At 38.7% G+C, this 123,376-nt stretch overlaps 1 protein-coding gene across 1 annotated transcript; it reads left to right on the top strand.

Annotated features, from left to right (window-relative positions):
- Window positions 1-30,609: 30,609 nt before the first annotated feature.
- Window positions 30,610-98,328, top strand: LOC126428383 (DNA topoisomerase 2-binding protein 1-A-like). Its single transcript, XM_050090308.1, has 8 exons — window positions 30,610-30,749; window positions 30,830-31,025; window positions 32,793-32,855; window positions 43,196-43,330; window positions 55,778-55,819; window positions 55,918-56,133; window positions 65,797-66,029; window positions 98,002-98,328. The coding sequence occupies exons 1-8, from the start codon at window positions 30,610-30,612 to the stop codon at window positions 98,216-98,218; spliced, it is 1,242 nt and encodes a 413-aa protein (XP_049946265.1). The 3' UTR covers window positions 98,219-98,328.
- Window positions 98,329-123,376: the final 25,048 nt, after the last annotated feature.

Genomic DNA, 123,376 nt, shown 5'->3' with positions numbered 1-123,376 from the left:
TGCAGGTGAGCTAACCTGTGATTGAATAGGATAAGCCTGTGACAGGACTTGAGTTGGAAGTGCTGTGGAAGACTCAGGTGGAAGACTGGCCCAATCCACACACCCTGCTAGAACCATTGCACAGCTTTTTATATTGGTATGACCAACAACCAGCTGTTCACCAGGATGAATGTCCACTACCAAACTGTGGCCCAGAGCAAAGTAGACCACTCAGTGGCACAACATTCAGCTGATTATAACATGCATTATTTCAATGGCTGCTTCACTACCTGAGCCATCTGGATTCTCCCCTCCACTACCAGCTTTATGAACTGCACAGATGGGAGTTACCCTTACAACACATTCTCTGCTCCTGAAATTATGCCAGCATTGATCTACAATAACATACTGTCCCCACACTCTCCACCCAACAGTTCCCCTTCCTTCTGTCGTATCTCTTCCTCCCTATTCTTGTTTCCCACCCTCTTTGTGTGTTGCTTTCTGCCAACACACCTGTCCATCTTTTCCCGCTCCTCTCCTTTTTTGCGCTTTTGCTCCTTTTTTCCCCATCTCCCTGTCCCACAATCTACTGACACTGTGCCTTGTGGCAGTCTAGTCCCTGTACACTCCACCAGACAGCACTCCTCTCCTCCTCTCATACCCTGCTGTCCCTTCCCCTCATGTGCCCCATCCAGTTTCTTGATCCCATGCTTGTGTGTGTGTGTGTGTGTGTGTGTGTGTGTGTGTGTGTGTGAGAGAGAGAGAGAGAGAGAGAGAGAGAGAGAGAGAGAGAGAGAGAGTGAGGGTGTTTTTCCTTTACTGCAGAAGACTTTGGCTGAAAGTTATATGTAAGTGTCTTTTTGTTGTGCCTGTCTGCAACTCTGTGTGTTGCTTTTACAGTGAGTAGTAATCTTTTCCTTGTATTGTTATACATAAGCATGGATATGTTTATCTATAAGTGTGTATGTATGTACGTATATGTGTATTACAGAGGGACCATGCAGAGACTCCTCTGCATGGTCGGAATAGCAGTTGGGTTCTCTGATGCATCTTTGAAGTTAGTCAAACATTGTCAGAGTTCAATTATTTATTAATCATATTTACTGTCATCTTGTCCGACACCAGCCTTGTAGCCAATGCCTCATTCAGCTGCATGTTGGATTCCCACTGACAGCTACTGAGTCAGCTCCTTTTCTGCAGGCCTAGGCTTAGAATGAGTGACCTCACACTGCGGCGTCTTCCTAGTGCAGCTGTGGTCAAGCAAGAATGGTCTTATACTAGCTGCTGGAGTGTCCTCGATCCCACTGTTAATTCTGCATTGACCTTTAATGACAATCCATGATGTGGTGTTGGAAGTCATGTGGTTGGTCGATCTCCTTCCTACCAGCTGGGTAGGTTTCAGGACGTAGAGGGGCCTAGTGTCAAACAGGAATGTGGACCCCACGAGGCCCTGCTGCCGGTTTCCATGCTGAAGCTTAGTTCTGTCAGCACTCTGCGATGTGCTGTTGTTGGAAGACAGTCAACTTCTCCATCGCCAGTGGTAGGCAGCGAACAGTACAAAGTTTGTCAGTCCAAGACCGTCATCTCAGGTTCATCTTCGGCTGGTTCGTAGACTGTACTGGAGTAACTAGGACAGATTTGCTACAGTGTCATAATTGTGGAATCGAGTGCTATTATTGTGAATACCATCAATCCCAATGAGTACCTCCTTGAGAGCTGGAGAGCTCGAGTATTTAAAGGCACCTAATATGAGTCTATGATGTGATGCTCAGTTCGTAATGACCACGTGTGTCCTCCTTATTGTGCTATATTCACTTAACAGGTTCTTAACTGCTGTTTAGGTTCTCTGATACTGGTTCTTGTGAAATGCGTACAGTTTCTTTCAACATCTCTTACGAGGTAACACGTACATGTGTCACATTTCTGTTGATTTTCTGTCCCATGCTTTTTTATGCTGACTTCATCCTCTCTCTCTTGGCACAGTGTTATAAGGTGCTGAGGTCTGACCCACTTGCGACATACCACTTACCTCCTGCCTCTGACATGACCACACTTTGCTTGTAGTAAGGTGAACGAGTTTTAATCAAATTTTGTCATTTTTCAACCCCCTTACTATTCCCTGCCATAACAGTATGTACATACTTTTTGAAGAGTGCTGTAAATTTATTGTAGTAATTAATCTATGTTCAGAGAATGTCTAATGAATCTGTGATGACAGTACAATAAAACAGTACACAAGGATGAAGTGTGCTCTCTCAATGGTGATTAATTATTAAAATAAATTTACAGTTGTCATCATAAAAGTTACATAAATGAATGATAAGCTACAGAACTTGCTATTATCCCACAAATGCAGGTTGATGTGACCAAAAGAATAGACAAGCAGTGCGCATTTTTGCCATAAGGACATGACGGTAGTGTTGCTTTGTGTCCAGTTTTCATTTTTTCACAAGAACACAAGCATTTTGTTTGTATTGGACGAATTTTGTATGTTCTTCTTCTGGAGCCTGGACTGTAGCATCAGACTTTTTCCAGGCACTATAATTCTTCTTATGGAGTACATTTGCATTTGTATTCACTGCATCACTTAATTTTAGTTTTTCACTATCTACAGTCTCACAAAACACAGCTTTGATAGAGGTCACCTGATCCAAACAACCAGTCACTTCACTCTGTCGGTGCCACAGGGGGCATTCATAAATAATGCAACCCTTTTTTTCTGAAAGCAGGTTGATTTTATTCAGGATCCAATATATCATATTATTCCCCACTCTTTTGGCTACAAAACCCTATTTTTTAACAAAATCTCTGTCCAATGCAACAGTCTTACACCACCTAACTGGAAGGGCATGTACGCCTGCACAATATCACTCTACTGATAGATGCTGGACCTAGCACCTCCCCATTATCCACGTGCTTCCCACGGAGTGCATCCTCCTTTAGGCCACACAGATGGATGTCTGAAGGCACGAGATCCAGGCTATAGGATGGGTGATGAAGAACAGTCCAATGAAATTTTGTGAGCTCATCTTAGGTGAGCAGACTACTGTAAGGTCTTACTTCATCATAGAGAAGCAGAAATTTGTTTGCATTTTTGTGGTGACGAACATGCTGAAATCATTTCTTCAATTTCATGAGGGTAGCACAATACATTTGAAAGTTGATCATTGCACCTTGAAGGAGGACATCAAACACAGCTACCCCTTCAGAGTCCCAGAAGACCATCACCATGACTTTACCAGCTGAGGGTACAGCTTTAATCTTTTTCTTCAGAGGGGAGGTTGTGTGGCACAGCTCTGTGGATTGCTATTTCGTTTCTGGTTCAAAGTGATGAGCCCATGTTTCATCACCTGTGATGATGCTCAGCAAAAAATTGTCACAATTTGACTTGTAATACCCAAACAATACCACACAGATGGTCCTTCACTGTTCTTGATGGTCTTACGTTAGGTGTCAAGGAATCCAGATGGCCCCAACTCGTGGACAAGTCTCTCAGCACTACCAACAGAGGCATCTAGTTGAGCAGCGAGGTGTTTGATTTTTATCCTTCGATCATCTCAAATGAGAGTGTCTGGTCATTACAACATTGCAACAGTCACGGCTGTGTGCAGCTGGCCGGCATGTGGGTGATCGGATGAGTTCGCATGACCTTGTTGCAATGATGACAGACACCTCGCCCAATGGCTCACTGTGCTTTTATTCACTGTCAGATCTCTGTAGACATTCTGTAAGCACCTATGAATATCTGTGACACTCTGGTTCTCCATGAAAAGAAACTCACTGATGGCTCTCTGCTTGAAATACACCTCTATTATAGATGCCATTTTGAAGGCTACGTATAATGTCACCATGTATCAGAACTTTGTCAAAGTATAGGGGCTGAAGTGGGAATATTCCACTATGTTCCACAACAAATTATGCATTTTTCCAACTGAAATTGGTCCAAGAAAAAAATGTGTGTTGCATTACTTCTTGAACACCCCTTGTGCTTTACAACAGCATGATCATGCACACAACTTCCGTACTAAGTCATGGCTAGCCTAACTCCAGCTCACTTCAGTAAGAGAGAGCAAATTAATGGTGTGAAGCGACCACAGCACCACCACTCTCTGACTCATCATACTAGCAAAACTACAGCGGGAAGGAAGTAAGTCAGCCTAACACCGATGTAACATCAGCACCTTGATTTTTTGTGTATTGTCCCCCCTATATTAAACTCATATAGCTCCACTTCTGATCTCTAAGGGCCACACATGAAATCAGTTGTATTATACCACCAGTGTTGATCCATATGAATGGAAACACGCAGTCTGTGACCGAGACTGGAGTTCATCACCCAGTCGTAGAACACCTCAATGGGCATAATGTGCTTGAATTGTATGGCTTCTTTAGACCCTGTGCTATCTGTATTTAAAACAACCCTCCCCTGTGGGTGTGCATGTGCCTGTGGGTGTGCATACGAGTGTGTGGGCCTAAACGAGGACGTCATCCAGTGACTTGTTGGTTTTGTGTTCTATCAACAATTCTATATGTTGACTGCATGGCGAGTTGCCTTTACTTGTTCCATTATCTGTATTCCATCAAAGAAGTGTATCTTCAGTGAAAAGTGATAGGAGAAAAGACACTGTGTGGACTGAGGAGTTAAGCATTCATAGACGAAACTTCAATTTTGCTATACAATGACAGCTTTCATGACCGGATGTCTTAGCTGCTGGTGATTCTTCCACATTGTGTGGCAGTGTTCCTTGAAACTTTTCTGTTCCCAACATTTCATCCAGAACTGCACTAGACATCTTCATAGGTGCTCCTGTGTCTGTTGAGTCTGGCCGACTGACAGGTTGGATTTTGGAGAATGACATAAATACTGAGGAAAATGCACTTACTTGAAGTTTACATGTGCTAGGCAGAGAGAATCTCTGTCAGGGATAAAGGTTAAATATTGATTGTCATCTGCCCAAGAAAAACTCATCTATCAATTCTGTAGTGCTCATGTCCAAGTACCACTAAGCATCATGGCTTCTTCTTTTCTGTTTAAACAGTAACCAGTTTTATATTTTTCAACGGCTTCTTTATATAGTCGTGGGCAATAGGCTGTCATTTTACATAAAATTTTAATTTAGGAAAACTTCACTTTGTGGTTTCCTGTATGAAAGGCCTGCTCTGCTATGCCTGGATGCCGAATTAAAACATCTGAAGCAGGCTTTTGAGAAAAATGGATGTTTAGGAAAAGAAGCAAATACATGTTTCTATGACCAAATCACAGCAGGCCAAAGGACAATGATAAAATACGATGTAAAAACATGGTTTTTAAAAAACTTTATTAAAAAATTAACTGATCTATCACAAGGATCTAACAGAAACATAACAGCAGGTTGATTTTTAGACCAACAAAGAAAATTTGTCAAGCACTCCAATCTTTACAGGATAAATGCCTTCCACTCTCAGCATGTGGGATATATGAAATAATGTGTACATGTTGTAAGGTCTGCATTGGAATTACCAAGATAACTGTGAATATACAGCTGAAAAGACGTAAATGTCTTTGCCAAGTAGGGAACCGTAGCTGAACATGCTCTTCAGTCAGGAAATCATGAAGTGAAATTTTTTGAAACCAAAATTTAGCTACACCGGTGAACTACTATCCAATTCTATATAGAGAAGCTATGGAAATACATAAACATGGGTATCATTTTATAAGGAAAGAAGCAGCCATGAAATTTAGTGTTATATGCACAGTGGTTTTACAGAATCATTACATAAATTTTACTTAGTACAGACAACAATTGAAAGTTATGTTTAATCTCAGATGAGGATTATCTCTGCTGATCATGAGTAAATTTTGACCACTCTCCAACATCCAACCCGTCAGTCGGCCAGACTTATTTGAACCTGGACTACCTCTGAAGATATCCATTGGATGGATGAAACATTAGGAATGGAAAAGTTTCAGGGACCTTTGTCCTACAACCCAATTGATGCACCAACAGCTTGATTTTGGTTACCATAGCTTAACTGGTAAGCTTGTAATATTCACCCCCAATGTTTGTTTGTTTGTTTGTTTGTTTGTGTGTGTGTGTGTGTGTGTGTGTGTGTGTGTGTGTGTGTGTGTGTGTGAACTATTAAGGAATACAAAAATTTAAAAATTATATTAAACATTTCTGTTTCAGCCCCTCCAAAATATATGGAAATTGTCAATAAATTGACATTGGCAGATGCAAAGGAGGCTGGACCTTTTTTAGATGGGTGCAAGGTAAGTTTCAAAAAATCAAAATATTCCTGCACATTTCTTGTGAGAGACTTACTGTGGAAATGAACAGGAGTGTTTGTTTCGGCCAGTTAAGGAAAATCATTTACTAATTGAAGCTACTAAATTTTCAGTGTAACTATGTTCTTTTAGGAATTCAGACCTGTCACTTTCTGTTTCATGAATTGATTTATTTAAATTTGGTTGTTCTGTTTATGCCATTTTCATATAAAGTAACACATGGTGTAGCATCATTTTACTGTGGCAGCTATAAATGAGTCTTATTTTGCCTTTTTAAAAAATAATGAAAACCATTCACTGTACATGTGTTGATTCATGTGTAGGTGTATGTACAGGAGTTTATGATTTGTAGTATCTTAACGACATGTATAATTATGTGTGTGCATTGCTTCAAATTGTAATTTAGACATTTGCAGAATTAATCATGAGTAATTGTCAATATCTACATATATGAGGGAAGTAAATAATTATCTGCAAAGTGGTTATAAAATTTTATTGTAATCAAATAGGAAACCTACAAGAACATCATTTTTTGACATAGACTCCTTACGTTTCAATGCAGTTGGTCCATTATTGTACAAGCTTCCTAATGCCCTCATAAAAGAAGGTTCTTGGACGAGCTGCAAGCCAGGAATGCACCGCTTCTTTCACTGCTTCGTCTGAGGAAAATCAACATCCCCTTAATGCCTGTTTGAGTGGACCAAACAAGTAATAGTCAGAAGGGGTAAGAGCAGGACTGTATGGAGGATGACCCAGTACTTCAAATTTGAATTTCTGGAGTGTTTCAGCAGTGTGGGCAACAGTATGTGGACAGGCCTTGTTGTGCAACAACACACCGTCTTTTGACAGTATTTCTCGGTGTTTGCTTCGAATTGCAGGCTTTATCCTGGCAGTAAGCATCTCACAGTAATGTACGCTGTTTATTGTTAGCCCCTTTCCCCATAATGTTCCAGTACTGGACCTTGTGCTTCCCAAAAAACCGGAAGCATCAGTTTTCCTGCGGATGGTTGGGTCTTGAACTTTTTCATGCACAGTGAATTTGGATGTTTCAATTCCATACTCTGCCATTTACTCTCTGACTTGTAATGATGAATCCATGTTTCGTCGCCAGTAATGATCCTGTCCAAGAAATTATCGCTTTCGTTACCATAGCAATCCAAATGTTTTTGCAGATGTCCAAATGTGTTTGTTTACGCAACTGTGTGAGTTGTTTTGGGACCCATCTTGCACAAACTTTATGAAACCCAAGTCTGTTGTGGATGATTACGTAGGCAGAACTGTGACTAATTTGCAGACAGTGTGCCACTTCATCAATAGTTCTGTCTAAGACAATCATTTCATGTGAACTTTCAATGGTTTCTTCATTTGTGGTGGTAAACGGTTGTCCGGCACCTTCATCATGCGTAACACTTGTGCGACCATTTCGGGATTTTTCAATCCACTCGTAGACACTCCACTGTGAGAAAACATTGTTGCCATACTGTACTGAGAGTCTTTGATGAATTTCTGCCCCTGATACACCTTCTGACCACATAAAATGGATCACTGAATGTTGCTCTTCTTTGGTGCATGTAGACAGTGGAGCAACCATGATTAACAGCACATCAGTGATAATGAAACCAACCAAGCAGCTTGAAAAATGCAAAGATATAACAACAAACCCCCCCATGAACCATGGACCTTGCCGTTGGTGGGGAGGCTTGCGTGCCTCAGCGATACAGATAGCCATACCGTAGGTGCAACCACAACGGAGGGGTAGCTGTTGAGAGGCCAGACAAACATGTGGTTCCTGAAGAGGGGCAGCAGCCTTTTCAGTAGTTGCAAGGGCAACAGTCTGGATGATTGACTGATCTGGCCTTGTAACACTAACCAAAACGGCCTTGCTGTGCTGGTACTACGAACGGCTGAAAGCAAGAGGAAACTACAGCCGTAATTTTTCTCGAGGGCATGCAGCTTTACTGTATGGTTAAATGATGATGGCGTCCTCTTGGGTAAAATATTCCGGAGGTAAAATAGTCCCCCATTCGGATCTCCGGGCGGGGACTATGGTACTCAAGAGGATGTCATTATCAGGAGAAAGAAAACTGGCATTCTGCGGATTGGAGCGTGGAATGTCAGATCCCTTAATCGGGCAGATAGGTTAGAAAATTTAAAAATGGAAATGGATAGGTTGAAGTTAGATATAGTCGGAATTAGTGAAGTTCAGTGGCCGGAGGAACAAGACTTTTGGTAAGGTAAATACAGGGTTATAAATACAAAATCAAATAGGGGTAATGCAGGAGTAGGTTTAATAATGAATAGGAAAGTAGGGATGCGGATAAGCTACTACAAACAGCATAGTGAACGCATTATTGTGGCCAAGATAGACACGAAGCCCACGCCTACTGCAGTAGTACAAGTTCATATGCCAACTAGCTCTGCAGATGACGAAGAAATTGAAGAAATGTATGATGAAATAAAAGAAATTATTCAGATGGTGAAGGGAGATGAAAATTTAATAATCGTGGGTGACTGGAATTCGGCAGTAGGAAAAGGGAGAGAAGGAAACGTAGTAGGTGAATATGGATTGGTGGTAAGAAATGAAAGAGGAAGCCGCCTGGTAGAATTTTGCACAGAGCATAACTTAATCATAGCTAGCACTTGTTTCAAGAATCATGAAAGAAGGTCGTATACATGGAAGAAGCCTGGAGATACTGACAGGTTTCAGATAGATTATATAATGGTAAGACAGAGATATAGGAACCAGGTTCTAAATTGTAAGACATTTCCAGGGGCAGATGTGGATTCTGACCACAATCTATTGGTTATGACCTGTAGATTAAAATTGAAGAAACTGCAAAAAGGTGGGAATTTAAGGAGATGGGACCTGGATAAACTGACCAAATCAGAGGTTGTACAGAGTTTCAGGAAGAGCATAAGGGAACAATTGGCAGGAATGGGGGAAACAAATACAGTAGAAGAAGAATGGGTAGGTTTGAGGGATGAAGTAGTGAAGGCAGCAGAGGATCAAGTAGGTAAAAAGATGAGGGCTAGTAGAAATCCTTGCGTGACAGAAGAAATACTGAGTTTAATTGATGAAAGGAGAAAATATAAAAATGCAGTAAATGAAGCAGGCAAAAAGGAATACAAATGTCTCAAAAATGAGATCAACAGGAAGTGCAAAATGGCTAAGCAGGCATGGTTACAGGGCAAATGTAAGGATGTAGAGGCTTATCTCACTAGGGGTAAGATAGATACAGCCTACAGGAAAATTAAAGAGACCTTTGGAGAAAAGAGAACCACTTGTATGAATATCAAAAGCTCAGATGGAAACCCAGTTCTAAGCAAAGAAGGGAAAGCAGAAAGGTGGAAGGAGTATATAGAGGGTCTATACAAGGGCGATGTACTTGAGGACAATATTATTGAAATGGAAGAGGATGTAGATGAAGATGAAATGGGAGATATAATACTGCGTGAAGATTTTGACAGAGCACTGAAAGACCTGATTCGAAACAAGGCCCCGGGAGTAGACAACATTCCATTAGAACTATTGACATCCTTTGGGATAGGCAGTCCTGACGAAACTCTACCATCTGGTGAGCAAGATGTATGAAACAGGCAAAATACCCTCAGACTTCAAGAAGAATATAATAATTCCAATCCCAAAGAAAGCAGGTGTTGACAAATGTGAAAATTACCGAGCTATAAGTTTAATAAGTCATGACTGCAAAATACTAATGCGGATTCTTTACAGACGAATGGAAAAACAGGTAGAAGCCGACCTCGGGGAATATCAGTTTGGATTCCGTAGAAATGTTGGAACACGTGAGGCAATACTGACCCTACGACTTATCTTAGAAGATTAAGGAAAGGCAAACCTACATTTCTAGCATTTGAGACTTGGAGAAAGCTTTTGACAATGTTGACTGGAATACGCTCTTTCAAATTCTGAAGGTGGCAGGGGTAAAATACAGGGAGCGAAAGGCCATTTACAATTTGTACAGAAACCAGATGGCAGTTATAAGAGTCGAAGGACATGGAAGGGAAGCAGTGGTTGGGAAGGGAGTGAGACAGGGTTGTAGTCTCTCCCCGATGTTATTCAATCTGTATATTGAGCAAGCAGTGAAGGAAACAAAAGAAAAATTCAGAGTAGGTATTAAAATCCATGGAGAAGAAATAAAAACTTTGAGGTTCACCGATGACATTGTAATTCTGTCAGAGACAGCAAAGGACTTGGAGGAGCAGTTGAATGGAATGTATAGTGTCTTGAAAGGAGGGTATAAGATGAACATCAACAAAAGCAAAACGAGGATAATGGAATGTAGTTGAATTAAGTCGGGTGATGCTGAGGGAATTAGATTAGGAAATGAGACACTTAAAGTAGTAAAGGAGTTTTGCTATTTGGGGAGAAAAATAACTGGTGATGGTCGAAGTAGAGAGGATATCAAATGTAGACTGGCAATGGCAAGGACAGTGTTTCTGAAGAAGAGAAATTTGTTAACATCGGGTATAGATATAAGTGTCAGAAAGTCATTTCTGAAAGTATTTGTATGGAGTGTAGCCATGTATGGAAGTGAAACATGGACGATAAATAGTTTGGACAAGAAGAGATTAGAAGCTTTTGAAATGTGGTGCTACAGAAGAATGCTGAAGATTAGATGGGTAGATCACATAACTAATGAGGAAGTATTTAATAGGATTGGGTAGAAGAGAAGTTTGTGGCACAACTTGACCAGAAGAAGGGATCGGTTGGTAGGACATGTGTTGAGGCATCAAGGGATCACCAATTTAGTATTGGAGGGCAGTGTGGAGGGTAAAAATCGTAGAGGGAGACCAAGAGATGAATACACTATCTAGATTCAGAAGGATGTAGGTTGCAGTAGGTATTGGGAGATGAAGAAGCTTGCACAGAATAGAGTAGCTTGGAGAGCTGCATCAAACCAGTCTCAGGACTGAAGACCACAACACCAACAACAACAACAACATAACAACAAATAACCAAAGCATGCGTCATCAATGTAAAATGACAGTACAACCAAAATAAACAAAAATATAACTAATTTGCAGATAATAATTGACTTACACTCGTATTTCTACATCCACATGCCATCTCTAATCTCATCCTTCTGTCAACCGTATTTAAAACATGATTTTCTGTTTGTCAGGCAGGCTTTGGTGGCAAGCTTTATGCAGATGTACATGTGACAGAATAGAAAGATGGGGCAAATTAATGCACATGATTAAAAAGCAATATTTGAAATGAAATAAGTTATTTAGCTTATTTGCTTTCTGTTGTTTTCTTGGAGTTTCTGTAAATTAATTCAGATTCAAGGTATGTTCCAGCTTTGCTAGGTCAAATCCACATTTTTGGTTTTGGTTTTCCATGTATAAATCTTAGAAATAAAATATTGCAGAGCCTTATTGATTTTCTACAGTTATGTAATTTATTCTTTCCATAACAGTTTCCAAGACTGAGTAGTAAAGCACTTGAATACATTACAGATCAGAACAGACCAGAACAGTGTGAACATGCCATACCACGTTACAGAACACTGATGACTCGCGCCAAAAAGTTAGACTAAAATGACCAGTGATGCTTGACTCGTAATGCTAAGATATTTATCTTTATTATCAATCTTTACATTGAAAGCTAAAAATTGTGTCAATATTTTCTAAAATTTTTATTAAAGTTGCTTTTCAGATTGTAATCCAAAAACTGTCAAGATTATTGTTGTTGTTGTTATTATTATTATTATTATTATTATTATTATTATTGTTATCATCATCATCATCAATATCACTGATATAGTTTCAGAATTTTCCCTTCAAAATTCAAGCAAAATGTGTTTAACACAACTTTTAGTGGTTTGATTTTTATTTTGAAATAATTTCTTATTACAATTTTTTATATTTGTATATAGTAAAATAATAATATTCTACAATTTATTTTCACAGAACCAAGTGCCAAATTTTTATTATTTATGACATATGTCAGTGTATCTAGTAATACATTTATGAGAGTGTACCAGGAAGTGTAGTACATAGCATGTGTGAGCCACTGATCATTACCATTACACACAATATGGTATGTATTGGGGATTAGTTTTGGTCTGATGTTACTTTTCGCCTTTCCTGTCAGTTACAAATATTGCATGGGAAGAGAGATCGTTGCCAAGCCTCTCTAATTTTACCTCCATTGTCCTTTCACAAGATGTATGCTGGAGGAAACAGTACAGTGTATTTCAAAAAGAATATAGGTACTTTGCACACCCACATTTGTGAAATTGTAAGACGTAGAACTATGAAACTTGGGACACGTATTTACCAATCTCTCATGTTTAGATTACAGATGTTCAATAAATCCTCCACCAATGACACAAACAATATCACATTGAGAGTTGAATTCCTCCCGTACTGTGGTGAGATTGTCCATTGTCACTGATGTTATGGCAGTAAGGATCTGGTTCTTCAACTCTTCTAGGTTCTGTGTTAGTGTTGGTACACAAATTTCGTCCTTAATGAAACCCAACAGGAAGAAGTCACAAGGTGTTAAATCTGGTGACTGTGGAGGCCAGCTGAGAAGTGCTAAGTCTTCAGCTATTTGACAACCGATCCAACAGCTCGGTTGAGTTTCATTCAAGATATTTATACACTTGGTGACTCCAGTGAAGGGGTGCCCGTGTCTCGTTGAAAAATGAAGTTGTCCACATTCAGCATCAGAAACAATGAGTTTTATAACATAGCAAGATACTGATGACTGTTAACAGTGTTTCCAGCACAAAAAAAGGGCCATAATCACGAGTGGGGTATTGCAAAAAACATGTTGGGTGAATCCTGTTACATGTTCAGTGTGTGCATGTGGTTTCTGTATGCCCCAAATTCAAATGCTTTGTTTGTTTACTTTCCCACTAAGGTGAAAATTCACTTCATCACTAAATGCAATGCATTGTGTAAGTGTTTTCTTTGTCAATAGTGTTCTGGAGCTCTTCAGAAAATGTCACACTTTTGCATTTGTGGTCACGATGTAGAGCCAGTAACAACTGTAACTTTTACAGCTTCACACCCAACTGATGTCTCAAAATACACCAAATTGTTGTTGTAGGCATTTGTAACTTCTGACTCGCATGAAGAGTTGATTTTGTAGGATTATGTTGGAAAGTGGTTTGAATTCATGCAACATTTTCATCAGAAATATGAGGATGGCCAAGACTCTTTCCTTCGCATACATATCCTGTGTCTACAGACTGTCAATACTGTACTTGAAAGCTCCTTTCATTCAGAAGAGCAGTTGTATACCTCAACCTGTAATGTCTTTCCACTGTAATCACTGAATTACTGTTCACAAACTCGTGAGCACAAAGTGATTTCTGCTGCGGAGTAGCCATTTTGCAACATGTGACTGTAACCAAGCAAACAGAAGAGAACCAACACCTAGTGACAATGTTTATAAAAATAGACAGTGTATCTGTTCCTCGAATAACAGAGCCATGGCACAGTGATCAATAGTTTCTACAACATAATACTGTGTAACGCGTATATTCTTTTTTAAACACCCTGTATGTTGGTCGCTCTCTGAATTTTAACTGTAAGCCACACTGTGTTGCATAATATCTCTCTTGTAGCATGTGCCACTACTGCAATGTGCAAGTAGAAAGGCAGGTGCACGATGCCTTTTGCACAGAGGGAGAGCCAGAATATACTTTTTGGTATTGCAAGTGTGCTGTGTCTTCACTCATCGCCATGCTCTTGAGCCATTGTATAGTCTGGTAATTGGAAATACTGAGGTAGGTGCTACAATGTGCCACAGTTTCCACTTCTAATTCTCCCTAATTAAATTATATGCTCAGAAAACTATCACTGTCACCTCTCAACGTAAGACACACCACGTTTTCTTTATACCATCCATAATTAACACTGTAGTGGCTCAGTAGCTTCTCCGTGTCTAAACTAACATGAAAATGAATGCTAAATGTTCTAAGTGTACTCAGAAGTGCATGTTGCAATCAGACATGGCAGAATGATACCACTCATTGGTACACTACCTCTTGCCATTGCGTGTTACTCCACCATGTATCTTCCTGTGTGCGCATTACTATGGAGTTGGTTGAGCAACTCTGTGACACATTCATGCATATTCAATGAACTCACAAAGCAATACACTGCTCTTCTTTCAATCTGTTCTGTTTCTCCTATCATTCCATCATTGTACATCTACAGCCACGTCTTCATCTGCACCCACATGTACAAACACACATAGGAGGTCTGTTCAGAAAATTCCGAAACTTTGCCTGCTAAATTTTTCTGTGCTTTTACTTATTGTGCATGGCCTCCTTCAAAATATTCTCCTCCACTATTGATACACTGCTCCTAATGCCTTTTCCACTTCCAGAAGCAGTCTTGGTATGCCTCTTGCTGGATTGTGCGAAGTGCCATCTGCAGACTTTCTTTTATCTTGTCTGTCATTGCAATTCTTTGTCCTTTCAGTGGGATTTTCAACTTTGGCAGGGGCCAGGTCTGGAGAGTACAGAGGATGGGGCAGCACAGTGATTTCGTTTTTTTTGTGCAATAGTCACGCATCAACTGGGATGAATGTGCGGGTGGATTATCTTGATGCAAGAGCCATAAATTGTCTCTCCTCATTTCAGGCTGTTTCCTTCTCACCTTTTCTGACAGACATCACAACACGCCCCAATAGTACCATCAAGTAATAGTTTGTCCCTGTGGCATGAATTCATGAAGAACTAATCTGTCAAAGTCAAAGAAAATTAACAACATGGCTTTGACATTTGACCTGACCTTACAGGCTTTTTTTGGTTTTGGAGAACCTTTCCTGACCCATTAGTTTTGGATAACCTTTCCTGACCCATTATGAAGACCGAACCTTAGTCTCAACATCATAACCATAGCCTCACATCTCATCGCCAGTTATGATTCTCTATAGGAGCACCTCATTCTCATTTCTGCGATCCAAAAACTCTTCACAGATAGCAAGGCAAAGGTCTTTATAGTATTGACCCATGAACTGTGGAACAAACTTGGTCGCAACACAATGCATTCCAGGATACTGTGTCAGGATGTCATGACAAGATCCAGCCAAAACATTACATTCTTCTGTGATCTCCCAGTCAGTCAGTCAGTCTTCGATTGGCACACAGTTTCATTGATGTTTCTGACATGAGCATCTTCGGTAGGAGTCAAAGGGCATCCTGAATAAGGGTGATCTTTAACTTCTGTCCAGCCACTTTTAAACCATGTGAATGACTCATAATACTGAGTATGGCTTAAGCACTCATCACCATAGGCTTCCTGCATCATTTGGTATGTCTCTGAAAAGGTTTTTCTTGAGTTTCACGCAAAATGTAACTCAGACGCATTGTTGCTCTATCCCTGCCATCTCAAAATTTGCAGACTGTGCAACACAATGTTCTACTCAATACAGCAGTGAACAATAACTTACCGACATACAACAATGAAACTCCTGGTAGTTACACATTAAACACAGACATGTGCATGGATGCCAATCGCATTTCACTCCAACACGTCATTGACACAATGTTCCAAAATTTTTTGAACGGACCTCTTATGTACATACATACCAGTCAAAAGTTTTCAATGACGTACCACAACTATAGATTTGTGATTGAAACGGGGATTTTTTTTTTTAATATTCTATCATATCCCTGTTCTGATAATAAAAGAAGTATTAACATGTAAGGATTGACTGCTGCTTTTGTGTACTTGACTGGTTGTTCGCACAGACGGGCATTGATAATTATCCGCAAAAATACTGACATGAATTTACCTAAGATGGTTACATTCAGATAGGCCTTATTCCTTGAACTGTCTGTGAAGCAATCAGTTCGCATTAGTTTACAATACATCTACTTCTACATCTACATCACTACTCAGCAGTCCACTGTACAGTTCATGGTAGAGGGTACCCCATTCCACTACTAGTCATTCTCTTTCCTGTTCCACCTGCAAATAAAAAAGAGGGAAAAGTGACTGCCTATATGCTCCCATAAGAGCCCTAATTTCTCATATCTTAGGTTTGTGATCCTTATGCACAGTGTATGTTGGAGGTAGCATAACCATTTAGCAGTCAGCTTCAAATGTCAGTTTTCTCCACAGTGTTCCTCAAAAAGAGCGTCGCCTTTCTTCCAGGGACCCCATTTGAGTTCCTGAGGCATCTCCGTAACTCTTGCGTGTTTTTCAAACCTACCAGCCCGCATCTGAATTGCTTCAATGTCTTCTTGTAATCCTACTTGGTACAGATCCCAAACGCTCGAACGGTACTCTAGTAGTGTCCTACATGCAAGTCTCCTTTACAGATGAACCACTCTTTCCTAAAATTTTCCCAATAAACTGTAGTCGAACATTCGCTTTCCCTACCACAATCCTCGTTCCATTTCATATTGCTTCGAAACATTATACCCATCTGTTTAAATGACATGACTGTGTCAAGCAGGACGCTATTAATGCTGCATCCGAACATTATGGGTTTGTTTTTCATACTCACGTGAATTACCTTACATTTTTCTACATTTAGACCTAGCTGCTATTCATCACACCAACTAGAAATTTTGTGAAAGTCATCTTGTATCATCCTACAATCACTCAACTTCAGCACCTTTTTGTATATTGTGTGCATCTAGCAGTGTGTTTGTATACCTGATCCAGTGCATACCATATTACCTCCTATTGGGACAGAAGCAGGAGACTGTAATTGAAAAACATGCTGTAATTGTAGCTCAGTATCAGAAAGGCTATTCTAATAAAACAACAGGAACAAAATTGGCTTAGTCCCATCTGTAATGTTGTATATGTTGCAGTGGTTCTAGCAAACTGGTGCCAGTGCAAGTATTTCACAGTCTGGAAGACCCTGAATAACATCATACAGGGAAGATCACTTCATCAGAGGATTTGTACTGAAATTCAAGAGGAAGTAAATAATATGCAAGCAGCTCCAAGCTTTGTCTCAACAGTGCACTGCCCCGTTTGTGAATAAGGTTTAAAGAGTTGCATAGCAACCAAGAAACCTCTGTAACATAAACAAAATAAAGTGAAAAAATTGCAATTGACACAGAAACATAAAAACTGAAGTGTGTAGCAATGGTCCAAAGTGTTATTTACAGACAAATCTATGTTTGAAGTATTTAGAAACGATCGTCAAATGTTTGGCAACTTTATGGAGAACATATGAAGAGATAGTGTTTGATGCCAACAGAGAAGCACAGTGGAAGTTTGGTCATGGTGTGGGGATGTTTTGTGGGTGATAAAGTTCGTAAACTAGTGAGAATTAATGGAACATTAAAGAAGAAAGAATATCACAGGATACTGTTCAACACTGCAGTTACATCTGGTAGGAGGCTTATTGGTCATGGATTTGTTCTGCAGCAGGACAGTGATCTCAAACCTGAATATAAATTGTGCAGAGGACATGTCAGTAGAGAAAAGAAATGTGGGTAAATGAAGAATAATGGTTTGGCCAAGTTAGTCACCTGAATTAAAACCCTATTGAACTCTTATGGGATGAACTTGACAGGGATGTCAGAAAACTGAGATCATCAAATGTTGAAGATCAATGGCATAATTTACACATGTAAAAAAAAAAAAAAAAAAAAAAAAAAAACAGCAACTCCAAAATGTTACCTACAGAATGCCAAGAGTGTGTGTAGCTGCTCTGAGGTCAAATGGTGGACACTTTGAACAGGCTAAAATCTAAGCCATATTGTATTGTATTTAACCCTTAACATCCCTGGCGCAGTCTTACAGACTGTTGCTAACACATAGGCATGGGTAGGAGATTAACACGGTGTTACCTAGTTGTTCTGTCTCAAAGCTGATGTGGTTTCCTTTGTCAGTAGCCACTTGAGCATGATGTGGATTGGCACTGCTTCTTTCGTGCTAGCGGTCTGTGTCTGAGACTGTATGTGGGACTTAGTTTTACGGATTCAGGAGCCAGATCTTCAATCAGTTTTCATGTTACAGACCCTGATGGTGAGGATACTATTTTAAAGTGGTTTGAAGACAGTTTATGAAGTTATGCTCTATCAGATAGTGACAACAAAATTGAAAATGGACATAATTCAGAATCAGAACAGTGTGAAAGTGAAGATTAATTTGTTTTGCCATCTGTGAATTCCTTGAATGAAACAGGTGGTGAAGGTGATGAAGATAGAAGTGTAGAGACTGAATCTTTAGCTAAAGGTTCTGCTAGAAATGTATTTGGTCGAACAAATATCACTGGTTGCCAAAGGCTGCTCTCAAGCAATTTCATGTCCGGCAGCATAATGCCATTCATTTGCCAACAGTGCACCACCAATTCAAGTAGATCATAATCCAGATCCTCTTACTGTTAGGAATCTGTGTATGTCTGACGATGTTTGAATATCGTACTGAAATGAACTAATGTAAAAATAAATAAAGAAATGCCTGAGAATGATCCAGATCTTCAGTATGAAGCTGATTTATGTGAAATAAAAGCATTTTTCATTCAGCCATTTGCCATGTTTTGGGTGTAGTGGAACCAAGAGTAGAAATCATTGCAGACAGATTGGAAGAATGCAAAACATGCACCACCTGTGACCCAAGAAAGAAGAGGAAGACACCGTACGTTAGCCATTACTGCAAGAAGCCGATCTGCATTGAATACTTGACAAAAATTTGCAGTGAGTCTAAAGAAAACTTCCAAGAAGGGAACTAAAACCCTAAAAGCTACTAGTGTAATTTTTATTTTTTGAATGTTTTACGGGAGTTTACTATATTTTTACTATTACATGAATAACAAGCAATAAAAATACAGCAAAAAATGAAATTTAGATGTAGGGTGTTTGAGTTGTATTGCATTAGTGTTATCATGTAATGTTATGCTCATTTTGTGCAGTTTTCCATATAAATGCATCTTTTTCATAAAAATAAACTTTAAGATTTATTGAATGTATTTTTTGTGTGGTATTAATGTAACTTTTACATAAAAACTGAATTATTTCACTGAAATTACTGAATGTAATTTTTATGGCTGTTTAAATATAACAGTCTGTTAGAATGTACCTAGGACAGTGTGTGACAAAAAAATGAACTGGTAATCTAATGGTTAATGGGAGAGAGAGAAAAATACTTGTTTTCTTGACCTATATAGTTTGTATGGTGTGTTTATACATTGAAATAAAGTATGTAGTTTTTGGTTATGGGTGATCGAAAACTTTTGACGTGTAGTGACATACATACATACTCTGCAAGGTACTGTAAGGTGTATGACGAGGGGTAGTTTCTACCACTACTAGTCATCCCCCTTCCTGTCTCATTCCCAACTGGAGCAAAGAAAAAATGACTGTCTGTATGCCTCCATACCACCCCAAATTTCTCATTCCATTTCTTTGTGGTCCATATGTGAGACATGTGTAGGTGGCAGTAGTTTCATCCAGCAGTCTGTTGCAAATACCAGTTACCTAAACCTCCTCAAAAATGTTCCTAAAAAGAACATCATCTCCTTTACAAGGATTCCAATGGTTTCACAGATCATTTCCGTAATACTCACTTGTGAATTGAACACTTGGCAACAGATCTTAACAGCATGTCTGTGACTCTCAGACACTGAAGTAATACTCAAGAAAGGTCAGCACTAGTGTTTATTTGCAGTCTCCTTTACATATGAGCTACAGTTTCCAAGAATTTTCTCAGTAAGCTGAAGTTGACCATTCGCTTTCCCTGCAGCTGACATTATGTACTCATTCTATTTCATATCACTTTGCAGTCCTACACTTAGATATTTAGTAGGCATGATAGTGTCAAGCAGCATGCCACTAATGTTGTATTCGAACATTATGAGTTTGTTTTTCCTCTTCATCTCCATTAAATTAACATTTTTCCATATTTAGAGGAAGCAGCCATTCATCATGAAATAGAAATTGTGTCCAAGTCATCCTGTAGCCTACTACCGTCACTCAGCAACAACACCTTCCATATACTAGAGCATCATCTTTGTCATCAAACAGCCACAGATTCTGTCTCACCCTCTGCACCAGATCATTTATGTATATAGAGAACAAGAGCAATCCTACTGCGCTTCCCAGGGCACTCCTGGTGATACCTATGTCTCTGAGGAACACTCAGTGTCAAGGACAACGTCCTGGGTTGTATTATCTAATAAGTCTTTGAGATACTCACATATCTAAGAACCTATTCTGTGCACTTGGACCATCATTAACAGTCTGCAGTGGTGCACTGCGTGAAACACTTTCCAGAAGTCTAAGTATATCGAATCTGTCTGTTACCCTTCATCCGTGGTTCGCAGGATATTGTGCAGGAAAGAACAAGCTGAGTCTCATATGAATAGTGCTTTCTAAATCTGTGCTGATTTGTGGACAGAAGATTTTCTATCCCAAGTAAATTTATTACATTCAGACTTAGAATATGCTCAATAATTCTGCAGCAAACCAATGTTGAGGATATTTGTCTTTAATTTTGCAGGTCTGTTCTCTTACTCTTCTTGTGTGCAAGAGTCACCTGCATGTCTTCCAGTGGCCTAGGACTTCATGCTGGGTGATAGTGACAATAAATGCAATAAATGCCAAAGAATACTCTCTATACAACCAAATTTGGTTCTGTGTCCTCCATACAGGAGTCTGCGCAACAGTCAGATGATGGTGTGTTATGTTTCTCCCGTGTGAATAATTTTTTAGACACAGAATTTAAAACTTGAGCTTTCCTTTTGCTGTCTTCTATTGCCACACCAGACTATCAATACAAACCTTTGACTCACTTAATGATTTCATGTAGGAGCAGAATTTTCATGTGTTCTTGGTAATATCTTTCACTAATGGTGGTGGAAATTATTGTATGCTTCACACTACTATCTTTTCACAGAAACGCGAATTTCCATCAATTTTTGCTTGTTGTCAGTTCAGTCAGAATTCATCAGAGCGCAATAATGTTTATTTTCTCAGAATTTTCTAAATTTTGTCATTAATCCGTACTGGATCTTTTCCACACTCAATCCAGTTAGATACTTCTCCGGAACACAATTTACCCGGTCCAGTCACATTAATGTGATCACAGCTTATGTTCAGTATCAACATGCAGTGACCACTCACAGAGGAGATGGCAACACTAACAGTGGACGGCGAGATGTGGAAAATACCACAGTCATTGTTATAATGTGGAAACCGAGTGATTTATCTGATACTCAAATGGACATTATCATTACCTTTCTGGCCAAGGGCTGAAGCATTTCCAAAATGGCTAAGTTTGTAAACTGTTTGCACGCCGCCTTGGTTAAAGTATACCAGTGTGGCAAAATGGTGCTATCTAAAACTGGTGCTGAGGCAACTGCGATGTACCGTGGGTCATAGAGGACTGAGGTGATTGATGGTTGCAGAGATGTGTACAGGTGAACAGATATGCAACTGTTGAGCAACTGACTGCCCAGATGAACCAATGGGCTACCAACAGTGCCTCCTTAATGACAGTTCAGTGAACATTACTGCATGTAGACTTCCGCAGCAGATGACTGGTTCATGCATACAGTGTAATATTGCGCCCTGCCCGCAATGTAATAACATACTATTTTCCTTTCCTATCGAAATGTCAGAAGTTAAAGATATAATTTAACCTTTGTGCCAATTAACTGCGCTGCAAGTCAGCGAATATGTACACCCAGGATAATGAGAGCGACATAGTATTAGCATGTGTATTTTCTCCTATATAAGAATGCATGCTCGTCTTTTCTTTCTCTCTCTTTAGCCACACTCCTTTCTGACAGCATCTTACACTATCAGACTCCTATTTTCTTCCATTTTTGTTGAAATAGAATGAAATTGTATTCCTGTTAGGAATTTGTTTAATTGTGCCATTACTATCGCCAATTGGATTACTGATATGGCTTTACTATGAACACTTTTTTCTTTTGCTCCATAGCCGAGCTAAGGTTATTATAATTTCTATGTGTTTCACCGAAAGATGGCACAATTCTTTATCATGGCCAAAACTGTGAGATTAGAGCTCGAGATGTCAGACATCTGTATAAAAAACCTTACTTTGTGAAATAATAATTGTTTAATTTGGTATATCTGCTTTCATTCCATAGTAATGATCATCTATCCCCAATTTGTAAAATGTTACAGATTTTGCTTTACTACATTTTTTCTTACGTTGCCAATACAATACCCATGAAATTAAATTAAAACTGTTCTGAATTTTTTCGTGAGGCGAGGAGACAGCTAATTGCATCCCTGATATGTTGTTGTTGTTGTGGTCTTCAGTTCTGAGACAGGTTTGATGCAACTCTCCATGCTACTCTATCCTGTGCAAGCTTCTTCATCTCCCAGTACCTACTGCAACCTACATCCTTCTGAATCTGCTTAGTGTATTCATCTCTTGATCTCCCTCTACGATTTTTACCCCCCCATGCTGCCCTGCAGTACTAAATTGGTGATCCCTTGATGCCTCAGAACATGTCCTACCAACTGATCCCTTCTTCTAGTCAAGTTGTGCCACAAACTCCTCTTCTCCCCAATTCTGTTCAATACCTCCTCATTAGTTATGTGATCTACCCATCTAATCTTCAGCATTCTTCTGTAGCACCACATTTCGAAAGCTTCTATTCTCTTCTTGTCTAAACTATTTATCGTCCACGTTTCACTTCCATACATGGCTACACTCCACACAAATACTTTGAGAAACGACTTCCTGATACTTCAATCAATACTCGATGTTAACAAATTTCTCTTCTTCAGAAACGCTTTCCTTGCCATTGCCAGTCTACATTTTATATCCACCCTATTTCAACCATCATCACTTATTTTGCTCCCCAAATAGCAAAACTACTTTACTACTTTAAGTGATATCATAGGAAAGCAAATTAAATAAAATAGAAAGAAACATTCCACATGGGAAAAATATATTAAAAACAAAGATTCCATGACTTACCAAACGGGAAAGTGCTGGTAGATAGACACAATAAAAAAACACAAACACACACACAAAATTTCAAGCTTTCGCAACCAACAGTTGCTTCGTCAGGAAAGAGGGAAGGAGAGGGAAAGACGAAAGGATGTGGGTTTTAAGGGAGAGGATAAGGAGTCATTCCAATGCCGGGTGTGTAAAGACTTACCTTAGGGGGAAAAAGGGACAGGTAGACACTCGCGCACACACACACATATCCATCCGCACATATACAGACACAAGCAGGGCCTTTACATATGTCTGCTTGCGTCTGTATATGTGTGGATGGATATGAGTGTGTGTGCGAGTGTATACCTGTCACTTTTTCCCCCTAAGGTAAGTCTTTCCGCTCCCGGGATTGAAATGACTCCTTACCCTCTCCCTTAAAACCCACATCCTTTCGTCTTTCCCTCTCCTTCCCTCTTTCCTGATGAAGCAACCGTTGGTTGCGAAAGCTTGACATTTTGTGTGTGTGTGTTTGTGTTTTTTTATTGAAAGCAAATTAAACATTTTTCAGCACGCCAAGAGTCTAGCAACCTTCACTTCCAACAACAAAAAAGGGTAAAAAAGATTAAGAAAGTGATCTGTGTGTGTGTGAGTGAAATATTTAAATTCATTTTACTGTTCATTTACTACATTTCCTCTTAATTAATTAATTATTTATTTGATTATTATTTATTTTATTTTATTATTATTAAACCATGCTGACTATTGTACATCAGTGACAAAGGCTAGAATTCACACATGAGTACCGCAACTGTATGTCCAATGGGTGGTGTCAGGTGGCCTGTTCAGATGAATCACATTTCACACTCTATCATAGAAATGGCCACACAACTATCATTGGAAGGGTGGAGGCCGGAGAAGGGAGGGTTGTGGTCTGATTAATGTTTTTGTGGCATTTACTTTGTGATGTCATCATACTGGAAATCACAATGGATTAACACAAATGTGCACCTATCCTTGGGGCTATGTCCACCCTTAAATGCTGTTCCTTTTTTCTTCAGCATGATGGCACCTACCAGCAGGGCAGTGCAACGTGAGAGACAGCTCACAGTGTACATGCTTGGTTCAGTCAGCATCAGGATTTCACTGTACTCCCCTGGCCACCACACTCCCCATATTTAAAGCCAATCGAGAATCTGTGGGTCTATTTCGATTGGTCTGTTCATGCCGTGTATGTACTCAACAAATAAAGTTAGTGCAGCTATCCACGTCATGGATTTGGCATGGCTCCCTATCCTTGTTGGTACTTTCCAGAGCAGCATTGACTGTTCTTGCACATCTGTGCTACAAAAGGTGGTTATTCACACTTTTGATAGATGGTCACATTAATGTGACTGGACTGTGTACAGTCTGTTTGATCTTCCCCTTTAATACTCAACATCCGTGATATCAGAACTGATGATGTCTTTGTCTAATCAGGATGCTAACAACTGCTTTCTGATCTTTCCAGCATAAAAACTCTCCTAGCCTTCTTAATGGATTTATTGACTGTAGTAGCTATCAAGGTTATAGTATGATCACTAATCCCTGTCTCCACACTGAAATTACTGATGAGGTGAGACCTGTTTATAGCTATGAGGTTTAAGGTATTTCCTCATGTTTAGATTGTCAAATTAGTTGCTCAAGATAGTTTTCAGAGGATGTGTTCATAACTACTTCACAAGACTGTGTCACTGTACAACCTGCAGTATATCCATAGCCTTCCCATTCTATACTCGGTAGGTTAAAGTCCCTATGAAGTAATATTCCATGAACAAAGTACTTCTGCACTATTAAGTGTAGAATTCCTTTGAATGGTTGTTATAGTGGAATAGGATAGCTGGTAAAAACATCCAATGATTAACCTGAATTCACCTACACCAGTTATTAGCATCCTCGTATCTTCATAGAGTCACAGTGGTATTCCAGTATTGGTCAAATGAGAGTTTTTTCATCCAATTCCTTTGTAAATGGACTACACTTATTGGGGATTCTTTGAGTGTACTTGTCTGGCACCAGTCTTTCCTGCATTTAGCATTATGTGATCACTTCACTTTAAATTTCTCTGTATGCTTAATCCAAGGAATTTAAGATAATTTTAATGGAATACAGTGATTGTTTGGCACACATGTAATCAAACAATCAGTCTCTTCACCTGTTTTCTTATGCACAGTATGTCACATTTCTTAATGTTGACAGGCAAATGCTAATATCTGCACCAACTCTTGATCCTCAGCAGGTATTCCTCTGTTTATTACAACTTTCTAGCTTTTAAATTTCTTGATGTACCAGAGCTGCATCCACAACCAGCATTGTGGAACTTTTGTCATTCTCCACTAGTGCATCTACAGTCAAACCCCACTTTAACACTTTTCAAGGGACTTCAGAAAAAAATGCTGTAAAATGTGGGAAAATGTAAAATGTGGGAAATAACATCTTTAGCAGTAAAAGTTACAAATAGGACACCCCCTTTCATTTTTGCATTTTATTTATGATATATGTACATAACAGGCATCAAAAGACTTGTCAGGGATGTGTTTATTATATAATAAAGGTTTACTACCTAATAAAAACCACTGATGTAACTGGGACTGATAACTGTCTGGGAAGCAGTAACGTTTGACTCAGTTTCATACATCATAATCAATGTTTTTGTCACCCTGCAGCTGTCATTCATTATTTAAATAATGAAATACTGCACTAGTTAGTATTTTTGCATGCTTAGCTTGATGCATTTTGGGAATTTTTTCTTGTTTTCAAGTCAAATATGTACATAGGTATTTTGTGTGGTGTTTGAATATGTTTTATTCTGTATCTCTTGATCTGTAGTCATCTTTTTGAGGTTGTCAGGTACTGTGCCTCCTCAGTTACGTGGAAAACCACTCACATACAAACTATCATTCACATTTTTTGTTTGTGTAACATCACAAAAAATACATACGTAAATACTGCACTTGATAACGAGAATAATTTCTCAAAACATGTTTTGCTCAGCATTAAAACTAAGTAACTGGTGCTGTGTTTAAACTATAACTATAAACACTTGAGCAATGCAAAGTGAATGATAGTGTCAACTAGCGCTACAAGTGGCGAAATGCCTAAACACACTACATATGGTTCGATAAAGGTGTCGTGATGATGACAACAATCACAAAACTGCGCATGCGCAGTAGAGACATCTTAGAAATGATTGCGATTTGTCATGATATCTTCATTCGAGTGAACTTAGTTACTCCCATCAGCCATCACACTAAGTAGAGTTTGGCAGCGGCAGGAGATACAGCACGAATTGTACCAGCTTTTGCATGTTTACTGGTTCAAATGCGCTCAGTAGAGTGCACTGGTGTTAAGAAATTTAACCACATAACATTTGTAAACACTACTGGATGGCCAACATCTTGCCAGCATCATATTTTCTCCATGAACATTTTTTCATAATGCATAAATCACACGAAAATTATAAATATGATGATGCAAAATCAGGTGAAAATTAACATTGTGGACATAGGAAATTTGACGGGAACGATAAAAAATGTCGTAAACAGCAGAAAAATATTAATTCCAAGAATGTAGAAGTGGGGTTGTACTGTATATGAATCATGAGCAGTAATGCTACTTTGTTGAAGACGTCTGGTCCCCAGAAAGTTAACAGTAAGTGAGCATAAAGCACATCCCCCAACTGTACAGTGGATGTCAGCAGTGTGGAACTATAGCTTTGTGCATCTGTGTGACGCTCATTCTTGAAAACATGAGTGGTGTTTGTATTTTTACAATCAATTGGAATGCTTCACCTCCAGCAAGAGGAGCAAGTTCACTGGCATACTCTATACAGAATCCTATTGGTATCTCACAAAGCCAGTCAGCTTTCCTCTTTTGGATGATTTTAGTGTCCCTAAGTAACTTAGCTCAATATCTGTAATTTTGTAGCATAGTCTTCATATTAAAATGTTTTATTTGTTTGCCAAAATCATTTTGTTACTATTTTCAGCAAAATAAATTACCATCTCCAGATGTATGTTCTTATTGTGACAGAGTCATATTGTAACTCCAAGGAGTTGCCTGGAACAGTATCACAGTGCTGAGGTATCTCAACTAACTGCAGGTCCAGAGAGGTTAGTTGTGCTACCACAGGCAGTGATATTGTTATGGGCAACTCCATGAAGTTACGTCCCCACACAATTTATATTGCCGAAACCCCTAATCCAATAATACATTAACAAAATGATTTTGGTAAATAAATAAAAGGTTTTCATAAGAAGACTATAGTACAAATTTGTAGATTACCTCCTGCACCGACTGATCATGTCAGGTAATCACAAATCTGTAACTTTGGTTTTCATTTGATGTTTGAAAGACAGAACCATAGAAGCATGGCCTCGATGCAGTGGAATTTGTCTTATTAGTCACATAAATTCCTGTCAAAAAATAAAACAGTGCTCTCTGCCATTCAGTGGGCATTTATAGTTATGTATGATGCATTATTTAAGCTTTGTTCTTAATCCAGAACTTATTTGCAGTCTATAATTGTGATCTCAGGAGGACGATGGTTCAAACACATGCCCAGCCGTCCTGTTTTAGGTTTACCATAATTTCCCTAAATTGCTTCAGGCAAATGCTGCTGGATGGTTCTTTTGAAAGGGCATGCCCAACTTCCTTCCCCAACCTTCCCTAATCCGATGGACTGATGACCTGTCACACCAACCAATCAATCTGCTCGTTTTTCTTTAAGTTTAATATCCTGTAAAGAGCTAACTGTTGGAGTAAAAGTATATCATTAATACATTGGTAACAGGCACATGCATGCATGTGAGTTTGTTGAAACTGTAACAGTGACATGCTCACTCTCTTTTCCTCCTCTGTATTCTTGCTATTAAGAAACAATTTTTCTTTGTGTAGGTTTATCTGAGTGGATTTACTCCTGATGTCTGTGAAAATCTTAGCGGGATTCTAAATGCAGGTGGAGCAACAAGATTAAATGAACTTTCAGATTCAGTATCCCACATTGTTGTTGGTGACCATGTACCTGAAGATGTAAATTACCGCAAGAAGAGTGGAATCAGGCGAGTGAAAGTATTCCTTCGCTTTCCAAATACTTACTTCCTGAACTACATCACATGTTCTGACCTTAGATTTGCTGTAGATTAATATTATTTTATGAATCAGACCAGATAAATGTAATTATTTAATTAATTATTTTCGTAAGGCATCAGATCAAATCACATTAAGGGGAGGTTCTGGTACGAGGCATGAAAAATGGGTAATGTCTGGAAATGTTTAGAATTTTTGTCATACAGTGATTGTTTTTATTAAAATGGGAGTTTACCATGCTATTATACATGCATCTGTTTATGAAAACTCTTTTTTTTTCTTTTTTTTTTTAACCTTGTAACAAATTAAAAATGGTGGCTGCAGCCCTTGTTGAAGTAAGGGCTTCTTGATGTGCCCTAGTTTCCACGAAGCAATGTACAGACTCATGGCTATTTCTGAAATCCATAAAAATAGAAAATTCTAAAATTAGAATGAATCTAGAATGAGATTTTCACTCTGCAGCAGAGTGTGCGCTGATATGAAACTTCCTGGCAGATTAAAACTGTGTGCCTGACCAAGACTCGAACTCGGGACCTTTCCCTTTCGCGGGCAAGTGCTCTACCATCTGAGCTACCAAAGCACGGCTCACGCCCGGTCCTCACAGCTTTACTTCTGCCAGTATCTCACCTCCTACCTTCCAAAATTTACAGAAGCTCTCCTGTGAACCTTGCAGAACTAGCCCTCCTGAAAGAAAGGATACTGTGGAGACATGGCTTAGCCATAGCCTGGGGGATGTTTCCAGAAGTAAAGCTGTGAGGACTGGGCGTGAGTTGTGCTTTGGTAGCTCAGATGGTAGAGCACTTGCCCGCGAAAGGCAAAAGGCCCGAGTTCGAGTCTCTGTCAGGCACACAGTTTTAATCTGCCAGGAAGTTTCATATCAGTGCACACTCCACTGCAGAGTGAAAATCTCATTCTGGAATCATCCCCCAGGCTGTGGCTAAGCCATGTCTCCGCAGTATCCTTTCTTTCAGGAGTGCTAGTTCTGCAAGGTTCGCAGGAGAGCTTCTGTAAAGTTTGGAAGGTAGGAGACGAGATACTGGCAGAAGTAAAGCTGTGAGGACCGGGCGTGAGTTGTGCTTTGGTAGCGCAGATGGTAGAGCACTTGCCCATGAAAGGCAAAGGTCCCGAGTTCGAGTCTTGGTCGGGCACACAGCTTTAATCTGTCAGGAAGTTAGAATGAATCTGATGGCCATCATGATAGAGTTTTGAAAAATACCTTGAAAAAAAAAAGCATCTATTTGAAAACAATGTAAATTTCTTAGTATGTTCAAATGTTTAAAAATATTTAAAATTCAAGTCTCTTTTTTTTAAAAAAAAAAAAAAATCAAATGAATCGCTTACTCTGCCAAGGCTCTAGAGAACTTCATGCACTGAAAAAGGTTGTTTCAAGAAAAAACATGTTTAAAGTATGGAGTAACAAAACAAATTGTTTCAAAAAGTTTGGAGTAGCAAAAATGTTGTTTCAAAACAGCTAATCTGTGATCCTAGGACCATAGAGGCATTGTTGCTCTTCCTCAGAAATGTTCTGGGTCTGGGACCATAGAGGCCATTTTTGCTCTTCCTCAGAAATGTTCCGGGTTTGTATGTGGTTCTGTAGTTTTTCAAACCAACCACTTTTAACAATCTGAGACATTCCTTGCTTCACAACAGCCATGCTTTTCCAGTCAGGAAAACTCTGCATTTTTTTTTTTTTTCATCATCCCTGTGACAATTCCTGACATCTTCATGATCTTTGGAATAGATGAATAACCTTCACTGCATATACCAGCAGTTGTTTAAAGAATTTTTGCCCCACAATGATGGTGTTTCAAAGCCAGTTTGCAAATGCACACATGGGAGCTCTCATTGTCATTATGTGTACTGGCCCCATCTTTTAAGCAAATCTTCTTTGGACAGAAATTCATATACTGGTTGAATCTTTTCTTGAACCAATTCACTGAGTGCCTACAGCTGCCTATATTTTGGTCAGTGAATGGTCCCATTCAACATGCTGTAACTTCTAAAATACTTTCACAAACAAAAAGTCTATTTGTAGGCATAATCTATATACTTCATGAGTGCAAATTATGTAAAAAATTCACTTTTTCATTGATATAGGTCAGGAACTTCCTTTAATGAACATAAACTTGTTAGGATGAAATGGGAATGAACCCTCAGTATTTGTTGAAACTTGAAACGTTCTCTGATGTGCACCATTCTGCTTCTTTCTTTTCTATCTGTATTTTCTCAGAAACAATTACTTGGTTAGAATAACTGCATACCAAATTCTTTCTTCAAGGCAGAGACACTGAGTGATAACTTTCATTCCATTCTGCTCCATTATGTTTCATACAGTGAAAGTCTCACACATGCATATTGCTTATTTTGATATGCATTGCCAGTCAAGACTCCCAGAAGATAAAGTGCGAAAATTTTATGTTCCACACCCACATAATTTTCAAGAAACTTGTAGGACTTGCAATGTAGTCAATTCCCAATATGTGTGTATATGGGGGAGGAGGGGGAGGAAGTAGGTGAAATAGCATTTTGTACATATGTGGATCACATCCTCATGGGTTTGAGATAAATTTTTTTTTTATATACTGGCAGAATAGTCACTGGCTGTAGTCTTGCACTTCTCTATCTTTCTGATTTTATAATTTACATCTTCTTTCTAATTTTCAGGCCACATGTTGTAACTGTTGACTGGTTGCTTGAGAGCATGAAGCAAAGGCATCCTGCACCTGAATCACATTTCTTGGTATTTGTGAAGCCTACTGAACTACCATTACGATTGAGCAGAAAGGTATGGTGGTGACACCTCGAATTCTTTTCAGTATGTGCCAGTACTTCTCAATTGTAATAATTTTGTCTCATTTTTATTCTGTTTTTCTCCTATAATGTGAAAGAATGACAAATAATGCAAGACAGACATAAATACTACTCTAATCCGTACTACTTTACAAAGATAAGTCATTGTTTTACATTATTACCAAAAAATGTAGATGAGTTGTTCACTAGTTTACTTCATATTTTTATATGATAGTCAGTAAACATTGGGTGGACATAGGCTACATATTTTTTTTTAAAAATGCATGGTATACAAATAGTTGTGAGCTCCATAACATGGAAAAATTCTTTACTGATTCGCTTCAAATTTTTACCCAATACTCTAACAAATGTTTGGACAGTCATAGGCTATATATTTTTAAAATATGTGTGTTATATGAACATATGTATAGTAACATATAAAGAGGAAACATTGTTAGCAAAAATCTCAAGAAGCACTTCACCAATTTACTTAAAATTTTTAGGCAATACTTGAATAAACATTCAGATCGATATAGGCTACATAGTTTCTTTATGTTCTTGACCAGTTTACTTCATATTTTTTACACTATTCTCTTACAAATAATTAAGACGGAGATCAGCTACATATTTTTTAATATTGGTATATGTAAATGTATATTAATATATAAAGAAGAAATGTTGTGAGCAAATGTCTGAAAAAGTTCTTCATTGGTATAATTCAAATTTTTACATGATCCTCTAATAAGCATTCAGAAAGGCATAGGCTACATAATTTTTTAATATTTATAGTACTTAGTTTTTTAACATTGTTCCCAAAAATCTCGAAAAGTTCATGACCAATTTATTTCAAATAATCTGGACCCAAAGAAAGTGGTATACCTTCCTAATGTCGTGCAGGGCGCCCGCAAACACGCATAAGTGCCACAACATGAAGTGACATGGACCCGACTAGTGTCTGAAGTACTGCTAGAGGGAACTGACACCATGAATCCTGCAGGGCTGTCTATAAAGTGTTGTGAGTCATGCTTGGATAGCTAAGTTGGTAGAGCAGTTGCCCTCAAAAGGCAAAAGTCCTGAGTTTGAGTCTCGGTCTAGCACACAGTTTTAATCTGCCAGGAAGTTTCATATCAACGCACACTTTGCTGTGGAGTGAAAGTCTCATTCTGGAAACATCCCCCAGGCTGTGGCAAAGCCATGTCTCCACAATATCCTTTCTTCCAGGCGTGCTAGTTCTGCAAGTTCCACAGAAGAGCTTCTGTGAAGTTTGGAAGGTAGGAGATGAGGTACTGGAAGAATTGAAGCTGTGAGGATGGGTCGTGAGTCGTTCTTGGGTAGCTGAGTTGGTAGAGCATTGCCCGCAAAAGGCAAAGGTTCGGAGTTTGAGTATTGGTCCAGCACACATTTTTAATCTGCCAGGAAGTTAAATATCAATGCACATTCCGGTGCAGAGTGAAAATCTCATTCTAGGTTAATATTATTATTATTTAGTAACTGCTCTAATTATACTCTTATTTTTATTATTGTTATTATTTTGGTAACTGCTGTAACTCAATTTTGATCAACTATAATCCATTGCTATATGTACCACACCAATTAATGTAGTGTAACTTGCGGAAACTTTTTTCTGCAAAACTGAGACAGATGCTCCATGGCAATTTAGATTTTCAGTTTATATATAGCATTTGCCTCTAGAAACAATAATAATGTGCAAAATTATGCCAGTTTTGCTCTAAAATTATACACTTTTTTTTTCTGTGTTTAGCCTTTGTCCAAGATTAAGGGCCAGTCGGGGGAAACATTTGGAGGAATAAACATTCCAAGAAAGGTAGGTGTAATGTTGCAAATTACTGTTATCTGATATGCTGTTTTGAAGTTTTCGCTTGACTGTTATTTTAGCTTAGTATGGTACCATATAAGAGATAACATGTATAAAGTTGCAAGTGATATGAATGCTCCACATAAAACATGTATCGGAACATACTTATTGATATTAACGAGGAAGGTCGCACTACTATCTAGGAGATTGGTTCAACTGATCATTAGGTTTAATTTTTCACAGATTCATTTTATCATGTTTCACAAATTCTAATAAGATTTTTCTGAGTATTCCACTGATTATTTACTTTTCCATCCCAGTCCACTAAGATAGTTCTCCATCTGTTATGATGTCAAATCGTATAACCACACAAGTGTTGTATGGAAGTAGTGGCACAAACGTACAAGAAGTTGTACACTGGTATTGAATTTTTGCCTTTGTTCAGAGGTAAAAAAATATCACACACTTGCAAGGGAGTGTGTGTGTGTGTGTGTGTGTGTGTGTGTGTGTGTGTGTGTGTGTGTGTGTGTGTGAGAGAGAGAGAGAGAGAGAGAGAGAGAGAGAGCATGTCAGGCAGCCATAAAGTTAAGTTGTTATTCAGGTTTTAACAGTTAATTTCATCTATATTTTGCAGATGCAGCAAATAAGTGTATCAGTGCATATTCCAGTTCATATCAATTTTCCGTTGTTATTGCTCATTAAATGTAAAAAGTTCATAAGAAGTAAAGTCATGCATCCAGGATTAAATTTTTGCAAGATAAATAGCATATTTGTTAGAATTTTAAATGAAATAAACATGTAAAGTGTCAGAGTTCATAGTGTTCAGCTACAGGAATTAACACAAGTTTGATTCCAGTTATTTTTATGTAAGGATAGTCATTGTTGGGAGCTGCAACTGGTAGGCTTAATTCATGTATGCATATCCATAGGCGGAGCCTGTACAAGTTAAGTTGACCCCTGTGCAAAATGCATTTCCTTTCTCAGCACTTGGTGAGTCCACCCCTCTGTTCCGAAGGCACAGTTGCTAGAGATCAGAAACAGAGCAAGTATGAGTCTAATGCGTCAGTTTGTATACTTCACAAAAACAAGGCACTGCTCTGACTTCAGTGTTAACAGGCTTCCTTTGTTGGTGCTGTAAGTATGATGAGTCTGAGAACTGTGGCACTGCAGTTGCTTCATATTTGTAGATTGTGTCAAACAAAAACGGGCATAGAACAATGTCACTGTTATATCCCTGTGACCAAAAAGCATGTTATTTCTGAATTCTTTTGTTCAAGAAAACTTGCAAGTTGTGTACCTTGGACTATCATTCATTTCTCTAAATTTTATGAAGACTGTTATAAATTTATTTAACAATTAGTCACCATTTAGAGAATCCATTTCATCCTCATGCCAAGTTTTCTGGCACTCTTGTTACTGACTCAGTAACACCTCAAAAGTGAGTGTTTGTCAATGTAATTGTTAGAGATTTTCAGAGCAGATATTAAAAATTTACAGCAGTCTCAGACACACTGAATATTATTCACTGCTAACCAGTCAGTCAGTATATTGGTATATAATAATCATCATGGTTGCTTACATCATTTAGGCTGGCAGGGTGGATATACTGTGACATTTCAACCTGCACCGGAGAATGCCTATTAATATATGAAGATGGTATCTGTCCTTTTGGACATGTCCGAAAGAACAGATACCATCTTCATATAGTCAAGACTAACTGGCCATTGACCTCCTTCTTCTGTGCTGGATGCACACGCATTGCCCGAACTCTTATGGGACTCGGTAAAATTGTCTGCCGCAAGTAATGAGTGTAATGGGCAGGGGCACTACGAATGTAGGGTGTGGACATTAAGTTGGGAATGTGGGTCTCATGGGGAGTGTGCAAGGGATAAATTCCTACAGTCACACTATCCTCTGTGCCCTCAGTGGCTCAGATGGATAGAGCATATGTAGGGTGTGGACATTAAGTTGGGAATGTGGGTCTCATGGGGAGCGTGCAAGGGATAAATCCCTACAGTCACACTATCCTCTGTGCCCTCGGTGGCTCAGATGGATAGAGCATCTGCCATGTAAGCAGGAGATCTCGGGCTTGAGTCCCGGTCAGGGCACACATTTTCAACTGTCCCCGTTGATGTATATCAATGCCTGTTGACAGCTTAGGGTCTTGATTTAATTATCATTTCAATGGCAATAAAGCTGAAACAATGATTTTGTTAAATAAATTAATAGTAATTTACAATCTAATTGCAAAAATTTCTTTCTAAAATGTTGCATATATAGCTGGAATACCCTGAGTCCACTGTCATACTTACTAACTCGTGTACTCTTTCTCCTTTCTGAGTGAGACAAGTCCAGATGTACTCAACAACAGATACAAGTGACAAGTGGGCAGCAGCAAAGACTCATGAGTAAAGCCTTCAAACATATGGAGATGGCGAGTTTAGAGATGATGTCATAGGACTCATTTTAAAGCGAGTACATGGAGCTCATTTCTGATCTCTAGAAGTCCCCTCAGTTTGTTGCCACATACGGAGCTGTGTGCTTCAGCTTAAATGAATGGAACACTTTATCCCCATCTCTGGTTCTCTGCAGGAATGGAGGCATGCACACACTTGTTGCACTGCAACCTTTCTCACACAGTTTCTGTTACTTGGTTGAAAAAAATCCTCTTATGCTTACAGCTCCCTTTCTTCAGCTTCATGATGAACTGTCTATAATTTCGTTAAGGGTCATAATTATTATGTTATTTTTACATTAAGTAAGATATTGCACTATATTTGAATAGTTTCCAATTAAAAATAAGGGTCGCTACAATATTGCATTTGGTGAATATTAACTTGTATAATGCTGTTTACTGAAATGTAGATAACATTTTTAATTTTTCTTTAAACTTGAGATGAGGTCTATATCTATTTTCAGTGTTGAGAAAATGGATTGTATGTGGTACACTCACTTCTGATCATGCACACAAACAATAGAGTGAAAGTGAAATATTCATAATGTCCCACATGTCTCATAAACGGATCAAGATATCGAAACAATTTTTTGGCAAATGATAGTATGCAAAGTGGAGAGTATTTCGCCATATAGTTAACATGCAAAACATTTTTATCTACTGCAATATATTTTTTCAGTGAAATAATATAATTACTATAAGGGTACTTGATTACTGTTGAAATGAGAATTAGTATGAATGTGTAATAACATATGTGAAGGAAACTCGTGTTTATTTTTATTCTGTGCATGAGCTTTTCACAAGCTGTTGATCTTACTTCTCCTCAATTGTTTGTTTTGTAATACACTATTTCAGGATTTTGTCACAGATGCAACTGCATTAGCAAGTTAGTGAGATGACATTTTGTAAACCTCGTTGTCCTTTTGGGAAAAAAAGCTACTTTTAGCTTGCCAACAAGAGAAAGAAAAGAGGCTTACAAGAGAGCCAAAAATAAATTGCATCTTCTATTGCAATTTAAACGTAATCCTGTAATCCATTGTATATTTAATAATAAATTGTATATTTAATTGTATATTTAATAATAAACAGACTTCAAGAAGAATATAATAATTCCAATCCCAAAGAAAGCAGGTGTTGACAGATGTGAAAATTACCAAACTATCAGTTTAATAAGTCACAGCTGCAAAATACCGTACTAACGCGAATTCTTTACAGACGAATGAAAAAACTGATAGAAGCCGACCTCGGGGATGATCAGTTTGGATTCCGTAGAAATGTTGGAACACGTGAGGCAATACTGACCCTATGACTTATCTTAGAAGAAAGATTAAGGAAAGGCAAACCTACATTTCTAGTATTTGTAGAGTTAAAGAAAGCTTTTGACAATGTTGATTGGAATACTCTCTTTCAAATTCTGCAGGTGGCAGGGGTAAAATACAGGGAGCAAAAGGATAGTTACAATTTGTACAGAAACTAGATGGCAGTTATAAGAGTTGAGGGGAATGAAAGGGAAGCAGTGGTTGGGAAGGGAATGAGACAGAGTTGTAGCCTATTCCCGATGTTATTCAATCTGTATATTGAGCAAGCAGTGAAGGAAACAAAAGAAAAGTTTGGAGTAGGTATTAAAATCCATGGAGAAGAAATAAAAACTTTGAGGTTCGCCGATGACATTGTAATTCTGTCAGAGACAGCAAAGGACTTGGAAGAGCAATTGAACGGAATGGACAGTGTCTTGAAAGGAGGGTATAAGATGAACATCAAAAAAAGCAAAACGAGGATAATGGAATGTAGTCGAATTAAGTCGGGTGATGCTGAGGGAATTAGATTAGGAAATGAGACACTTAAAGTAGTAAAGGAGTTTTGCTATTTGAGGAGCAAAATGACTGATGGTGATCGAAGTAGAGAGGATATAAAATGTAGACTGGCAATGGCAAGGAAAGCGTTTCTGAAGAAGAGAAATTTGTTAACATCGAGTATAGATTTAAATGTCAGGAAGTCGTTTCTGAAAGTATTTGTATGGAGAGTAGCCATATATGGAAGTGGAACATGGACGATAAATAGTTTGGAGAAGAAGAGAATAGAAGCTTTTGAAATGTGGTGCTACAGAAGAATGCTGAAGATTAGATTGGTAGATCACATAACTAATGAGGAAGTATTGAATAGGATTGGGGAGAAGAGAGGTTTGTGGCACAACTTGACTTGAAGAAGGGATCGGTGGTAGGACATGTTCTGAGGCATCAAGTGATCACCAATTTAGTATTGGAGGGCAGTGTGGAGGGTAAAAATCGTAGAGGGAGACCAAGAGATGAATACACTAAGCAGATTCAGAAGGATGTAGGTTGCAGTAGGTACTGGGAGATGAAGAAGCTTGCACAGGATAGAGTAGCATGGAGAGCTGCATCAAACCAGTCTCAGGACTGAAGACCACACCACCACCACCACCACCACCACCACCAACAACAACAACAACAACAACAACAACAACATGTCAAATTGTTGGTCATACTGCCATAACCTGTTAAAATGATAGTTTGCAGACTCTCTAGCTGTAGCTTATAAGTTTTGCAACTACAAAAATGCAACTGTAAGGGGCTACCAGCATGTAGAAATGCACATGTCTGTAATTAAGTATAAAAATAGGACCATGGGTGCTAAATGTGCATGATGCCACACATTAGTTAATAGTTTGGGCTTGCTGCATGGAGATTGTGGTTTCGTTAGGGTGACTGTAGTGCAACCTATAAATGGATTAGCAATGAGGGTGTCACATGGGTATGTAGGTTATTGGTTCCATACTCTGAAAATATTAAATTTTAAAGTATTCCGCACAGTTTCAACCACACAAATACTAATTAATTTTGGAACAAATGGGTTGTTCCAAACATGTGGAGTAGGAGAGGTGTTGAGATAGGAGATGTAAAGCACTATTTATAAAAAGACTGGTAATTTCAAATCATCATTACTGATTTATATTAGTCTCTTTGTCTTTTAGTTTAGATCTGTATTTATGGAAATTCTTGCAATAAAGCCAAATATCAAAAAATTTAAAGAACTTTACACTAGATTAAAACATTAACTTCAAAACTTTCAGAGCTTTCATCAACTTTAAAATTTGTTCACATAAATTTTAAGAAAACAAATATTCACACTTGTAAACAAATTGAATCACTTGAAAGGTAAGGAATGCAATGGGAAGTAGGCTAATCCTTCTTACAATACATGAACATCAAGTGCCTCATTTCCAAAAGAACTCTGTTTACATGGCAGATTAACTTTAGAGTGGGTGGTCAGCTGGTATCACTCATATATGCCACCTGTGTGGTTGTTAGTTCAGCTTTACACCAACAAAATTTCTGCACACAGTAACAATAGCTAGCAACACAACAACTGTTAAGCACTTGTAATAACCAAGCAACATCAGTTTTATATCTTGGGCCTTAATAACATCAGTTAGCTGATAGTTAGCTCATATAGTTAGCTGATTTAAAGACAAGGCCATTAAATTACACAAAAATATTTCTTAGCCAGAGAAGGAGCTAGAGAAGTTGATTGCCAAATCAACTGACAAATTTAAATATTAAAAACAAACACAGCAAGGAATTTAGTTTACCAAAAAAATTTCTAACTAGGAAAGAAGTTAGGCAAACTCAATCAGCAAATTTAAATATGAATAAACCACACTTCAGCTGCTTGGTATACTGCACTCTTTAAATTTTAGGAGCTATTAACATCATGTTACTTCATGGTCACTGGAACTAAATTATGTCTGGTAATGAGTAATGTGAACTTCACAGAGGTTTGCTTTAGTACAGATTTTTAGAGCAGGATAAATGCTTATCAAATGTAAACCTTTCACTGTAGCTTTCATCATTAGTGCTAGAATACCATTCTCATATACATTAGCCACACTACAAGACCCATCTAAGACACATCTAAAGCTGAGTATGTTGCACACAGTAGCACCAGTAACATTTTCCACTAGCTGTCTGTGGGAACTAAATAGCAACTGTTTTTCCAAAAGTGTAATCTACTCATACAACTGAACCAAGCTAACACACAGCATGACGACACATACTCCACTCAGCTTGGCTGGACCCATCCAGCACATTCAATCACCCATCCACACAGGACAGCACATACAGCGGCTCTGCATATGATTGGTTACACTATGTCATTATGTCTCCACCTCTATGCAGGGAAGCACTCACCCAGCAGTCTCTCTGTCTCTCTCTCTCTCTCTCTCTCTCTCTCTCTCACTCACTCACTCACTCACTCACTCATTCACTGTCTGCCCTAGTCTTCTTCCTCTGTCTGTATGTCTTCTCTCTAGTGCCACCATGTGCACCCTTTTAAAACTAGCTGGTCAGAGTTTCTCTAATATCCAAGCTGCACTTTAATGCAGGATATCGAACCCTGATCAAACCTGGAGCAAGGTTGAATGCACCATGGCTCAGTTATGTTTAAAATACAAGATCATAGAACGAGAGGTGAAGATTTGTGCAGTAGAACATTTGGGAGGAGCAAACGAAAGTGGGATGTGGGAAAAGGTGAAAGATAGGGGCAAAAAGGGAGCAGATTGGATATTTCTGTTACCTGTTGAAGGGGAAGGTCTTCATTCAGCTGTAGAAGAAAGTAGGGTGTTACCAGGCCATAGGTAAGAATGTAAGAGAGTGGTTGGAAAGTGGGTTGAATGGAATAAAAAGTCTTGTTGTTAGCTAACAGCTGGGAGAGGGTTGTAGGCCAACAGTTCCAGAAAAAAAACTGAGATCAGGTGAAGTAATGGCAAACATATAGGCACTGACTACAGATTTGAGAGAAGAGGATCAGTTACTGATAGGTAGCGGAGTAGGTGACAGCCTGGCCAAGAATAGATCATGTAGCATCAGCTATATCATAAAAAGAATAGATTGCTACTCACTGTCAAGATGACATGTTGTGTTGCAGACAGGCATGATAGAAAGGCTGTTACACATAAGCTTTCAGCCAAAGTCTTCTCCAGAAAATAAAAATGTAGACAGATTCATACAAGCAAGCACACCTCACACACACATGACCACTATCTCTGGCTGCTCTGGCCAGAATGCAACTGAAACACTTTGATTGGGAGCAGCGGTCTGGAGTGGGGAAGGAACAAGGGAGGAATAGAAGGGCACAGGTGGGCGGAAGAGGAATCTGCACTGTTTGGTGAAGCGTACGGGATAGGGTTGACAGGTGCAGCATCGGGACATTGTGGTGGGGGGGAGGACAGGGAGCAGAATAGGAGAGGGGCAGAGAAGGGGAAAAGACTGATGAGTGTGTCAGCAGAGACCAGCAGGCAGTGCGGGTGAGGGGAGGTGAATTGTGAGGAGGTGACAGGAGAGAGGGGGCAGAAACAGTTGGGTGGAGGGTGTGGGGACAGTAGGTTACAGTAAGTTGAGGCCAGGATGATTTCAAGAACAGAAAATGTGTTGTAACGATAACTCCCATCTGTGCAGTTCAGAGAAGCTGGTGATGGGGAAGATTCGGATGGCCCAGGTTGTGAGATAGCCATTGAGAGCAACCATGTTATGTAGAGGTGAAAGTTGTGCAACAGGTTGGTCCACTTTGCTCTTGGCCACATTTTGGCAGTGATTATTTATCCTCGTGGGCAGCTGCTTTGTACTCATACAAGTATAAACAGTTGGGCAGTGATTGCAGCAGAGCTGTTACATGATGTGGCTGCTTTCACTAGTGGCCTGGCCTTTGATGGGGTAGGGTGTGCCTGTGACATGGTGGAATAGAAAGTGCTGGGTGGGTGAATTGGCCAGGTCTTGCACCTGTGTCTTCCACAGGGATATGGTCCCTTTGGTGAGGGATTATGATTGGGAATGGCACAGGGATGGATTACAATGTTGGAGAGTTTAGGTAAGCAATGGAACACCACTTTCAGAGGTGTGGAAAGGATCTTCGATATGATGCCCCCATTTCAGGACAAAATGATAGGTAACTAAAGCCCCGATGAAGGATGTAGTTCAGTTGTTCAAGTCCAGGGTGGTGTTTGGTGATGATGGGGGCATTCCTTTGTAGCTGGTTCTTAGGAGTGGTGGGAGGATTGGAGGTATGTGGGAAAATGGCATGAGAGATCTGTTTGCAGACTAGGAGTGGATAGGGCCTGTCTGTGAAGGCCTTGGTCAGACCTTCAGCATATTGGACAAGGGAGTTCTTGTCACTGCAGATATGCCATCCCTGAGTAGCCAGGCTCTATGGGAAGGATTTTTTGGTGCAGAAGGCATGATAGCTTTTGAAATGCAGGTACTGTTGGTGGTTGGTGGGTTTAATGTGGACAGTGGTGTGGATGGAGCCATTACAGATGAGGTGGTCAACATCCAGGAAGATGGTATATAGGGTTGAGAAGGATCAAGTGAAGTGGATAAGAGAGGAAGTATCAGGAGTGACTGGGATAAGTTAGGTGCAAACACCTTACATGCTGCTGTGGGCTTATTTGACATTGTGCAGCATCACAATCAACTCCGGATGAACATGACCATTAGACAAATTAACTTCTTATGTACTGTGTGTGTCCAGTATTTTTATCATTTGTAGTTTCCTAGTTCTTATTAAATGCAGAATAAATTTCAGATGTATACCTTCTACTGATAATGATCACTTAGTTCCTCCTTTGCATGTGTAGATAGTATGCTACTGCACATCATTCTCTGCTTCACCCCAAGAGTCTTGCCAGATTACAAATCCAGACATCTGGATATCAATCCTTGATCAATTCTAAGATGTACAAGGGGCATTCAATAAGTAATGCAACACATTTTTTTCTGAAAGCTGTTGGTTTTATTCAGTATCCCAGTACACTACATTACTCCTCACTCTTTTGGCTATACCCTATTTTTCAACATAATCTCTGGTCAATGTGGCGGCCTTAAGCCACCTTACTGGGATATCTTGTATGCCTTTGTGGTATCACACTATTGGTCGATTTCAGAGGCAACATCTTTTGTCAGCCCTACCAACAGAGATGTCCAGCTGTGGAGCAACACGTTTGATAGTGATCTTTTGGTCACCTTGAATGAGATGTCTGCACATTCCAACATTGCAGGAGTCACAGCTGTGTGCAGCTGCTGGCCAGCAAGTGGGAGATCAGACAGGTTTGTGGGACCTTGTTGTGATAATGACAGATGCTTCGAGCATAAATGACTCAGCATGATTTTGTCCAGTGCCATGTCTCTGTAGACATGCTCCAAGCACCAATGAAGCACCTATGAATATCTGTGAAACTCAGTTATGTCTCTCTGCTTGGAACACACATCTTTAAAGATGCCATTTTGAAGGCTACGCATAGTGCCACCACCTATGTGAACTTAGTTAAAATATAGGGGCTGAATTGGGTTTGTTCCACAATTTCGCACAACAAATTCTGTATTAACTAATTGAAATTGGCCAAGAAAAAACGTATTGTATTGCTTACTGAATGACCCTTTTATTTATTTATTTTTCTTCAATGATTGGTAAATACTTAGCTGCATCAGGTTTTGAAGTTCATGCTAAATCCTAAGTTCCTTTAGAACTGGCTGGACAAGTGACCTCATGGGTCAGAGAAAAACAAGGGTGTATCACTTCCGATAGAACTGTGACTAGTAAATCACTGGAGTGTCAAAAAATCAGCCTTCAGTTTGAGGGAGGTTTCACTAGCATTCATCCCTTAATATCAGTATTATCCCAAGTGGAAGTTTAAGTAATAGTTTATTTAATAAATAATTGGCTATTGTAACATGCTCTCAGTAAAACTTTCAAAATATTGCATGACAAGTTAGTGACACTGTTGTTTAAAAAGTAGTATATATTAGTGTCCATGTATCGTATTATTCTCATTTACTGGATATGTAGACTCTTCAGATAACTGGAAGCTTTTGTTGTAAAATAGCGTAAGGCAGAAGAGTTGCAGCAAAAAGATGGTGATACCTTGGCTTCCCCACCTGCAGCAACGCGTGTTCGTATCTTCTCGCCTGTAGCTGGTACCTCAAGGGACAATGTGCAGCCTGAAAGTAGTTCACAGACTGTAAGTATTTCAAGTAAACTGAATGACTATTTGATAACATAGCATTATTAGCTACCTCAAGTAAAAAAATTGCTGTTTTGTGCTCTGTGAGAGAAACTGATGTTACAGTGTTTGTTTTGGCACACTAACATAAAATGTGTCATTAAACTAATGTAAAAGGTGTCATTAAACTATTTAAGTGGAAACAATGTGAATTCTGCATGTTTATTTACATATGTAAGGTGACTTTTCAGTACCCCTGTTTGTGCAAATGAGATCCTATATGTCAGACAAATTTGCTTCCAAATTCTATGTTCTAAAATTTTTCAAAGAAGAAAAATGGACTACCAATGTCATTTCTTCTTTATATTTGAGAGATTATCATCAAATGGGGTGAAGTTGACCTATTTTGGATTTTAAACTTGAATATTTCTGAAAGCAATAAAATTAATTTGTTATACACATTTAGTTCATTCACTACTGATTGGCAGTACCCCTAAAGTTTCTGCAATGTAGCAATGTGAAGTGTGTCAATTTATGTGTGAAGGAGACAAAGTACTGTCTACCACCACCAGATAGCATTGCTGCTTCTGATAGGTGGCACATTGCAACAGCATTTGTTCCAGCTTGCCATGACACTGGTAGACATCGATAACACAGCATGGAAGCAGACAAGCACAGGCAACAGTGGACAGTGTGGTTTCTCTGAATGGCTACTGCTACTGCTTCAGACATCCACAAGAGCCATATGCAGGGGAGCAGCATCAACTCACAGATTCGTGGTTTGTTGGGTACCAGAGTTCAGAGACAGCAGGGACTGTGCTGATATACACGGAGCCACTGGGCATCCAGCAGCTGCACGCAAACCAAACAATACCCATCATGTCAGTGACTTGATAATGGGGCACAGGCGAATCACGTTTGATGAACTTAAGAAGGTAATATCAAGGGCAACCCATCAATCTGTCATCCACGAAGGTTTGAAGATGAAGGAGGTGTGTGCACAATGGTTGCCCCCCTTCCCTCACCCTTGCGCCCAAACAGTACTGTGTGGAGATATGCCAAACCTGATGCGATTGTACAGCACACATCCAATACAATTCTTTGAGCATATGGTCACTATCATCAAACCACAGTTCTTTGATGAAACTCCAGAAAAGAAATGCCAGTTTATGGAGTGGAAGCGTACTGGCTGTCCTCGTATTGAGAGGTTACGACTGGGGCTGTTTGTGCAGAAACAAACTGTGACTGTGTTTTTGGATCAGGAAGGAATCCTGCTGGTAGGCTGTCTCCCTCCCAATATGACCCTCCAGCTCCATCGACACATTCAACAACCCTGTTACAGAAATGGGGCCATGGTGTTTTGCTCCAACATGACAATGCACAGCCACATGCCAGTCATCATACCATTGCTACCGTGTGTGAACTAGGGTTTACTGAGCTGCCACATTCTCCATATTCACCCGATCTGGCTCCTAGTGACAATGCGCTGTTCAATGCAATGAAAAAATTCATGTGCGGTAAGGAGTTTGCCACCAATGATGAACGGTATACCTTTGTCCATGTTTTGCTGTGCAAATACAAAAGCTACCACAACAATGGCAAAATTGCAATAACATTGATGATGAATACCTGTAATGTAATTTGTATTTGTTTGTTCAGAAAATGGTACATGTGCAAACGGAAAAATTATAGTGTCAGTAGTGTGTGTGTTGAACATTAGTAATAAAATGTTTGGTCTTTGTTACCTTTTGCTCTAACTAACAGACTGCAGGAGGGGGGGGGGGGGGGGGGGAAATCAGTCAACTTCATCCCATGTATTATGTGATAATTGTGGATGGTTTATGACTCTAGAGTAACTTTAATTGTTTTAAAATGTTATCAATAATAGAAAAATAAATTTGGCGTAGTAAGTAAATTTTAACACTAACTTCAGAGTAACATACATAGAAAGTTTAAGGACAAAAAATGTGATCACAAAATTTGCTTTATGGAATTCCGAAGAATCACACACAAAAAACATGTTCACTGTCCATTTAAGCCCTATATGTCACCTTCAAAAGTTTAAAACATCCCCATTTCCTACAACTATTGTGTTTGGCAAGTTTTTTACGACATGTGGAACCTTTTTTTAACTTTATGTCAACTTCATCCCCACAGTGAACTTCACCCCATTCAATGGTAAAATGTAGTAACAAATGTCCAAGTTACATTTCTTCATTGCACCCAATTTACTTTTGTTCGCACATGATTCTTTCACACTGAGAGCTCTTATGAGCTGAACTGTATGATGCAACAAACAGAACTGCACCCTGTGTGACAAGTTCATAAGTTAATATACAGACACTTGAAGCAATGACTTCCTCACTCCACCACTAGACTGTTACACACAGTTATTGTTGCATCCACTGTTCCACATTGTTACTGCATTCATTAGGTCCTTTTCTTGTAGCATTCATGGAAGTTTGTTCATAAAAACACCACTCCAGAAGAGTTCAACTTCACCCAAATTTTCTCAATTAATTAACTTCAGCCCAGTTCCACTAAGAATTTTGGAAATCTTAATGTGTCTGTAAACACATAATTAGAGTATTTTAACTTTTGTTATTGCTCTAGATGTTGTTGTGAAGGATCAATACTTGGCATACATAAGATCAAGACACAAGGTGTTCTATGTCAGCCACACAAATAAAAGTTTTAGTTCATTGAAAAAAGCTAAGGAAACCTGTCCTTCTGAAAATGATTAGGTATTCAGGTAGAGGTTGAGAATATTATACATTCAGCCATTTCCACAAATTATGAACTTTCAGACAGGAAACATAATAACTAAAATAAAAGAATTTTCGTGACCAATGTGTAGTTACTTAACTTAAAATGTTTTTTTAACTTTTCAGCCAACTTCATGCCAGTGATTAGCTTCACCACATTTGATGGTGTTTCAAATCATTTGAAAAATATAATTTGGACTGTATCATTAGCTGTAAACAACATTTATGTTTTGTATCTTAAGGTTTTGTGACAAGCTAAGCTGTGACTTCCTACACCTATGGCAGGGAGTTGAGAACTGTAGGGACTTCATAAATGAATCAGGGGTGCACTACACATCAGGGGCTGCTACCCAGATAGCTGATTTGTGGTGCAATGGCTAGCGATGCTGCCTCTGGATCACAGGATCCTGGATTCGATTCCCAGCTGGGTTGGGTATTTTCTCCACCTGGGACTGGGTGTTTGTGTTGTCCTCCTCCTCCTCATCATCATCATCATTTGTAGCAATGGCTAGACTGGACTGGGTAAAATTGGGACTTTGTACGGATGCTGATGACCGCGCAGTTGAGCCCCCCACAAACCAATCATCATCATCATCATCATCATCATCATCATCATCATCATCCAGATAGCTGACTGTGTGTGGGGCATCGATAAGGGTTTGGTACATTAGGCAACTGTCTGTCCAGGTCAGATAGCTATAGCTGTAAAAAAGCCCAGGAATATTAGTGTAAAGCTGATATTACAGGACACACCTGTTGTATACCAACGGGCCCCAGTGCCCCAAGCGTACAGGCCTGGAACTGCCAACTTTTTCATCAATTCTATTATGAAGTACACCTAACATGTAGGTCTGCACCAGCAACCCAAGAGTACATATTTGGAACTGCAGGCTTTTTACATCGGTTACTTCATTGAGTGTCAAATTTGATATTTTTGTAAAGCCATTATATTTACTTATATTGAAACTTCTGAGAGGTAAAGCTTGATATTTATTAAACAGCTGTAATCAAATTATGTTATGATTATACAGAATTATGGACTAAAGTGCTCAGTGACAATATTATGAAAAGGATAGTTTGCTACTAGAGGAAATGTCACACACAGGCACAGCAGAAAGATTGCTAAACATGTGAGCTTTGTGATGATCTCGTGTGTGTGTGTGTGTGTGTGTGTGTGTGTGTGTGTGTGTGTGTGTGTGTTCGTTTGTGAGTTGTGATTAACATGTGAACATTTGACTAAAAGGCCTTCATCTAAAATAGACAACACACACTTTCTCAGACCAGCCTCAGTGGACAGCCACAGTACTTGTGTGTGTGTGAATTGTGCTTGCGTGAATGCACGGTGTATTGTCTGTTTTAGAAGGAGGTCTTTTGCCAAAAGCTTGCATGTTTAGCAGTCTTTTTGTCATGCCTGTCTGCGACTCAATATGTCCTATTTATGGTGAGTAGCAATCTACCCATTCTATAATACTGTCATTATTCCATTGTGGATTTTCCATTGTTTGATTTTGGATTAAAATGTTGATTTTATGTCATCCTGACGCGTAGACGACTGCACACGAGACTGCTGAGCCTTTTTGGTTTGATCCTTACTACAATCACACATCCAATTAGTGTATTTCTCTCTTGTTTGAATTTAGGAAACCAAATGAAGAACACATTGGGCAACACTGTCTCTGATGGGCCACCTGAATTCGTACACGCAAAGCCCTGATTGGGTAACTTCTTCAAAACTTTCTTAACAATTATTTCACAGCACAGTCTACCCTTAAACACTTTTACAAGCTTTTCAGACTGTTTCTGAGCACCCTGTGTAATTCTTCTTAGATTGAGGTAGTTCATTAAAAGCAACACTAGTTTTGATTGATTAATCATAATAATATGCAAATAAAACCAAAGACACAACATAAATGGAGCATGTAAATAAACACTGGGTGCCAAAAATGTCATTTAGAGAAAATCAGCAAAATGTGTACAGCAGTTATACAAAACAGAAGAAAAGTTAGGGATCACAACACAAACACATAAACTATAAAGGTTTCATGTCATATATGTTTTCTGTGGTATGTCATTAGTTTTATGAACAAAATGACACAAAATTTGAAGAAAATGAAACATTATATATGCAGTGTCTTTAACATAAATAACAATACAAGTGTCGTCATACCCATTTTCACTCATTTCACAAGATTCTCCTAAAACCACTTATTCTCCTCTTTTACAAATGGAATCATTTTAGCTAAATCCTTTGTCTTTTCTTCTGACAGCCTAGTTTCATAGTGTAGTGTTTCCAGCTGCACCAGTTGTTGAATATCAGAATGCTTCATGTTCCTCTCCAAGATGTAATCTTCCTTGACCTCTTCAGTCACATTCAGAGTTGACCAAATTTACAGTACCCCTACCTGTTGAACAGTCAGTCTGATCCATATTTTATCAGCAGCTGATTTAATGTCACAAAAATCTCTTTCTTGTGGAATAGTACCTGTGAATGTTGTGAAATTCAGTGATGAGGCTAACTAAGTCTTTTGGAACTTAACAAACTCTTAGCCTCTTTAATTTCTCAAAATGACCAAAATCACAACTGCAAGACATAAAAGAGTGTTCTTTCACCAAAAACTTTTTTTCTATTTTCATAAAATAATGCTTTTCTATTAGGTAAGCAAATGATTCTATGCAAGTAGTTAATTATAACTTCATAATCAGAACAATATTTTTGTCAGTACAAAATTGATTTCAATAATAAATTAAATACATTGAAACACTTCAGCATTACTTACATTGATACCAAGCCTCATAACAAATGTTAAAATGACATTAAAGTCTGCCTGGCACTTGGGAGCCTCTAGAGCTGGAAGCAAAATATTGTCCTTTTGAGTATATGAGTATATTCCTTTCCTTTGCTGCCTACTTTCTTCCTTTCACTTTCAGTACTACCTTCACCTCTGTCCCTTCTTTTTCATGTAGTTTTCCTTTCCATTTTGCAATATTGTGTATTATTTACAGGTAATAAACATTTCTGTAATGCCGTATTGTTGCAAACAAACCTCAGAGTTACTTCAGTTGTCAGGTATTTGCACTGTGCACGCCAGGAGACTAACAGAGAGTTGGTGCATGACTAATTATTTGAACATTGTCGTTGGTCTTAGACACAAGTGTCATCTTTAGACAGCTGCAAACACTGTTTCCCGCTGTTCTGTTGCTTGTATCAGAGTACATGTTACTAGCCTAATGTGCTGTGCTTCGCCCGTGGAGACTGTGTGATCTGCAAAGATTTTTTTTTTTTTTCAATGTTGTTACACCCATTGTTCATGTGTAAATCTACATATTGGACAAACAGTATACCTAGTCTACATAAACTAAGCCTCAGATAGCTTCTACAGTTAAAAGTGCCAGTATTACACTCAGTACTGAATCCTGTCATCTCAGACAGATATTCTTATACATGGACATTGTATCTATTTGGTCGTTAGTAATGATTAGTTTGCATAGTAAACACAACAAAAACAATCTTATAGACAACATATATTAGGCATACTGAAAAAGTAATGTATTGGAGATCTTTCTTTCTTTCTTTTATTTTATTTTATTTATTTTTTGCTATGCAGTTCTGACAAAGCTAACTCATCATGGTGACTGTTAAATGGCTAATTAAGGCCATAAAAGCATGGCCTTTACAAAATGTACTTCTGACCGAAAAAATTCTTCTTTCATAATAAAATACATTTAAAAAGTCCTTCATCCCCTATCTCACACCCTTAGGGGCTGAATTTCCAAAAACTCTGTAACATATATTTTTCTATTTCTAACTAAGAAGTCAAATACCAGCTCACATAGCTGTAGTTTTAATAATGTGTTAGTCATTCTTTAATAATGATTTATTTTTGAAATAAACTTACACCTACTATTGCACCCTGTTTGGGGTTGAAGTTCCTAAAATGCTAAAACACATGTTTTTATTTCTGACCAAGAAATGAAATATCAATTTTTGTTGTTCTAACTTCATAATTGTCTTAATAGTGACATATTTTTTTTAAAAAACCTTCCATTTCTTATTTCACCCCCTTATGGATGGAATGTCGTAAAAGCCCTTCTTAAACAATGCCTACAGTATAACGGCAACAGTATCTTCAGATTTCAACTTTCTTTCCTTAGCAATTTGGGCTGGATGCTTGTGAGTCAGTCAGTCTGTCAGAACATTGCCTTTTATATATGTACTTAGATTGGTCTTAGTTTTTACAGTGGAATTGCAACAATAACTCATTATTTACTTACATGGCACAATTATTCATGAAATTCTAGTCTAGAGTGATAAATAACACTTTTGACAGCAGTAAATTTTAATGCAGTATTTAATCATTAAATAGTTAGCATGTGATGAGTGAGAGATAATGTGCAAGATGTTGTGCAAGTAGCTTCACCTTTCACTGCATCACAGAATAACTTCCAGCATGATAGTTTTGCTTGCTTAATTACAGTGCTGTATTTGGCAAAGGCCTCCTGACATTTTTCCCACGGTTTTTTTCGTTCTTGCTACTTTGAACAGTCTTCTTACATGCTTTTTTTTTTTGCAATACCACATTGTTGTTCCATCAAGATTCATTTCTATTTGCGCTCTTCATGGGGACTGGACAGTTTTCTAAGAATGAGGTGTCACTTTGTCTGCCATTTCCTCAAGATATTCTGGTGAAGTTATGTATTCAGATGAGTGTGTGTTTAAGGCTTTCTTATAAAAGTTCATCTGTTTTCATAGGAATCCTACAGGTCATGGTATTTTTAACAGCCTCAAACTTAATATACATGTGGTCAGATAAGGATGCTGCAACACCACATGCCACTGTTTAAGATAACTGCCCATTGGCAGGGATGGCAAAAGTTGTGTCAGTTAAGTCTTCCCTTCTTCTGTTCCTGAAGTTAGGTTCCCCAAACCTATTCAGTATCTCCAAATTGCTCTCGAGAAGATATTCGATTGTGTACTCACCCCCGCTGTTGGTGTCACTGCTTCCCCACACCAGGTAGTGTGTTGGCATCACAACCATCGAGCAACTGTTCATTCAGCTATGAGCAGCTGTCTCTCAGACTCCTGACTTTCCAGGAAAGGGGAGTACTGTCCTCACAAGGAAGGTAAGCCTTTGTGCTTCCTTCTTTACAGTTTTTTGTCCTGAGAGTCACTAAGTCTCTTTAGCAAAAGTCCACCATTGACATGAATTATTTTTCATTTTTGACTTAAATGCATGTTCTGGAGGTTTTTAGATATCAAGCATAAATCAATTTTCGCCCAGTTCTTCCAAGGCTGGATACACCTTTTTTATATAAATTGTGATACTGGATCAGGGCCTCATCCATCTCCTGTCTTTCCAGGAGAGGACTCAGGCTAGGTTTGATCATCAGGTACAACCTTGTGTGTGATTACCCTCGAATCCTCCGTCAAGATCTTACAGTTCTGTGCCCATACTTTCTTGAACAGGGTCTTTGGTGGAGCATCCTTAAGAAGTTTTGGTACTCAAATTGATATCTTTGTGATCTTGAGGAATTTAGCTGCTGTCTTGATCAGCTTTGTTGCTTCCTCATGCAGAAATACCTTTTCTGCCATCTCCTTAATCCATTCCACTGTTCCCATTCCATCACTGACGAAGATTAGAGCACATTTGTCCAGACAGACCCTCCTGAATTTGAGGCCTGGACTTGTGTCCCTCCCAATTTTCTCAGAGAGAACCATCTGAACTAGCTCCTCACACTGTGAGGTGATGCTGACCAGTGGTTACACCTGTTAGATAACCACCATCTTAAAATCTCAGACTTCAGTACTGTTTCCCTGCCTCTTTCCACAGCTTTTTCTGAGTTGTTATCTTGTTCATTTTGAAAGGCTTTGTGGGCTTGTCACTGATCAACAAATACATGACTCTCTCCTTTCAGATTGAAGCTGGTCTGAAACAGAAGTGCTTCTACTTCAGAGAGACAATTTTGGAAGGAGCTATTCAGTGGTTAACTTTGGTTTGAATGCATCAGAGTAGTGTTCTGGCACCTTGTAGGGATTTTTTTAAAAAATTGCTGGAACATGTTGCAGCTGAAGATTTAAAGTAGTGCACATGTGATAAATCACAATGTTACTACAATTGCGCACGTACATATGTATGTGTGTCTCTACAGTGTACCCAATACAAGTTGAACTTCATTCTGAGGTTGTGATTGGTGTTGACTGGCTTCTGTTTACAACTGTTTGCTACTTGTCACTGTCTGAGAGATGTACAGCATAGTGAAGATAAGCTGAGCTTCATTCTGAAGCTATGTTCAATACATATCACCTTCTGTTTACAACTGCCTGCAACCTCAGCAGTCTAGAAGCATGGCATTGTCTTGTGTTATGTGTACCAATGAGAAATAAATAATGCAAGGAGTGTTTCAACATGAATGTCTGAATAGTGGGCTTTCGTGAAATTGCGTTTTTTTCTATGTCATAATATATGATGTAGCTGCTGATTGACTGCATGTGTGATACATGCATGGCTAAAAGTTGGCAGTCTTCCAAGCTGACACCTAAACATTCATCCCCTCATGTTCTCCAAGAATTTTTCCTCTTTCCCTTCCCCACACCCTTGTTAGGATGTAGCTTGACACTCAACTTATGTTGGATTACCTATACAGTAGGGACAGACAGTAGCACCTGTTGTTTATGTTAAAACTCGTGGTTTCATTGTTCTGACTAAGACAAATTATGTTTAAAAACTTGAATGTCACAACAGTATTTTTCTAAAAAATGAAATGCAATTTCGATTTCAAAAGATTCTCAAACGTCATTGTTTAGTTGCCTTTCATTTCACAGTGGCAATTTTGCTGCGCATATCAGACATTTCTCTCTGTAAACTAGATACTGATTCTGAGGCCTTGGACACATTGCATTTATGGCTCACAGGAGCACTTTCTGCCAGACTTCAAAACTAAGGCTTTCTAATTTTTTTAGTTTCTATTCCGTTACCAACCAAACTAGTCGATTCTGTGTTATGATTGAATGATTCAATACTTACTTCTCCTGATAACCTTTTCTGTAATTTTGAAATGTGCCCTCCTTTCACTTTGATAGCTACTTATCACTGTCTTATTTACTAAGACTCACAAAAGGCAATTTCATTATCTCCTATGGTAGCCGAGTGAGTGGTATTCACAAAGAACAGTCCCAGCTTAGAAAATGGCATCAAAAACAGCCTGTGATAACAGTTTAAAAACTTTGTGCAGGCTGGTGATAAAGAGTCCATGCAGTATAGACTCATGTTGGAAGTAATTACAGCATTCACTTACTAAAAATTAGAACTTTAATTATTTACACTATTCTGAAGATACCATTTTTAATGGGCTTTCTGTCAAAGTTCAGTGCGAGATAAACCCCAGATTTTCAAATTCAAGTTAATAGGCTTGTTTTTGGCAGCCTCCTTTTATTCATTATTCAAAGTAAAAGACTCGTGTAACAGTTTGTGTGGATAAGAGGATATTTTTGTGTGTATACAGAACTTTCTCAATATGTTGTACATATTTACTCCAACAGTTCTCACGATCTGTGATCACAAATGAGTACTAAGTATACAAGAGTGTCTCTTCAGGTATCTGGACTTTTTTGTACTTTTTTTGGATTCTCATGCCATTCCTTCTACCAAGTACATATGCAGCTTTCTGTTGTTGCTCCTTTGTCACTTATCAGATATTGAACCTCTATCTGCAGTATAATGTGCTAATGTTCCACATTGGATAAATTAAATTGATCTTAATGATGTGTGATTATTCAGTGTCTGGTGGGTTAGCTGACGATTAATGTATCATAACATACAAGGAGCAACTTTTAAAAATGCATGATGTCCACTGGTGGACAAAATTGAGTTTGATATAAAATTGTGTATTTTATGTCCTGCTCCACACGTGCCTACAATCAGATATCGTCAAAACACATTTTAATATCGTCAAAAAGAGATGAAAACTAGTAGATGCAACAAATAGATTTTGTCCCCTAATATGAATGCATCAGACTGCATATAGCCCACCAGATTATTTTATTTGGTTTCATTAAGCTATGTTAGCTATAATGTAAGACTAGTGGACTAAAGTGAAAGCTTTTAACACACCAAAAATGACCAACTGCTATTCATTGTCAGCATTACAGAAGGCATATGTAAAAACTTTTTACTGTTAAGATGGAGTGTATAATAGTGTGTTGATGCATATTTTTCATTCATTTTTGCCTTTTTTGTAGTTAAAAGAGAAAAGAATTTTCAAAGGATGTCACTGATGTGGTTCTCCACATTGAGGACAATCATTTTTACCTGGTAACTGTGCTTTTGGTTGAGTAGAAGAGAAACACTGCAAAATTTCAGAAATATTGAACTCAGATATGTACCAGGAAATGTATGCAGAAGTGGGTGAAACAAGGATTTTGATGAAATGTTGGGAAATATTTGATTACAAGGAAGTGAGTAAAAATTTGAAATCTGTAAATGGGATCAGTGATGTGAAAACAGTTCATTTGAATAAATACATGGTAGGCAAAAGGGTAAATAAGGTGAAAATCAATACTCACCTCAACTACTTTTATGAGGCTCGTGCAAATTGCTTTTTGCTACTAGGCAATTGTGGATAGAGCTGCAGCAAAATAGCAGATAAATCCAAAATGTCATCTCTAAGCAGGATTAAACAAGAAAAGAAAGATGATGTAAAAAACTGCTATGCCTCAGAGTTGGGAAAAGTTGGAGAGCGAATGAAGTATTTAAGTTTTTCACCCATAACCTTGCATGTAACAAACTTATTGACCAAGATACTGTTTGGATTTTGTGGAAGAGGAGCCTGTTTTGGAGAAGTAATGTTAACACTGTCTTTGGAAATGAAGCACATTTATTTTTTGTTTCTGCTTGTGGTTTTTATGTGCATTTTTGAATATTAAGAATTGAATTTTCAAAACAGAAAATATAATTTACCAGTTTTATGTTATTGAAAACTAGACAAAATACAGTATGTTGAAATAGGTTACAGCTAAAGCCATATTGTCCAGTAGAACATAACAAACCACATTTAGTCCCTCACAGAAGTCCTTGTATATTGAAAGTAAAATAAAAAAATTGCCTTGTAATAAACATATTTTTATCAGTAGTCCTACCTGAGTATCTTGTGTAAAATTCAAAAAAATTAATAGAGTTCTTTAGCGGCATACATTTTTTTGCTTCTCCCGAAAATTTTATTTTTTGTGACATTATGCATTTTGAAAAGGTGCTCCTCATGTGTAATTTAACGATGACATACAATTTTCAATTGGAAAAAAATATGTTGAGGATAAATATCCTAACTTACCATTTTTCATGTTGAAGGCAACCAGCTCATCAATGTTGACAAATCTGGAGAGATACATTGGTCCATACCTTTTAGTATGCATCACTGCAATTAATTAAGAATTGTTTTTTGGCCATATAATGTCTGGATAGCTTTACCAAATGATGTATTAACTGCAGAATGTTGTGGTTTGCTTCATTTATCCAAGTTTATCTAGTTATTCACTGTAGGATATTTAAAGATACTGCTGCTCCAGAAATATCTAACATGGGCTATTATCCTTTAAGTGCTGAAACAATATGTTACATGTTATGTATGAAGCACTTTCTGAGTTGCTTATTAAGTACAGATAAATTCTCATTATTGTGAATGCAGTATGTTTTTTTTTACTTTACAGGGAGTGAAACAACCACCCAAAATACTGATATCATCCATGAAAGTAAGTAGCAGACTTATATATGTAAAGTGTGCTTTTAATTCTTCTCCAACACATGCAAGGGAACACAGCTGTGACCTATTGAATTAAATTTATTTCAGGACAAGCGTGCATATGTCAAAATGATCATGGACCTGGGTGGCATTGTGTCGTATAAATCTGTCTTTGATCCCACAACAACGCATCTCATTTGTTCCAGGCCAGGATGGTATAAAAAGACAGCATGTTGTAACCTATTGCTTTGTATTGCATCTGGGAAATGGATATTACACAAGAGCTTCATAGATGCAAGTTGCCGAGCAGGTACTTTTGTTGAGGTAAAAGAAACAGCATTTTCAGCCACTCGTTTGAAATAATAGTAGTTGGAAGAGAATTTATATTGATCCATTATTGTGTGTGTTCCTCGTAATCTGCTAATCAGCATGATTAAGTAAATATATCTAAAAACAAAGATGATGTAACTTACCAAATGAAATCGTTCACATGTTGATAGACACACAAACAAACGCAAACACACACACACAAATTTCCAGATTTTGCAACCAACGGTTGCTTCATCAGGAAAGAGGGAAGGAGAGGGAAAGATGAAAGGATGTGGGGTTCCCCCTAAGGTAAGTCCTTCCGCTCCCAGGATTGGAATGACTACTTACCCTCTCCCTTAAAACCTACATCCTTTCGTCTTTCCCTCTCCTTCCCTCTTTCCTGATGAAGCAACCGTTGGTTGCGAAAGCTGGAATTTTGTGTGTGTGTTTGTGTTTGTTTGTGTGTCTATCAACATGCCAACGCTTTCGTTTGGTAAGTTACATCATCTTTGTTTTTAGATATATTTTTCCCACGTGGAATGTTTCCCTCAATTATATTCATATGATTAAGTAAATAATAATACATGTGTTAGTTTATTTGTAGTGGATGTCTATGCAACAAATTTTTACTAGATATTGAGAATGAAAAGCAGCATTTTTTTTCTTAATTATTATTGTGAAGACCATTTAGATAACTGTCCATCAATAACATACTTAGAGCTTTGTGACTTTCCTGTCATGAAATCAGTGTGCTGTGTGAATGTAATTAGGTTGAATTTTTCAGGTAACTTTTTTAAGTTTGACTGGAATCAAGTACCTGAATTGTAAACTATGTTCAATAGGTTTAACACTGCTTTGAAAGACATTGTAAATACACACACACTTGGAGAATAGTCTCTGGCCACTACAGAGAATATCAGGGTACAAACTAGACTTTTACAAGAAAATAAATAAAAAAGACTGCTCATTGGGGAGAGTGAGATCCAGGCAATTATTTGACAATAAAGGTTTTGGCCTCCTAGACTTGCACCATTGGAATGAAAACTACAGCATTCCTCTAAGTACTACCAAAATAACTTACTCTTTAAGTGTGTACATAAAGGCTTTTTTTTCTCTCAGTCCAGGCAAGATGAACATTCCTCCAGAGTGTTGCAAAATGCTCATATTAAAGTACAAGAAATACTTCCGATAGGTGAAAATATTCAGATATTAGTGGACAACAGTAGATGCATTCATAGAAAAGTGCCCAAGTTGAAAACTTATAGAAATCACAAAGCTCTCTTTGTGAGTAATTGACAGTACTCAGATATTTGGTACAAACCACTAAAACAGTCTCCATGGGATAAGAGATGATGTTTAGGGTGTCCATAATTAAAGTTCATTTTTCAAAACTCTGTAGAGAGAGAACCACTGTTTAGAATGACATCAAATTTGAACAGCATGTTATTAATGCAAGCGAAAATGTCAAGGAACACAAAAAAGTTTTAGCAAAAATTTTGGCAATAGATGACACTGTAAGTGTCTTAACATAAATGAGGTTGGCTACAGATGACAAATGGATCACAATATGATGGCTAAGGTTTGAGTTGCATTTCTCCATCCATACTGTTCAATGTGCATGACTGCACAAGTTTGGTAGTCAACAGTTGTGGTATTGTTAGTTAGGTAAGTCCATCCACCATGGCAAGGTAATACCACATCGGATGGGAATATCGGTTTTTAATCCTCCTGGAGCAAAAACTGCAGAAAACTCAAAATGACATTGGTTTCTAATTGTCATGAGACTGGCACAAGACATGTTCAAGGAGGGAACCCAATTCTATATCAACACCTCTTCTGATTCTTTGGACACCCAGGATTTTAAATTTTAATTATGCTGTCTTCCATTTTGTGCCACTAGTTGAAATTGAGAAACAGCATGTTTCACAACAGATTGAATTGTCTCTGATGGGTCACATTCAGAGTGTGTTGTGCAATGCATGTCTTCAATTCAGCTACATTTGTGATTGGAGCACTGCACAAAACATCTTTCAGATAACCCTGCAGCCAGAAGTCACACACATTAAGATCAGGTTTTAACATTTTTTAAATGTTCGGATAATAAGTTGCCATCTCTTTATCTAAGAATAGATGATGAATGCAGCTAGCTGCTATCTCTGTGTAATGTCTTGTCTGTATAGACGTGTATCTGTTGCCTTTAAGATACCTTCACCTTCACACATAAATCTATACAGTAAAGTAAGGCCTCTTGGCTGATCTGTGATAAGACAGGCGAAAAATTAGACTAATGGAGGATTATTAGTATTATCTCTATTTTCATTCGCTCTCTCTCTCTCTTTCTCTCCGTACAGTTTTTAATATAATATTTCATTACGTGAAATCAGCCAAATAGGATCATTGGTGGAGTCCTTCGCCTTGGTAATCAGCAGCTGGCTTGCTGTAAGAGATCTTTACATTTATTATTACTGTTAAACACTGCAGTCAGTCGGGAGAATCAATCGTTTGGACAATTTGTTCCTTTTACGAAAGATTGCAAATTCCAGATGTGTACGAAGCCTTTTTGGATGATTTAACACAGACTCAGTGATTGCAGGCTCTCTTCGACACAGCTGAAACTTCCCCACTAATTACAGGGCCAACGTGATAATCAAATGATTCAGAAAAAACTCATTCGTTCATTCACTCCAGAACAAAAGAGTCACAAACCTTATTTATGGAGGAATTTGTGTATTAAATCCATCTCCATTACATATCCAGATCTCTGGTGATTCCACGCCTTAATTATTTCCTTTTACAGTTTCTTTCTCCTCAAACAAACCGCTAGCGGCACAAATGTTAATTGGCTCGCTTTAGTGAGAAGAAAAGCAGAATATGTATCTCTCAGAAACACGTCAATCCCTCAACAGGTACTCCCGAAGCTGTCCTAGTTACCACTCTAACAACCATGGAGAATGCATATATGCATCTCTGTTATTTCAAAGAATAAACGCACTAGAAAATACTTTGGCGTCGTCGAGCTGTCGCCGCATATGTTACGAGAAAATCAGATCGGATAACTTTTCCAAACTGAATGAATGTGTTTCCAGAATGAATGTGGATGGTTTGAATTGAATAAAAATGATTAATTGGTGCATGGTAGAGGGTATTTTCTGTGGGGACATTACAAGGTGATCTGGATGACGAGACTGTAGAGAAATGGTGGCTGATAATTCTAGTATTTCTGAAATACCTCTGCAGCAGCCACTTCACTGGCTGTGCAATGTGTGGAGCAGTGCCATCTTGCATAAAAAAAGATCCTACCCACTCATCCACACTGTTAAAGGGTTTGAATGACATTGGTGCACAAAAGGCATTCACAGCATTTACCACTGACTGTACAGGTAATAGGACCCACAGGACTCATCTCCTTGAAAAAATACAGCCCTATGATAAATGATGCCGTCAACCTGCACCGTACAGTCACCTTTGCAGAATGAAATGGTACTGGCTGATGTGTGTGTGTGTGGATTTTCCATTGCCCATATTCTGCAATTCTGCATAGAGACATGTCCTTGGAAATGGAAATGAGCTTTGTCTGTCCACAGAATGTTCCAATGCAATTCATTGTCCAATTCCATGCAAGCAAGACATTCCAGAGCGAATGTTTCTCTTGCTGGCAGGTCAGCAGGAAGCAACTCATGAACATGGGTGATTTTATGTGGATACCAGTGCATGGTGTTTCATAGGATTTTATGCACCACACAAGCATGTCCAATGTTCAGGCAATTCCCCATGAAGTGCATGTTTCCACACCACCACTTGACCTCCCCTGCAGTGCTGCGGCCACATCTTCGACAGACATCAGATTGACTGCTATCTGTCATCTGCCATGTTGCACTTCAAAAGAGTCTGTCTTTTCTAATATTGCAGCCATTTTCTCCAGAGCCTAGCAGACATCAGACAAATACTTACTTCTTTCTTCTCTCTCTCTCTCTCTCTCTCTCTCTCTCTCTCTCTCTCTCTCTGTTTCCACCTGAGTGTACAGAGCTTCTGGTGCACAGTCCTTATTCTTGTAAAAGATCTTTACCAGCAGTGTGGGATCTGTTATGGAGACAGTAATGTCAGGAGTCTCAGACACAAACTGGGGAAAAGCCATGTATCACGCGTCTGTTGGTGTGCAAATTCTGACACTTACAGTGCCATTAATTGGTCAAATTTTCATTTTTTTACCAATGACGTTTTCCCTGTGTCAATAGTACGCCATTAAATTTTGAAGTCATTCTGAGCAGTGGTTCTCTTTCTACAGTATTTTGAAACTGGAACTTTAATTATGGACACCCAGTATTTGTAACAGTAAACAAATATCTTAAATCAAGTGAGGCAGAAGTTGAGTCTATATGTTAAGCGATTTGAACATGAGTAGCTATCAGGTACAAATTAAAATTTGTAATTGTCATCCTGCATATTCTAACTTGCCTCTACAATATTCAGATTATTAATACTTTTCAAATTTTTGAAATTTTTTTACTTTGCTTATGTGTACATAAGAGATGTATATTAGAATGAATAAGTGCAGGTAGAAAAATAAAGTTAATGGTTTGTACTTAACTTTCAGTGCCAATTTACAGATATATAAATTATTGATTTCCTCGCCTTGTAGTAGTATGGTTTTCCTGTAACAGGAAGTCTGGTTTCAATTTTAAAATATGTACAATAAAATAATGTAGGTATTGCAGGCAAATTTGTTGTCACATCAATTTTTTATAAACATTAGAAATTACACTTCTTCCAATCGGCACAAATCATCATGTTTCAATGTATAGAAACTGACCAGTTCTTAGCAGGATACCATAACAACTTCACAATGCAGCATTTCATAGCAGAGTGACCTGCAATATGACAACTCACATTTCTATTGAAAGATGCTGCAGTTGCATATCAATTTTTTACATGCAGAGAAACTTACATATGATTAATTATTCATGTAGAAAAGTCTTTTGACTTATTTTTCAAAACAGTTATGGAAACATTAAACACAGTCATAATAATTTTAAATGTCAGTACCTTCAAATGCAATTATGATTTTGAAATATATAAAAAATATAAACAATACAGGAAAAGACAGATTAGTGCGTACTGTAAAGAAGACATGTTAAGTTGCACAATTAAAAGAGCACTTACATGAAGCTTTCGGCTACAGCATTCATCAGTAAAAGAGAGACATACATCATTCATACACACAAGCAAGCACACCTCATGCACCCCTGACTGCCAACTCCAATATCTCAGGCCAGAATCTTGGCTGGAGTAGGCAGTCATGGGTGCATGAGGTGTGCTTGCTTGTGTGTATGAATGATGTACGTCTCTCTTTTACTGATGAAGGCTATAGCCGAAAGCTTCATGTAAGCGTCTTTTAATTGTGCCTGTGTGCAAATTAGCATGTCTTCTTTACAATAAGCAGGAATCTGACTTTTCCTGCATTGTTGATATTTCTACTGGAGTTCCCACTGTTCGACCAGAAATATAAAAATGATTATGTTTTCTGATGCATTATAGGTTTTATGTTAAATTCATGTTTTCTGTTTATAAATATATAAGACAATTTTAGTTGTGTTGCCAAAATTACACTAAATGCAAAATTACAATTTGTATACTATTGGATCCCATTATCAATTAATCATTTGTAACATATTCTACAATATGTGACAAAATAAGCTGCACTGACCAGTTCTATTACAATACTTGTTCCAGAACTAACTGGGAAGTTCATAGAGAATCCAAATTCAATAGAATGTATGCTCTAAAAGATTTTTTTCTAATTTTCATCTTGTTTTCAATACGGTAATCTATTTGCATGTAACACATACATAAAAATTTCAGATTCTTATTTAGTCTTGAATTCACTTGAATTTATTGTTTAGAGTATCATCTTGGTTGTTCCCTTTACACTGATGTAATTAACTTTCATTAGGATTGTAGGGATGACTGCCTCCTACACTATCGAGGGAAGCTTGTGGTGGAGGGGAGGATCCAGTTATCCATACAACACATTCTCCACTCCCAAAAATTATCTCAACCTTAACCTACAATAACCCATTGTCCCCACACCCTCCACAGTTTCCACCTGCTCTATCCTATCACCACATCCCAGTTCATGGTCCCTCACCTCCATTGTTCAGCACTGTCTACACCTCATCCCCCAGTCTTTCCAGCTCTCTGTCTGCTCCTCTCCTTTTCTGCTCCTCCATACCCCCCCCCCCCCTCCTCATCCTCCCCCAACCACCACCACCACCACCACCACCACCACCACTCCTACCCCACAGTCCCAAGATACTGCATCCAGAAAAGAACTCCTTTGACGACTTCACTTTCAGTTTTCACATATAAAATTTGGAGGCATTACTTTTCAGCACACTCTTGTATCACAGAACTTTGATGAAATATAAACTCGATCAGACCCAGCAAAACAATAGCAGAACTTAACAAGCTAGCACTTACTTTTCTTAAAAATGAGATCATTTCTTTACCAACTGTAATTTTAACTAGCAACTAAGACTCTTAAAGAATAATAAATGTTACATAACACAAATACTATTGTGTGGAATGGAGCCACAGATAATTAATAAGACAACAGTGAAGAAGATTGAGACACCCGAAATGTGGCTGTATCAATGAGTGTTAAGACTTCCTGGACACAAAGAGTAACCAATGAATATATTCTAAGGCGAACTGATAAGGATAAGGAACTGAAGAACACACTCAAAACCAGAAAACTAGAGTATTTTGGCCAAATCAAAAGAGGAGAAACATACAATATTCTGAGTCATACTGGAAGGAATAATTGTAGAGAAAAGATCAATAGTAAGAATATAAACATTGTGGCTACAGAATCTGAGAGAGTGGTTTGGAGTGCTTAGATTCACTAAGTCAAAAACAAATACAGTTTCTCATTGCATTTGCTCTGGCCATGACAGGAACAGTGTGTGTATGATGTGCATTTTTTTTTTAATTTTCTTTTAATGCGTCAGGTTGGTTGTGAAATAAAAACCACAACTGAAACCCATTGAAGCTTTGCATAAATGTGTTATTATGCAGTGTGTCTAGTATACCCATCCATCACAGCATGTCGCACTTTTCACTTATGAGTGCTCATTGAACAATAAAGATATCTAGACAATAGTGTCTCCCATCAAGTGTAGAATGCTGGCTGAGGGGTTTTCGCCTGTTTTCATGCACCTCACTCAACATAAATTTCATGCTTTCTGTTCTTCATGACTATGCTCGGCCTTACACTGCAAGGGCAATGAAGACATTCCTGCAGCATTTCCAATGGAAAGTGTTGGATAACCCACCATACAGCCAAGACTTGGCTTCCTCTGAAATCACATGCGGTTGCCTTCTATGACAAGGGTATTGAAATTGTAAATCCCTCATAAAAATGGGCATGAGGAACATTGGCCTGTCAAACCATGATGAGAAGTAGAAATATATACTATCATCCAATGTTTCTGAAAACAAGGCTACTAGTTTCACTGCTTCCATAGCATCTTCTTCTAAGTTGCTATATAATTACAAAAAATGCTCAAAGCAATAAAGTATAAAATAAGTTCAGTAATACGAGGGTTATTCCAAAAGTAAGGTCCGGTTATAAAAAAAAAATCAAAACTAAAATGTTTTTTCAAAACAATTGTTTTATTTACATTCCTTACATCTTTATCTATTTTTCTACATAACTTCCATACTTATTTAAACATTTGTCACATCGTTCAACAAGCTTTTGAATGCCCATGTTATAGAAATCGGCCGCCTGTGACGATAACCAGTCCTTAACTGCTTCTTTCACTTCATCATCTGTGTCGAAGCGCTTGCCGCCGAGAAACTCCTTTAAGTAACGGAACAGGTGGAAATCACTTGGCGCCAGGTCCGGACTGTAAGGAGGATGGTCCATCTGTTCCCATCCAAATTTCTTGATCAGAGCTTGCGTTTCATTTGCAGTGTGGGGTCTGGCATTGTCATGCAACAACAAGATTCCAGACGACAAAAGACCACGTCGCTTATTCTGGATTGCACGTCGAAGTTTAGTCAGGGTAGCGCAGTAGGCGGCTTTATTAATCGTTGTTCCTCTCTCCATAAAGTCGACTAACAATACTCCACGTCTATCCCAGAACACAGTTGCCATAACCTTACGTGTAGAGATTGTCTGCTTTGCCTTGACCTTGACTGGCGATGACGTGTGACGCCATTGCATTGACTAACGTTTAGACTCTGGAGTGATGTGAGAAACCCATGTCTCATCCCCTGTGACAACATTGTCTAAAAGACTGTCACCTTCCTTATGATATCGCTCCAAAAAATCAAGAGCAAAAGCCATTCTTTTCATTCGTTGGGGCTCAGTAAGCAGCCTGGGAACCCAACGGGCACACAATTTGTGAAACTTCAAATGTTCAGACACAATTCTGTACAAAGTTGTTCTACTCACATTCGGAAAATGCATGTCTACGTCTGTAATAGTGAATCGGCGATCTTCACGAATTTTTTTGTCAACCGCATTGACCAAATCGTCTGAAATCACTGATGGTCGGCCACACCGTGGTTCATCGTGCACATTATCCCGTCCTTCATTAAAAGCTCGCACCCACTTGCGCACTTTACTGTCGCTCATTATGTTAGGACCGTACACTTCAGTAATCTGCCGATGGATTTCCGCCGCTGAATTGTTTCTTGCAGACAAAAACCGTATCACTGCCCTTACTTCACAATCGGCGGGCTGATCAATTGTCTTAAACATTGTAAAGTGACACTGTGAACTACACCCAGCAACAGTAACAAAGCGAATGGCGGCGTTTGACGCGCAAGGCTTGCCTGGAGTCGGCGCGCATGCGTGTTTTGTCATTGGCGCCAAATTTCAATAGTTACGGCGAATCGGACCTTACTTTTGGAATAACCCTCGTACAATAAAATTGGTATATCAAATAGAGACAAGTAAATAATCATGAACTAAAAAAAATGAACATTAGTAGCTCATAGTCACAAGGTATGAGTATATCAGGTCTATTAAGATGACTATGGAACACATGGTGTCATTAGTTGCTACACCCCACTACAATAACACCATTGTGTTTCACAGTTGCCTTAACAAACTGATGTACTTGCACATATGTCTATGAACTGCTGTTGTTCATATTATTTTTTGTTCATAATTATATACTTGTATCTATTTGATGTAACTTTTTTATACTTTACTGTGTTTAGTACTTTTTGTACCTATATAAGGACCTGAGGAAGAAACAACTGATGCACTGTAATTAGTAATCTGAATAACGTTTCCAAAAAAGGGCTGATGTTATATATTTATACAACGGGATATTGAAAAGTTGGCACCCAGACTATGGCATATGGCTAAAAAAAAAAGTCAGGGTGATGACTGTGATAAGAAGTAGGTGGAAGGTGTAGCTAAATGTTGCAAATAAAACATTTTTGATTTCCACTGCGGCTTCCATTTTACAATTGATTGTTGGCTGGATAAAAAATGGCCCTCATATTATCACTAGCAACAAAAAATTGTGTCAGTAAATTTATTTCAAGTGTAAAAGAAAAACAATTTTCACTTAAACTGTTGAAACATGTTGTAGTTTCTACAATGTTCGAATAATGTTACTGGAATGTCTGTTGATTAAAAACTATTTCACTGTTTTACAGGAAGAGGAATATGAGTTTGGAAACCCCAAAGCAGAAAAACTGTGGGGTAAACTGCAACCCAGAAGTATGCAAATGGCACTGGCAAAGGCAGGTTACAGGTGGCGACGTAAACTGTGTGGCGGTAACAGCGGGCCTTTCACCGGCATGAGGGCCATCGTATGCACGAAACAGAAGAAGGCGGTTCTTCTTGCCCAGGTTATCAAGGCAGGAGGTGGAGAGGTGCTGGACATCAGGCAAGTTCTTTGTTTCCACCTCTGATGTACGAATCTTCCAAAATGGTCATCTCGGGCTACACACTAGAGCACAGCATCTGCATGAGTAGCATTTGTCTACGTCAAGGCTGGACAATTGCAGCTTGGGAGCCACTTTGTTCAGGCGGAGGTTACCAGAGGGCCACACCATTTAAATGTTTGCATTCATTAGTTGCATTTCTATTTTAGAAAAGGTCAATTCTTCACTGAACACACTACATTCATCACTGATTTTAGGTTTTTTCGGAAGTTTGTGGTTTCAGTAAAGTTGGGCATTTATATATTTACTGTTGCACAGACAACATGGAAATAAACCAGATTAACTGGAAAAGTGCTGTGCATCATACTGTGCATGCACATCGTGTTGACACTCGGCTCGGTGGCTGATGGGGGCGAGCATAAATGGGAAATGTTTTTACCCTCAACCCCATCAGCCACTGCCCCGAGCGTAAACATGATTTGCACAAATAGTATCTACACTGCACATGTGTACTGATGTGGCTGTCCTAGTGAAGATCAGCCATGCATGGGAAGGAAATCTCAGTTCAAGGCAGATTTTTCTGACTCTCAGTGGGCCACACAAAAACCCTTAGTGGGCCACATGTGGCCCGTGGGCTGCTATTTGCCCACCCCTGATCTGTATCACACACTATGCATGTGCACACAGCTGGCAGTTCCCTGACTCGGTATCATGTGGCACTCACTCCCTGTGTGCTGGAGAACAGCCCATGCAGCTAGAGGAACATGGGTGCTACGAAGGGGAGGGGGAAGACAGAATAACATTGCTGTGGGTGGAGCTTGTGAAAAAAGTCAAATCATCATACAAACCGCTTATTTGGAAGTTTTAAGAAGATTGTGAAACAGTGTTCATCAAAAAAGATCCAATTTGTGCTACTCAGGAGACTGGTTCTTCTGCCATGACAATGCATCTGCACACAGCCATCTCTGTTAAGACAGTTTTCGGCTAAAAATGGCATGGTTCCACTGACCCATGCACCTTAGGCCTGGTTCCATGAGACTTTTTCTTATTTACATACATACAAAGGCATATGAAAGGGCACAGATTTGGTGGCATTGAATAAGCCAAGAAAAAATGAGAGAGGAGCTGTCAGCTATTTCTAGAGATGACTACAAAAAAATGTTTGGAGCACTAGATACACTGATGGGACAAATGTATTACTTGTAATGAAGAGTATTTTGAAGGAGATAAGTTTGTTTTGTAAACAGTAGTAAGAGATATAGCTTTTAAAAAACAGTCCCTTCCTTTTCTGTGTATACTCCCTCATATACACATTTGTCACAACGTAATGCCACTAGTGAACCTGACAAGCATTTGTGAATTCATTCGTAGGGTGTATATGACCTGGGACAACCAGGAGATCCAGGAAAAACCAGGCAATTTGTTCATCTGGGAGAAAATCGGGAAAAACCAGGGAATTTGTTAGAATTCCAGGAATTTTTCATTGTTTTAGTTTTCAGTTAAATTTTTGTAATTTTGACTGGTAAGAACCAATATTCTAACAAAGGACATTAATGCATCCTGCTACCACAGAATAATACTGCAGCAGTAAAACACAAACAAGAGAAAAAAAAACCATGAAACTGCACCATATACAACAACAAAACACAGTGCTCATATAAGTGTCTGCCAACAGCAAAATGTGTCAAAGGCTTTAGAAAGACTGTGCAGTGCTTCATAACAACAAATTGCCTCCGATGTCACAACTGTTTGCATTAGATTTGTTTTAGGAGTTATGAGCGGGCTCATGTGCATGCGCTATTGAGTCGTGTATTAGCAGTACCTTCCCCCATCCCCCACCCCACCCCCAGCCCCACTTCTGGCTACAGAAATGTGGTTGTTCGCTGTGTAAGCAGTTACAGCAAGCAGCTAGATGCAACCAGGAAAAATTTTACTGTTGCACCCAAGCTGCCAGATTCATGCATGTGTAGCAGGACTGGATTTAGGAGGGGAAGGGGGTAATCCAAGGTATTGGGCCCAGGTGACAATTTTTTTTTTGGGGGGGGGGGGGGCAGATTCATATTCTTAAGGGGAAGAGACCTTGTTTCACAAAGCACTTAGCATCCAGTGCACGTTGGTCAATCGATTACTCATATGGTTTTGAAACGCATCCCTGCTGGTTTTTGAACACATTCCAAGTTGATTTCTGAATAAATCATAAGTTGATTTTTGGATGCACGTATAGTGTAGTGATGTCTCTGTCAGGGGAGTCCTCGTCACATATATAAATAAACTTTCCTGCAGGCAAAAGGGGTGGGGCTATACGATCTAAGCGGAGTAAAGCTAAACGAGTGAATGCCAATCGCTGTATGATTATGTGGTTGATTGGGGTTGTGAATGATCAACATTGTTATAATTACTAGCAAAATCTATAGATTCAGACTACCAGAGTGGAAATAAACAACTAACAGGAATAACAAGTAAGAAAATTTACATATTATCTTCTCGGTGTATCCAAGAGAATGAAATTTTGACCGACAATTTTTGGCCAGATCGCTACACTAGTTGTACAGTTGTACAGTCTGTGGCCAGCAGCTTCTTAAGTTCTAGCATGGAAAATGCATTGTACGAACATGTAACAACACCTAACTGGAGAATAATCGCGAGGTAACTAAACCGGTGATTCTGGCAGGGTTTGTGAAGCTAACCGGTGAATAAGTTTTGACAATGGCAGGAATAGTTCCAGAATTAGTGATGACAGGATTGTTTGTTAGAATGACAAAGGAGAAGAAACTGGCACACCACAGAAATTATCGAAGAATATGGCAATTCCAAATTTACATACAAATTTCATACTACCACTTTTCAATGTCATGCTTGAGAAACTGGAGCGTATGAATGAAATGTGAAATGATTTCCTTACATAAAGCTTTTTGCTTGTAGTAGACCTAATAGGCACTTTATGTTGGTCTTCATGAATTATTTTCTGTCGTGTTGTAAAAATGACCATTTGTGCCAAAACAGTTTTCTTTATTTGGTGCGTGTTACAACTACTGCAATATTAGAAAGGCCTTTTTTTTTTTTTTTTTTTGTCTGACAAATATAGACATAACCAGATCGAGAAACCACACCAGTCTTGGGTACTATTTGTATTAATAGCTTTTGCAGTATTAGACAATGACGTTTTGGTTTTTCATGTAGCAAAACATTTGACGAACTGTAATGAGGTAATAGATTCGTTTGCAGAAAGGAAAGCACACCATGTAAAGCTGTAGCAAGATTAGAGAGAGAAAAATGCTAGGAGCTAAGGATTGAAGAAATGTGTACTGTCTTGTGTGTCTCTTGTCTTTAGTGGTTTTATGTATCCTATATATAATTTTATGTCACACAAAACAGCAAGTTATTAACTAATAGGCAATAAATAGTGCAAATTTTCTGAAGAGTTCTTGTTCTCCCAATTACAAATAATTCCATCTAGTATTGATTGCGAGGTTTTTTTAAGAGGGGGCAGGATGTCAAATCGGCCGACTGGGAGCAGGAGAGGCACCACAGGACATTTTAATTTCCACTGTCCTGAATATATTTTGACGGCATCCATTACAAAATATACAGATTTCAATTCCACAGAGCAAAATATAGTGATGTGCAATAGAAGAATGCTGTGTGAAGAGGTGTGGCACTGCACTTTAGCACACTTTAAGACCATATAACATGTGTTACATTTCCTCAAACACATATGTTTTATGTATTGGGCTCTTCAGAAAGATGTGTGCTACAAAATGAACATATTTTTGAAAATTCAATTTTTTAAAATTTTTGATGTCCTATCTCAAACGCTCGAGGGAGGGGGGTGGGGCCACTATCTAGTATTGCCCCATTCAGAAATATCATAGATCCGGGGCTGATGCACAGAGCTGTCTGAGTTAAAGTGGGGAGGTGTATAGTCACCATGTGACCCGTGTTTACATTTTGCTGTTTCCTCTTCGTTTACTGCTCTCACGTTAACCAAAAACAAAATGGATTTCTGTGGCTGGGAGCTATCAAGTGAATTAAAATTCATTCACATGATTACAGAAGGCTAAAATATGTTATTAGTTTCAGATTTTATTTTATTTCCACCTTTCTCATAGTCAAGCATTAAACACTTGCAGAACAATGAAGTTATTTTTGTTGGTTTGCTAAAGAAATGTGGATTTTATTAATCTTTTCCACTGAGGCTGTCAATCTATTTGAAATGGAGTGTTTAATTCCACACTATTGGCTAGTTTCAACTGCTTGCTGCATTTCAAGTGCATGTTTTCATCTTTAGCACATATGGCATCATACCACAATAAATAACCAAACGTGAGTTAGTACGGTGCTGGTACTCTAAGAAAATTTACATCCCGAAAACCACACTGAATATCTTAATATCAGGTTGAGGCCTTCTTCATTGGGAATCTGGACATATGAATGTGCACATTAAGTATACACTTTAAATGCGCATTTTTTTAGTATGGTTCATGAAATTCCAATGCTCTTGGAGTATCTTCTGATGTCTTTCTTATTTTATGACATAATGTAAGATCTTTTAATGTTTTACACATACGCACATATGGGCTTCCAGTGTTGTCACAGCTGCGCAAGTGTGGTGGCACCTGTTATCTGACGCTCTCTGCCAAATACTGAAATGAACCTATTTCTAACAGGTCACAGGAAAATATTGTGAATGGTGGTTTGAAAAGCGTTACTTTCTAAGTAAATTTACTTTTACACAAGTTGAACTATGTGTGAGAACGTACGATGAATTTCTTAACTTGCAGAGCATTTGACTCTCATTTAAAAATCAAGTCTTTGATGATGAGCCATTTAGAAGAATTTTGAGCCCAGAAGATCATACATTTATGTCGTTAATATGAGCAAATTGATGTAGTGCTACAGAAAGCCTTCTCTTCTCTGTGGTAGCTAATTTATTTGTGGAAAACTTCGAGGACAAGTCACTGGACTCGGCTAAAAATTTTACGGGCACATTTGTGTGATATATTATAAAGTGTAACACACACAAAAAAGATCAACATTATATGTGAAAGCTTAGCTTCTCTTGCAGATTATTAACCTAAAGATCAATATGTGAAAGCTTTGCTTTTCTTGTAGCAACACTATGTGTATTAATTTAAAACATTAACTTTTCCTGTTTGTGTGTTCGCGCTACTTGACAGTGATGTTGCTATTGGCTGACTACATCATGTGTCGTACAGTCTGAATATCCGCTGTCATCAGCTGGCGAGATCACGTGACATGAGCTGTGACTGGCTTACAAAAGTGCTTCGCTATCTCAATTTCAATGGTTCAGAAAGTAACATGCGGTGTTTGGTGGAATTTGAATTTACACTTTCGTAATACAAAAATATGCAGTGTACATGTTGCTGCACATCAAAGATCTTCTCAAAAGGAGTTTTCTTCCCTGAGTTTCATTTTCTAAAGTGCCGGGAAATTCTACGCCCGTGTATAAAAACATAGCCATTCAAAGGATTCACCCAGCAGAAAGTGTATTTTTAACCTGGAAATCTGGGACTTTTTTACCTTGTCTGCATATACACCCTCATTTAGGAATATAATTTTTCTTCAGCTGTCAGTTTTCCATATTCTATGAAGAACATGTAACTTTAAAATGAGAACAACCAGAGCCGAACTTTCGCATGTTGAATAAAGAGTCTTCTGCTCAGGCTGCTAAAGTCCTTTATTGAAAGGTTATGACCTGTTTTCTGTTCTTAAAATGCATCATCAGGCGATATTATCTTTTAAATTGTTATAGTATACAGGAGAAACAATTATAGCCAAGTCTCATGGTTCATCATCAAAATAAGTAACTCACTGTAAAGTGGTGGTCCAAGTTACAATGATTGGGCCTGAAAATGATGCTGTGTCACCTTCCTGAACAGCCTACAGATACGATAGCTTTTAGTGCCCAGTCATTTTAACTTGGATGTCCACTTTATTGTGTGTTATATATTTTTATTGCTTGACAATGAATGATGGGAGTTGGCTTCAATTATTTTTTTGTATACTACAATGATTTAAAAGATAATATACCACCTGTTGATGCTTTTTAAGAATGCAAAACTGGTTGTTACCTTCCAATGAAGGACTTTAATAGCCTGAGCATAAGACATTTCATTCAACATTTCTGCAGAGAAAGCATGTACTCTCTGTGTGAGACTCATCAAATGTACCACAATGACTGGGTTTGGTAACATATAGTGAAAATTACAGTGATAATTGAACACTGAGCATTATTGAAGGTCACTTTTTTGGCCATGGAACTGTGAATTTGTGTAAAAGAACACCTGATGAAATAATGCTTGCATTCATTTTGCTGCTGAAATCACATTGACATTGAGACATATTTTGGACAGAACAAATTAAAAGATTTATGTTGAGGTGTGTGAAAACAGATTATAATTGTGAACTTCATTTGTAATTTACAAAAAAGAACTTCAATCCAGCTACACTATAAGCTTACTTGGGTAAATTGAGGGGATGGACTAACAGGACTTTTACAGTTGATAATATTCACTGCAGTTAACAGAAAGACAAAGGATGCATAAGGTGTAGTGGTGAGCATAGATGGGCATTATTCAAATAAATTCCTATCTGGATAGTAGATCATTCAGGAATAAGTTATTTGTAATTTAAATAATTGTTGTTGTTGTGGTCTTCAGCCCTGAGACTGGTTTGATGCAGCTCTCCATGCTACTCTATCCTGTGCAAGCTTCTTCATCTCCCAGTACCTACTGCAACCTACATCCTTCTGAATCTGCTTAGTGTATTCATCTCTTGGTCTCCCTTTACGATTTTTATCCTCCACGCTGCCCTCCAATACCAAATTGGTGATCCATTGATGCCTCAGAATATGCCCTACCAACCTATCCCTTCTTCTAGTCAAGTTGTGCCACAAATTTCTCTTCTCTCCAATTCTATTCAGTACCTCCTCATTAGTTACATGATCTACCCATCTAATCTTCAGCATTCTTCTGTAGCACCACATTTCGAAAGCTTCTATTCTCTTCTTGTCCAAACTATTTATTGTCCATGTTTCACTGCCATACATGGCTACACTCCATACAAATACTTTCAGAAACGACTTCCTGACACTTAAATCTATACTCGATGTTAACAAATTTCTCTTCTTCAGAAACGCTTTCATTGCCATTGCCAGTCTACATTTTATATCCTCTCTATTTTGACCATCATCACTTATTTTGCTCCTCAAATAACAAAACTCCTTTACCACTTTAAGTGTCTCATTTCCTAATGTAATTCCATCAGCATCACCCGACTTAATTCGACTACATTTCATTATCCTCGTTTTGCTTTTGTTGATGTTCCATCTTATATCCTTCTTTCAAGACACTGTCCATTCCGTTCAACTGCTCTTCCAAGTCCTTTGCTGTCTCTGACGGAATTAAAAAGTCATCGGCGAACCTCAAAGTTTTTATTTCTTCTCCATGGATTTTAATACCTACTCTGAATTTTTCTTTTGTTTCCTTCACTGCTTGCTCAATATACAGATTGAATAACATCGGGGAGAGACTACAACCCTGTCTCACTCCCTTCCCAACCACTGCTTCCCTTCCATGTCCTTCGACTCTTATAACTGCCATCTGGTTTCTGCACAAATTGTAAATGGCCTTTCGCTCCCTGTATTTTACCCCTACCATCTTTAGAATTTGAAAGAGAGTATTCCATTCAACATTGTCAAAAGCTTTCTCTAAGTCTACAAATGCTAGAAATGTAGGTTTGCCTTTCCTTAATCTTTCTTCTAAGATAAGTCGTAGGGTCAGTATTGCCTCACGTGTTCCAACATTTCTACGGAATCGAAACTGATCTTCCCCGAGGTTGGCTTCTACCAGTTTTTCCATTTGTCTGTAAAGAATTCGCGTTACTATTTTGCAGCTGTGACTTATTAAACTGATAGTTCAGTAATTTTCACATCTGTCAACACCTGCTTTCTGTGGGATATTAATAACATGGAATGCCACAGTATTTTCTGTGTTTACTTCTTGTACTGAATTCTATGACTAGTTTTTGTTCTCTAGGCTCCATGCAGTTTTTTGTTTGATTAATAAGTTATTGATACAAGAGGCATTCAATAAGTGATGCAACACATTTTTTCTGATAGCATGTTTGTGTTATTCAATATTCCAATACACCTCATTAGTCCTCACTCTTTTGGCTACAAAAACTTAGTTTTCAACATAATCTCCATTCAGTGTCATGGTCTTGCACCATCTTACTGTATTCCTGCGTGGTGCCACTCTACTGGTCAACGTCGGAGCCAAAATTATGCAGCATCAACAACCTCCCCATCATCCACGTACTGCTTCCCACAGAGTGCTACATTGGGCCAAACAGATGGAAGTTAGAAGGTGTGAGATCCAGGCTGTGGGGTGGACCAGGAATAACAGTCCAATGAAATTTCATGAGCTCCTCTCACGTGCATAGAGTTGCATGAGGCCTTGCATTGTCATGGAGAAGGAGAAGTTCATTTGCATGTTTGTGGCAATTAGCACACTGAAGTCATTTCTCCAGTTTTCCAAGAGAAGCACAATACACTTCAGAATTGATCATTGCACCATGAGGGAGGACACCAAAAAGAATAATGCCTTCAGAGTCCCAGAAGATCATCGCCGTGACTTTACCGGTTGAGAGTGCAACTTTGAACTGCTTGTCAGAGGAGAGGTGCTATGGCACAACTCCACAGATTGCTGTTTTGTTTCCAGTTCAAAGTGATAACCCATGTTTCATCACCTGTGAGTATGTTTGACAAAAAATTGTCACAACTGGACTCATGACACACAAGCATTTCCATATAGATGGTCCTTCATTGCCCTTTAGGATCTATTAAGTGATGAGCCCAGTGGGCACACACCTTTGAGTGCCCCAACTGGTGGACAAGTGTGTCAGCATTACCAACACAGAGAACCAGTTGTGCAGTGAGGTGTTTCATTGTGATCTCTCGATCACCCTAAATGAGACTGTCCATACGTTCCAACATTGCAGGGTTACAGTTGCGTGTGGCCGGCCAGCAAGCAGGAGATTGGACAGTTATGCGCGATCTTGTTACGGTGATGACAGACACCTCGACCAATGACTCACTGTGCTTTTGCTCACTGCCAGGTCTTGGTAGACATTCTGCAAGTGCATGTGAATATCTGCAATTCCCTGGTTTTCGTGACAAAAGAAACTCTGTGACAGCTGTCTGCTTGGAACGCACTTGCATTACAACTGCCATATTGAAGGCTACGTATAACACCAACACCTACTGGAGCTTCATGAAACTGTAGGGGTTGAAGTGGGAATATGCCACAAAGTTCCACAACAGATTTTGGATTTTTTCATTTGACATTGACTGAGAAGAAAATATGTTGCATTTTTTATTGAACAGCCCCTGTAGATTGTACATAAAAGTGCCTTGGTGGCTCAGTGGGTTAATCCACATGTAGAGATGATGACAAAAAATAATGACGAAACAGATAAATAGAGTGACAAAAAAAAAAAAAAAAAAAAAAAAAAAAAAAAAAAAAAAAAAAAAAAAAAAAAAAAAAAAAAAAAAAATGTGGTTGATGTTCCAAACTACAAAGCTAAACGTTGTGTGTTTGGTCCCCATCAGTCTTACAATTGTTTATCACTTCTTTCATATCTAACAAAGAGGAAAATGATGAGTGGGACCATATTATGAGTAAATGCTGTACTAAAGGCTCCCTTTGGATGCTGTATGAGTCGATTAAGAAGTGGGAGAAGGTCAAGGGCACACCTTCATGGCTAGTAAGGCACAACAGTGTTCAAACCAAGCTTTGGGTTGAACACAGCTTTACTTGCCTTACAGCATTACAAATGTCACACAAATGCACTTTATCTGCAGACAGCCTTAGCAGTTACACTACTTACTGACTTGGTTCAGTTCAACTGACTCTGGAGTCCCTCATCTAACATGCAGAAGACTCTGCGAAGATGAAAATGTAGTCAAAAGAAATTCTTAAGTTGCAGCACTCTGGTGGTAAATGAAGCAATTCGCACATGCGCACACTGCAGATTCATAGCCTGTGTGCACCTGAATGCAGGCACATGAAATCTACGTGGTTGTGAACAAGGGCTCACTGGGCCTTACCAGCCATGTGGCGCCTGTATGAGGTCTGATCAAAAAATTTTGGAACATTCACAACTTCGTGCCACTCGTGTGTTGGAGTGAAATGCGGGTGGCATTCCTTCACACACCTGTGTGTAATGTGTAACTGCCGGAAATTTCATTGTTGTATGTGTGTTAGTTATTGTTCAGTGCTCTATTGCAAATTTTGAGATGGCAGAGTTAGAGGAGCAACACATCTTCATTAAATTTTGCGTGAAACTCGAGAAAACCTTTACAGAGACACACCAAATGATGCCTACAGTGATAAGTGTTTATGCCGTACTCATTAGGAATGATTCACGTGGTTTAAAAATGGCCAGATGGAAGTTAAAGATGACCCTCATTCAGGATGCCTTTCGACATCTACCAGTAACACTCATGTCAGGAACGCCAGTAAAACAGTGTGTGCAAATCAAAGACTGACTGGCCAAGAGACTGCAGAAAAATGTTACATTTCGGTTGGATCATGTCAAGAAATCCTGACACAGCATCTTGTAATGCATCCTCCTGCCACCAAGTTCATCCCGTGGCTCATGAGTCAAGACCAGAAAGACCTTCGCCTCGCAATCTGTGAAAAAAATGAGAATGAGATGTTCCTTAGGAGAATCATAATTGGTGATGAGACGTGGGTCTATTGTTATGATGTTGAGACCAAGGTTCATTCTTCACAATGGGTCAGGAAAGGTTCTCCAAGACCAAAAAAAGTGTGACAGGTCAGGTCATGTCAAAGCAATGCTGGTAGTTTTCTTTGACTTTGACGGATTAGTTCATTATGAATTCCTGCCACAGGCACAAACCGTTGATCGAGAAAATTTGAGAAGGAAACAGCCTGAAATGTTGCCAGACACTTCATGGCTCTTGGATCACGACAATTCACGTGCACATTCATCCCTCTTGGTGCAAGACTATTGCGCAAAAAACGAAATCACTTTGCTGTCTCATCCTCCGTACTCTCCATACACGCCCCTGTAGACTTTTTCTTATTTCCAAAGTTGAAAATGCTGTTTAAAGGACAAAGATTTGCAACAATAGACAAGATAAAAGAAAATTCACAGATGGCATTTTGCGCAGTCCAGCAAGAGGCATACCAAGACTGCTTCCGGAAATGGAAATGGCATTGGAAGTGGTATGTAAATTATGGAGGAGAGTATTTCAAAGGAGACAATGCATAATAAGTAATAGGGTAAGCATAGAAAAATTTTGTGGAGAAATTTCTGGAACGTTTTGAACAGACATTGTAGATGCACTCATGCGGCTGTCGTTAGCATTGATAATCTTCGGCAATTTTCACCAATGTTCACAAAGTGCATTTGCGCTCTCTGTCACATACCACTAGTGTGTGTAGGCCACTCGGATAGAAAACCTGCTTGCAGAGCTCTGCTGTACACCACTAAATTCAGGAATGCAGTATTGCAGTGCCTGTGTTGTTAAGAAGAACAGTGCAATGTTCTTTCAGATGGGCATGCATGTCGGAAGGAACAGGCACTGTGGTGATTACAGCCAATGTGATATAAATGAAATGTATTCATAGTTGCGAATACAAAGAACCATTGGCTGTACAAGGGAATGATGACAATGAAAATCTGTGCCAGACCGGGTCTTGCACCCAGATTTCTGGCTTTACACTTGCACATTATGTAATTCCCTTACAGCAGAATATTTTAATTGAAAGTCACTGCCTGGTATCAGCAGATAAATACATGCTTGCATGCTTGTCTGGAGGAACATTGCATACTGTTCTTCTGAACAACAAAGGCAGTGCAATATCATATTTATTTGCTGATACCAGCCAGAAAATTTCAATTAAGCATTCCCCTGCTTCCCTCCCACACGGGAATTACATAATGTGTGTAGGAGTGTAGGCTGTGACACAGAAACAACAAGATATGGAAGTTTGGGTGTGGCCTTGAGTTGTGCAGGGAAAGCCAAAGTGGTTAAGGCAACTGCTCATGTAAAGTGGGAAATCTGGGTTCAAATGCAAGTCTGGCACAAATTTTCATTGTCATCATTCCATTATACAGATGATGATCATCCATATTCGGAACTGCAAATACATTTCAAATATTAATTCAAGAAGGTCATAATAAAATTAATATTGTAACTGATCCTTTGTAACTGGATCAGGTGTTGTGCTTATAGAACTAACCCATCTGGCTTCAGTTAGTAAAACAGAAACAGAGAAATAGTTGTGCACTAGAGAGAAAGTAGAAGTTACAACAAAAATAAATTGTATCCCCAACATAATAGGAATACATATGAAGTCTACTCAAAAAATCCACAAAATTGTTCTGTGCTTACCTTTTACAAATTGTACATGGTCTCCTTTGAAATACTCTCTTACACAATTGATACTGTGCACCCAATGCTGTTTCCACTTTTGGAAGCAGTCTAGGTATGCCTCTTGCTGGAATGCATGAAGCGCCATCCACGAATTTTCTTTTGTCTCGTCTATCGTTGCAAATCTTTGTCCTTTCAATGGGGTTTTCAACTTTGGAAATAAAAAAAGTCTGCAGGGGGCAGGTCTGGAGAATACAGAGAATGAGGCAGCATAGTGATTTCACTTTTTGTGCAATGGTCATGCACCATCGAGGATGAAAGTGTGGGTGCATTATTGTTCTTGACATGAGCATCATCAGTAAACGTCAAAGGCTGTCATGAACAAGTATCATCTTTAACTTCCCTCCGGCTACTTTTAAACTATGTGAACCATTCATAACACCAAGTACACTCATCACTGTAGGCTTCCTTCATCATTTGGTGTACCTCTATAAAGGTTTTCTTGAGTTTCACTCAAAATTTAAAGCAGACATGTTGCTCCTCTAACTCTGCCATCTCGAAATTCACAACTTTGTGACACAATGTTGTACTCAACACAGCACTAAATAATAACTTAACAGACATACTACAATGAAACGTCTGGCACTTTCAACACAACATTGGCAAGAAATTATGAATATTCCAGAATTTCCTGAACAGACCTCTCATTTATCGCCGGTACCACAATACCAGGCATCGACTTTCAATTAAAACTCGCCCCCCCCCCCTCCCCCCCTACAGGAATTACATATGTGTGTATGAGTACAGGTATTGATGCAAGAATAACGACATATAGATGTTTGGCTCAGGCCATGAATCGTACATGGATAGCTAAAGTGGTTAAGGCGAATGCTTGCATAAAGTGGGAAATCTGCATTCGAGTCCTAGTCCAGCACAAACTCATTGTTGTCATTCTCTTATGCAGCGGATTGTTATTCATATTCACAACTGAAAATATTTTATCTATTAATTCAGGAAAGTCATAATAAAATTAATGTTGTAACTGGATCAAGTATTGTGCTCATAGAAATAACCTATCTGGCTTCGGTAAGTAACACAGAAACAGAGAAATAATTGTTCAGTAGAGAGAAAGTGGAAACTACAACAATAATAAATTGTAGTCCCAAGATAGCAGGAAGCACATATACGTGATAGCAGGCAAGAAATGAACAGTTTTATTTTCTTGTTGTTGGTCTCAACTTGTGGCATTTTCAGTGGGTGTTGCTCTCTAAATAATAAGAAATAAGTTGCACAGAATGTGGTTAGCAAATGATCCTCATGGTCAAATGGGCCCAAAATTTCCTGTAGGCAACCAAATTTGGTACACTATCTAGTGTTACTTGAACTATTATGTAACTCATGCTGCAAGTGATATGTAGGAAATGGCATACTGTTCCCAATGGAAAGCTATCACTCTGCTGAAAAATCTACAGTTTTGTCGAACAGTGGATGAAATATCTTCAAACCCTGCCCTTAATGTAAATAGACAAACTCCTGTTGTATTTGACCAAATTTGTAATAAGAATTCTTGTATGGCACATATGCAACACTTTTTCTTAATTTAGGTTATTTGTTTTCAATGCAGAACAGTAAGTAGATCATTTTGATGTAGCAGTTTATAAATTATTTACTGAACATGCAACATGTCTAACACACATTTACTGGAAAAAAAAATGTTATTCTGGATGCATTTTCTTTCACATTCTGATACAACTACTATTACCCAATACCAATCTCACCACTTTAAAATAAAGCTAAGAGTAAAAAGCGAAAATGTTTTCCTTCAAAAAATATCATGTTGTGAAGCTAGAACAGGGAGAAATAATATTTCATTTGGTTACTTGACACTAAGATTTCTAAGTGGGTTGCAAATGAACTTTTTGAATAGTTTTCACACATGAAATAACACTTTAAAAGGTTATCAGCTCTTAAAGAAAGGAAAATATGATGCCATCATTAGGATGAAACAAAGAAATTAGTTATGGATTAAATGTTTATTAAACTAAATAAAACATGGACCATTAGACTGCATTGTAATTGGGACTGCCAGAATTAATTACAGTGGTTAGTCCCATCATGGAGCTAGTACCAACAAATGTCCCTAGTTGTAGGACATTCAAAGCTCAAGCAGAGTCCAAGATTCTCCAGGTGTGGCTTGTATTGCTCTAGTGCACAGCACTATGTGCCGGTTCTGAAGCACATTTGACTGGCAACTGATCGTACACACTTAAGACGCAGAGTAAAGTAGACTGATCAGGCAGGAAGTTACAAAAGTAGATATTTAGAATTCATCAAAGAATAAGCAGATTTGTGATTAAATTAAGCAGAAGGTTAAGCATCTTGTTAAATGAAGATTATGTGGATGTAGACAAAAGGGGAATTTTTAACAAAGGTATTTATCCAACCAGCAAAAGACTTTGCAAGGACAATGGATTTTAAAAGACAAGAAAATCTCAGATCAAATCAGCAAGCTATTCAGGAGAATGCAGGAGTTTCAATCAGAGTATAGATCAGTTTAAATTAAAAAATGAAATGATTCTTGTGGGTATGGAACATGTCAGAAAGTATAATATAAAAAACATAAAACATTTGAATATAATACTAACTACCCTGTTCATTTGTCAGGAGATTGTCAAAGTAGGTGAATACATTACAGTAAACTGGTACTGCTATTATTTACAGAATTAATACTCTGTTATGCACTTTTAAAAAATTTATCATACACAATATACCTAATCTTGACTGTTATGATCATGTAAGAGGAACATGATAGAATATGCTGAATTAACAAAGCAGAAGCATATGATGGGCAGACATCATATTTCAACAGTTGAGATGGCAATAACTACACAGAGGTAATCCTCCCAAGCATATGAAAGGGTCTTTAAATGTTTGTATAGTTCAAGAGATGAACTGGAAACACAGAATGTTAATACTGTAATGAGAAATAAAAACTTTCTACAGGTAATGCCAAATTAGATGTATAAAGGCATTGTGTTATGGACAAAGAAGAGAACTGTGAAATGATAATGTTCCAATTGAAATGGATATAGCTAGAAGAAGAAGAATACAGAAGGGAACTTGAAAATTGATTATAGGTGTTTGTGAAACAAGAAAATTCTATAAAAGTCAAAGAATGCTTTAACTGCTTCACTTCTCTATAAAAAGGATAGACAAGACGAAAAATGTTACAGACATATCAGAGTTCTTTCAACAATATACACAACATTTACTAAAATTACCACCAACTGCATAGAAAAACAGATTTTAATCTAGTAAAGGAACAAACTGCTTTTAAAAGTGTGTATAGCACAGTGAATCAGTTGCAAGTTGTGAACAAACTTGTATAATGATGTTGTTCTTGTTTTGGTCTTCAGTCCTGAGACTGGTTTGATGCAGCTCTCCCTGCTACTCTATCCTGTGCAAGCTTCTTCATCTCCCAGTACCTACTGCAACCTACATCCTTCTGAATCTGCTTGGTGTATTCATCTCTTGGTCTCCCTCTACGATTTTTACCCTCCACGCTGCACTCCAATGCTAAATTGGTGATCATTTGATACCTCAGAACATGTCCTAGCAATCAATCCCTTCTTCTAGTCAAGTTGTGCCATAAACTCCTCTTCTCCCCAATACTATTCAATACCTCCTCATTAGTTATGTGATCTACCCATCTAATCTTCAGCATTCTTCTGTAACACCACATTTTGAAAGCTTCTATTCTCTTTCTGTCCAAACTATTTATCGTCCATGTTTCACTTCCATACATGGCTACACCCCATACAAATACTTTCAGAAATGACTTCCTGACACTTAAATCTATACTCGATGTTAACAAATTTCTCTTCTTCAGAAACGCCTTCCTTGCCATTGCCAGTCTACATTTTATATCCTCTCTACTTCGACCATCATCAGTTATTTTGCTCCCCAAATAGCAAAACTTCTTTACTACTTTAAATGTCTCATTTCCTAATCTAATACCCTCAGGATCTCCCGACTTAGTTCAAGTACATTCCATTATCCTCATTTTGCTTTTGTTGATGTTCATCGTATATGTTGCTTTCAAGACACTATCCATTCCGTTCAATTGCTCTTCCAAGTCCTTTGCTGTCTCTGACAGAATTACAGTGTCATCGGCGAACCTCAAGGTTTTTATTTCTTCTCCATGGATTTTAATACCTACTCCAAATTTTTCTTTTGTTTCCTTCACTGCTTGCTCAATATACAGATTGAATAACATCGAGGAGAGGCTACAACTCTGCCTTACTCCCTTCCCAACCACTGCTTCCCTTTCACGTCCCTCGACTGGTTTCTGTACAAATTGTAAATAGCCTTTCACTCCCTGTATTTTACCCCTGCCACCTTCAGAATCTGAAAGAGAGTATTCCAGTCAACATTGTCAAAAGCTCTCTCTAAGTCTACAAATGCTAGAAACGTAGGTTTGCCTTTCCTTAATCTAGCTTCCAAGATAAGTCGTAGGGCCAGTATTGCCTCACGTGCTCCAATATTTCTACAGAGTCCAAACTGATCTTCCCCGAGGGCGGCTTATACTAGTTTTTCCATTTGTCTGTAAAGAATTCGCGTTAGTATTTTGCAGCTGTGACTTATTAAACTGATAGTTCGGTAATTTTCACATCTGTCAACAGTTGTTTTCTTTGGGATTGGAATTATTATATTCTTCTTGAAGTCTGAGGGTATTTCGCCTGTTTCATACATCTTGCTCACCAGATGGTAGAGTTTTGTCAGGGCTGGCTTCCCCAAGGCTGTCAGTAGTTCTCTTTAATTTTCCTGTAGCCAGTATCTATCTTACCCCTAGTGAGATAAGCCTCTACATCCTTACATTTGTCCTCTAGCCATCCCTGCTTAGCCATTTTGCACTTCCTGTCGATCTCATTTTTGAGACGTTTGTATTCCTTTTTGCCTGCTTCACTTACTACAATTTTGTATTTTCTCCTTTCATCAGTCAAATTCAATATTTCTTCTGTTACCCAAGGATTTCTACTAGCCCTCGTCTTTTTACCTACTTGATCCTCTGCTGCCTTCACTATTTCGTTCCTCAAAGCTGCCCATTCTTCTTCTACTGTATTTCTTTCCCCCATTCCTGTCAATTGTTCCCTTATGCTGTCCCTGAAACTCTGTACAACCTCTGGTTTAGTCAGTTTATCCAGGTCCCATCTCCTTAAATTCCCTCATTTTTGCAGTTTCTTCAGGTTTAATCTACAGTTCATAACCAATAGATTGTGGTCAGAGTTCACGTCTGCCCCTGGAAATGTCTTACAATTTAAAACCTGGTTCCTAAATCTCTGTCTTACCATTATATAATCTATCTGAAAGATTTTAGTATCTCCAGGCTTCTTCCATGTATACAACCTTCTTTTATGATTCTTGAACCAAGTGTTAGCTATGATTAAGTTGTGCTCTGTGCAAAATTCTACGAGGCAGCTTCCTCTTTCATTTCTTACCCTCAATCCATATTCACCTACTACGTTTCCTTCTCTCCCTTTTCCTACTACTGAATTCCAGTCACCCATGACTATTAAATTTTCGTCTTCCTTCACTATCTGAATAATTTCTTTTATTTCATCATACATTTCTACAATTTCTTTGTCATCTGCAGAGCTAGTTGGCATATAAACTTGTACTACTGTAGTAGGCATGGGCTTCGTGTCTATCGTGGCCACAATAATGTGTTCACTATGCTGTTTGTTGTAGCTTACCTGCATTCCTATTTTTTTATTCATTATTAAACCTACTCCTGCATTACCCTTATTTGACTTTGTATTTATAACCCTGTATTCGTCTGACCAAAAGTCTTGTTCCTCCTGCCACCAAACTTCACTAATTCCCACTATATCTAAATTTAACCTATCCGTTTCCCTTTTTAAATTTTCTAATCTACCTGCCCAATTAAGCAATCTGACATTCCATGCCCCGATCCATAGAATGCCAGTTTTCTTTCTCCTGATAACAACGTCCTCTTGAGTAGTCCCCGCCCGGAGATCCGAATGGGGGACTATTTTACCTCCAGAATATTTTACCCAAGAGGACGCCATCATCATTAACCATACAGTAAAGCTGCATGTCCTCGGGAAAAATTACGGCTGTAGTTTCCCCTTGCTTTCAACCGTTCACAGTACCAGCACAGCAAGGCCGTTTTGGTTAGTGTTACAAGGCCAGGTCAGTCAATCATCCAGACTGTTGCCCCTGCAACTACTGAAAAGGCTGCTGCCCCTCTTCAGGAACCACATGTTTGTCTGGCCTCTCAACAGATACCTCTCCGTTGTGGTTGCACCTATGGTACGGCACGCAAGCCTCCCCACCAACGGCAAGATCCATGGTTCTTGGGGAGGGGGGGGTATAATGATGTAAAGCCCATGCTCCTAGATAATGATGTAATTAATATCAATTACCACTTTGTCTGGAAGTAAAAGATTCTGAAAAAGCTTTAGGGTCTGCTTCAGTGACATCCATACTAACAGCCTTTGAGAAACAGAGTACTGATTCAACATAGGTGAGTACACAGATTGCTGTATGCTTCATTATTACCACTTTGTTTAAACTCGATCAGTATAGTGAAAAATCTGGAATCGAAGGGGAAGTAGGGCAATGAGATTCTGTATCGGAAAAAATTTTCTCTGCTTCTTTAAAGGAAGTCTTCAATTTGTTGCACTGAGAAAATGAGGAAAGAATATGTGTGAGCAGAATGTAATTTTTTGTGGACTGATGACACGATACAGTTTGCCTGTTGTACAAATAAACTTGTTCAACAACCAATGGAATAACTTTATTCGAAAGTGGGCTTAAAAATCAGTTACAATAAGAATAAAAGAATGTATAACCAACATACCAAAAAAAGAACACAGTAACAATAAAATTACAGAAACAGTTCATGATTTCTTGTGTACAGAGTAGTTGAAGACATCTGAATGGATAGCAAAAGAAACAAGTGGAATTCACTTAGAGTGCTGTGGGTAAACATGTGTCTGTATACTACCATTTTTAGTTAGTCTGTGCAGTTTTAGATTTTGGCAGTGAGCTGTGAATTTTTAATGTGAAAGCCATTCAAAAACTGATGATTGTTAGCAAACAGTCTAAGAATATACAACTGCCACTTACATCCCTCTCCCATAGAGACCACAAAGACAAGATTTCATGAATTACTGCATGCACTGGACATTTTAGCTCTCATTCTTCCCTCACATGAATCAGACAGGAAGAAATCCAAAATTGTGGCACAGAAGTATATACCCTCTGCTGTGCCATTCACAGTGATTTGCAGAATAAGGAGGAAGATGTAGAAAGAAGACATGGTGAGATGTAGTTTGGGAGAAAAAAATAAGATGCACTATGAAGGAATTATCAAAATGAGATGAAAATTAGTAGATCTGATGTACATGTACAGACAAGCAAATGATTACAATTTCAGAAAAATTCAAGATTTATTCAAGAGAAAGAGCTTCACAAATTGAGTAAGTCAATGATGCATTGGTCTGCATCTGGCCCTTATGCAATCTGTTATTTGGATTGGCATTGATAGAGTTGTTGGATGTCCTCCTGAGGGACATCATGCCAAATTCTGTCCAGTTGGCATGTTAGAATGTCAAAATCTGGGGATGGTTGGAGGACCCTGCCCATAATACTCCAAATGTTCTCATTTGGGGAGATATGCAGTATTCCTTGATTTCCGAAAAGCAGTTGACTCAGTACCACACCTATGCTTATTGTCAATAGTATACTCATTTGGGATATTAAGTGAAATTTGTGACCGGATTGAGGTCTTTTCGGTAGGAAGTATGCAGCATGTTATTGTGGCTGGAGAGGCTTATCATCGGACGTAGAAGTAACGTCACATGTGCCCCAGGGAAATGTGTTGGGACCCTTGCTGTTCATGTTGTATATTAATGACCATGCAAACAATATTAATATTAACATCAGGCTTTTAGCAGATGATGCAGTTATCTATAATGAGATAGTATCCGATAGAAGCTGCATAAATATTCAGTCCTATCTTGATACAATTTCAAAGTGGTACAAAGATTGCTTTAAATGTTCAGAAACATAAAATTCTGCACTTCCCAAAGTGAAAAAAACATAGTACCCTATAACTATAATATCAGTGAGTTACTGTTGAAATCAGGCAACTCATACAAATTTCTGGGTGTAACACTCTGTAGGGATATGAAATGGAATAATCATGTAGGCTCAGTCATGGGTAAAGCAGGTGGTAGACTTCGGTTTATTGATGTAATACTGGGGAATTGCAATCAGCCTACAAAGGAGATTGTTTAAAAATCCCTTGTGTGATCAATTCTAGAATATTGCTGAATTATGTGGGACCCATACGAAGTAGCATTAACGGGTATATTGAACATATACAGAGATGGGAACCACAAATGGTCACAGATTTGCTTGATCGATGGGAGAGTCTCACAGACATACTGAAGGAAATGAATTCGAAGACTCTTGGTAAATTTTGTAAATTTGTAGTAAGATCTTATGGGACCAAACTGCTTAGGTAATCAGTCCCTAAGCTTACACACTACTTAATCTAACTTAAAGTAAATTATGCTATGGACAACACACACACCCATACTCAAGGGACGACTCGAACCTCCGATGGGGTAGCCGCGCAGACCATGACAAGACGCCATAGACCACGTGGCTACACCGTGCGGCAGAAGACTCTTGGAGATAGACGTAAACTATCTTGAGAAAGTCTATTAAGAAAGTTTTAAGAACTGGCTTTAAATGGTGACACTATAATACAATCCCCTACATATCACTCACGTAGGGATCTTGAGGATAAGATTAGATTAATTACTACATGCACAGAGACAGACAAACAATAATTCTTCTCACAATCCGTCCATGAATGGAACTGGAAGAAACCCTAATAAGTGATACAGCAGTACATACTCTGTGCCATGAACCTCACAGTGGTTTGCATAGTATAGATGTAGATGTAGATCCAGTGACCCTGCTGGTCAAGGTAGGGTTGGCAGGCATGAACAGAAGCAGTAGAAAGTTTCCGTGTTTGTGGTGGGTGTTACTTGCTCATTTGTAAACCCAGGATGGCAACAAAACAGGGGATAGAATATCATTGACATATTGCTGTGCTGTAAGGGTGCTACAGATGACAGCCAAGTTGGGATTGCTATGAAAAGAAATGGCACCCCAGACCATCACTACTGGTTCAGGTCATATCGGGTTGGTATCCCACTGCTGTCTGGGGCATCTCCAGATGTGTTTACAGACTGGAATCTCATTTACTGGAGTAGAATTGTCTTCAGTGATGAGTTCCACTTTGTACTGAGCCTTGATGACCATCAAAGACATGTACATGTACAACACTTCTACCAATTTCTGTCCCATTTAGATAATTCCCTTGAGCACATGTTTTTTATGTAAAAGGAGAAACAGGTAAACATGTAAATGGATGATGGATCAGATTGAATTGAAAGATTCAATTAGAAATGTAATAAAATGAAATAGAGGTGACAAGACATGTAAGCAAGTGTATGGATGGTAGACGAACATAGGAAGCTCTATGCTGGATGCTGAGAGAGAAGAAACGTCAGCGAGAGGGGTCAGTAGAAGTCATTACAAAATTCGCAAAAGCAGCGTGGGTAAGTGTAGTTGAAGATTACAATGATGCAATGTGTTGGGAAGTCTAGAGGATGACTTTATTATCCAGCAGTGTGGATGATGATGATGATGATGATGATGATGATGATGAAGTTTCAATTTTGACTTCCTTAACTTCAATCTGTGCTTTGATTGTTAAGTTTGTGTAGTTTAATTATAACATAACAGCAGAAAAAATGTGAATTTCAGGATGTTATTACTGAAGCTGAAAAGACCGTAGCATCTCTCAGTTGGAGCAATTTGGAGAAGCTTTTAGAAGTATTTTAGTGTATTAGAAATTGTTGAGGTTTTGCATGAGAAGTGCTACAAGAGTCGTAATGTTGCATGTATGGACATTATCCCAAATCTTGTAAATGTTATGTCCTTGAAGATTAGGTGTTATAGCTCAAAACACACATTTATGCTTTAAATATTTTTTGAGTAAAGGAGACCACCCACCGAAAAGCAGAAGTAGTCACTTCACTGCCTGGCCCGTGTGGATCCTGCCCTCCACCACTAGCTTCTCAGAACTACACAAATGGAAGTTATCCTCACAACACATCCTTTGCTCCTGTAACCCTCCTGGCCGCCACCTCCATTAACCAACTGCCCCACACCCTCCACCCAACAGTTTCCCCTTCCGCTGTCCTGTTGTTGACTCAACACTATCATTTTCCAGCAGGTGGTGTCCCTTACTTCTAAAATACTTATGTTCCACCAGGACTTTCCTACCCAATCATTTCTGTATTATTATGTTTACATCTATGCCTATACTCCACAATTGTGGTGGAGGGTACATTGTGTACTGCTGTCATTTCCCCCTTCCCCTGTATAAGTTGCAAATGATTCATGGGAAGAATGATTGCTGGTAAGTGCCCACACAGACTCAAAGCTCTCTAACTTTACCTTCATGTTCTTTTCATGAGATATATGTAGGAGGAAGCAATATATTGGTTGACTCTTCCAGGAACATACACTCTCAGGAGTTTAGCAGTAAAGCACATCCTGATGCAGAATGCCTCTCTTGCATATCTGCTGCCAGAGTTGAATGATTGACTTCATGACACTTTTGCTCACTAAATGAACTTCTAACAAAGTGTGATACTCTTCTTTGGACCTTCTATATTTCTTCTATCAATCCTGTCTGTTATGGATCCCAGACTGATGAGCAATATTTAAGTATTGGTCAAATGAGGGGTTTGTAAACTACATTGTCTGTTGGTGCACAATGTTTAGTGAGAAGTCTTCCAGTGAATGTCAGTCTGGTGTCTGCCTATTATGTGATTAGTTTTATGTGGTCGTTCCACTTAAAACTGCTCCATGCACATGCTCCTAGATCTTTTACAGAAGTATCTGTTTCCAGTTATTGTTCTGAAATTGTGTAATAATACAGCAATAGGTTTTTCTTTTTATGTATGTGCAATATGCAATATTTGTTTATTTTGAGCATCAATTGCCAGTCTTCACAGCAAGCATCAATCTTCTGCAAGTCTTCCTGCATTTTCCTGCAGTTTTAAATATTGCGAAAAGCCTCATGGAACATCCAACCTGATGTACTGGGACATTTATATATATCATAAAAAGTTATTGTAACAGTCCCTTGGGGTACACCCAAAATTCTTTTAAGCAACAGTGCAGAACTGTTTTGAATGCCTTCTGGGAATTAAGGCACACGGCATCTATCTGGTTGCCACTATCTGTTGTTTTTCGGGTGTCGTGGATGAATGGAGCGAGCTGGATTTCATTTGATTAGTATATTTGGAACCCATGTTGAATCCTTCTGAAGAGTTTTTTGGTCTCCAGAAATTTCATAATATACGAGGGTGAAACTATCCAAAATTCTTCAATTTCTTCAATTCCTTCAATACCTGTGTCATATAGTTCCCCTCCTAGAAGCTGTTCCGGGAAGTATGCACATGGGAACTTTCCCTCCAGTACGTCCTACTCTCATCGTCCCTCTAGCCTAAATCTACACTAGCCCCCACTGTCTTTCCAGTTCTGTACTTTGTGTGCTCGAGCTTTCCTTTCCATTTCTTTGCCACCATATTCCTTCCTCATCCCAACACTAGAGTGGAGGGGATGGGGTCGTTGCTAAAGGAGTGTAGTAACTTAGACACGAAACAATAGGTAGGTAAGTGATTGCTGTCTTCATTTTACTGTCTCCAGCTTTAAATTGCTACTGATTTAACATTTTGTTTGAAAAATATGTTATTATATGATTGGGGAACTGATTGAGGGCATTTCCACTGGAAGGTATCTATTGGAAAACAAAATGTTCCAAACTTGGAGGCGTTTTAGAAAGAGTTAATTTTTTCATATTCCTCACTTCCTTGATGTTGGGCTGATACCCATCTGATTAGCTGTTTTGTGATACTGTTTGCAATACAGTGCAATGATTCCTGTATTGAGTTGATGGTAGTAGTTATAAAATGTTTCCCGTATTAAAATTTATTTTCTAGGAAGCAAAACATCCTGTTTCCTAATATGATACTGGAAAATTTTGCATCATATATAAACAAGTGTGAAGAAAGACAGCCAGTTGCCATTTATTTATTTGTTCTGTGAATTTAGGACTGTATAGTGTAATTGCTTATTTGCTATATACAGTTCTTGAAATTTTTTGCATGTTATTTTAACAAAGAATAATATTATGCAATATTTTATTGCACTATGCACTTAACAAATACAATCTGAATTTGTGGTACAGTTTTGTTTTTCTAGATACTCCTTTACTGTATAGAAGCAGTACTTGATCATGTAATCCTTCAGTGTTCATTTGAAAGTTCTTTGTGTTCATTATTATTTTTATGGATTTGGGTACATCTACATCTACATCTACATTGATACTCCGCAAGCCACCCAACGGTGTGTGGCGGAGGGCACTTTACGTGCCACTGTCATTACCTCCCTTTCCTGTTCCAGTCGCGTATGGTTCGCGGGAAGAACGACTGTCTGAAAGCCTCCGTGCGCGCTCTAATCTCTCTAATTTTACATTCGTGATCTCCTCGGGAAGTATAAGTAGGGGGAAGCAATATATTCGATACCTCATCCAGAAACGCACCCTCTCTAAACCTGGCGAGCAAGCTACACCGCGATGCAGAGCGCCTCTCTTGCAGAGTCTGCCACTTGAGTTTATTAAACATCTCCGTAACGCTATCACGGTTACCAAATAACCCAGTGACGAAACGCGCCGCTCTTCTTTGGATCTTCTCTATCTCCTCCGTCAACCCGACCTGGTACGGATCCCACACTGATGAGCAATACTCAAGTATAGGTCGAACGAGTGTTTTGTAAGCCACCTCCTTTGTTGATGGACTACATTTTCTAAGCACTCTCCCAATGAATCTCAACCTGGTACCCGCCTTACCAACAATTAGTTTTATATGATCATTCCACTTCAAATCGTTCCGTACGCATACTCCCAGATATTTTACAGAAGTAACTGCTACCAGTGTTTGTTCCGCTATCATATAATCATACAATAAAGGATCCTTCTTTCTATGTATTCGCAATACATTACATTTGTCTATGTTAAGGGTCAGTTGCCACTCCCTGCACCAAGTGCCTATCCGCTGCAGATCTTCCTGTATTTCGCTACAATTTTCTAATGCAGCAACTTCTCTGTATACTACAGCATCATCCGCGAAAAGCCGCATGGAACTTCCGACACTATCTACTAAGTCATTTATATATATTGTGAAAAGCAATGGTCCCATAACACTCCCCTGTGGCACGCCAGAGGTTACTTTAACGTCTGTAGACGTCTCTCCATTGATAACAACATGCTGTGTTCTGTTTGCTAAAAACTCTTCAATCCAGCCACACAGCTGGTCTGATATTCCGTAGGCTCTTACTTTGTTTATCAGGCGACAGTGCGGAACTGTATCGAACGCCTTCCGGAAGTCAAGAAAAATAGCATCTACCTGGGAGCCTGTATCTAATATTTTCTGGGTCTCATGAACAAATAAGGCGAGTTGGGTCTCACACGATCGCTGTTTCCGGAATCCATGTTGATTCCTACATAGTAGATTCTGGGTTTCCAGAAATGACATGATACGCGAGCAAAAAACATGTTCTAAAATTCTACAAGAGATCGACGTAAGAGATATAGGTCTATAGTTTTGCGCATCTGCTCGACGACCCTTCTTGAAGACTGGGACTATCTGTGCTCTTTTCCAAACATTTGGAACCCTCCGTTCCTCTAGAGACTTGCGGTACACGGCTGTTAGAAGGGGGGCAAGTTCTTTCGCGTACTCTGTGTAGAATCGAATTGGTATCCCGTCAGGTCCAGTGGACTTTCCTCTATTGAGTGATTCCAGTTGCTTTTCTATTCCTTGGACACTTATTTCGATGTCAGCCATTTTTTCGTTTGTGCGAGGATTTAGAGAAGGAACTGCAGTGCGGTCTTCCTCTGTGAAACAGCTTTGGAAAAAGGTGTTTAGTATTTCAGCTTTACGCGTGTCATCCTCTGTTTCAATGCCATCATCATCCCGTAGTGTCTGGATATGCTGTTTCGAGCCACTTACTGATTTAACGTAAGACCAGAACTTCCTAGGATTTTCTGTCAAGTCGGTACATAGAATTTTACTTTCGAATTCAATGAACGCTTCACGCATAACCCTCCTTACGCTAACTTTGACATCGTTTAGCTTCTGTTTGTCTGAGAGGTTTTGGCTGCGTTTAAACTTGGAGTGGAGCTCTCTTTGCTTTCGCAGTAGTTTCCTAACTTTGTTGTTGTACCACGGTGGGTTTTTCCCGTCCCTCACAGTTTTACTCGGCACGTACCTGTCTAAAACGCATTTTACGATTGCCTTGAACTTTTTCCATAAACACTCAACATTGTCAGTGTCGGAACAGAAATTTTCGTTTTGATCTGTTAGGTAGTCTGAAATCTGCCTTCTATTACTCTTGCTAAACAGATAAACCTTCCTCCCTTTTTTTATATTCCTATTAACTTCCATATTCAGGGATGCTGCAACGGCCTTATGATCACTGATTCCCTGCTCTGTACATACAGATTCGAAAAGTTCGGGTCTGTTTGTTATCAGTAGGTCCAATATGTTATCTCCACGAGTCGGTTCTCTGTTTAATTGCTCGAGGTAATTTTCGGATAGTGCACTCAGTATAATGTCACTCGATGCTCTGTCCCTACCACCCGTCCTAAACATCTGAGTGTCCCAGTCTATATCTGGTAAATTGAAATCTCCACCTAAGACTATAACATGCTGAGAAAATTTATGTGAAATGTATTCCAAATTTTCTCTCAGTTGTTCTGCCACTAATGCTGCTGAGTCGGGAGGTCGGTAAAAGGAGCCAATTATTAACCTAGTTCGGTTGTTTAGTGTAACCTCCACCCATAATAATTCACAGGAACTACCCACTTCTACTTCACTACAGGATAAACTACTACTAACAGCGATGAACACTCCACCACCGGTTGCATGCAATCTATCCTTTCTAAACACCGTCTGTACCTTTGTAAAAATTTCGGCAGAATTTATCTCTGGCTTAAGCCAGCTTTCTGTACCTATAACGATTTCAGCTTCGGTGCTTTCTATCAGCGCTTGAAGTTCCGGTACTTTACCAACGCAGCTTCGACAGTTGACAATTAGAATACCGATTGCTGCTTGTTCCCCGCATGTCCTGACTTTGCCCCGCACCCGTTGATGCTGTTGCCCTTTCTGTACTTGCCCAAGGCCATCTAACCTAAAAAACCGCCCAGCCCACGCCACACAACCCCTGCTACCCGTGTAGCCGCTTGTTGCGTGTAGTGGACTCCTGACCTATCCAGTGGAACCCGAAACCCCACCACCCTATGGCGCAAGTCGAGGAATCTGCAGCGCACACGGTCGCAGAACCGTCTCAGCCTCTGATTCAGACCCTCCACTCGGCTCTGTACCAAAGGTCCGCAGTCAGTCCTGTCGACGATGCTGCAGATGGTGAGCTCTGCTTTCATCCCGCTAGCGAGACTGGCAGTCTTCACCAAATCAGATAGCCGCCGGAAGCCAGAGAGGATTTCCTCCGATCCATAGCGACACACATCATTGGTGCCGACATGAGCGACCACCTGCAGATGGGTGCACCCTGTACCCTTCATGGCATCCGGAAGGACCCTTTCCACATCTGGAATGACTCCCCCCGGTATGCACACGGAGTGCACATTGGTTTTCTTCCCCTCTCTTGCTGCCATTTCCCTAAGGGGCCCCATTATGCGCCTGACATTGGAGCTCCCAACTACCAGTAAGCCCACCCTCTGCGACTGCCCGGATCTTGCAGACTGAGGGGCAACCTCTGGAACAGGACAAGCAGCCATGTCAGGCCGAAGATCAGTATCAGCCTGAGACAGAGCCTGAAACCGGTTCGTCAGACAAACTGGAGAGGCTTTCCGTTCGGCCCTCCGGAATGTCTTTCGCCCCCTGCCACACCTTGAAACGACCTCCCACTCTACCACAGGTGAGGGATCAGCCTCAATGCGGGCAGTATCCCGGGCAACCACAGTCGTAGCCGATCAGGGGATGCGTGGGACGAGCTGGCCGTCCCCGACAAACCCCCATCCCGACCCCCACAGTGATGCCCATTGGCAACAGCCTCAAGCTGTGTGACCGAAGCCAACACTGCCTGAAGCTGGGAGCGAAGGGATGCCAACTCAGCCTGCATCCGAACACAGCAGTTGCAGTCCCTATCCATGCTAAAAACTGTTTTGCTAAGAACGTCTGAACTAATCTACAGAGAGCGCAAACAAATCGACAAAATTTAAACGGTTATTAAAATACAAGACTGCCTAGTAAATGCAGTAGTGCTGGTACTCGCGCACTGCTGACACTGCTCGGCGGCGGAAGGAGACTAAGCGAAATTACACTATTCAGGTACTAAAACACGATGCTACACTCTCAAATACTATAATACGCCCGAAATTTATGAATTAAACAATGCAAGAACCAAAAACACGCAAAGAAATTAAGAATTAAACTATGTAACAAATGAGTGAGCTAGGAGTAAACGACTTGCTGCTCAGCTGCTTATCCAACGGCGGCAGGGAGCACACTGACTGCGACCAACCGACACTGGCCGTTCAAAACAAAACAGTAGACAAACGACTACGCGAATTTACACTATTCAGGTACTAAAACGCGATGCTACAACTCTCAAATACTATAATACGCCCGAAATTTATGAATTACACAATGCAAGTACCAAAAACACGCAAAGAAATTAAGAATTAAACTATGTAACAAATGAGTGAGCTAGGAGTATACGACTTGCTGCTCAGCTGCTTATCCAACGGCGGCAGGGGGTAATTCATTATAGTTTGATGCCAGAATGGACTTTCATGGATTGTAATTTATTTGTTCCATACGTAAAAGCTCTGAATCATTCAGTTCAGGTACAAGATGCGTGTCAAAATTGTGTCAAAACTTCACCATAAATGTAGAACAATTGGTTTTAATACTAGAATCCTAATAATAAAACAATTTTGTAGGTTACCTCCTGCTCAAATTATCATTTCCTTCTCGGTGAATTCTTCTACCGAATATTACTATTTCTCACACAGAATCTGCTGAAGCCCAGTTTTGAGAATATGTGGCTCCATATATGTTTTCGGCACTTAATTCATTATGTATCTTTATCCCTAGTTATTGTGGAGTTTGTGCACATAATTTCAGTTTGTGTGTAGGTGATGTAAAATTATTTTTATTTTTCATGTTGTATATGTGGTTAAAATATTTTTTCTCAAACAGTTTTTGTTTACCATGTAGGAAGTTTATAATTTCATAAATGTATGTAGAGGGAACAGTTAAGATTTGTAGTTTTCAAAGTAAAGGGTGACAAGATTCTGTTTGCTGTGCATCACACATGTATCTGACAACTTTTTTTTCAGTTTGTGGATTTGGTTGATTCCTTATACAGTTTGACTCATCTTTGACATGATAAACCCATTATCACCTCTTCTGATTTATATATATAGCTCCTATGAATAAATGCGAGTTCAGTTTCTCCATTACTGTGAACTGGTATTACAGTTAACTTTATTACACAATTAATTCCACCAAAGGTTGTTGTTTCTCTCTGTTTGTGGGGTGCAAGCGTAGCATTAAGAGGTATGCAACAAAATAAGATGATAGAAGAACTAATGGTTATATGTTGTATTCTCACTAGTGGAGGATGTGACATGTGGGTCATGTATTTTGATCAAGTTTTGCAAGAACATTCTGTGTTAAAAATAAAAAGACATGTGTTTTGGCTTTTTGCTCCCCTGTTTTTGGAAAAACTGAGGTCAAAGTTGATGGAAAATGGTATTTTTAGTGCTATACATCTAAAGATCATCTAAAACCAAACATTTTTTTTATGAATATAATATGGGGCCAAAGTTAACAATGTTCAAGTTATTAATGCTTTTGTGTTTTTATACTGCATCTTAGGTATCCGTCATTCATTGTGTCCAGCAGAGTGAAGTTGAAGTTGGTGACCAAGTAGTCTAGGCATTAGATTACAAAACCACTGTTCCATGTTCAATTCTTTGTCATCATATTTTTTGATCTGATTTTTTTTTTCTTTCAGTAGGTTTGATAATATTTTGAGAATCCAATACTTTTCTCTGCCTTCTTCTTCTTCTTCTTCTTTTTCTTCTTCTTTTAAAAAAGTAAAACATTGGACAATGTGATTAACAATCAAATAAATATACTTGAAACTGTATTGACGGTTATTTTCATTGAGATACATGACATGCTAGATAGGACTTTCTTAGATGATGCGCAACCAACCTGCACCATACCACTGAAATGTACCTCTTTGTCAAATGTGTGACAATTACTTCTGCCAGGTACAGAATTTTATCAGATGACTTCAAAAACAGGTGATATCACAACACAGCAGAGAGGTACAAAATAGGGTGGATATGATCAAAATTCATGCATTCGTTCATAACCATTTGACCACACCTGTCCTTCAAGATGTGCTTATTTATGCTGGGTACATACCCAAATTGATATGTGATGGATCTGTTTTTAGCAATGTAAGTAAGATATGTTTTCCATGAACACAGTACCGAGTAATGTGACAATGCCCTGAGATTTTGTTTGTATGATGTGCATGGTTGAATAAATATTTATGTTTTCCTGTTTCAACTATAAATTTCCATTGACTGATTGTGAGAACACTCATGAATAGGCAGCCAATTCGAATTAAGTAATAATAAGCTTTAGGTGTATTTTTGTACTATGTATCATGATGAAAGTAACTGTCAATAATTTATAATATATATTTATTTGATTATTAATAACAGCTCCCACTGTTTTATTTGAAAAAATGGGGAAGAAAAGTATCAAATTATCAGAATATTATCAGATGCATTGAAAAATATATAGAATGATAAAAATTCCATGACCAAGAATCAAACACTGACCAGCGGAGTTACTCTAATGCCTTGGCTGCCCGGCTGCCCATCTCACTCTGTTAGGCACACTGAATGACAGGTATCCAAGCTACAGTACAAAAACATTAATAACTTGAACATTATTAACTTTGGGCTCCATATCATATTAATAAAAATATTTGTTTTTGGATGATCTTTTGATGTATAGCATCGAAAATACAATTTTCTGTCATTAAATTTGTTTTTTTCCCAGCAAGATAGTGTGTAGAAAAAGCTAGAACACATGTCTCTATGTTTTCAGTGTAGAAAGTCCTTGCAAAACTTTATGGTGACTTACATGTCAGACCTGTACTTCGTCAGAAATAAACAAACCACTTATGGTGGTGTGGAGGTCTAGATTTAAATTTTATGGTTATCTGCAATTAGATTTTAAATTTAATTAGGGAAGATCTTTTCCTAGCACAACTTAAATATATTTAATTTTTGCTGGTACTAATAATTGTTTTTATTTCTGTAGGCCACCGTGCAAAGATCCACAGGGTGCGACACATTGCTTTGCTGATATTAAAGATCTAAGTGAACCAATAGATATGGAAGCCTTGATTAAGAATAAAGTACCATGTTTGTATCCTGTCTACATCCTCGCTTACCTTGTAAAAGAACCTCCACCAGATGCTAAAAGATATATCCTTCCAGAATACAAATGGATAATGGCACAGCTGGACAGATTATAGTCACTACATTTCTTAAAGTAAGAACTTAAGCTGTATATATGTGCCTGTGTTATTTTTATGTGCTTCTTTAAAAGTCATAACAGGGCCTTTGCCATGTATACTGCATGGTTTATTTGTTGACATGGCAATGCATAAAAAATTGCCTAGCATTTCAATGCATATTTTTCTTAAATATGTGGAAAATTGTAAACCCATACTGGGATCACCAATTCTTGTGTAAAAAATATCAACACACCCACGTAATTGCTTGATTGTAAGTACAATTTCTTTTTTATGAATTAACCTAGAAAAACAGGGTGGTGTGGAAACAACTGACACAATTTGATCACGAATATTGTGCATGTGCAGTATTTTGTGTTGGGTGTCAGAGAGAAAAGGGCAAAGGAGAGGGTGTGATTTCATATGCCAGCAGCAGTGGAATGTGTAACATCGTCTTAGCTCAGTTTGTTGTTATTGCAAAAATAAATCTGTTACAGCAATGCATCAGTCTTTTAAACAACATTTTAATGTTGGTCAACATGGTTGAGTACCATTTGGGAGTACCATATTGGTTTAGCTGAAGAAAGTTTGAGGCAATATTAGTGTACTGAATGTGAAGCACTGACATCAGAGAGCAACACACACGCTCGAGAACTTGCAGCAAGAACAAAGATTGCGATCATAGTCTTCGACTCTTACACAGTTTCATATTTTAGGGTGAATTAAAGAAGTTTACGCCAAATATTTGATGATATGTAATTTCACCTGTACAAATTGGAAATTTATCGTAACCTTAACCCCAGAGACAAGTAAGAACAAGGTACATTTTGCACTGCCATGGTCAATTCACTAAGCAGAAGCCCTGTTTTCTTGAATAATTTGTTCATTATGCCAAACCCCGTTTTCATTTTTAGAGGTTTTGTGAACTAACAGAAAGTGAAGTTCTGATCTCCAGTACATCTACATCTACATGACTACTCTGCAATTCACACTTAAATGCCTGGTAGAGGATTCTTTGAACCACCTTCAGACATTTTTTCTACTGTTTTACATGGGAAAAATCAATACTTAAATCTTTCTGTACAAGCTCTGATTTCTCTTATTTGATTATGATTATCATTTCTACTGATGTAGGCTGGAAACAATAAAATATTTTCGCATTTAGAGGAGAAATTTGGTGATTGAAATTTTGTGCGAAGATTCCACCACACAAAAAATGCCTTTGTTTTAATTATTCCCATCCTGACTCACTTATCATATCTGTGACACTCTCTCCCATATTTCGTTATAGTGCAGAGCAAGTTGCCCTTCTTTGAACTTTTTCAGCCTCCTCCATCAATTCTAACTGGTAATGATCCTATACAGTGTAGCAGTACTCTAGCAGAGGACAAACAACTGTAATGTAGATGCCCTCTTTAGGAGACTTGTTGCATCTTCTAAGTGTTCTGCCAGTAAAATGTAGTCTTTAGTTTTTCTTCCTCACAACATTATCTCTGTGAGTGTTCCAACTTCAGTTGTTCAGATTGTAATTCCTAGATATTTAGTTGAATTGACAGCCTTTACATTAGTGTGATTTATTGTGTAATTGAAATTTAACAGATTTCGTTTTGTACTCATGTTGGTAACTTCACTGTTTTCCTTATTAAGGAAAAATTGTCACTTTCCAGACAATTCAGATATCGTATCTAAGTCACTTTGCAGTTGGTTTTGATCTTCTGATGACTGTAATAGGGGGTAGACAACAACTTCACCTGGAAACAATCTAAGAGGGCTGCTCAGATTGTCACATGAATTGTTATGTAGATTAGGAACAGCAGAGGGTCTATAACACTTCCTTGTGGAGGGGGGCACCAGATATCACTTGATGATTTACCACTGGCTATTATGTACTATGATCCTTCTCACAGGAAATCATGAATCCAGTAAAACAACTGAAATGATATCCCTACTATATAGGCATGCAAATTGATTGGAAGTACCTTGTGAGGAACAGTGTCATAAACCTTCTGGAAAGGTAGAAATGTGGAATCAGTTTGAGATCCTCTGTCGATAGCACTCATAACTTTGTGAAAATAGAGAGCTCGTTGGGTTTCACAAGAACAATATTTTGTTTCTCAAACAGCTGCACAAGAAACCATTGCACTCTTCCAAAGAGATAGTTTGGTGTAAATTCAGTGTTTTGGGATTGTAAACCCATATCTTTTGTAGAATGAGGATGAAGTAACAGCTGCTACTAACTCAGATTGTTATGTCACTGTGATAGAAAACTTTATTCAGCCTCACTTATGATGGCTTGATATTGATCCAAACGTGACATGAGACAATATGGCCATTGGTTATGGAATGTTCAGAAGCATTATCTCTCAGTCTGGAGACATTGCGTGGCTTCCTCGGTTACCCAGTCTTATTGTCTAATATTTTTTCATGTGGGGATTCTTGAAAGACCGTGTGTTCTGGAAGCATATAGTGAACATCTGAGAAGCCAAATAAACCATTGCTGATGAAACTCTGGCTACTGACAGTGACCTACAAATGCCTGTGTATGACAAGTTCTGGAAGTACATTGATTTAAATGGAGGCCATCTTCCTGATAGAATTTTTAAGCATAACCTTGCAAGCTTTGGGTAATAAATGGCATATTTCAGAGTATTTATAGAATACTTTACTCAATCTTTTCTGTTTCCATTTCATAATCTACGAATATCAGAAACATGTCAGCCGGCTCGGCACCAGCTTTTATGATATTGCTGTCACTGTTTAATTGTTTAAACAATAAAATTACAATAGTGTGAAATGTGCTTAAAATAGTGAAAGACAAGGCTACTGTGGCACTTTATTCTAAAACAGTCCTAATTGTATACACTGTTGCTTCTTCTTGATCGGTGTTTATGTCATGTTAAGTATACAAGTGAAACTTGTAAAAGTAAACTTTTAATTTCTGTTCCATTCTGATAACTGTACTGTATGTCTAAATTCACTGAGAAGACATTACTTATTCCAAGAAAGTGCTTTAAAACCAAGTGATCTTGTAAACTACAATTGAAACAGTATACGAGCTGACAAACTGATCAAAAGTTAATTGTTATGTTTACTCCTCAAATTATTTACATTCTACAAGGACTTCTCATTACCTTATTGATTAGCGTATTTCCAATCTGTTGGAGTGAAATTGCTGTGTTTAGATGTTTTCTTAGCACTTGTGCAGAGCAGCAAGCAATGTATTGCTTTATTACTTTGTTACGTATTAATTTTTTACCTCTAGATATTCTGCTCACAATGTGTCCAATAATGGATTCAAAATTTAAAATTTGTTACACAAATGACAAACCATTTTTACATGTATTCATAATGGAGTATCTAATTTTGACAGGGAAGAATACACAATTAAGCTGAAGAGGGATATGATTATCTGATTTTGCCGTGTAGCTTTTCACAGTGATTACAGATGTGAATCTGCATTTCGATGCCAAACATATAGTTTTGGATGTCTATGATGAGTTAAAAACTGTAACTGAGACCATATTTCTTAATGTTTAGTTTCCACAATTTGTTACACTTTTTGTTTTCTTGAACCAACATACTGACATTGGATACTGAAACCTCGCAATCATGACAGATTCATTGCTAAGTAATTAACTACCTAACAACAACAAACTAACTGGTGGTTGCTGCCATCATTTGTAAGTACATGATGACAATAGCTATTGTACATGACAACTGTAGCTATTTGTTCTTACATTCTTTCAATATAATCGATCAGTATTTATAGAATTTTGATAAAATGTGTAGAGAATTTGTTACAACAAAATACAATAAGAAGTTTTTTATGACCAGTATTTTGGGGGAAACATATTTTTAGATCGAAAATTAATAAAATATACTTTACAATCAATGACATGTGAATAATTTTAATATACTCTGTTAATTACTCAGTGAATTTCATTATGAATATTCTCCAAGTCTTTGACATAAGCTCAAAAATTGATACAGTTAAATGTTTGGTTGAAATTTTGTATATATTTTCAAGTTAATTTAATACCTTCTGGAATGTTGTAGAAAGTAATTGTACATAAAAGAAGAAAAATTTTAGATCTAACATTGTAGTATGTAAACAAGATTACACCTGCAGTGTGATAAAATACATAAATTGTGTAGTGGTGTATTATAAAACAGTTTGAAATCAAAGAATAAAAAAACCCATGAGTATTAGCACTTATTCATAATGTGACTTTTAAGTTTCTAGGTTAATTGAACATTTTTACTGTTTTTGTATAATTGATACCTCTGTAGGGACTACATAGTTTGCAGAAAGAAATCATACAATATAAATTTCAAAAATATGTGACGTCTGGTATCATGTCAGTTTCATAATCTCCAATTTGGTCTACCATACAGCCCCAGAATGCCTTACATAAAAATTATCCATTAGATACCGCATGCCTGCAACAGACAAACCAAGTTGGTATATGAGAATATAAGTATGTAGAAACATGAACACAAAACATGTTTTTTTGGAAATTTTGTATAACTGCTGTGTGTATGTGTGTGGTGCTCTATATCTAATTATGACTTGTATAAAAAATGAAACATTCTAAATTCCAATTACTGTGTTACATAATTCATTGCCAAAGTGAAGAAATAACAATACTGAGAAATCAACATTAATATTAAAGAATGAAATTGTAGCAAAAGCTGTTTTTGTACATCTGTCTGAATCATATCAACTAATGTTACAGAACAAACAGTACAATGATTGTTCTAATCTTGTATTCTAGTCAAGATATATGTATCCTTTGAAAATAAGAAACTATTGTGAACTGAATTGTAATAATTTGTGTATACATTAATTACTGTATGAAAAGTATGTTGAACATTATAGCTGACTTTTAGATGTCTAACCAACAAGTCCATCTGCAAAATAAATCTCCCTAGCAACATAACATTCTTCATAGCAAGAGTCAGTAAGTAATTCATTCCAGCAAAACTTCCTATGCTGGCAGTTACATTTTTAGCATATTTTGGATTATGACATGTACTACACTACAGTATTTCTGAGTCACTGGATTTGATCCATAATTTTTTTTTTTTTAGGAAAAGGAATTTTTCTTAATTATCAGGTCTTCCTTAGCAACTTATTCATTAATTTGTGTTTTCCTGTATAGTGTGCCTGGCATCTTCTATACATATAAGTCATTTGGCTATTCTTTCATATCTGCCAGAGCTGGTCACCAGGACGTTTTATACTGAAATAGAAACAAGTCAATAAACAGTTTCAAAATGATGTCAAGTCAGGACAAAGGTAATATGTTTTGGACAAGGGGCAATCAATGCTAGTGACTTTAGGAGCAGCAATCTAAAAAATCAATGTGAAATAATTGCATATTTAGTCATAAATTAATACTTTTCTGAAAATGAAATAACATAATCTAACTTAAATAATACAGTCATCAAAATGTTACGTACAAAGCATATATGTACAAACCATTATTAGTAGCTGTGGTGGATGTAGCATTAGACAGAACAGGTATTTGTGGACTGAAGTCTCTCCTCATCATTACTGACATCATTAATTTTAATCAGAAAAGAATCAACATTTCTTGTAATATAAAACATATACCATATACAGGTAAACACAATGAAATCATCATCATCATAATTACCCAGAATGCAGTGGTGAAAGGATATTTTAAATGATTTAACATTTGACTTAAATGAGTTTACAAGGTCCTTTCAACAGCACTGTCTCAAAACTAGGTAGAAAATGCATCTTGTCAGCTATCTTGCATATTTGTAATGAGTACATGAATATATTTTACTTTTGATCATGGTATTTGACCAGTAAACATAAATTTCTGACCTCTCTGATCACACTCTTATGGCAGCCATGAGTCTGCTAAGGACACCACAGTAAGGCTTGTAACAATTATAATTTACTTAGTTAACATTGATACCACATTCTATTAACCAGTTCACCTTTATACAAAGTATTATCAAGTCGTCGTCATCTGTCATAAGTTTTGTTGCACATTCTCACATACCCTGAATAATATGGCTTATTTTAAGGTAAAATCTCCATTTATCATTGTGGAAAACATTCTCTTTTACCAAGCAGTTCCTAGCACAGTAACAAGTTCATCGAATCAGCATAGTTTCCCATTAGCATAAGATCCCATATTTTTTAAACATAAATCATGAATAATGTAAAAGTTCAGTGTGTCTGTAGCAGATCAGTCACATCACATAAAATAAATAAGATCAATGAATCATTAACATTAAAATAGTAATAAACCTTCAGTTAATTATTAATAAAGCCATTAATTGAATGTGTGGAATAAATTTCAACACCAGCTATGCTGTAGCAAATGTCAAAATTAATTCACTAAGTAATGAGTAAGACAAGCAATCTTGTGTGCATCTTTGTCTTTCTTTCTTTCTTCATCTTTTAAACGATGCAAACTGACATGTGACAGAGTTAAAATACTTCAGTCAGATCAGCAGCTAATCGAGTATAAACTGTGTCATAGAATAAATCACTAGATAGTGACAAGGCTTTTTCCCAGTCTGATTAAGTGGTGTATAAACCACATGACATTTTATCACAACCACAGTGTAAATCTGTGGAAGTACAAGAAAATATGCTAGTTGTATGATTTGGTACTTTTCATGATGCAACCTTTTTGGTTTGTAAAATATGCAATAGATACTGAAAAGGGATAATTGTATTCACCGCACAACAGAGATGCTGAGTCAATAACCTTTCGGCCTACAAGGCCTTTGTCAAAAATAGATCACACACACACACACACACACACACACACACACACACACACACACACACAAACGCAACTCATACACACATGACCACAGCCTCTGGCAGCTGAAGCCACTCTATGAGCAGCACCAGCAGTGCATGATGGGAGTAAGGGTCTCTTCTCTCCTTCTTCTGGTCTCTGCAGTGGATACTCTTTTTCACCACCAAGCCTATCTGCCACACTCAACCAAAGACCAATGTTGAACCCTGCCTGACTCAGTTCACTCCTCCATTCAACTATGATCCATTCCCACTGCCCCCAGATCACCCTTGTTAACTTTCCAGAATTTCTTAACCCTGATCTACATTCCCATCTACAGTCTTCTCCCAGAAGAGATGGGTCACCAACTGATTGTCACAACTGTGTGTTATGATATAGAATGGTAGAATCACATCCATTCTGTGCAAAATTTTACTTTCATATAGTTGTGTCATAATTTTGTCAGCTGCTTCCTGTCGATCTTTATACCAAACTGACATGGAATTTTTCTTTAAAAGGTTGTTCCTACAGAATCCACCAAGCCCATAAAATGATTTTAACCATTTCTTTGTTTTTGGAACTGGGAGTTTTGCAATGGCTTCAACATTTTCCTCCTCAGGTAAAATTCCCTCTTCAGTTACCTGTGACCCAAAAATTTGAGTTGCTTCACAGCTAATTTTCACTTCTCCAACTTCAGTGACATAACCTCCTCCCTTAATTTCTTAGAAACTTCACTCAGTAAACCAAAATGTCCCACCTCCTCCCAATTTCTTCCAGCAATTAAAATCCTAATTAGTGTGAGTTGTTAATTTCCCACAATTACCTCACCAGGACAAAATCCAATACACGAATAAATTCTGCTAGAGAAACGTTAAGGCCAAAAGGTAAAACACAATATTGGCAGTGTCTCCACCTGTAAGAAGTGCAGTGTTATTTCCAGAATTCTGTTTAAGTAGGATATTATGTAAACTGAAAGTGAGGTCTAAACTAATCACAAATTTTGTGTGTTCAAATTTATGCAACAGCTCATCAGTGCTTTGCAGTTGATCTGTCTCCTTTTCACCAAACATTTATTTAAGTGTCTTAAATCCAACAGCAATCTTAGCCCCCCTCTACCCCCATGGGTTGTTGCGTATGAAAGAAAGCCTCCCTTTCTGATATCAGTACCCCACAAGGTATAATGAAAGGTGGTTCACGTAGTTTCCATTTTAACTTATGTTCTTAATTTTTTAATTTCCCAAGCTTCTCATCAGAAATGTCACAGTATTCCCACAAATGTGTCTTTCAGGATTTAACTTTCTACTTCCTGAAATTTAGCTTTAAGTAAGCCACTATACTGTTAATCAATAGATTTGTCTCCAGTATAATCAATGTCAAAGTACATAATCTCATCAGCAAAAGTTACACCCCCTAATTTGATAAGTGGTGTTGCTACAATTTTGATTTGTCAGTCTTGTTTTAGAGGCATTTTGCTTTTTGGATCAGTAAATGCTAATTCTCTTGTGAACCAGTCAAATCCTACCCCTGCCCTCGTAATTTAGTTCGCCACAAGTTGACACTTTCACTGAAAATTGGAATTACAAGGCATCTTTCGGCATACTTTATATCTCTACAATTTTGCTGCACCTACCATTTGCTCCCTTTATTTTTACGCCCACAACAGGCATTTCAATGAAATCAGAACAGTGTTCGATTTCACCTCTTAATTTCTCATAAATCCTACAGGTAGGACTATTATTATCAGGTGAACAGTTACCTTCCCTGTTTCCAACATTTAGATAAATTGATGGACTTCCATGTAAGTCATATTCTTTACCTTCATTTTCTTCATACAAATGTTATCTGTAATTCTTCAAAGTTCATTTCTTTCATTTTATCCTCCTCTCTTAATTTTTATCTTTCAGTTTGTAAGCTACTTAAAAATTGAGCTCCCTTCGCTTACACAATCCCCCTTAACATGCTGATTGACTTCTACAGATTCCCCCCTCATCACTTGACCTGTGGTTCGACTCTCCAACAATCAGGATTAAACTTCCCACAAAATTCGTTATTGTAGCTTTAATTCCCTGTTCTCATTACTGTCCATATAATTATCCAATACCACCCTCAAAATCTCAGTAAAATCATTATTCCTACTTCCATTCCCATTACAGTTGATGCTCCACTATCTTTTGTGGCAGAATGTGACTCCCATGATTTCTACTGCAAGTGTCCTCATTCCACAAATTGTCTCATCATCAATATGTGATTCTGTTTATACTCCTTTAACCTCAACCAAAATCCTCCCATCAGGCTAATAATTGCCTTCAACTCTACAACTGTCATTACATAAATTAACGTCAGCATCTACAGCATCGTTACAATTAAGGTCAACACTTCCTCACTCACTAAATGGACAACCGCCTCACCAGCGACGGGATTAGAACCAGTAACTGTACTTTTTATTCTACTCACTGTCAATTATACTACATCACAAATGCTATCTGACTTCATCCTTGATAATGCTGTTTTCTGACTGATTATAAAAGTTTGTTGGAGTTTCATTATCTAATTCCACCTACTCGGTGCATAGTTCTTTACTGTTTCTTGTACTATTAACTCCATCACTCATAGTCTCCCAAAATTTCTTATCAGAATAAGTTATAACCATGTGGTGTGGCACACCCCTGCTGCACCTCCCCCCCCCCTCCACCCACTCCCACCCCCCCTCCACCCACTCCCACCCCCACCGCCCAACACACACACACACACACACACACACACAAATTACTTTTTTGTCTACACAACCCAGAATTTCTTCTCTCCCTATATTTCTGTGTCTGTCCTGTAAAGATCTGCCTGATTGTGATTCCACTTAAACACCCAAAACTGACTGGCTTCCAATGGACAACTTCCAGTTCTCCTGTACATTTCCTCTATTATCTGGCCTTCCGTTATACTGAGATCTGTTATTACCTTCCTATGACCTACATCTGTTCATGAAACTCTCTGTTCGCATTTGCGTTTCTGCCATTTTATTTACAGTCTTTTCTAGTTTCACCTCCCTGATATTCATCCCTGTAATTTTCGCCATGCCTCCTCCCATTATAATTTTGATTCTAGTCCCATTCTGTGGATCCCCAAAACTGCTTTGATTTAAAATTTTACTTATCATTTCTTTCAAAGGCTCTTTCTAATTTATCTACATGCTTCAAAAAGTGACCAGCTGGTCTATAAACCAGCCTCCCCACCGCACGTTCACAGGTAACTTTTCATTTAGGGCATCTAGTTGAGTCGATTTATCAAAAGGCTTGTCCAAATGAACCAATTTCCATAACGGTTTTTCACAAAATTGCTTGTACCTCCACTTCCCCCTCTGTAAATTGGTCCATTCAAAAATTTGCTCTTGATCCTTGCTTGCTCTGGTTCTGACCAAATTTTGCTTAAAAACTTTTCTCAAACTCACTGTAAGGCATTTCTGTACTAGTATCCTGATTAGACTGTGAAAGCACTTCCCCATCCAAGAGCTTTTTTACAAACATAACTTTAAATACATTAGTCATCTGAAGTGAAAAATTGGCACAGCAGTGTTGTAAAAAGTCTGCAGAGTGTAGTTTTCTGTCGCCAGGAAAGCTTTTAATAATGACATTGGCCCACTTCCTCCAAAAGCTACTAATAAATTTCCTGGCTTCACCTCCTTCTTACAGTTCAAATTTCCTGTGTAGGTTTAATGCTTTACTTTTGCACACATCTACATTACAATTGACAACATCATGAGCTTTGTTGCTGATTACAGAAATTTGTTTATCAGTGTCAAATTTAAAAGTTTCAACCTTTCTTTCTAAACACAATTTAGTCTGTACAATCTTTACTTCTGTTTCACGGCTCTACAGCACCTTTTACCTTATTAATCTCACTTTCTTGTTGTGTGTGCAATGATGGATTCAAATTTGAAAGTTTGTAGCTCAAGTGACGTACCTTTTTATGGGTAACTAATTTTAACAGAGTGGAATATATATTTGAGCGGAAATCAAAGATAGTCATCTAATTTGGTGATGTAGTTCTTCACAACAATAAGGGATGTAAATCTGCACTTCACTGCTTGGTGTATATTTTGGGTTTTCTATGACAAAATAAAAATTGTAGCAGGGTCCATATTTTTTAAATTTAACAATAAAAATTTGTTTCATTTTTGCTTTCTTGAACAAATATACTGTACAAATTACATTTCTGAATAAAACTGACATGGGATATTACAACTTTGCAATCATTACAGACTCATTTCTAACGACAGCAACTAATGAACTGGTGGGCATGCCACTGTGTACAAATACACAATGATGACAGCTATTTTTCATTACATTGTTTTAATATGATCAAAATTGAAATTACAACCAATATTTGTGGCAATTTGATAAATTGTGTAGAAAATTTGTTACTGGAAAATACAATAAGTTTCTTATGATCAGAATTTAGTTGGAAATACATTTTCAAAGCGAAAAGTAGTAAAGCACACTTTGAAAACCATGACATGACAATAATTTAAATTTAAACTTTTTGTCAGTGTATCTCCTTGAGAGGATTCTCCACAGGCCTTTGACGCAAGATTAACAAACTGATACAGTAATATATTTGGTTGAAATTCTGTAAATGTTTTTAAGTTAATTTTTTATTGTTACAGTATCTTCTGGAATGTTCCACAAAGTACATCTACAGCTACATCTACATACATATTCCGAAGCCACTGCAAGGTGCATGGCAGAAGGTACCCCATACCCAGTCATGTGTGTGTGTGAGTTGCATCTGCATGAATATGTGTGTGTGTCATCTAATTTTGACAAAGGCCTTACTGCCAAAAGCTATATTTGTGACAGTCTTTTTGCTGTGCCTATCAGCATCTCTGCTATATGATGAGTAGCAACTTTCCTTTTCACAGTATTATTATATTCCATCCTGGAGTTTCCATTCTGTGATTATCTTTGTGACTCTTATTCAAAATGTATGTTAGTGGCAGTAGAATAATTCTGCAGTCAGATTCGAAGATCTGTCGTCTGAATTTTCTCAATAGTGTTCCTCTAAAAGAATGTCACATTCCCTCCAGGGATTCCCATTTGAGTTTCTGAAGCATTCCCGTATCACTTTGAGTGCTGTTCAAACCTACTGGTAATAAATCTAACACCCTGCCTCTAAAATGCTTCAGTCTCTTCCTTTAATCCAACCTGGTGAGGATCCCAGACACTTGAGCAGTACGCAAGAATAGGTCGCCTTAGTGTCCTATATGTAGTCTCCTTTACAAGTGAACCACACTTTCCTAAAATTCTCCCAAATAATGAAAGTCGACCATTTGCCTCCCCAACCACAATCCTCTCATGCTCTTTCCATTCCATGTCACTTTGCAACATTAATTACAGTCTTCTACATGTAAAGCTAGCTGCCCTTCATTACACCATCTAGAAATTTTGTCTAAGTCATCTTGTATCCTCCTATAGTCAAAACATATCAATAGCAAACAACCACAGACTGCTGCCCACTTTGTCTGCCAGATCATTTATGTGTATATAAAATAATAACAGTCCAGTCACACTTCCCTAGGACACTCGTGACAATACCATTCTCTCTGATGATCACTCACCATCAAGGACAACATACTGGGTTTTATCATATAAGAAATCCTCGAGCCACTCACATATCTGGGTACCTATACCATGTGCTTATATCTTCATTAGCAGTCTGCACTGGAGCACTGTATCAAATGTTTTCCAGAAATCTAGAAATATCAGCTCTGCGTATTGTCCTTCATCCATAGTTCACAGTATACCATGTGAGAAAAGGGCAAGCTGAGATTCGTACAAGCAATGCTTTCTAAAATCATGCTGATTCATGGACATAAGCTTCTCAGTATCAAGAAAATATATTACATTTGAAGTGAGAATATGTTCAAGGGTTCTGCAGCACACCTATGTTAGAGATATTGATCTGTAACTTTGTGAGCCCATTCTTTTACCCTTCTCATACACAGGAGCCACCTGCACTTTTTTTCAGTCACTTGGGATTCATGATAAAGGCAAATTAAAAAGGGGCCAATGTAAAATCAAATTGGGGTTCCATCCAGACATGGTAACTTATTTGTTTTCAACTCTTTCAGTTGTTTCTCTACACCAGGGATACTTCTTATCTACTATGTTATCCACACGGTAGTAGAGTTGTGTGCCCATAACCCAATGGAAATGCAAGGTGTTAGTGGGTTAATTTAAGGAAAAGCTGGATGCCCTTCCCATCACAACCTTCATTAAGGAATTTCTGCATGTAGTGCTAAGTGAAAGTGTGTGAATGTTTTTATTTATTTATTTAGTGATGGCATTTAAGTACATTTCAGTATTGGACCACGTTATTCTACATTACATAAAATTACATATATTCACAGACAAACATCTAGTCCTTGTATATATTCGATGGATCTTTCGGGATGCCACGAGGAATTCTTCTAAGTCCTCACTGAACGCTCTAGCACTGCATTCTTCTCTGATGTGTTGGATGGTCTGCTTAGGCGCACCGCAGTCACATGCTGGTGAAGACAGCAGTCCCCATTTGAAGAGTGAGCCAGCATATCTTCCATCCCCAGTTCTTAACCGGTTCAGAGTTGACGAGATCTTGCGGGGCTGATCAAACCCAGGTACTGCCTCAGTAATACAAGGCATTAGGTGGCAAGTTTTTGGGGCCTTCTGGAGCCATTCTCTTCTCCAAGAGTTGATGTCAGACCCAGTGAGGCTGTCAAGAGCAAGAGGAGAATGTCTTGAACGAAGCCTCTTGGTACTCAGATCAAGTATATCGATGTGTACCAGTAGTTCAGGGTTTGCTTCGATCTTGTTGTATTCCCTGACCAAGGCTGCTTCTTGTCATATTTTTGGGGTAGTATATGACTCAGGACAGGTAGCCACATGTTAGGGGTAGACCTAACAGTTCCTGAAATAATGTGCATGGTGCTGTTAAGTTCGACATCGATTTTGTTCACATGACTACTGTTTATTGGCTAAACAATGTTTTATAAATGTTTGTGAATGGGACCTGGGTGCCAACTTGGTATTGATCTAGTCAGATATGGTAAACTGCCTAATATCCCTAACCAGGTTGACTGACATACCAGCCCTCATCATTAACCTGCTGAGTGGATTTGATTTGGAACTGACGCCCCTCCCCATCCCAGAAACATCACTTTACATGTACTGCTATCTGGATCTATAGTATCTAAACATGATTACAACTGTAAACTGATAAAATAATAAAAGTGTGTAGTGAAATATTAATAGAACAATTTGTAATCTGAGAATAAAACACATGTTTAGGACTTGCCACGTTTTACGAACTATAAGAGACACTCTTTTTTTTTTTTTTTTTTTTTGAAAAATTGTCTCCAAAATTCATGTGCATTTTATTCTCAAAATTAAAAAAAAAGTCCAGTGTTTGATTTAAAATTCCTGTTAGTCTTAAAAATGGTCATATGTTCAATGCCATGAGAAACCTGTATCTATCAGGAAACAGCAGTACAATGATGCGACAAACATGAGTTACGCGGATTCACAAGCTTGCTAACACTGTCTCCCTCCTGCCCCACCATCACAAACCCGGAACACTGTCTGGCCTATGGGGCGCCATTGCAGTCTACGGTGCCAGTGAACTTGAATCGAAAGTGATTTGTGATATCAGTAACAGTAAAATATTTCTGTTACTACCTAGTTCCATAGTGGAAAAAAATAAGTATTCATATGATGTGTGCTATAAATTGAAAGTATTAGCATATGCAGAACAACACGGAACCAGAGCAGCTGAGCAACATTTTGGCCCTCCACCAACAGAAAAAAAACCATCTGCAATTGGTAGGCTGAAAAAAATGAAGACTAAATGTGGAAATAGAGGACTGAATGCAAAATGGCCAAAACCAGAAGATGTATTGAAATGGACTCAAGGACACCATCAAAATGGCATTGGAATTGATACAAAAATGATTCAAATACGTGCTGGTAAGCTAGCACTACAGTGGAACTTAGCAGACTTTATGGGGGAATTGGCTGGCGCTACAGGTTTTGGGAAGCATCATGGACTTAGCATGTGAACTAAAACCGAAATATTTCAGAAAATGCCACAAGACTATGAAGAGAAAATATTACCTCTCCATCTCGTTATTATTCAACATCAAAAGAAAACCGGTGTGGAACTAAGCCAGATGGCAAATACGGACAAAACTACTCTGACATTTAATGTTCCATGTAACAGAACTGTTACTATAAAAACAAGTGAACATGAAAAAATACACTACACTGATGTCCTTTCATGTTGTACTGATGGTACTCAAGCACAAAACAATGCCAAAACCTTTTGAAATGTTGCCAGGTGTTGTTGTTCATGTACATGACAAGTGTTGGATGGATGAGGCTGGTATGAAATAATGGATTAACAGGGAGTGGGAAAGAAGGAAAGGTGCTTTATTGAGAAAAAGTTCTCTTCTCATGCTAGATCAGTTTAGCAGTCATTTGAGAAATTCTGCAGAAGAGAAATTGAGACAGGAGAATACAGAACTTGCTGTTATTCCAGAAGGACTTACTTCACAATTGCAACCTCTTAATGTCTCGATAAATAAACAATTTAAAGTGTATATGAGAGGAATGGGGCAAATGGATGATGGCTGAAATCCTACATGAATTCACGCTGAAGGGAGCTTTAAGATGACCTGCAATCAAACAAGTGTGTCAGCGGATAAAACAGACATGGTCAACAGTGAGAGAAGACGTTCTTGTTAAATTTGTTAAATCTTTCAAGAAGTGTGGCATAAGTAACGCTCTTGATGGCAGTGAAGATCATCTTATATATGAAGATAACAATGGAGAGGAAGATGAAGAAAGTTCAAATGATGATCTTCAGGGATTTTAAAGGTCAATTTGTTTTTATAAACTAAAATTATTTATTAGTCTGGTTTTTCAGTCTAATAATAAAAATGGTAAAAATGTTATTTTTTGTAAAAAAAAAAATTGCTTAAAAATTGAGCTACATTTTATTGTCCATAGAGACTTAAAGTCCATAAAATACAGTACTTATAATATGATTTTTGAGGACCACTAGGGTAATTAAACATTTCTACTGGTCAACAGTTAATAATGATTTTAGTATTGCACAATTTAATTTGGAGAAAGAAATCATGTAATTTACATTTAAAAAATACTTGATATCTGGTATCATGTCAGTTACTGGAATGTAGTATCGCATGCCACATTACAGTGGGAACCTGAGTACAGGCATAATCGTCATTGCAAAGGTACTTTTTCGGGCACCCTGATAAAGACGTATACTGACATGTTCAGTCAAAATACTTCTACTGGTAACACCTGTCTGCATGCAAAAAAGTTGTATGTTTCTTCCTCAAAAGCAGCCTGCCAGTAGCCAGCCATGAGGCCGAGGCTAGTCATAAATTGTACATTATGAAATCTTTGCATATCTCCTCAATACTTCTGGTCTATCCGTTTCACATTGAACAACCTTTGTTCAACACATGTGCATCTACCACTATTTGGACACCACCATCTCTTTTTCCTATTATGATCAAATAATTGTTATAGGGACTGGTACTCCTCTCTATAACATTCCATTCCATAGTTCATGGAGCATTACATTTAATTAGCTCTGATGTCCAGTAACAAGCCTCACTTTATTCTAAAGCACATCATACGCCCTTCCAATTTGCACCTGCCACCACAGAACAAGTAATGGACTCTCGACAACATTCTGCGTCATTACACACCATTGGCCAGAGACTAGCTTCAGGCCATTATGGGATGACCATCCCATGTGTTATCTGCCTTTAATGCTGCAACACAAACAGCTGCATTTGGAGTGGTGCCACGACCAAGAAGCACGGGATGCTGATGGGTGGTATTGCACTGTTTTAGGTGATGAATCACAGCTCTGCATAACACTGGGTGACAATCATCAGCAAGTATGTTGGCAACCTGTGGAGCGTTCTTCCAATGTTTTGGTGAGGTACAGCAGTGTTATACCTGAGGGCATGGTCATGTCATGACTGGTAATGACAGGGATTTCCGACAGAGCAACCATACGTCACACACATCTTACATCCTCACTTGTTACCTCTCGTGCGACAGAATTGTGGAGCCATTTTTCAATATGACAATGCTCATCCACACACGGCACATGTCTACATACTGTCTGTGTTATACTGAGGTACTCGTGTGGTCAGCAAGATAGTCAGATCTGCCCCAATAGAATACATGTAGGACCAGCTTGTACATCAACTCCATCCAGTCCCAGTATCCAGAATATCAAGGACTAGTTACAACAGTTGTGGGTCAGGTTGCCCCTGGAGATGAAACAACACCTTTCTGATACTCTTTCCAACCGAATCAGTGCATGCGTTGAGGCTGGGAAGGGTGCAACATCATGACAGTAAGTGAGCTCATGCTGCCAAGTTCTCTGTGAAGTTGACTAAATTTTGAATCATTGAAATAACATCACATACCTCTCAATGTGCAGGGATCAATTTTTTTCTTCTCTTCATTTGAGCACTTCACTTTTTTGTTAGTTAATGTACAGGGTGAGGCATAATAAAGTGCAATTTTTAAAAGGCTGTTAAGGAAAAACACTTCGTTAAAATGTTTTTATTGCATAATCCTAAAATACATGAAAAAGCATTTTCTGAAATTGTAAAACATCGTTTATTTATTTTTTTAAATATAACTCCGGTATGATGGCATCCATTTAGATGCACACATTCTCCAGCCACACCTGGAAGTGACACATCACAATGGCCAATATCGCCAGTGGGATTTGAACAACTTCCTGTCAGATCCACTCTTTCTGGGCTTCAATTGTTCGAGGAGGGTTATCTTGGTAAACTTTGCTTTTCAGATAACCCCACAAGAAAAAGTCACATGTTGTGAGGTCTAGTGAATGAGAGGGCCATGCAGTGTCCCAGTTGCAGGAAATCACATAATATGGAAACAAACAATTGACAATGTTTGTGCTTACTTGAGAAATGTCGGAGGTTGCTCAGTCCTGCTGGAAAATTGTCTCATTATTCACTTCATAGTGTGCAAGTTGCGGAGTAAAAAGGTTTTCCAACATGTCTGTGTATCTCTGTGAAGTTACTGTTACAGCACTGCCAAGGTCATCTTCAAAAAGGTATGGCCCTATGATCCCTAATGAAGACATGGCACACCACACAGTAACTTTTGCAGAGTGCAGTGGTTGTTGATGCAGTTCTCTAGGATTAACATCACTCCAAAATCAAAAACTCTGCTTGTTCACATTACCGGTGAGATGGAAGCAAGCTTCATCACTCATCCACAGATGGTTTACAATGTCCCCATCTTGATTAATCATGTCAAAAAATTCTAAGCAGAACTGGCTTCAGCTCAAATAATTTGGATTTTGTAGGGGTGAAAGTGCAAATCTTGGTGTGAAATTCATCTTACCATACTGTTTGAAATCCCAAGTGTGTCGCTGTGCTGGAAAGCTGAGCGAGAGGACTTCTCTCAATTGCAACTCCTACAGGTTTGATGTTTTCAAATGAGCGCACAGGTTTTGATCTCCCAGTTTTCTTCTTTGTTGTTGATGCTGTCTCCTCAAAGTTCTCAAGCCTCTTTTTAATCACACAGGAAGACAGCACCGGCCAATTCCGATTAATGTTGAAGTGGTTGCAGAATGCACTACATGCTAGCTGGTATGAACTACCATTTTGATAATATGCTTTGACAGTGTACACGCGATGCTGTGAGGTCCAGCACTCCTTTATGACTCAGTGGTATTTCACATCAAACGTAACTGACGCTATCCCCTCCACCTCTCTCCGATGCAGCTTGATTCACACACTTTTTAAAATCACTTGATTTTTTGCCTCACCCTGTATTAAGAAATACACACATCAAAGAAAGTTGCATCACCCCAGTTCCCAAAACTCCTGAAGATAGACATTGACTGTGGATATTGTATCACAGATACAGTACCTTTAACTGTTCAGAGGTGTCACTATACCCACCCAAAGATGTAAACAACCATGCATGAGCAGCTCCCATTAGATGGAGAGGGTCTGACAGCCAATCAGTTCCAGTCATTCCACCAGGAAGGAGGTACACGGCTCATGTTGTCTGTAGTTCAACCATGCCTAGATGGTCAATACCGCAGTTTGAATGAAAATGGAGTATGTAATTGTACCATCACCATAAATGTGTTGTGGTATGAGGACACATTGTGATTTTGCTAGGGGCAGCCCCCGTTTTGGTGTACAGTGGTAGTTTATATTGTGTGAAGACTGACAAAGAGTGTGGTGATACATACCACTCCACATGAGTGATGAATATCACTACATCTTCCTACCAACATATGCAACCAAAGTTATTCATATAATATGAAAATAACACCATAAAATGTCATGTCTAGTATACATGTGCAGATGATGTGCATTTATTATATTTTTATTGTGCATGTGGTTAGCCATATTGAAGGTTGATGCCCCTCTTCAGTACAGGGCAGTGGGTTGTGATAACTTAGGAAAAGGAAATACATGTTTAGATGCCCAAGTATCCTGTTGATCTGCGCAGTGGTTAGCACACTGGAGTCGCATTCGGGAGGACGACGGTTCAATCCCGTCTCCAGCCATACTGATTTAGGTTTTCCGTGATTTCCCTAAATCGTTTCAGGCAAATGCCAGGATGGTTCCTTTGAAAGGGCACGGCCGATTTCCTTCCCAATCCTTTCCTAACCCGAGCTTGTGCTCCATCTCTAATGACCTCGTTGTCGACGGGACGTTAAACGCTAACCACGACCACCACCTGTTGATCTATGTCCTGCCCTAGCCACACGCGGACCTCCCAAGAACTTTTATATCAACAACTGAAGAATGTTGTAGTGAAAGTGACATGAATGTTAGATATTAATACTGATCTTGTATATGGAATGATGAACGTATTTGTAGGGATGCAGGCTGAGGTATGGTAGATGCAATGATGTTCATTGGTTGATCTTTCTATACCTTTACTTCATGCAATATCACTCTACAAAAAATAACATTACAAGCATGCGGAATCACACCAAGAGAGTAAAACTAAAGTACTTCTATCAAAGTCATTACACCCTGTCCTCATACTGTTGCTTGTTTATCAATCTGTGTCACTACATCATACCCCCACTTTTTTAAAATCCCAGAAACCCAGGTATGTTGGTGAACTGCTGTTTAACAGTTCATCCAACTCTTGTAGTCTTCAGTGCCTGTTCGAGCAGGGAGCCATGCTGGTAGTGGTCAGCCCAGGTGAGGTCATCAGTGCTGCGCCGGTATGGAACGATCAATCGTGCAGTAGGAGGTACTGACATGGTGTCCTTTGTCATCTCTGGATCCAAGTGTGCCAGTTTCAATTGTTACACAGAAATCATTTCATCTTTACCACTGTGTTAAAGTTTAAAATGGTGTGGTCCTCACTGTAAGACCTCATATGGGCTGCTGTGTGATGGTATGAGAGGTGGTTTGGCTGAGTCATTCCTCAACCAGATGAAGGGTGCATTGCATAGGTACTTGCAAACAAATTTCCAGTGTCCACGGAGCTGTGACATGGAGGGGTATATTTGAGCCATTGTATCCTGCAGGTGGCGGCCGACTCCAGTGATGAAGGCCAAAGGAGGAAGGTCAGAGGGGTTGTCACTGCCAGTAACCATAGCCTTTTGCCATACTCCAGCTGTGCCAGTGAATGCTGCAGGTCTTCTTTGACTGCCGATTGCAGATGTAAGAGGACAAGTGGTAGCACAGCCGACCATGTAGTACCAGCACCATGATTGCCATCTTCAAGGTATGGTGGAACCTCTCCATCATACCATTGCTGACTGGTGGTATGTATGTAGGAGAAGCCGCATAGGTGTAGGGTTTCTTGGGAAATTATCTTCCCTTATCAGTCGTGATGGTGTGCAGTGTACCAAACCATGCAATTCAACTACTTAGAATGGTCTTTGCTACCGCAGCTGCCATATGTTTGCAACCAGCATGGGCTCCAGCCATCGGGTAAAGTGGTCCATTAAGGTTACCAGGTTACAGAAATGGAGGCCTATGAGGTTCACATATACGTACCCAAATTTGGCCAAAAATGTGATGAACGATCCTTGTGGACCAAGGGTGTGGCGGCCAATTTCAATCTGCTGACACTTGCTACACTGCTTTGCCCCCTTGGAGCACTCTCTATCATCCCCAGGTCACACTACATTATTTTTCACCACACCCCCTGCCATAGCACATACGTCAGGAGTACAAAATCAGGAAAGGCAGAAAAAACAGTTCTCCAAAAATTGCACCAAATGTAGACATGCTTATTACCATGTGCCACATCACACCACTGAGAGACATTTGCATGGGCTGATTTGACTCATCATGATTCTAGACTTGAATTTTGTTGCTCCCATAGCATATTTAATTTTGTGTCCAGCACCTGTGCTTGTGAAATGTGGACCCATCGTAATTTTGGCAAACTATCTTGATAAGTAGTTGGCGACAGTGTTCTCGCTGCCACTCATGTGATGGACTGATTAACATATGTTACACGCATATCTTCTGTAATAACTCTTGATATGCAACTGTACGAACCTGAGTCGAAAACCCTAATGGTGCTAAATGCCGGTTGGCACACTGCGCCCTAATGAAATAGCACTATCAAGACATACAGGTGCATGCTGAACAGTAATGCTTCTGAATATTTTATTTTGTTCTTAGCATCGGTTGAGGTATGACATGTCATGCATATTACTCAGTCGACTTCCCCGCTTCACTGGTACAAGCTCCGACCCTCTGCCGCTAGAGGACTCCAAATTGTAGTGTATAACATGGCAATATGTAACCTAACTATCAGTATGTGAGAAACAGTGTGCTGTAATCGAATTTCTAACCACAGAAAACGTGCCTCCAATTGAAATCCATAGAGGAATGGCAGCTGTGTGGGGTGATTGTTGTATTGTAAGATGAGTGATGCCAATCTGCAACAATCTGTCGCCTTGAGTTCACTGTCACTGACTATCCTCCAAACAGTCGCAACTTGGCCACATCTGATTTTCATCTGTTTCCAAAACTTAAGGAACACCTTCAAGGACTTCACTTTGATAGTGGTGAATCGGTGTAAGCAGAAGTGAAGCTATGGCTCTGTCAACAAAGTCAAACATTCTGCAGTGATGGTATCAGCAAACTGGTCTCTCATTCAGAGAAATGTTTCAACGCCAGGGTGACTGTGTTACGAAATAAATATATAACCATGAAGAAAAAAGATGTATCATGTTAATGAAGTTTGTTTTATTTAAAAAGCTTTAAGAATTTTCACGTAAAAAATTCAGAGGCATTGTTTTCCAGCATGCCCTCAGCTAAGTATTACAACTAAACCATCATGTCTGCAGCAGCAATGAGGAAGGTGACGAACACAGCATGGAGAGTAGAATGTGCTGACACGCATTCTCAGTAATCTCTTGAGACTGTTATCTTTGTTGCAACTTTTCATTTAACACTACAGTGGCATGCTGGCAGGCAGCAGACACAGCTCTTACAGTGACACTGACCAACAGATCATAGACTGAAACTCTCACAAGAAATAGATGGTAGTGAAGCATTACGGCCCACCTCTCTATTAGATGTATGGCATGGGCTCTGGTGTTTGCTCACAGATGTAAGTAAGTCAGGGGCAGCAGCTTTTAGTGCACCTCCAAGATACATCAATAGGCTGACGGTGTGCCAAACACCTTCAGTTCAGCTCTCAGCAAACTAGAGGTAGAAGCCCTGAAGACTTCACATCAGCGGATGAGATGTCGGCAGCTTACAGTGACTAGGTTCGGTATGCCAGGCAGGCAGCAATGTTGAAGGTAACAGAGATCTGGAAAACAGTAGGCAGCGTGTCGTAGGGTCAGCAACGTAGCCAGTTCACTGTAGCTGAATAGCATATGAGCTTAAAAGCCTGAGAATTTATTACTGTCTGTCTGAAGCAGAAAATGTCTGGCCAGGGATGACTGCATTTGTCCTTGTTTTTCTGGCTCATCATTATTCTTCACCATGCATTGTGTTGCAACAGTGGTTCTCAGGACCTCAGCTTGATGCTTTTCTGCCATGTCAGCAGGCAGATAGGTGTTTTTATGGAACATGTACTGGTTTTTGCAGTTTTATGCTATACTGTCAGAATGATGTTATAATCCTTCTTCAGCGATGTCATGTTGCTGAGTTACTGATTCTGACTTCTCCTTCAAGTGAGATGAAGCAATAGCCATATTCCAGAATGAGTTCTGCAAGGTTTGCAGGAGAGCTTCTGCAAGGAATAGCCATATTCCAGAATGAGTTCTGCAAGGTTTGCAGGAGAGCTTCTGCAAGGTTTGGAAGGTAGGAGACGAGGTACTGGCAGAAGTAAAGCTGTGAGGACGGGGTGTGAGTCGTGCTTGGGTAGCTCAGATGGTAGAGCACTTGCCCGCAGAAGGCAAAGGTCCTGAGTTCGAGTCTCGGTCCAGCACACAGTTTTAACCTGACAGGAAGTTTCAATAGCCATATTATTTGCATATCAGCTCTCTGCCTGTCTGTCACTGTCATTGCTACATGGTGTGCTGATCTGGTCTAACTTGGCTTGGCACTCATTAGAGAAAACTGCATTTGCTAATGATATTTTTTTGGAGCACAACACAACTTTTGATTAACTGTTGGTCAAGACCATTAGAAATTCAGTAAGTCAATTTATGCTAAATCTTTATTGTCAATGTTGGCTGCTAAATTGAAATGCTTGTGTGGCATGATGGTCGCGAAGCTCCATCTGGGAAGTTCGACTGTCGAGTTGCAAGTCTTATTTCAGTTGACTCCACATTGGGTGACTTGCATGCTGATGATGAGCATGAAATGATGAGGAAAACAACACAACACTCAGTCTGTGACCAGAGCAAACCTCCAACTCAGCCGGGAATCGAACCTGGGCCCGCTGTATGGCATTGGCATGCAGACACCGAGTGATGTTTAGTGGCATTTGCTCTCATTGTTGAGTCTCTAAAGAGTCTCATTCTTTTTCTTCTTTGAAAACACTGTTGAATATTTTAAAATTGTTTCCAGTTCTTGTCATTTCACAAGTTACTTTCAATTATTAACACAGTGATATGTGCTGGCAGTGTGCACCAAGAGATTTAATTAATTTTTTGCAGATTTAGGTAAGCTAAAGAAGGGATGGAAAGTAGTAAAAGATGTAATAAAATTGATGAACCACTTTTGGAACATGGGTTCATCTCTGTGTTTCTATTTCAGGAAAGCGTGTGACATGGTGCCCCACTGAAGACAGTCAACGAAGGTACGGGCATATGGAATAGTTTCTCAAATACATTATGTGATCAAAAGTATCTGGACACCCCCAAAAACATATGTTTTCCATTTTAGGTGCATCGTGCTGCCACCTACTGCCATGTACTCCATATCACTGACCTCAGTAGTCATTAAACATCGTGAGAGAGCAGAATGGGATGGTCCGTGGAACTCATGGACTTTGAAGTGATCAAGTGATTAGGTATCACTTGTTTCATATGTCTGTACACAAGATTTCCACACTCCTAAACATCCCTAGATCCACTGTTTCCAATGTGATAGTGAAGTGGAAACATGAAGGGACGTGTACAGCACAAAAGCAAACAGGCTGACCTCATGTGTTAACTGACAGAGGCTGGCGATAGTTGAAGAGGGTCATAATGTGTAATAGGTAGACATCTATCCAGACCATCACACAGGAATTCCAAACTGCATCAGGATCCACTGCAAGTACTATGACAGTTAGGTGGGAGGTGAGAAAACTTGGATTTCATGGTTGAGTGGCTGCTCAAAAGCCACACATCATGCCGGTAAATGCGAAACGAGGCCATGCTTAGTATAATGAGAGTAAACATTGGACGATTCAACAGTGGAAAAATGTTGTGTGGAATGACGAATCACGGTACACAATGTGGCAATCCAATGGCAGGGTGTGGGTATAATGAATGCCTGGTGAATGTCATCTGCCAGCATGTGTAGTGCCAACATTAAAATTTGGAAGCGGTGGTGTTATGGTGTGGCTTGCATCGTTTGTTGTTTTGTGTGGCACTGTCACAGCACCCTATATTAATGTTTAAGCATCTTCTTGCTTCCCACTGTTGAAGAGCAGTTTGGGGATGGCAATTGCATCTTTCATCACAATCGAGCACCTGTACATAATGCACCACCTGTGGCAGAGTGGTTACACAACAATAACAACCCTGTAATGGACTGACCTGCACAGCGCCCTGGCCTTAATCCTATAGAACACCTTTGGGATGTTTTAGAATGCCGACTTTGTGACAGGTGTCACCAACCAACATAGATACCTCTCCTCAGTACAGCACTCCATGAAGAATGGGC

Source organism: Schistocerca serialis, chromosome 12 (assembly GCF_023864345.2).
Source record: "Schistocerca serialis cubense isolate TAMUIC-IGC-003099 chromosome 12, iqSchSeri2.2, whole genome shotgun sequence".
Classification (NCBI taxonomy): domain Eukaryota; kingdom Metazoa; phylum Arthropoda; class Insecta; order Orthoptera; family Acrididae; genus Schistocerca; species Schistocerca serialis.
Note: the sequence above shows the minus strand (reverse complement) of the source record. Positions and strands in the feature narration are given on the sequence as shown.

Excerpts from the sequence above, each read along its gene's own strand:
- LOC126428383 (XM_050090308.1), top strand. The coding sequence starts at position 30,610 with ATGCATTGCCAGTCAAGACTCCCAGAAGATAAAGTGCGAAAATTTTAT. Across the intron at positions 31,026-32,792 it reads CATTACGATTGAGCAGAAAG|CCTTTGTCCAAGATTAAGGG; the intron begins GTATGGTGGTGA and ends TTCTGTGTTTAG. Across the intron at positions 55,820-55,917 it reads TACTGATATCATCCATGAAA|GACAAGCGTGCATATGTCAA; the intron begins GTAAGTAGCAGA and ends AATTTATTTCAG.